The following is a 144,179-nucleotide window of genomic DNA, read 5'->3' on the forward strand; positions in this document are numbered from 1 at the left end:
AAATGTGTTTAAGTTTCCTACAGATGCTGGCTATTAGACCTTTGTCAGATGCATACTTTGCAAAAGTTTTCTCCCATTCTGTAGGTTGCCTGCTTACTCTATTGATAGTTTCTTTGCTTTCTTTGCTATGCAAAAGCTCTTTAGTTTAATTAGATCCAATTTGTCAATTTTTACTTTTGTTGCAATTGCTTTTGGCATCTTTGTCAATAAAGAATTCTTGTACACTGTTGGTGGGAGTGTAAATTAGTTCAACTACTTTGGAAGACAGTGTGGCAATTCCTCAAAGATCTAAAGACAGAAATCCCATTACTGGGCATATACCCAGAGGAATATAAACTATTCTATTATAAAGACACATGCATGTGAATGTTCATTGCGTCACTATTCTCAATAGCAACCTTGTGGAATCAACCTAAATGCCCATCAGTGGTAGGCTACAGGAGGAAAACATTGGTACATATACACCATGGAATACTACGCAGTCATAAAAAAAAATAAGATCATCTCCTTTGCAGGACACGGATGGAGCTGGAGGCCATTAACTTCAGCAAACTAACAGAGGAACAGAAAACCAAGTACTGCATGTTCTCACTTATAAATGGAAGCTAAATGATGAGAACATATGGACACATAGAGGGGAAAAACACACACTGGGGGCTTTCAGAGGGTGGAGGGTGAGATAAGAGAGAGGATCAGGAAAAATAATTAATGGGTACTAGACTTAATACCTGGGTAATAAAGTAATCTGTACAACAAACCCCCATGACACAAATGTATCTATGTAAAATACCTTTACTTGTATCCTGAACTTAAAAAAGTTAAAAATAAAATACAATACAATCATTCATACAAAACAGAAAAAAAATAATAATGAATAATTTTATATCTTATATATAGATTCTCAGAAGTGAAGTTTGGGGGAATAAATATTTTAAATATCTATATCTATATTTATTATTTAAAAAAATACTTCTATCTAAATTCTATCCAGTAAATTTGCACCATTTTACACTGCCATTAGCAGCCTGCGAGGATGTTACTTTTACAGCAAACACATTATAATTATTTAAAAATGTGCACCCAACATAGGATAAAAAACAAAAAACTGTTGCCTTGTGTGCTCATTTTTGATCACTTAACAAATGAAAGAAAATTAGGGAAAGAGATATTAACAGAGAGAGAGGGAGAGAGACAGAGAGATAATTCCTTATCTATTAGAGCTGAAATATGCCCATTCTTTATATGTTCTTTAAATATGTTGTTTTTTACTTTCTTTCTTTACTTTGGTTCTTTAAATATGTTGTTCTTTACTTTCTTTCCCAATTGTTCCTCACTTTGCCCCTTTTTTTGGAAATATATTTCTATGTATCTTAGAATTAGATACTGTTATGTAAAATTCATACTTCAGATTTTATTTTTGGCAATCACACAACACCTCTTGGTATGCTGCCTTTATCTTTCAGGTACACTGCTGTGTTAATTTTGTTAAGTAACCTTTCAGCCAGTAATGTGACAGCTTTACTTTTCAATTAGCTTTGATTTAATGTATGTAAATATAGAACTCAGTGTGGATATATAGAGATGCAAATATATTTCCTCAGTGCTATCAATGTTGAATTTATCCTTTTAAACTAGAATCAGCTATGTTTTCAAGCATAAAAGTCAGTTGGTAGAAGTCAAAAACAGAATGTTCACAACTTTGACAAATAAGTTCACATGTGATATTTGGTGATTCATCAATCATTTCATTTTCTTTCTTAGTCATAACAATGCCACATTTACAGAGCAGTGTTAGTGAATAAGGTATACCATCAAAGTCTATTTCTTCTGATAAATGAAGCTTCATATTTTAGGATACAGAACTTTTGATATTTTCAATGAAAATATTTATAAATGCATTATAGTTATGTATGTGTGTCTTTAGTAACCAGTGTTTTTTTTTTTTTTTTTTTTTTTTTTTCTGGAGAAGCAGCAATTGACTATAAAAATTATAGGAAATTATAGTCAATAAGACTTGAATTTTGATCCCAGTTTTTCCTTTTACCAACCTTATGAGCTTGGTAAATTTTCCAGTCCCTTCAAGTTCTTTTTTTCTTTATCTGTTAAAAATATAATTTTTAAAATGTTCTGAATATTAAATGATATATTAAATGTAAGGGGGCCAGTGTGGTGCTTGGGAAATATTAGATAGTAAGTAAATATCATTGCCCTACATTTTGATCCACTCTCTTTGCCCTCTCACATTACAAATGTGTTGCCTTTCTAACATGCACAGTAAATAATATGCATCATGAACACGAAGAATAAGAAAACGCAATGCCCCTTTGCCAGAGCACATGGGTAGTCTAGCGGCAAAGGCAAAAATATAGTTTCAACTCTAAAGGACTATATTTTGTTAGAATTTATACTTCTGGTGAGAGGTATGATCTCTGGACTCAGAAATCTACCTGTATTGATTCAGAATGTTGCCAAAAGACTAACTCCAGGCCCCTGAGAGAGAACCAGATTAAAGGGGGTTATCACTTGCCCTTTTCATTGTTTCAAATGCCTTTTGAAAAAAATTCATATTTAAATCTGCCTCTACAGGACTTTAAAAGCAAGCTTTTGAACAACTATAGCATTACCTTCAGTATGTAATGTGACAGGAGAAAGAATTGGTTGGGACACCTGCTGAACCTTTGATTTATGTTTTCAGTAGCTCTGACTGGCTGGATGGGGGTATGTCACCCTCCATGTAGCTCCCCCAGCAGCAGATTCCCAGAGTTCTTCAGAGCATCATCCAGTCTGCTCCTGCCCTTGAGCATTGGCCCATGTCCTTCACCCCATTCAACTTGAAAATAGACCAAAAGATGAGGTGTGGCTGGGTGATGAAGTAAGAAATGAGGTGTACTCAGGGTCCCTGTTGCTCATAGCCTATCATACTAATATTTCTAAAACTTTTATTTAGTTTATGTAGTAGATGTAAGTGACAAAATGACAACACCAAAATGTCTTTTATCCAAGTGCTTTCCCCTAATCTGCATAGGTGTTCTTTTTATTCATATAAACGACAATACACAATGAATAAAATGAGTTTTAAGCAAACTAAAAAAGAGACTTCCTTTTGAAACATGTGTTTTATAAATTAGTCATAAAAAACTATTTAACAAAAGAAATCCTGCTATTTTAATTTTGCATATCATCTATAAAAATAATAAGAGTTAGTGTGTTCATGAGGCTATCTAAATACAGAGCCTGTATCAGATAGTTTACATGTATTCTTTACCTCTGTTCATTCACACACATTTCTGCAAAATAGTGACAAATCAGCCTGCTTTCCAGATGGGAAAGATTAAACTTTGGAGAAATCATCTTCTTGTCCAAGATCATAGAGCTATCAAATTGTAGTGTTGGAATTCTCATCTGGTCTTTTTTTCTGAATCATTCTGTATTGTCTCAAGATAAAATGGAAAATGGAATAATACACTCTGAAACCACAGGTTAACATTTTAGAAATATATGTTTTAAAATATGTGGCTTTAAATGAAAAAGAAATTTAGTCAAAACTATGTCAAGCAGTTTTATTTTGTAAGAAAATTTGGAGAGATCCTCGCAATGTGAAGAAATCAGACTTTCTCTACCTGTCATTATAATGGCGGAAATCTGTGAAGAATTGGGAATGACATTCGGAAGCCATTGGATGAAAAAAAAAGTCCTGAGAAATAAGTGTGTCATTTACATTGGCCACAATAAAGAGGTATTGGCCACAATAAAGAAAAAAGTATAGAAAATTTTATAAGGGGGTAATTTTTTTAAAATTAAGGTGCTATTTCTGTATTCAGAAAGAGAAAAAAATTAAATTGAATTTGTACAAATATTTTCGTGTATCATTACTATTGAATTATGCATATGTTAGACCTATCTTGAATACTGTGGTTACTTTTAAACTTGAACTTTTAATGTAACTTTGAGTAAAATATGGTGTGTCTAAAGTGCACCATAAAAAGCACCATAAATATGGTACTATGTTATGAAAATGTTGCTTTGTTATGATTAGGTGATGAAAAGGAGATTTCATAGGCACATAATGACTAGGTTTAACTATTAGAATAGTTATTATGTGTTAAAACATGTTTTAACATATGTTGCTCTAGACTCTAGGGAATAGAATAGCATCCCCAAAGAAAAAGAAACAAAGACAGGGTTGAGCTCCTTATAAGGAATTTAGAAACATTTGGAGCTGCCCAGCCATGAGATTCTATGTCCTGACAAAATTAGCTCCTCATATCTGCTTGAGTTTGAGCCAAGCTGATACAACCCATTTTGCAAAATGTTGAAGAAGAGATTGGATAAATGTTAGATGAGTAGTTAGACAATATGCACTTCAAGTTCCCTTCCATTTGCTGTAATCTATGAATTTTATGTAGAAATTTTCTGATAAATGTTACTGGAGTAGGCCATGAGGAAAAAAGAGAAATATTTGGACTGGATCACATACTTACTGAAAACCCAAATTATTCCCATGAATGATATGGTGTTAACGTAATTAACACCAGGGTAAGAAGAGTGACACTCCAGTCAGGGGAAGCCTTCAACCTTTGGTAATTTGTCTGTTCAGATATGACTTTTTCCCTTGAGATATACTATTTTAATCAAGAGTTCTATTTATCCAAAATTTATTAACCAAATTAAATCAATACCACCATTCATTAACTGCACTGAAGATGCACAATACTGGATTTGCATATGAATCCACTTTTCATTTCCTTCTCAAACATCAGTGTGCCACCTGCTAATCAAAATGTGATTCCTGAGTTCAATCTTTAAAATTACATCAGTACAATCATCACTCCATCCCTCCCCTTCTAGAGCAAGAAACTGGGTCTGAATTTAAAGAAATTAAGGAAATAGAGACAAATGGAAGTGGTTTTAAGAGAGCATACTTCTGGCATCAGCTCAATTACAGTCAGATAGAAAATCCGGAGATGTAGAATTAAGATGGTTACCATTTATAATGGTATGAAAGATTTATGAAGTGAGTTTCTATTTAATTGTTCAACAAATGCTGACTGTCCATGAAGCACATGAAAATCACTCAGCTCAATTCTTGGGAGATATTGTCCTGTAGGAAAATAAAGTCTGGTGCAATACAAAGGCAAACATCGAGATGTATCAATCATGCATCCTAAAGGTTTTTAGCAGAGTATTAGGAAATAGGGATGCTTAATTGAGACCAAGGCAAGCTGATGAGTAAAACAAAATATTAATGTGGTAAAAAGATGGCAATAAAGAAAAACAAAGTTAAATTATGTAAGACAAATAAAGTCTATTTGAATTTTAAAGGCTATGAAAATTCAGATTCTTGAGATTACACACTGTAAATATGCCCATCTACACAGTAGCAAAGTTACATGGATTTCTGCCTTATGCAGCATTGCAGTTGAACGTCAGTGCCTTCTGTCATTGAGGGTCAAAAAAGTTGACTAAACAAAAGATCATGACAGATTTATAGAAGGATTTATTTTTGTTTATTTAGGATGAAGAAAAATGTTCTTTCTATCAATCTCTCAACTCCATTTGGTCTTCTTGTTGTCTACAACACGCTGTACTGCAGTAAATCCATCATAGCAGGGTTTGTGAGTTGCTTATACAAAGCATTGCTGATAACGGTGATTGCATTCACCTCACTGGCCGCTTAAGGGGGAAGGCACTGTGGATTTCAAGTTCAAGTGTGGAGAGTGGTCAGGAAGGAAATATGACATATATCTGTGGGAGAAGAGTGTGAGTGATCAGGAAGGATATAGGCTATAGGACAGAGAAGTAACACATAACTGGAAAGTAACCTGGCAGTAAATAACCCATTGCTAACTAGAACTCTAGGGGCAGCAAAAGAGTAGGCATTGGAATTTGAGTTCAGGTTTTGTGTGAGTGTCTTTGATGGCATTGCATGAGTTGTGGCATGCTTTGCCACATATAGTTCTGCATTCTAAGAAAAAATGTAAAATGTTTTTTGGAGTGCCAATCATAGACTCTGATTGATGTGCTGTTATTGTTTTTTGCCACTCAAATAGTTTTAAAGACTAATTTAGTGGGACACATTGGACAGTCTCACTCACACCGCCCACCTCCAGGAACAGCAATGGTAGGATTAAAACATTGTCTAACAGCTGGTCCAAACCCTTATGAGTTAGAGATACTAATAGGAAACTGCAGCATGTTGGAACTGGCTGCAGTGTTGAGAATACACTGTGTCACACTCCTAAAATTCTCATGCTACGTTTATTTTTATTTACCAGGCTGGTTTCCCAGTTTTAAGGATGGATGTTTGTGCATAAACAAATAAATGGTTGTTTATGATAGCTGTACCAATTCAGAGGTAGAGACACAAAAATAACTGACTGCTAATAGGAGAACAGTATTATAGTGAAAATTCCTGTGTTATTTAACTTGTAAGATTTTGAAATTTCTCTCTAAAATTACAATTGTATTTCTAAACAGAAATAATAAAACCAAAAACAAGAGACATATGCAGATTAAAGATAAGATTAAACCTAAGAGGTGAGGGGTATCTCTGCATGATCTTTGATATGTTTTCACCCATCTTTGCATGATTAATAATCTAAATAAAAATTAAATATTAATGTATACACATATAAACTAAATTTACTCAATATTTATTAACATCTTCTGCATACCACATAAAATATAAATATAATTATATCACACTTTCTTCCTTTGAAAATGGTATAATCCCATTGATTTACTTATTCTGCAAGTACTTATTTAATTCTATTATGACTCAGGCATGGATGGCATTGCTTAAATAAACTGACCTGCTACTTTTCAAAATCAGCTTGCAGTCTGAGAGGTTAAATTTATATAGATAAAACATAAAAATATTAGTACAAATGCTAAGGTGTATATTATAAGGTGTATATGTAAGGTGTATAGATAAAACATAAAAATATTAGTACAAATACTAAGGTGTATATTATAAGAACAGAAGAATCCAAGAACCTATATTCGGTTGTGTAAGCAAGGTTTCCTCTCCTGCTGAATGCAGATCTTTACAGGGCATATTCATGCTTTGGAAGGATTGAGAGCATCACCATCTACTTCTAGCCTGAATAGTGACATTAATCTGGCTCTTATTGAAGTGGTCTTCATGTGCCCATATCTGAATTGGAGAGCTACAAGAATCCAGACAAGTAAAAATCCATTACGCACAAGTCTTGTTATGGAGGGCATATATTTTTGATGAGTAGTAAAGGATGGATAAAGTCTGGATAGGCAGAAAGAAGATTACTTTTGCTCAAGAAAGAAATAAAGTATAAGCAAACCCTAGATGTAGGAGTGACAGAAAGCAGGAGAAAAATGGAGAGGAGAGCAGCTTGCACCAGTATATGTTTGCTACTGGAAAATGGAGCTGGAGAGGGGCACTAGCCCTGGCATAGGGAAGACCCTAAATAGCAAGCACAAGGTACAAAGCTGTCTCCACAAAGAGTATCCAAATAGGTTTCCTTGAATGCTTAATATTTCATCATAAATGTTACCAATGAAGAATTGTAACACAGAAAAAGGAACAATGTGAACCCTAAGACATGTGGGCCCAATGTCATTTTGCTACTGAAGGAGAGAGAGAGAGAGAGAGAAAGAGAAAAAGAGAGATAGACAGAGAGAGAGAGAGAGATTGGGACCAGGATACTTTATGTTTGTTGCTGTCTGCAAGCAACTGATACCCCAGTCAAAGTTGATATTTGATTGATTCCAGGGATCCTCCTGGTCTGTGTTCTATTAGGTTGGAATTAGACCTATCTATTAAAGATTTAACTGTGCAATGTCTTCATGATTATAGTCCAGAGTGCTTGGAACATTAATAGCTACTTCTTTATGCAAAAGCTTATTAGGGGAACTTGGAGATAAACTGAGTATTTGTAACAGGGATTGGGGATACACATTTAATATCCTCCATCAGTTTTCCAAGAAAGGAAAATATAACTGTTGCCATATGATGATCAATACAATATAGTGGTACACGGAGCCAACTATGTGTGTTATAAATTGGAATCCCAATATTGCTTTGCATGTTTGGGTGTAGATGCATGAAAATGTATACTTTTTTATTATAATTTAAGTTCTGGGTTACATGTGCAGAATGGGCAGGTTTGTTACATAGGTATACACATGCCATGGTGGTTTGCTGCACCTATCAACCCATCATCCACACTAGGTATTTCTCCTAATGCTATCCCTCCCCTAGCCCCCACCCTCCAACAGGTCCCAGTGTGTGATGTTCCCCTCCCTGTGTCCATGTGTTCTCATTGGTCAACTCCCACTTATGAGTGGTGTTTGGTTTTCTGTTCTTGTGTTAGTTTGCTGAGAATGATAGTTTCCACCTTCAGCCATGTCCCTGCAAAGGACATGGGCTCATCCTTTTTTATGGATGCATATTATTCCATGTTGTATATGTACCACATTTTCTTTATCCAGTCTATCATTGATGGGCATTTGGGTTGGTTCCAAGTCTTTGCTATTGTGAATAGTGCCACAATAAATATACATGTGCATATGTCTTTATAGTAGAATGATTTATAATCCTTTGGGTATATATCCAGTAATGGGATTGCCAGGTCAAATGGTATTTCTAGTTCTAGATCCTGAGCAATCACCACACTGTCTTCCACAATGTTTGAACTAATTTACACTCCCACCAACAGCATGAAAGCATTCCTATTTGTCCACATCCTCTCCAGCATCTGTTGTTTCCTGATTTTTTAACTGATCTCCACTGTAACTGGTGTGAGATGGTATCTCATTGTAGTTTTGATTTGTGTTTCTCTAATGACCAGTGATGATGAGCTTTTTTTCATGTTTGTTGGCTGCATAAATGTCTTCTTTTTAGAAGTGTCTGTTCATAGCCTTTGCCCACATTTTAAATCAAGACAGGAAACTGACACCTCAGCAATTTGTTCTTAACTCAAACATCTAATCCTTTCTCTCCTGTTCTAACACCTGTCTTTAGTTGCATAGGGAATAGGATAGAGTAGGAGGGTGCGAGGGTGTGGCACAACCTAGCCCTTGCTTTGCAAAAACACCAAGTACATTTCGATCTTATTCAATTCTACCTCAACTAAAATAATTAACTGAGTTGGGGAATGGACTTAGTAAGATAAATGAAGAACTACCCAAAGTCGAATATTTACCAGATCACTTTCTTCTGTATGTTGTTATCTCTCTGGATAATATACTGTTATTTTGTAAAATTTGGGAAAAAAAAACATTAAAATGAGCACTTATATAACTATCAATTTCTTTATATATAATAATCAATAAAGTTAAGCACTTTTTTGTTTACTCCTTCCAAGTAACGCAGGAATCCAATATAATTTGCACATGAGATAAGTCCATAGAATGATCTCCCCCTCCCCCAAAAAACAGTGTATGCAAATTCCAAAAACATGTGTTCTTGCCCTGAATGAGATAATTTGGCACAGTGGCTGCGATGTCATATAAGCTTAACTGTGAATTTATAATTAATCCTTAATCTGTTTGAATCTCTAATCTCACCATTTCTAAAGCTTGGCTAGAATTTACCTGACAAGGTAGTGGTAAAGTTTAAATGAGAAGCGTAAACAGGGAGGCTTGTACAGACAGGGGCTTCAATAAATGTTAGTCCCTCCACAGAGAGTGCTGCATGGTGACTAAAGTGTCAAAAGTGTCAAATGACATAGTGTTTTCATAATGACCAGTTTTTGATCCTTAACCTATCATCACCAAGGGCTGGAGCCAAGATTATAATTCTCACTCATGTTGAACCTCCTTTTGGGACTTGCAATGGTCAGTTATACAGTCATTCCTGGTTTGTTTAGAGTCATAAATCGTCTCATGCAAGAAAACAGCTGTGCTTTGCCAAAATGGTAATCACCATTGAACTTTACCGAATTGAGACAAACTACACACTGAAGGCTTTTTACAAGCTAGCTTTCAGCCTGAACTGAGCAAAGCATGCCATATTGACCCTGTCAGTGATCTTGACAAGAGTTCACGGTGCCAAATTGTAACATATAAGGGCAAAATTTCAGTCATTGTGACAGGCAGTGGTGAAATACTTGTTAAGCAGCAGGAAGTTCCTGGTAGTTCAGAAATAATGCCCTGCGCATGGTGCAGGGATTGCCTAAGACAGAAGGCAGACTTGCTCTCAATCTCACATGGATATACTTCATTTGAGAATGACAATCAATTACACATCTAGAAAAAATCAGATTTTCCAACAAATGAATACCTCATAAATACATCTGCATGAGTCTTACTATTTAAACCAGATAACCTCTTCATAATTGTTGGACAGGTGTGTTATTTTCTGTAAATACTTCACTGGTGTACCCTCTCCAAGCATCTCTGCCCTGCCAAACTTCATGATACTTCTAATAAAGTCCATTTAGTAGTGAGAAAATAGTTTGGAAATCAGGAAATTGGTCGAAAGGTGGTGAATAGTTTTGAGGGATATTTCTCTCCTACTATGGACAGAACAAGGAGTTTTTTTTTCTAGGAACTATGTCTCAAGCTCCTCAAAGTGCACATGCCTCCCAATTTCAGATTCTCCAATCCTCTATTTCAGTAACTAGTGTCCAGGTCAAAGTTAAACTTTGTTTCTTGGGGTCTTCCTAATCTGTGTTTTATGAGAGACTATCCTCTCCTCTGATGATACCTTCCTCGGGGTGTCAATTTAATTAAAAGAACGAAGTAACTGTCCCTAGACTTGTAAGGATAAGCTAGGAGACGTCGTTATTACACTCCTTAAGCTTTGACTTATCAGGTTTGACTCATAGAAACAATCTTATTTTCCAGTTTTTCTTGAAACTGCCTTGCAGAGCAAACATAACATTTGAAATAGTATTTTAATTTGGAATGATGTTGGGGACTATTAGAGATTCTGTGGGATCTGAATCCCTACCTTGCAACGGCTCAGTCCTCCCAACTCATGCTGGCAAGAAATGGTGGGCCTTGGTGTGCTTCCTGCTTAACAGTGCTCAAATGGAATAGGATACGCTCATAAAAGAAGCTGTTTATTTAGACAGCTGATGTCTAATCTGAATCTAGACATTTCCATGTGCCCATTCCCAGCTAAGTTAATTAGGAAGACAAAAGCGGACCAGGGCTGAAACTCAATCTGCTCATAAAAAGAGGAATCCACTCAAAATAATCTTTGAACATATGTCCCAGGGGTTAGAAGAAAGGAGTGGGATTAAAAAAAAAGTGGAGGGGGTAGAGGTAATATAAATTAATGGGAAATGGTGATGAAAGTATTTTACATTTGAGGACTTCAAATGAGCAAAATGAAGATTTTTCACCACATTTCCAGAAAAATATGTCCCAAATGGGTCCTTTAAATAACAATAATTTAAAAAACCACTTTGTTTTCTCTACTCCCTTTTGGGGAACCTGGGGGAACAGTTGTCTCTTTTGAGAAAGAGAGAGACAAAAAAGAACCGGGGAAGGAGCCAAGATGGCCGAATAGGAACAGCTCTGGTCTACAGCTCCCAGCGTGAGCCACGCAGAAGACGGGTGATTTCTGCATTTCCATCTGAGGTACCGGGTTCATCTCACTAGGGAGTGCCAGACAGTGGGCGCAGGTCAGCGGGTGCAGCGCACCAGTGCACGAGCCGAAGCAGGGCGAGGCATTGCTTCACTCGGGAAGCGCAAGGGGTCAGGGAGTTCCCTTTCCTAGTCAAAGAAAGGGGTGACAGACGGCACCTGGAAAATCAGGTCACTCCCACCCGAATACTGCGCTTTTCCAAAAGGCTTAAAAAACGGCGCACCAGGAGATTATATCTCGCACCTGGATCAGAAGGTCCTATGCCCACAGAATCTCGCTGATTGCTAGCACAGCAGTCTGAGATCAAACTGCAAGGCCGCAGCAAGGCTGAGGGAGAGGCGCCCGCCATTGCCCAGGCTTGCTTAGGTAAACAAAGCAGCCAGGAAGCTCAAACTGGGTGGAGCCCACCACAGCTCAAGGAGGCCTGCCTGACTCTGTAGGCTCCACCTCTGGGGGCAGGGCACAGACAAACCAAAAGACAGCAGTAACCTCTGCAGACTTAAATGTCCCTGTCTGACAGCTCTGAAGAGAGCAGTGGTTCTCCCAGCATGCAGCTGGAGATCTGAGAATGGGCAGACTGCCTCCTCAAGTGGGTCCCTGACCCCTGATCCCCGAGAAGCCTAACTGGGAGGTACCCCCCAGTAGGGGCAGACTGACACCTCACACGGCCAGGTACTCCTCTGAGACAAAACTTCCAGAGGAACCATCAGACAGCAGCATTTGCGGTTCTCAAAAAACCGCTGTTCTGCCGACACCGCTGCTGATACCCAGGCAAACAGGGTCTGTAGTGGACCTCTAGCAAACTCCAACAGACCTGCAGCTGAGGGTCCTGTCTGTTAGAAGGAAAACTAACAAACAGAAAGGATATCCACGCCAAAAACCCATCTGTACATCACCATCATCAAAGACCAAAGGTAGATAAAACCACAATGATGGGGAAAAAACAGAGCAGAAAAACTGGAAACTCTAAAAAGCAGAGTGCCTCTCCTCCTCCAAAGGAACGCAGTTCCTCACCAGCAATGGAACAAAGCTGGATGGAGAATGACTTTGACGAGTTGAGAGAAGAAGGCTTCAGACGATCAAACTACTCCGAGCTACAGGAGGAAATTCAAACCAAAGGCAAAGAAGTTGAAAACTTTGAAAAAAATTTAGATGAATGTATAACTAGAATAATCAATACAGAGAAGTGCTTAAAGGAGCTGATGGAGCTGAAAGCCAAGGCTCGAGAACTACGTTCTCGATCACCTGGGAGCTGATGGGATCAACTGGAAGAAAGGGTATCAGCGATGGAAGATGAAATGAATGAAATGAAGTGAGAAGGGAAGTTTAGAGAGAAAAGAACAAAAAGAAACAAACAAAGCCTCCAAGAAATATGGGACTATGTGAAAAGACCAAATCTACATCTGATTGGTGTACCTGAAAGTGACGGGGAGAATGGAACCAAGTTGGAAAACACTCTGTGGGATATTATCCAGGAGAACTTCCCCAATCTAGAAGGCAGGCCAACATTCAGATTCAGGAAATACAGAGAACGCCACAAAGATAATCTTCGAGAAGAGCAACTCCAAGACACATAATTGTCAGATTCACCAAAGTTGAAATGAAGGAAAAAATGTTAAGGGCAGCCAGAGAGAAAGGTCGGGTTACCCACAAAGGGAAGCCCATCAGACTAACAGCGGATCTCTCGGCAGAAACTCTACAGCCAGAAGAGAGTGGGGGCCAAAATTCAACATTCTTAAAGAAAAGAATTTTCAGCCCAGAATTTCATATCCAGTCAAACTAAGCTTCATAAGTGAAGGAGAAATAAAATACTTTACAGACAAGCAAATGCTGAGAGATTTTGTCACCACCAGGCTTGCCCTAAAAGAGCTCCTGAAGGAAGCACTAAACATGGAAAGGAACAACTAGTACCAGCCGCTGCAAAATCATGCCAAAATGTAAAGACCATCGAGACTAGGATGAAACTGCATCAATTAAAGAGCAAAATAACCAGCTAACATCATAATGACAGGATCAGATTCACACATAACAATATGAACTTTAAATGTAAATGGACTAAATGCTCCAATTAAAAGACACAGACTGACAAATTGGATAAAGAGTCAAGACCCATCAGTGTGCTGTATTCAGGAAACCCATCTCACATGCAGAGACACACATAGGCTCAAAATAAAAGGATGGAGGAAGATCTACCAAGCAAATGGAAAACAAAAAAAGGCAGGGGTTGCCATCCTAGTCTCTGATAAAACAGACTTGAAACCAACAAAGATCAAAAGAGACAAAGAAGGCCATTACATAATGGTAAAGGGATCAATTCAACAAGAAGAGCTAACTATGGTAAATATATATGCACCCAATACAGCAGCACCCAGATTCATAAAGCAAGTCCTGAGTGACCTACAAAGAGACTTAGACTCCCACACATTAATACTGGGAGACTTTAACACCCCACTGTCAACATTAGACAGATCAATGAGACAGAAAGTCAACAAGGATACCCAGGAATTGAACTCAGCTCTGCACCAAGCAGACATAATAGACATCTACAGAACTCTCCACCCCAAATCAACAGAATATACATTTTTTTTCAGCACACATCACACCTATTCCAAAATTGACCACATAGTTGGAAGTAAAGCACTCCTCAGCAAATGTAAAAGAACAGAAATTATAACAAACTATCTCTCAGAGCACAGTGCAATCAAACTAGAACTCAGCATTAAGAAACTCACTCAAAACCGCTCAACTACATGGAAACTCAACAACCTGCTCCTGAATGACTACTGGGTACATCACGAAATGAAGGCAGAAATAAAGATGTTCTTTGAAACCAACAAGAAAAAAGACACAACATACCAGAATCTCTGGGACACATTCAAAGCAGTGTGTAGAGGGCAATTTATAGCACTAAATGCCCACAAGAGAAAGCAGGAAAGATCCAAAATTGACACCCTAACATCACAATTAAAAGAACTAGAAAAGCAAGAGCAAACGTATTCAAAAGCTAGCAGAAGGCAAGAAATAACTAAAATCAGAGCAGAACTGAAGGAAATAGAGACACAAAAAACCCTTCAAAAAATTAATGAATCCAGGAGCTGGTTTTTTGAAAGGATCAACAAAATTGATAGACCACTAGCAAGACTAATAAAGAAAAAAATAGAGAAGAATCAAATAGATGCAATAAAAAATGATAAAGGGGATATCACCACTGATCCCACAGAAATACAAACTACCATCAGAGAATACTACAAACACCTCTACGCAAATAAACTAGAAAATCTAGAAGAAATGGATAAATTCCTTGACACATACACTCTCCCAAGACTAAACCAGGAAGAAGTTGAATCTCTGAATAGACCAATAACAGGAGCTGAAATTGTGGCAATAATCAATGGCTTACCAACCAAAAAGATTCCAGGACCAGACAGATTCACAGCTCAATTCTACCAAAGATACAATGAGGAAATGGTACCATTCCTTCTGAAACTATTCCAATCAACAGAAAAAGAGGGACTCCTCCCTAACTCATTTTATGAGGCCAGCATCATCCTGATACCAAAGCCGGGCAGAGACACAACAAAAAAAGAGAATTTTAGACCAATATGCTTGATGAACATTGATGCAAAAATCCTCAATAAAATACTGGCAAACTGAATCCAGCAGCACATCAAAAAGCTCATCCACCATGATCAAGTGGGCTTCATCCCTGGGATACAAGGCTGGTTCAACATACACAAATCAATAAATGTAATCCAGCATATAAACAGAACCAAAGACAAAAACCACATGAATATCTCAATAGATGCAGAAAAGGCCTTTGACAAAATTCAACAGCCCTTCATGCTAAAAACTCTCAATAAATTAGGTATTGATGGGACGTATCTCAAAATAATAAGAGCTATCTATGACAAACCCACAGCCAATATCATACTGAATGGGCAAAAACTGGAAGCATTCCCTTTGAAAACTGGCACAAGACAGGGATGCCCTCTCTCACCACTCCTATTCAACATAGTGTTGGAGGTTCTGGCCATGGCAATTAGGCAGGAGAAGGAAATAAAGGGTATTCAATTAGGAAAAGAGGAAGTCAAATTGTCCCTGTTTACAGATGACATGATTGTATATCTAGAAAACCCCATTGTCTCAGCCCAAAATCTCCTTAAGCTGATGAGCAACTTCAGCAAAGTCTCAGGATACAAAATCAATGTACAAAAATCACAAGCATTCTTATACACCAATAACAGACAAACAGAGAGCCAAATCATGAGTGAACTCCCATTCACAGTTGCTTCAAAGAGAATAAAATACCTAGGAATCCAACTTACAAGGGATGTGAAGGACCTCTTCAAGGAGAACTACAAACCACTGCTCAAAGAAATAAAAGAGGATACAAACAAATGGAAGAACATTCCATGCTCATGGGTAGGAAGAATCAATATCATGAAAATGGCCATACTGCCCAAGGTAATTTACAGATTCAATGCCATCCTCATCAAGCTACCAATGACTTTCTTCACAGAACTGGAAAAAACTACTTTAAAGTTCATATGGAACCAAAAAAGAGCCCGCATCGCCAAGTCAATCCTAAGCCAAAAGAACAAAGCTGGAGGCATCACACTACCTGACTTCAAACTATACTACAAGGCTATAGTAACCAAAACAGCATGGTACTGGTATCAAAACAGAGATATAGATCAATAGAACAGAACAGAGCTCTCAGAAATAACGCTGCATATCTACAACTATCTGATCTTTGACAAACCTGAGAAAAACAAGCAATGGGGAAAGGATTCCCTATTTAATAAATGGTGTTGGGAAAACTGGCTAGCCATATGTAGAAAGCTGAAACTGGATCCCTTCCTTACACCTTATACAAAAATCAATTCAAGATGGATTAAAGACTTAAACGTTAAACCTAAAACCATGAAAAACGCTAGAACAAAACCTAGGCATTACCATTCAGGACACAGGCATGGGCAAGGACTTCATGTCTAAAACACCAAAAGCAATGGCAACAAAAGCCAAAATTGACAAATGGGATCTAATTAAACTAAAGAGCTTCTTCACAGCAAAAGAAACTACCATCAGAGTGAACAGGCAACCTACAAAATGGGAGAAAATTTTCGCAACCTACTCATCTGACAAAGGGCTAATATGCAGAATCTACAATGAACTCAAACAAATTGACAAGAAAAAAACAAACAACCCCATCAAAAAGTGGGCGAAGGACATGAACAGACACTTGTCAAAAGAAGACATTTATGCAGCCAAAAAACACATGAAAAAATGCTCACCATCACTGGCCATCAGAGAAATGCAAATCAAAACCACAGTGAGATGCCATCTCACACCAGTTAGAATGGCAATCATTAAAAAGTCAGGAAATGACAGGTGCTGGAGAGGATGTGGAGAAATAGGAACACTTTTACACTGTTGGTGGAACTGTAAACTAGTTCAACCATTGTGGAAGTCAGTGTGGTGATTCCTCAGGGATCTAGAACTAGAAATACCATTTGACCCAGCCATCCCATTACTGGGTATATACCCAAAGGACTATAAATTATGCTGCTATAAAGACACACGCACACGTATGTTTATTGCGTCATTATTCACAATAGCAAAGACTTGGAACCAACCCAAATGTCCAACAATAATAGACCGGATTAAGAAAATGTGGCACATATACACCATGGAATACTATGCAGCCATAAAAAAGGATGAGTTCATGTCCTTTGTAGGCACATGGATGAAATTGGAAATCATCATTCTCAGTAAACTATCACAAGCACAAAAAACCAAACACCGCATATTCTTACTCATAGGTGGGAACTGAACAATGAGAACACATGTACACAGGAAGGAGAACATCACACTCTGGGGACTGTTGTGGGGTAGGGGGAGGGGGGAGGGATAGCATTGGGAGATATACCTAATGCTAGATGACGAGTTAGTGGGTGCAGCACACCAGCATGGCACATGTATACATATGTAACTAACCTGTACATTGTGTACATGTGCCCTAAAACTTAAAGTATAATAATAATAATAAAAGAACCGTAACCATAACCTCACACCATACACAAAAATTAACTCAAATCAAAATGTTTTCAAAAAGGAAAAAAAAAAAAGAGAAAGAGAGAGACATTCTCCTCCCCTCGCACTGTACCAATACTTCTACACTCCAAACAAACAAACAAACAAACACAACAACAACAACAACAAAATGAAGAGAATGGCTATGCAGGGATTTTATTTATATTTAGGGAATGTGATGTTGGTTCTCTTTCTAGGGCTGCTACTGAAGACTGTCCACAATGCTGTTTGTAATGTGGCATTTATTTCTACTATAGGCCAGACAGCACAGGAGACACCTTTGTTATTCCCCAGCTTCTGCTGGAGTTGAGCAATGGTGCAACATGGAGAACCCATGGAGCTCTGCCATGGAGGCTTTATTTTTAGCTTAGACTCCACCAGAAATTGACCTCTTCAATCTGAATGTCTTCCCCATTGCCCCTGGGTAGAGTGACAGTAGGTACATCAGTACCTACTCGAATAAATAACATCTGTAATTAGAGATGCAAAAAGATTTACATAACTCCTTTAACGTTCCCAAAACCATATGAAGGAAACATTACTCTTTTTCTTGCCATTGGACAGATAAGGAAACTAAGGCTTTGAAAGCTTAAGTAAATTTATAGGCAGCTTTGGCCCAGAGCAAGAACACCATCACATCATTTTGCAAGTATACCGTGGGTTATCAAGTGAAGCAAGCAGATGGCTTTACAAGACCCAGGGGAAGAACCTTAGTTCCTTGGCACTTAGGTGCAAGCAATAAGCAGGGCGGAGGACTGTCCAGGCCCAGGAAAGAAGTGAACATTTCAGTATATACACTGTTGATCTCAGGTACTAGGATCAGACACTGATAGAAAAAGACACTCAACTCCTGAATTTGACTTACAAGTAAATATATAGAAGGATGTTAGATTTTTATTTCAGTGTGTGAGAGCCACAGCTCCTATTATTGTATTATTTCTGGAGCCTGATGATATTTGGGGAAAGAAAAACTTCATCAATTCATGACCTCAGCGAATGTGATCACATTATTGAAAAGATAGCATGTCATTAAGAGTGAAAGCTCAGGAAACAAATACCCAGGTTATTTGATTTTGAGCAAGTTACTTGTATTTTCTGTGCCTCAATTTCCTCATTTGTAAAATAAGAACAATAGTACGTACCTTTTGGGAGAGTTATGAGTATTCTATGAATCCATACACACAAAACCCTTGAAACAGTGGCTGGCACAGACTGAATACTTAATAAATAGCCATATTGATATAGTCAATGATTTTGATGTCCCGAATGAATAAGTAATTCCTCCTCCACCTACCTGAGAGAAATATGTCTTAATCAATTCATTCCTGTAGACACTACATGTTGCCCTAGTTTTTTAAGGACATATTCTCAGAGAGAGAGCCAAAGCTTTCAGATAAACCACTGGGATCTAGAGACTGATGCCACAGTTTCACATCATAGGTGCTTGCCTGACCTGCATCAAATACGCTTTCAAAAGGGAGCTTATCCAACACCATTTTAATATTTTCAGATGTTTTCTCTACTTTGATTTCTAGCTACAGCATAGACCGGCTTCAGCTACTCTGCTCAGGGTGAAGGTACCAAAATGAAGAGGGCTCCAACACGCAGGGATACAATGTGTGGAGTTGAAAATATTAACATTTGGCCAGGCGCGGTGGCTCACGCCTGTAATCCCAGCACTTGGGGAGGCCGAGGTGGGTGGATCATGAGGTCAGGAGATCGAGACCATCCTTGGCTAACATGGTGAAACCCTGTCTCTACTAAAAATACAAAAAATTAGCCAGGTGTGGTGGCGGACGCCTGTAGTCCCAGCTACTTGGGAGGCTGAGGCAGGAGAATGGCATGAACCCGGGAGGCAGAGCTTGCAGTGAGCTGAGATTGCGCCACTGCACTCCAGCCTGGGCAACAGAGTGAGACTCTGTCTCAAAAAATAAAATAAAATAAAAAAAAGAAAATATTAACATTTGTGGTTCCTAAGCAAGGTGTTTGATTTTTAAAACATTACTCAAATTCTTTAAACCGTATTCCCCCAACTGCTGCCATCAAAATTTATGCTGCCACCAAAATATAGGTTTTGTACATCTTCACCACCAAAACGCACACACACACACACACAATTTGTGAATATTGATTTAACATCTTCCTAAGAATAGAAAATCAAGGTTGAGAGTCTCATTCTTCAATATAAAACAAGAACCTTCTGGAAGGTATGTGATACTATAAATATTTTCAAACCAGTTATTAAAAAATGCAGGACCTCTTTCATGTGATAAAACTATTAAGCTTACTTTTATTAGGGTTCAGCTGAAGCATACGTAACCCTAAGGCATGATGGAAATTATAAATTAACATATAGAATCAGATAGAGAGTAAAAGGGAAATCAACAGGGAGCCAAAAGGCAAGCAACCAAATGTGAATTGACAAATGGGCAAGTTTGAGGCACAGTAATAAAATGTTTAATGGGGGTATCCTGAAGTCCAAAACAAGATCAGGAATAGTATTTGCAGAGTCCTTCCATGTAACTCAGACTGAAGCATAATGATTCATTTAGTTGAGATTTGAGTAGATTTAAACTAGAGTAAAATAAACATATCTATTCATAATTGTAATTCAAAATTCTTTCCCTGCCTAGAGAGTGAGGCGTGACTTATACCAAAGGACCTAAGAAGTATGCCGATTTTATTCCTTTTATTACAATACAGCTCCCTGGGGCAAGGCCAGCTGGTGAAAATTCATGTAGGCTGGTACATTGTGAGCCCTTATTTACAAGTCATTAAAAATACATCAGGAAGACAAAAGAATGCTCCAAACAATAAACACGAACAGCCCGGAACCGTGGTGCAGCGCATCTCTTTCCCAGTCCAAGGCACACCATAGTTCTCTCTTGCCGCTGAACGTTCTTTAGTTATTCCTCCTGAGCTTCCTCCAGTGGAATGGGACTTTCTGGGAGTCTGTATTGTGTTCAAAATTTGAATTGCCTTGATGTGAGCAACTTAAGAGAGCATGTTTTTTGTTTTGTTTTACTGTGGAAATATTTACTAGAGACCATTCTTGTTGCTTTTCATAGACATGTGACTGGAAAGGGTCAGTCAAGTCAACTCAAGAAACTGCCAGCTAAGTCATCCTAATTTTCTTTGTTCTCAGAGATTTGGGGTATTTTAGGAGATTGATTTGTTAACCAAATAACATGCAGATTTGCAAAGAAAATTAGAAAAGACAGAAAACTAGGTCTAAAATGACCCTATAGGCAGAAATAAACATTTTGAGGAAGGAATGGGGCATTTTATATGCAGATGAACATTCTTATTGTTTTAAGTGAGCATTTTTAAAACAAAGCTGCCTTATGGATTATAAAAATTCATAAATGATTTGCACCTATGAAAATGTTTATAGAGCATTGCATTGTAGTGAGGAATGTGAGTTTGGCATCAGGACTATTACTTTCAAATCACAACTTCCCTTTTGTTAACCTCTCTGTGCCTGCTTTCTTGTATATAAAGCAAGAATATCTATTTCATAGTTTGGTTTTGCCTGGCAAATTGCATGTATTCAATCAATAAAGGTTGGATATTGCAATTTTTGTGTTCTTTCATTTTGTTATTTTTTTCTCAGTATTAGGATGATTGATTGTCACATTCAGACTTAAATGATGCTTTATTTTGCTACTTAAAAGGTTTCAGTAAACAGATCCAATAAAGTATTAACCAAAAGGAGAGCCATCAGTAAGCTTTGGACCATCTGACTGCGATATTTTCTATACCCTGAAACATGGCAGGGTGGAGAGCTTTAAAAACAAGCCAGAATTTGAATCCCAAGTTTTTCACTTAACAATTATGCGACATCAGAAAAGTTGTTCTACTTTTCCTGGGATAAAAAAATACAAAGGTGGCCAGCCATGGTGGCTCATGCCTGTAATCCCAGCACTTGGGGAGGCCAAGACAGGCAGATCATCTGAGGTCAGGAATTTGAGACCATTCTGGCCAACATGGTGAAACACTGTCTCTACTAAAAATACAAAAATTAGCTGGGCATGGTGGTGGAGACCTGTAATCCTAGCTACTTGGGAGGCTGAGGCAGGATAAATCACTTGAACCTGGGAGGTGGCGATTGTAGTGTGCTGAGATCGTGCCACTGCATCCCAGTCTGGGAGACAGAGCAAGACTCCGTCTCAAAAAAAAAAAAAAACCACCACCAACAACAAAAAATGTCTGCCTCATCCCATGATATACAATAGCAAGAAAAATCAATAAATCCATTTATCTTAAATTGTGACACCTGATAGGGAAAAACTATAGAGACCCACTGAAGTATCATATTTTTTTTTAATTAGTCTTTGTCTGGGGTCCCTTGGTAAAGCCCAAGGGATTTAGAAGGAGCTGTCCAGAATTGTTAATCATTCTTCTCTCTTTCTTTCCCTCTAATTCAGTTCATTCTATGAATATTCTGTGTTTTTTCTTTAGTAGTTTAACTCTGGGAAGAGTGACAGTTACTAAGCTTGCTTAATACCTTATCATGAATTCTTTCCAGCTCCATGATGGTACTTTCACCTTGTATTCAATTATCTGTTTACACATTTTGTATTCTCAGCTAGAATTTGATATGCTCTTCTGCACAAAGTCCATGGCAATTAACACAGTGACAGCCACATAGTCAGAAATTCAACACATATTTATTGAAAAACAAAATCAGTAATTGGTCCCACTGACATCTGAGGAAGAAATAAATAAAAAGAGCTCCCCACAGTGATTATTTGGGACATGCTGTATGAGTAACTGACATATTAATTCCAGCTTGCATTATTACATGAACGGCTCCAGTAACCAGACCTGTTCCATGTACAGTTGCCAAATATATGTGAAACATCTGTTAAGTTCTGAGCTTTCCAGTAAATCTAACACTGAAAATGGCCTTTTTATGGAATAAGCAGATGGCAGTAGTTTGCTAGGAGAGTGATATAGAAGCGGCACCATTTTACATTAAGGTCAAAGCAGAAATACAAGAAAACTATTAATATTAGTCCAAGAGATCAGTGATCATGGCAATAAAAATAGAATATGCAACGATCAGATTTCTTATGTTTTGATTTAAAATGGGAACAGATAAGATGCAAAGTATTCATGAGTTTCTTTGATTATTAAAGCAAACAATATGGCTGGGAGTGGTGGATCACATCTGTAATCCCAGCACTTTGGGAGGACAAGATGTGTGGATGACCTGAGGTCAGGAGTTTGAGACCAGCCTGGTCAATATGGTGGCAGGCGCCTGTAGTCCCAGGTACTCGGGAGGCTAAGGCAGGAGAATCGCTTGAACCTGGGAGGCGGAGGTTGCTGTGAGCTGCACTCCAGCCTGGGCCGCAGAGCGAGACTCCATCTCAATAAATAAATAAATAAAATAAAGCAAACAATAAAAGCAGCATGGGCTCTTAAACATGCTCATGAATAACCCCACTAACAATCTTTGGCACTAGGAGCCCAATTATTATGTTTCTGCTTTTTATTTTTAATTTTATCCCTTCATAGAACTGGAACTCAGTAGGGAAATAAGGTAGTGTATTCTTGAAGTAATTTCCACTAACTTTTAAAACACCTTCCTGAGTGGAAAAGAAAGCCTAAATAATTAACCCCTTGTAAGAGCAGCATAGATTTTGGTGTCACAAAACCTTGGTTTTCAATATAGGTTTAACCACTTTATAGCTGCCAGAACTTGGTCATATTAAAAAGCATCTTTTTCCAACTCTCCTACTGTAATGTTTAACAGAACAAAGGAAAATGGCATAAACTTTGGATTGGAATAGCCTGGAGTGTGAAGCCTAGTTCAACAGTGACTTGGGAAAATGATATGCCCTTCGTGAAACCCTGCTGTAAAAGGACATGATGAATCTGGCAGGGTTCTTTTGAGCACTGAATAGCATGTAGAAGCACAGGGAGTGCTCACAATGATTACTATGTGAATGCCAACTCATTTCATTACCACTTCCTGCCCCTCCATTGCCTCTAATCCCCCACCCGAACTATACCATCTCCAGAGTGAGTATTGTAACAAGGGAGATCAAATGATACTGAAGGGCCATGAATTCCTCTGCTCTCACTTGTAGGGGAAGACCACTGGAAGGTAATTGTTCTGTCTGTGTCTAGATACAGATGAGAAAACCATCTGTAAATGGACCTTTTCATGAAGGGAGATCTGACTGTATAAGTGAATACTGAAATGAGAAGAGAAGTCTTTCTTTGGAAAGACCTCTGCATTCACAACCACAGCCCTGGAAACGCTCACACAGCCTTAGAAAGAGAAAAGTTAAATCAGCACACTAAAAAATACAGTGTGAATTGTAGGTATGTACTAAGAAACAAATGGGGAAAGGATGAGGCAATAGAAAAGTGAGACCTATAGATCTGTGGCTAACAGTCTGTCTGCTTCCTGTCACAGGGTATTATAGGTGTCTTCAATGCCTTCGTCTCACTCCTCCTGACCACACTGGCTGTAGACACTCACATAGGTCCCTCTAACTTTAACTCTGAGCCTGCAGAGTGCAGCCAATAGCCCAGCACTAAACGGTTCTACTTTTCTTGGTGCTATTTTCACATTTGTACTTCTTTTCTACAACTTCCTTCTTACTAGCTTGCATTTGTTGTCTTATTATTATTATTAATTTCAACGATGATAATGAAATAACCCATAAAAGAGTGATTTCTTCAATGATAATAAGAATGATAAAATTTGCTCTCACTCAGCAACAAGAAAGCTGATCTCAGGAGGATTTTTTTTTTTTTTTTTTTACTTTAAGTTCTGGGATACAAGTGCTGAACTTGCAAGTTTGTTACATAGGTATACACATGCCATGGTGGTTTGCTGCACCCATCAACCCATCATCTAGGTTTTAAGCCCCTCATGCATTAGGGATTTGTCCTAATGCTCTCCCTCCCCTTGCTCCCCAACCCCCAACAGGCCCCAGTGTGTGATATTCCCTCCCCTCCCTGTGTCCGTGTGTTCTTATTGTTCGACTCCCACTTATGAGTGAGAACATGTAGTGTTTGGTTTTCTGTTCCTGTGTTAGTTTGCTGAGAATGATGGCTTCCGGCTTCATCCATGTCCCCGCAATAGACATGAACTCATTTTTTATGGCTGCATAGTATTCCATGGTGTATATGTGCCACATTATCTTTATCCAGTCTATCATTGATGGGCATGGAAATTGTTTTTTAGTTACTGCTAATAATCAATAAAAATGCATTGAGTGACTGACTACTCTCTGCTGGGCTCAGTGAAAAAATGAGGTAAGAATCTTTACCTTCATGATGATTCCACACGCAGGATATACAAATAACAAATAAGTAACAATATCATATGATGTAACAAGGGGAGGTCAAGGATGTTCCATGATTAACTACAAGAGAAGTGGCATAAAGACAATGCTTACTTTATGAATCCACAAAACAAAGAGACCTGGCATGGCACAGACTGTTCAACACAGATGCAACTTGAGCAGGAGCTTTCAGGTGATTTGAAGGCTGGAGAAAAGTGGGAAGCCATTCCTGTTGGGAAAACTGCATGAGCGAAGATAAGATTTCAGAAAGAATCTAAGGTGGGTGGATCATTTGAGCCCAAGGGTTTGAGACCAGCCTAGGCAACATGGAAAAACCATGTCTCAAAAAAAAAATACACACACACACACACACACACACACACACACACACACACATATATATATACAAAAATTGTGTATATATATATACACAAAAATTGTATATATATATATACAAAAATTGTACATATATGTATAAAATTGTATACACACACACACACACACACACACACATATATTAGCTGGGTATGCTGACATGTACTTGAAGTCCCAGCTACTTGGGAGGCTGAGGTGGGAGGAATGATTGAGCCCGGGAGTGAGTTGCTGCAGTGAGCCATGATTGCACCACTGACCAGAAGAAGAAGAAGGAGAAGGAGAAGGAGGAGAAGAAGGAGGAGGAGGAAGAGGAGGAGGAGGAGGACAAAAGGGAGGAGGAGGGGGACAAAAGAGGGGGAAGAGGAGGGGAGAAAAGGGAGGAGGAGGAGGAAAAGGAGGAGAAGAAGAAAGGAGAGGACAATTTAGGTTTATAAAACAGTGGAACAATTTCGTATACATGAGATAATAATTGTCAATACTTGACCTTGCACATGTGTCAAAAGATATAGAACTGTACAACAGAAAAAGTAAAACTTAATGTAAACTACAGACTTTAAATAATAATATCTCACTATTGCTTCATCAATTGGAATAAATGTATCACACATATGCAAGATGTTAGTAACAGAGGAAATTATGAAAAGAGAGCAGATGAAACGTGATATGGGGGACTCTGTACTGTCTATTCAAACTTCTGTAAATTGAACGCTACTATAAAAATAAAGTTTATTAAAGCAAAACCCATTCAACTGCCAAAACATCATACAAATCCAAAATCTCACCAGAGTCATGTGACCATCTTCTGGTTTCAAAGTCTGCCTGGCCTACTGCTAATTCTCTCTCCCTCACAGAGTTTTATAAACTTTTCATTTCCTTTTGACAACAACCATGTTTTTTGGAGTAAGATGCAGTACTTAAGTGTTCATGCTGTTGGTTTTCACAGCTTGGTTTTTTGGTTGCATTACTAAACTACGTGCTGTGTCTTATTTTTGAGGTTATTAGAACATGTGGATTTTTCTCAATTGTAATAATAATCTAACAAAATAGACATATGACTTAGTGGGTATTTGGAAAAACACCCATCTAGAAAAGAAATGAACTTACTACCAGCCATTTACATCATTGTTCAGATTCGTATCAGTCAATAGTAATTTTTTTGTGTGTTAAGACATTTTTTCATGCTATGATGTTTTTAAAATGCATCTTTCGAGTCTTAAAAATCCATTATCTAAACTTTGATCAAGATTCCTGTGACAGACTCATTTCCAGAAGTACTTCCTCACGATTTCCTTGAAAGATGACTTGATATTGGTGATAAAGGAAAAGGAGACAGGGTGGGATGTTTTATTTCTGTCCTGTTGCTGGAACAAATTACTGCAAAGTTGATGGTTTAAAACAACACAAATACATGACGCTATGATTCTTAAGGTCAAACATTCAAAGTAAGCCTTAGCTAAAATCAAGGTGTAGGTAAGGCTTTCTTCTTTCTGTAGGCTTCAGGAGACAATCTGTTTTTTGTTTTGTTTTATTTTTGTAATTTGTCTAGTTTATAGAGATAACTCACATTCCTTGACTTGCAGCCCTTTCCTCCATCTACAAATCGTATTATTCAAACCTATTCTTCACCATCACATGAGCTTTTCTGACTATGATCCTCTTGCCTCTCTTTTACAAAGACATTTCTGGTGACTATACTGGTTCAGCCAGGGTATTCTAGGAAAAGAGCTCCACATAAAGATCTGTAACTTAATCACATATGCAAAGTCCCTTTTGCTAGGTCTCTTTCCTGAGGATTAGGATGTTGACATGTTTGAGAGTCCACTGTGTAGTGGGCACAGATGACTTATCAGATTGAGGAATTAAATAGGAGAGTTATGGGAAATAAAAGAATTAAAAAATAAGAAGAGAATCCCAATAGTGGAAAAAGGAAGAACCAAATGTGTGTCCGTGAAGCTTAAGTATAAGACTTAGTATAGATGGTTATTTTAATAAAATTTATTATCAAGAAGATTCTTGTAGAGATGTCATTTGACATGCAGAACATATGGGTTTCAGGTGCCTTCATTATGCTTACTTGGCAATTAGAATAATTAATATGGAAAATAATTTTCAACTTGGTTTATCATGCAGCCCTCTTTGTTTTGTGGATTTATAAGGTAAAGGATTTTCAGGGGAAAGGATTGGATATGTGATTTGACTGTAGTATATAAATTTGCCTTTTGTTTCCTGTCTGTGTTCAATTTATGAGCAGAAAAGTTACATGCTTCTTCAAAGGTTTAATGTAAATTTTTTTCTTTCATTTTTCCCCAAGAAATAGTTGATTATAATAAGCATGATAGGGTTTACAGGAAGTGCTCTTTTAACAAATTATAATGTCGTTTTATGTCAAACAATGACTTAGAGAGTAGAGACAAACAGGTTTATGCCTCTGCTACTTAGTAAATATAATTAAAAATTCCATCTGTTTCTCAATTTTATCATCTAAAACATGGGTATACTAAGGCCTTCCTTTTTAGTATTTTTGATAATCAAATGCGATTATATATGAAAAGCACCCAAGATATTATATCAGTTATTATATATTAAGTGACTTTAATGGCTCAGTAAACAGTCATCATAGTTCAGTAAATACAGGATATCTATTACTCTATTAATCCATTTTACTGAATACTTAATATGTTAGAGAGCAGGCTGGAGCTGGTGAAATCCATGATACATGTAAAATTAGAGTGAAGTCTTCCTTGTGGATGCCAAATACTGAATTCCTGCTAAAAAGTCAGTTTCTAATTGCGTGTAATTAATAAATATATGGAGTAATGACACAAAGCATCTTCAATGAAAATTCGTACTCTCTACTTACTGGGGCGGGGGGGGGGGGGCGGGGTTGGGCAAGAAAATGAAGCAGTACAAGTTGATATGGTGGTGCTTAAAGGCAGCACTGAGAGTTCAGTGCACCCAGGAGAGAAATGCTTACTGGAGAAGGGTTTCTGAATTTCTTCCAGATGACAAAGTGGGAGAAATACACTGCCAGGAACTAGAACATCATATATATGAAGGAAGAGGAGAAAAGAGGCTTGACCTGGGAGGTAAGGGAGGTTTAAAAACGTTTATCTGGATATCAGAGAACACGGTAGAGTAGACACTTTGAAGAGTTTATTCCTCCTCAGAAGCACCGGAATCAGCACTAAACAATTACAATAACTTCTATCACAACCCCAGAAAACAGGTTTACACCATCCAAGATGATGCTGAATCAAGGAAAGGGCCACTCTAGAGTGGCAGGAAGCTTTGTAGCATTTTTATTTGTTCTTGTCCTACCCTTCCCTGGCTGTCAGTGGTCTTAAAAAGGACAGCCCTCACTAGCAGTGTGGGACACTGGTCACTGGTTCCGGAGGGCGCAAAGCAGACTTTATTTGCAAATATTTGGAATTTTTTTCTTCTTTTCTTTAGAGACAGAGTCTCATTCTATCACCTGGGCTGGAGTGCAGTGGCACAAATACAGCTCACTACAGCCTCAAACTCCTAGGCTCAATATCCTCTCCCACCTCAGCCTCCTGAGTAGCTGGGACTAGAGGCATGCACCACCACACCTGGCTAATTTTTAAATTTTCTATAGAGAAGGAATCTCACTATGTTGCCCAGGCTGGTCTTGAACTCCTGGCCTGAAGTGATTTACTTCAGCCTCCCAAAGTGCTGAGATTATGGGCGTGAGCCACTGCGCCTGGCTTTTTTTGGTTTTGTTTTGTTTTATATTTTAACCTATCTGAGGACTACCTGAAAGACTGACACAGGGTGGCCTTCTCTATTTCACATAATTCAGAACTCATCTGGGCTAGAAAGGCTAAGTATAAGAATAAAATCACATATCACATATTGACGGTGATATGTTCTGAGAAATGTGTTGTTAGGAGATTTCATCATTGTATAAACACCACAGCAGGTACTTACCTGGACCCAGTTGGTACAGTCTACCACACACCTAGGCTCTATTGTACAGCTTATTGCTCCTAGGCCTACAAACCTGTACAGCAGATTACTGTACTGAATACTATAGGCAATGGTAACATAAAGGTATCTGTGTGTCTAAACATACCCAAACACTGAAAAAATTGGTAAAAACATAGTATAAAATTAAAAAAAAAATGTACACCTGTATAAAGCACTTACCATGAGTGGAGCTTGCAGGGCTGAAAGTTGCTCTGGGTGAGTCGGTGAGTGAGTGGTGAGTAAATGTGAAGGCCCAAGACATTACTGCGCCCTACTATAGGGTTTACAGGCACTTTATACTACACTACATTTATTAAACAATTTTTTCTTCAATAATAAATTAACCTTAGCTTACTGCATAAACCTTTCAATTTTTTCACTTTTTTACTCTGTAAAAACATTGGCTTAAAACAGAATCACATTGTACCCTTATTTCTTTATATTGTTAGTCTACAAGTTTTTGATTTTTACTATTTTTAATTTCAAATTTTTATACTTTTACAGCTTTTTGTTAAAAAGAGAGCCACAAGCACACACATTAGCCTAGGCCTACACAGAGTCAGGGTCTTCAATATCATTGTCTTCCATCCACCTCCACATTTTCTCCCACTGGAAGGTCTTCAGGGCAAGAACATGCATGGAGCTGTCATCTCCTATAACAACAATACCTTTTTCTAGATAATTCCTGCAGGATCTGCCTGATGATGTTTTATAGTAAACTTTTTTTTAAGTAGGAGTACGCTAATATATAATGATTAAAAAATGTAGTATAGTAAATTCATAAACCAGTAGCCATTGTTTTTTATATTACCAAGTGTTATGTGCTATACATAATTGTATGTTTTATACTTTTATATGACTGACAGAGCAATAGGTTCGTTTACAACAGTGTCACCACAAATAAAAGAGTAATGCATTGTGCTATGATGTTACGACAGCTAGGATGTCACTGGGTAATCGGAATTTTTCAGCTCCTTTATATTCTTATAAGACCGTCATTGTATATGTGGTATATTATTAACTGAAACATTGTTGTTTGGCATTTAACTCTATGTGAGGTGAAAAAACAATCCAGAGACGCCTGGGACAACCAACTGTGGTTGACTCATACAGTAGAATGCCAAAAACCTAGGAGAAAAAGAAGAGGGGAGAGGTTCCTTGGGAAGCGAAGGTATTCAAAAGCACTCACGTGTACTGGGAATCTAGAAGGCAACATTCATGTCCAGAGAAGGGTGCTTCTCGGAAAAGATCTGATAAGACCCTGAGATTTTCACGTCTGGATGATTTCTAGGCTCAGAGCAAGCAGGAGGTGAAAGTTGAAGCAGAGTTATAAATAGTCCTGCTAGGCGTTGGAGGAATGCCCCAGCACAGACTCAATCTGTAAAGACTGGAAAAGGTTTGTTGTTTTTATTTTCTTGTTCCTTTCATCATTTTGTTTTCTCTGTTTTGTTGTTGTTGTTGTTTTGTTTATTTTCTGGCCCCTACCGTTTAAGGGAATCACTCTCAAAAGGACAGACACTTCAGAGATGACAAACCAAAAATAGAGACCTTAAAAATAGGAAAAATCACTAAACAATCCTACAGCTACAGCCTACAGAAAGCAACAAAAACAAATCCTATGGAAGGAGAAGAATCAGATTTAGAGAGGTACTGCATTATAGTATGCAAAATGTCCCATTTTCAACAAAAGTTAAGGCCCATTCACAGATGAGATCAACAGAAATTGTCCCTAAGAAAGCACAGATTTTGGAATTATAGACAAATATTTTAAATCAAGCGTTTTAAATATATTCAAAGTGCTAAGGAAAACCATTGGTCAGTTTGATTTTTGACAAAGGTGTAAAGCCCATTCAACTGGGAAAAAAAATAATATCTCCCACAATTTGTCAAGGGACAACTGAATACACACACACAGAAATAATGTTAGACTCCTACATCACATCACATACAAAAAGTTAATGTAAATGGACCAAGGACCTAAATATAAGAAGAGAAACCCTTAATTTTTTAGAAGAAAACAGGATTAAATCTTTATGACCTTTGATTTGGCAATGGATCCTTAGCTATGCCATGGAAAGTACAAAGATTAAAAGAAAAAAATAGATAAATTAGATATCATCAAAATTTCTTATGCATCAACTGTCATCATAAAAGTGAAAAGGCCACCTAAAAATCGCAAATCACATAGCTGATAAAGCATTCAGAATATGTAACAAATTCTTGCAACCCAACAGCAAAAAGACAAGGAATCCAACTGAAAAACAAATAGGCAAAGGCTTTGAGTAGATATCTCTCCAAACAAGATATATGATACAAATGGCCAGCAAGCATATAAAAAGATTCTTAACACTTTAGTCATTATGAAAATGAAAATCAAAACCATAATGATGTACTACTTCACAAGAGTAGTAAGTCTATAATAAAACAAATAATAAAAGAGAAAATAAGTGTTGATGAGGATGTGGGAAAATTGGAACCTATGCACTGGTAGAAGCAAAACGATACAGCCTCTGTGAAAAATAGTTTGGTGGTTCCTTAAAAAGTTAAACATGGAATTACCTTACGACTCAACATACGTACATTTAGAAATGTATTGTAAAAAATTGAAAAGATGTTCTCAAGCAAATATATGTACATGCATGATTATAGCAGCAATTTTCATAATATTTAAATGATGGAAATAACTGAAATAGCCATTAATGAAGAAATGTTGTGTATAAATACAATGGAATATTACATCACTGTAAAAGGAATGAAGTGCTCTAGAACCAGAAATACCATTTGACCCAGTGATCCCATTACTGGGTATGTACCCAAAAAATTATAAATCATTCTACTATAAGGACATATGCACACGTATGTTTATTGTGGCACTATTCACAATAGCAAAGACTTGGATCCAACCCAAATACCCATCAATAATAGACTGGATAAAGAAAATGTGGCACATATACACCATGGAATACCATGCAACCATAAAAAAGGATGAGTTCATGTCCTTTGCAGGAATATGGAGGAAGCTGGAAACCATCATTCTCAGCAAACTAACACAAGAACAGAAAACCAAACACCACATGTTCTCACTCATAAGTGGGGGTTGAACCATGAGAACTCATGGACACAGGGAGGGGAACATAACACACCGGGGCCTGTCGGAGGGTGGGGGCTGGGGGAGGGATAGCATTAGGAGAAATACCTAATGTAGATGACTGGTTGATGGGTGCAGCAAACCACCATGGCATGTGTATACCTATGTAACAAACCTGCACATTCTGCACATGTGCCCTAGAACTTAGAGTATAATTTAAAAAAAAAAAATAGGAAAAAAAAGAAAAGCAATGCATGCTGCCATGAACCTCAAAAAATAGGTTAAGTGAAAAAGTCAGACAAAAGAGTGACATGTTGTGTGATTACATTTACATGAAATGTTCATAACAAGTAACCCATCAAGATGGAATGCAGATCTGCAGTTGCCAGGCCCTGGGAAAGCTGGGGGTGGGGAGTATATTCCTAAAAGTACATATGTTGGGTCATGAGGTAATGGGCACTGGCTTCCTTTTGTGGATGGTGAGGGAAATAATGTATACAGTGTTCCATTTCCAAGACAAAGTGCCTTGAATCAGCTTAGGTCAGCAAACTACAGAAGAAACAGGATATACTAGGTTCCTACTTGGATAGCTGATGCCCGCTTGTCGCCTCCCCTTTCACTCCTCTCTTCCTCCTCCCACCTTAGTTGTCCTCACCCAAACCGAAGACATTTAGTCTAAGATAAAAGTTTACTAGCCTGCAAAATAACTTGTTTTGTCTGCTCTTAACAGCCGGCCCAGCTACTTAAGCCATAAGTCAAATACTTGAAGAGCCCCTGAGCTAGCTGGGAATGCAGTGCATTGTGGGATGTAACAAAATGCAGGACGACCCTAAAGAAAACACCTAAAGCCCTTACCCAACAACCAATAGGTGATGGCTGGGAAGATTGTGACCCCATAGTACTCAGCCCATGAAGAACCGGGGGAGGGACCTGAGCACTAGGGAATAAATTTTTTGTTGTAACCGTACTGTGTGCCCACGCATCAGACACCCGATCTTGTAAGAGAGTCATTAAAAATCTCACTTTTGCTGTTCTCCGGATCTCTGAATCTATTCTTTCGGTTTAGACAGGTGAGTTTGTTTCTCGCAACCTGGTGGCCCATTTGTGGAACTCTGTGCCTGGCTAAGAGGGGAGACATGTCCCACCTGATTAAGGTGGCCCGCTCTGTTTGAGTGTCCTGGCTTCCTGCAGAAGCCATAGACAAACTTGAGACTGTTACGCAGCAGAAAAAAGAAGTGATGCAGGGAAAAAAGCAGGCACTGCAGCAACCAGGCAACCTGGTGCACCAGCCAAGGTAGGAAAATGGGACTATAAGTACTGCCTAGGTGGTTGGGCATTTTCGGAGTTCTCAGGGTGTGCAAGAAACATCCAGTAAGTGGGGGGCTGAGTACACAGGAAAAAGCTCAGACACAGAGATTAACTGAAAATGGGAAACAAGAATTCTAGGCCTAGGAAACAGAGGAAAGAAGGAACTAAAGAGAACCCCTTTGACAATCCCCCAAATAGTTAGGTGGGGGGAATGCTGTAGGTTTGGAGAGATAACCCTCGAACTGGGGACAAGGAAAAGCAAACAATGATGAAGTACTGCTGTTTTATCTGGCCCAAAGAGCCCATTCATCAGTCTTTGGTCTTTTGGTCTAAGTTTGGCTCAGATGAGGATTAGGTGTGCAAAGCTTTAACTCCCTATGTAAATGATAAAACCCCCTCTTCACAAGAGGAGATGGGTGATTCTCTTTGTTGGATTAGTGAGTTAACCCCCATGCTCCCCTTTAAAGAGGAAGAAAAAGAGCATAGTAAAGAGCCCTTGCCAAGTGAAAAGCCCTGGGATCCCCTAACACACTTGTCCCTCCCCTATACATCTCAAAACATAAAGGACAGGGAGATCAGGGGCAACAGGAGAGCCAGAGGAAGAGGAATCTGGGGGTCATGAAGGAGCTAAACCCGGTGCTCCCTTATATCCTTGCCAAACTTGAGGAAAGAATTAGAACAATGTAAGAAAGACATTGAGAATTTTCCTATTCCTTCTAAACAGCAGATGTCTAATATACGTCCTCTGAGAGAAGTCCCTATGGACAGGGAGAAGTTGGATTTGTGAGTGCACCTTTAACAAGTACTGAGTTTAGGAATTTTAAAAACGAAATGAGGCCACTCTTGGAAGTCTTCCTTGGCTTAGCACAGCAGCTACATCAATTTTTAAGACCTGGTTTGTATGCTTGGGCTGAGATGACGTCAATCATGAATATTCTGTTTACTGGGGAACAAAGGGCGATGATGAGAAGGACAGCCATGACCATTTGGGAGAGACATCATCCTCCTGAGCAAGGAGTCCTGGCAGCTGAGCAGAAATTCCAAAATGAGGATCCTGGATGGGTTAATAATTATTCTGGGGATCAGGTCCAAATTCAAGATCTTAAAGAGCTAATAATTAGAGGGATTTAAGAGTCCACTCCTAGGACACAGAATGTCTCCAGAGCATTAGAAATCCAACAAGAAAAAGAGGAGGCTCCCTCTGCATTTCTGCAGAGGCTCAGGGATCAAATGAGAAAATATTCAAGATTAGATCCACAGGACCCAGTAGGTCAAGGCTTTTTAAAGGTTTATTTTGTCACTAAACCTAACCTCATATTACTAAGAAACTACAAAAGATGGATGCATGCAATAAGAAACCAACTAAGGAATTACTAAGAGAAGCTCAGAAGGTTTTTGTTAGAAGAGAGAGAGAGTTAAGCTGCTGACCCTGAAGGCAGGGGAAACCCCGCCATGCAGCTGTGTCTGGGAGCTGGCTGCTGAAAGCCGTTGATGAAAGTTGCTGCTGAATCTTTGTCATTTCAGTAGAGCTGACCATCTTTGCAGACAGACAGCGGGGAGCAAGAGCACAGCATGGCTGGGCTCCTGCCCAGAGACAGAAAGAGAAAGAAACCAAGTATGAGGGAGAAAGGAACCAGGGGATGACAAAGAGAGAGGTAGAAGAAGAAAATGAGTTGAGAGAGACTGGAAAAGACAGAGATCAAAGGGAGACACAGAAAGTGAGACTGGGGAGTGGGATAATGTAAAAGGAAGAGTACAAAAGGAAGAAAGAGAGAGAGAGGCCATAAAAGACGGGAGACAAATAGAACTGCAAGTAAGCAGTAGCTGCCACAGCCCTGCAGGTAAAGGAGAGTCAGAAGCTAACCTTTGGCAGGGCCCTGGTCGTAAACTCCCCACATCAGCTCAGGAATATATTAAATCAAAGAGCTGGGAAATTGTTGACTGATTCCCAAATTTTAAAATATCAAGCCATATTACTAGAAAAAAAATTGGTCTTAACAACAAATACTTGCTTGAGTCCAGCCAGTTTCTTATGTAAAGGAGAGGAGAATGAGGAGGCATCAGACCAATACTGTTTAGATATCGTAAAATATCAAACTAAAGTTAGACTAGACCTAGAGCAAACTCCTCATTCTCCATAGGGAATATTAACCAGTCCTCTTGCCTCTCTAGTCAGGGGGCAGAGTTCAATAAGCCCATGGGAGAACTCTCAACTTGTACCCACATCCTAAACATTATTGGTGAGTCAAACAAAGGCAACTACTCAGTTCTTCATATACCCCGGGGCTGACATATGGTGGTATTGTGGAATGAGGAACCTCTGTGACCTATTGCCATCCAATTGGACTGGGACTTGTGCCTTAGTTCAATTGGTTCAATTGGCCATTCCATTCACCCTGGCATTCCATAAGATTCCCAAGAATCCACATGGCCACAGAAGTCAGGAAAATTTAACAAATTATTTTGATCCCAACATTTATATTGACTCAGTAGGTGTCCCTAGAGGAGTACCTAATGAACTGAAGGCCTGAAATTAAATAGCTGCTGGGTTTGAATCAGCACTCTTCTGGCAGTCAACTACTAATAAAAATGTGGATTGGATTGATTATATCTATTATAATCAACAAAGATTCATCAACTGTACTCGAGATGCTCTCAAAGGAGTGGCTAGCCAGTTAGTTGCCACTAGCCGAATGGCCTGGGAGAGCACACTTACACTAGACATGATCTTAGCAGAGAAAGAAGGCATATGTGTCATGCTGGGTGGAAAGTGTTGCACTTTTAATCCTAACAATACTGCCTCAGATGAAACTATTGCAAGGGCATTACAAGAGTTAACACCTCTAGCCAATAAATTGGCAGAAAATGCCAGAATTAATGACCCATTTACTGCTTAGAGAGTTGGTTTGGGAAAAGTAAAGCAAGGGTGGCCTCCATTCTAACATTCCTTATAATAGTGGCTGAAGTCCTAACAGCTGTAGGGTGTTGCATTATCACCTGTGTTAGAGGGTTAACCCCAAAATTAATCAAAACAGCCATCAACAAACAAATGACCATAACATATCAACTATTATTAGAAACAACATAAGATCTACTCTCTTATAAGGAAGAGAATCAACAGCTCTTGAAACGATTTGAGGACCAAAGGACACAAAAATAAATGTGGAAATGGGACCAATAGGAGTAAAAAGAAAAAGAGGAGGGAATTGAAGAAAATAATGTATACAGTGATCCATTTCCATTTCGGCTTAGGTCAGCAAACTACAGAAGAAACAAGATATACTGGGCCCCTATTTGGATAGCCAACACCATCTTTTCGGCCTACGCCTTCCTCCCCACCTTCCCTGTAACCTTAGTTGCCCTCCCTGGAACCAAAGAAGTTTACCCTAAGATGAAAGTTTACTAGGCTGGAAAATAGCTCGTTTTGTCTGTTCTTATCAGCCGGCCCGGACACTTAGGTCATAAGTCACATACTTGAAGAGCCCCTGAGCTAACTAGGATTGCAGTGTATTGTGGGCTGCAATAAAATGCAGCAAGACAACCCTAAAGAAAACACCTAAAGCCCCTGCCCAACGACCAATAGGTGATGTCCAGGAAGATTGTGATCCCATAGTACTCAGCCTATGAGGAACCAGAGGAGGAACCTGCGCTTGTTGAAACTATGCTGGGGGTGCCTGCCCATCAGACACCTGATCTTGCAAGACCATCATTAAGTCTCACTTTCGCTGTTGCCTGGGTCTCTGAGTCCATTCTTTGGGTTTGGACAGGTGAGTTTGTTTCTCACAGGTGATAAAAATATTTTGGGTTTTTATCACAAAGTGATGTTGGGAATTATCAAAAACTTTTTCTAAATCTATTGACATGATCATACGATTTTTGTTTTATTTGTGTTTATGTGCCGAATCACATTTATTGATTTGTGTATGTTGAACCAATCTTGCATTTCAGCAATGATTCCTAGTTGGTCAGGGTGAATAAAGTTTTTGATATGCCATTGAAATCAGTTTGCTGGTATTTTGTCGAGGATTCTTGTGTCTGTGTTCATTGGGGATATTGGCCTGTCATTTTCTTTTGTGTGTGGTTTCTCTGCCAGGTTTTGGTGTCAGGGTGATACTGGCTTCACAGAACGAGTTGGGGAGAAGTCTCTCCTCCTCCGTTTTTTGGATTAGTTTCAGTTGAATTAGGACCAGCTATTCTTTTTGCATCTGGTAGAATTTGGCTATGAATCCATCTGGTCCAGGCCTTTTTATAGTTGGTAGGTTTATTATAATTTAAATGATACATTATAATAATGAAATGCTAATGGGTACCACCTCACTCATAAAACCTAGCTTATTTAAATGGTATGACTTCTGAGGAGTGTTTTCTGAATATCCACATCTTCATAACTTATTTCCCTGTTCCCTGATCATGTAACACTTTATCTAAACCAGCATAGTCTAACAGGAACCACATATGCAATTTTTAAATATTCTTATAGTTACACTAAAAAATAAGACAAAACAATATGGTATAATTAATTTTATTGATATATTGATTTAACCTTAACACATTGTTTCAACATATAACCAATATAATAATATTAATGAGATATTTTATGTTCTTGTTCATAAATTAATTCTTCTAAAGTAGATGTGTATTTTCAACTATATCAAATCTCAATTCACACTTGTGAGTAGTGGCTTCCACAGTTAGACCACTAAAATGATATATACTGAAGTATGTTACTGTAGTTACTGAGAAATTAAAAAGTCATCAACCTATATCTCATCTACCCAGTATCAAAATATACAGCTAATAGAAGTGATCATGAAGTCTTATACTAACATAGAAAATATATGGCTTAAATTTTAAGTAGAAAAGTTTGAATGTACAGGATAATCATAACCATAAAGGCAAAACATGCATTTGCTTCCTTTTCTCCCTTCCTTTCTTTGTTCCTTTCTGCCTTTCTTCTTTTATTCCTTCCTTCTTTGTTTTGTTTTGGAAATAATTCATAAGTTATTGACATAAATTTACTTCAGACACAGGTGCCTTCTTATGTATGGCATTATGAAGACTGTATTCAATGGCACCCTTACATTCATTTGTAAATTTATATTCACATATTAAATGTTTGAAAGTACCTATGTCATTATTATTAGTGGGCATCATTATTACATTTCTTAATGTTCCATTTTAATTTGTGTTATCTCTCAATTATTAAATTATCTTGCTACTATTTACTATTTAATTGCTCTTATTTTGTTGTTCTGGGTCCTATATTTTAGGTAGAACGTGCAAGAATTATTTCTAAGATGTGTCCACTACTTGAAATTTTTTCTCATTAAATGTTCGACATTTATTTTTTATTATCTAAGTGTAGAGAAAATACTGTTTGGTTTTTGTTCTTTTAAAAAATAATATAATCAGCCGGGCACGGTGGTTCACGCCTGTAATCTCAGCACTTTGGGAGGTCGAGGAAGGCAGATCATGAGGTCAGGAGATCGAGACCATCCTGGCTAACACGGTGAAACCCTGTCTCTACTAAAAATACAAAAAATTAGGCGGGCGTGGTGGTGCGCGCCTGCAGTCCCAGCTACTTGGGAGGCTGAGGTAGGAGAATAGCTTCAGCTCGGGAGGTGGAGGTTGCAGTGAGCCAAGATTGCACCACTGCACTCCAGTCTGGCAACAGAGTGAGACTCCATCTCAGAAAATAATAATAATAATAATAATAATAATAATAATAATAATATAACAGTAATAATATAATCATTTATGTTATTAATATAAGCCAAATGCAGGGCTCATGCCTGTAATCCCAGCACTTTGGGAGGCAGAAGGGGGCTGATTGTTTTAACCCAGGAGTTTGAGACCAGCCTGGGCAATATGGCAAAACCCCGTCTCTACATAAAAATTAAAAAAAAATAGTTGAGTGTGGTGGTGCTGCCTGTATTCCTAGCTTCCAGGCAGACTGAGGGGAAAGGATCACTTGAGCCTGGGAAATCAAGGTTGCAGTGAGCTGTGATCATGCATTGCACTCTGTCTGGGCCACAGGAGTGACACCATGTCTCAAAAAAAAAAACGAAAAATAAATAAATATTTGTGACTCTAAAGCTGCCCCTACATATTTTCTCGGGGGCAAATTTATAGTCATAAATTCTCTCCCTCATTTGAGATATATACATATATATATATATATATATATACACACATACATATATATATACACATATATATACACATATATATATACATATACACACATATATATACATATACATATATATACATATATACATATATATACACACACACGCACATATGTATACCTCGAGAGAGAGAGAGCATATGTGTATATATATGTATAATCTTGATATATACATGTATCGAGAGAGAGAGCATATTATACATATTTTATACAGATATTCTTACACTTATAATGGGATTATGTTCCTGTAAACCCATTGTAATTCAAAAATATTATAAGCTAAGTATGCACTTAATACCCACCCATCATAAAATAGAAATATTATGTCAGGGAATTTCTGTACATTACACACACACACACACATGTTCTGTATCACACTTGTTTTTTGCTAAATGGTATATTATTGATGGTATAATTATTTTGTAATTCTTTACAAACTAGGTAAATATTAGCATCTCCATGGACCATGGATTCTAAAAAAGATAGACAATAAAGTAAGTGTTGGATCATGCTAGACAGTGATAAGTACCGTACAAAGGAAAAAAAAAAAAACAGAGGCTCTCTATGAATGGGGTACTGGGGTACTGCTTGCAGTGATAATTAGAGTGATTACGGTATGCCTCACTGGGAAGTTGAAATTTAAGTAAAAAAAAAAAAAAAAAAAAAAAAAAAAGAGCAGTTCAGGCAGAGAACACTAGAGCAGAGACCTTAAGGCTGGTGTGTTCAAAGAATAGTCAGGCCAGTTGCTGGAGATTGGAGATGGCTGAGCATGACAGAATCACAGAAGAGCGGATCCAAGAAGATGAGATGGGCTTACTCTTGTAAGACCTTGAAGCCATCATAGTAGCACTCACTTTTACTCTGAAATGAGGCGTGATATCAGGGGCTTGTGTATAAACGTAAAATGACCTGACTTCTATTTTAAAGGATTCTCTTGTCAGATGTCTTGGGAATATACTTGTAGTGGGTAAGACTAGAAACAAGGTGCTTTAATAGAAGTGCACAATAATCCTGGTGAGAGATGATGGTTCATAGGAAGGCATAAAGAATGGAGGTATACAAAAGTGCTTGGATTCTAGATACAGTTTAAAGGTAGAAATGGCCATAAAATATGCTCTATGTTTTTTCTGTTTTTTTTAAAATTAATAAGCTGTTGCTTGAGGGAAAGTTTACAGTAAAAGTTCTACAGATACTTGAAAAAATGTAATTTATTGATAAAATATAAAATTTAAGAATTTTTATTATTTAATCTTATTTATATTATTCAAATACTCTGGGACCACATTTAAATTTTATCTTCTTGGTTTGTCATAAACAAAAGCTTATTTATTAATCACTCTGCTATGTAGTATTCTTGTTGATGTTTCCATGCGTGCCCACCAAATTTTGCTTTACACATTTTAGTACTATGTTATTTGACACAAAAAAGATTTATGAGTTGTATTTTCTTTGTGGTTTCTAGCTTTTATCAACATAAAAGAAAGCCCTTTCAAATGCTTTAAAAATTCTACTATCCACTATAAGTATTTTTATTACTTTTTGGAGAATTTTGTTGTTCAACTTCATCTGATATATTTCCTCATACTTTATTTTTAGCATTTTTTATTTCAGGTATAGCACTGGCAGGAAATATATAGATTACCTTGTTTAAAATGCTCCATAGGTATGTTTACCTCACTATAAAACATGAGTCACAGAATTTTTAGCACTTGTGCTTGTAAGAAATGGGCTATAAAATAACTCAAAAACAAGTGGACCACCACACCAGGTATAATTAGTAGTACAAAAACATTTGTTAACATTTTTGAAAGAATAGTGTAAAAAATTAAAATAACTTGTGATGGCTAATATTGAGTGTCAACTTGATTGGATTGAAGGATACAAAGTATTGTTCCTGGTTGTGTATGTGAGGGTGTTGCCAAAGGAGATTAACATTTGTGTCAGTGAACTGGGAGACGGGGACCCACCCTCAACCTGGGTGGGCACCATCTAATCAGCTGCCAGTGTGGCTACAATAAAGCAGGCAGAAGACCATGAAAAAACTAGACTGGCTAATCCTCCTGGCCTACATCTTCCTCCCATGCTGAATCCTTCCTGCCCTCGAACATCAGACTCCAAGTTCTTCAGCTTTGGGTCTCCTAGACCTTTGACCACAGACTGAAGGCTACACTGTAGGATTCCCTACTTTTGAGGTTTTGGGACTTAGACCGGCTTCCTTGCTCTTCAGTTTGCAGACAGCCTATTGTGGGACCTCATCTTGTGTGAGTCAATACTCCTTAATAAACTCCCCTTTATATATACATCTATCCTATTAGTTCTGTCCCTCTAGAGAACCCTAATACATAACTCCTCGTCAAAATTCTCAGAAGGTGATTATAATACATTATCACAATATTCCTCAAATTATGGACTCTTTGAATTTCAAACACAAATGGATTCAGTGTACTGGTCTAAACTTTCTAGAGTATTTCAAGAAAAGACCATAATTATTATACCCTATATTAAAGAAAAAACAACACTCTGTCCATATGACTCATACCTTTCTTTTTAGCTCAAATATTCTGAATCCATTCAGATTTTGATCACAGATAATGTGTATTTTGATTGTCCTTGTTTCCTTTATTAATATACACACATGTGTATACAGATGTACACATATGTATATATAAATTACAATCATATATATACACATATATATCGTATATATGATATATCTATATCATATATATGATCATATATGTGTATATATATGATCATATATGTGTGTATATATGATTGTATATATGATCATATATGTGTGTATATATGATTGTAATTTCCAATATGAGGATTATATTTCTGAAATTGATTAAATCATACTTGGGCATACACTTTTCTTTGGTCAATAAGTATGAATAGAACCAACATATAGCACATCTAAGCAGAAGCTTTAAGTTTCATTGCATAAATACAGCATTATTTATTCCTCTCTTATCATATTAACCTTTTCCACATTAGGACAGTTCCATAGCTTACATCCCAGGATGAAGAATATATACATAGCTTGACCACAATGGAAACATGATATGAGAAAGAAATAAAGTTATTCTTATAAGCCATCGATTTTTGTGCCTGTGTCATTTTGTTTGGTTCTACTGCTTTGGCACAAACTAGTGAAGCAAATATGGAAATTTTTGCCAGAAGTTGGGTTCTGTGTAATAACAAAGTAAAATATGCAATTCTTGTTTCAAGGTCAGGTAATCCACGAAAAACCAAACACTGCGTGTTCTCACTCATAGGTGGGAATTGAACAATGAGAACACTTGGACACAAAGTGGGGAACATCACACACCGGGGCCTGTCATGGGATGGGGGAAGGGAGAGGGATAGCATCAGGAGATATACCTAATGTAAATGACGAGTTAATGGGTGCAGCACACCAACATGGCACATGTATACATATGTAACAAACCTGCACGTTGTGCACATGTACCCTAGAATAATTTTAAAAAGTATAATTAAAAAACTAAAAAATAAATAAAAAATAAATATTATTGTAGACTAGAAAGAAGTTAATTCATAATACGTGGTGACAAAATCTTTGGATATCACTAACAATCTTGTGTAAACCAAACTATTTAATGGGCTAAATAAGTTTGTGGCTTCTGGTGAAGAGTTGGAGAAATTACTGATGTGAACTGAATGCTTCTGATTGCATTTAATATGATTAATCAAGAAATGGAACTCACAAAAGGAAATGATACATACTAAGCAGGGATTAAAGGGAACACACACTCTGGACTTGCAGAGTTTAAAGATATGGCTGATTTTCATTTACAGTTGGGGAAAGATAAAACCATAAAGGTCTTTAAGCAACAAAGTATTATTAAAACCCAGATTATTGTATAGGACCAAAAATAGTGTGTTGCAATCACAGTCTTTGTTAAAACGTCTGAATTGATTTAACTGTGAAAAAATATCACTCGGAAAAAAAAAAAAAAGCAAAAACAAAAACTAAACTTTGGCTCTCCCACAAAATCCTGGTAAGTTCAGTGTGCCTGTAACTAAACTTGGAGTGAGAGGCATGCATGGAAAAGGATTGTCAGTAAAACAGTCACACAGAATGGATTGGAAGGAATCAAGTAGACAAAAGACCAACTGTGTTTTGAGAGGCTTCTACCATCCAATGAACCACAAATCTGAATTGAAAGATATAGTAACAATTCAAGAAATAAATTCCCTGGTAGGACACTAATTTTCTTACTGAAAAGCATCAGTCTGAGAAAGCTTCTTAACCACTCATGCTTCAATGCCCCCTTCAGATGTGAACAAGAATAACAGGAAGGGAAGGTCCTCACAGAGGGCAGAGACATGGTCCATGAAGTTCAATGACAGAGGAGCTACACTGGGGAGAAGATGCTTAATCAAAAAACATGACCCATCTCTGTAACCTCTCAAAATCTGCTCATCAGAATTTCATCAATACTATGGACCAGTGATTTCCATGTGGTTTGCCTTATTTTTATAGTGGGTGTGGTAAGTATAACTAGACTGTCTCTAGTCTACTATTTGATGCTGGAAGAGTAGGGACACATAGCTAGGAACCACATCTGAGCAAGATGATAAGACCATTTGACTTTGAACCTGACTCCATGATTGGATGACATTGTTGAATTTATTTTTTCTCTTGGGTAGAAGGGGTGAGTACAATCTGCATGTACTTGTGATGAACACGATGGAACATTTTAGATTGTATTGCAAATTCCAGGTATTCTTTGATCCTCTCTAAGGGTGGATTTTAACTTTCTAGACTGTTATAATCAGTATTTTCATGTGACTTTCTTTGGATCCATAAATTATTACAAAAATTCACATTCTACTTGCAAGCAGAAGTTTTAAGGACAAGCCCATGCTATCTCATGCCATTTTAATTGTAAGCTCCAGACAGAGGCTGTTCTATTAACCTGGATTTCAAAATGAAGACCAACTATAATGAAAATGTGACATGAACAATAAACTTTTGTTTTTACAATCCAATTAAATGTAGGGATTCTTGATAACCAAAGCATAGTCAAGTAAAAGCTAACCAGTATACGAACCCACCACAGACTCCAATTCATTCAATTCATCCCAGGGAAAAATAATAAATCTTAAGAAAATGTCTTTTTGATTTCTTCCCAAAGATGTTTGATTGGAAGCATCTTTATTTCCCTTCTCTCTCGACATATTCTGAAAAAAACAGGGAAACTAATTAAATAAATAAAAAAGACACTAAACCTAATAATTATATGGTTAGAATGCTAGAACCCCGTACTACGGATAACCTTAAAAGTAAGTATTAATGTTCCAAAGTCAACTCACTGGCTATTTAACTGATAGAATTGATCTGAATAGACTCATAGGCCGGGAGAGACAGGGTCAGCCTTGCTGGAATTCCTCAGGACACATGGACTTGGAGAAGTTATGCAGTGAGAGCACACTCAGCCTGGCTTCCATCACTGACCTAGCTTCTCACTGAGGGAGCATGACACGGTAGAGGTTGGGATAGGGGGTTCTGATGGTGAGAGTGCAGAACAGAGTCTGAGATTTACTGTCACTGGGAACAAAGTAACAACCAAAGAAACACAGTGGGCAGTATATAGAGGGACATACTAAAAATAACAGATGTAAAATTAATATTCAGAGAAATTAAAGATACGAAAGACAAAGGAGATTCAAAATGCACTTAGTACTTTTGATGAAGAGAACAAAGATAATTGATACATAAAGAGACATATCTGTAATCATGTCCATCGAATGTAAGATATAGGTATTTCTGAAGTAGTAATTTTGGTGATTTTTCTTTTCTTTCTTTTACTTTCCTGTGTTTGATTATTTCTGCTTTTGCTATTCTCTTTTATAATGAATATGAATCATTTAAAAATTAAATCTCCCTTCTAAAATGAATTGACTGCTTTGGAAAGGAGTGAAGCAGCAAGATTACCAGGAAAGCCTAGGGGCTGCATGCTGGTCCTCTCTTCACGTCTGGGTGCTCTTCCAGTCAGCAGGGGCTCACTAGAGGCTATCTCTGGACCTCACATTCAACTGTCCAACAAATGGCTTTGCCTAGTTGATTTCTGAACTATCTTAAGGCTCTGTGCTCTGTGGTTCTAACTAGATATCCAGTGACTTGGAGAATTACATCGTGGTTGAAATAATAAAAAGAAAATGCACTCTGGAAATTGTGGAAGACAAATAATCAAGATTAAAAAATATATTTTTGCCGCCTTTCAAAATTTATATTATTATATTGATTAAAAGAGAACATATGAATTGTACTTTAATCAGTGCCCAGTGAACATTAAATTGACCTTGGAATCATGGCCAATATCGGAGTGCAGGTCTTCATCAGTTTGATTCAGCAGGCACAGAAGAGCCAAATGGAGAAGCTATGATTGTGCCTGAAGGCTGGAATTTATTATATTTTCAGTAAAAACAATTTTTGAAGTAAGATGATGGTTTTCCTTTGAATTGTTTCATTAAAATTTGATCAGAGAGAAGGATGTTTCTATTTAACTCCAGAAAATGTAATTTTGGCTTCCACCCACAGAGAGAAATTTTCTACAGGGTTGTTCTTGGTTGTGGAGAGAGCCTGTATAAATTATATTTCCTTGTGAAGTGCTATTCCAAAAATATAGCCAACAGGAACAATACAATGTATTCCTCAAAAGTATTTGACTTGGAAAAAAACTACCTTCTTGTGGTAAATTATAGTCCATTTATAATATGTGCTTGCATGCCACTTGAGATGTCCTCAAGTATTTGGTTTCACTAAACAGCAGCTGTGCTTAGCTTTGGACCCTTCACTGGGTAATAAATGACATTTTCAAACAAATCTTTCCTGTCCATTAAATATTGAGGCTTTCCTACTATAAGGCTAGAGGCACACTAAATGCACAACTTCCTTATTTACATGTTTGAGAGAGAGGATCTGTCCATGGCTTAGTGTTTAGTTCTACCGCGACAAGAATGGTCTAACTTACCTAATCGCAAAAATGTTTGTTTGTTTTTGAAAGGCAGACTTTATTTTAAAAATCTTAAAGGGATACCAGTTCAATTTCATGCATGTTGTTTCTTTCTTTTTTTTTTTATTCTTCTACTTTTTTTTTTCCTTTTTATTATTATTATTATTATTATACTTGAGGTTTTACGGTACATGTGCGCAATGTGCAGGTAACTTACATATGTATACATGTGCCATGCTGGTGTGCTGCACCCAGTAACTCGTCATCTAGCATTAGGTATATCTCCCAGTGCTATCCTTCCCCCCTCCCCCAACCCCACAACAGTCCCCGAAGTGTGATGTTCCCCTTCCTGTATCCATGTGTTCTCATTGTTCAATTCCCACCTATGAGTGAGAATATGCGGTGTTTGGTTTTTTGTGCTTGTGATAGTTTACTGAGAATGATGATTTCCAGTTTCATCCATGTCCCTACAAAGGACATGAGCTCATCCTTTTTTATGGCTGCATAGTATTCCATGGTGTATATGTGCCACATTTTCTTAATCCAGTCTATCATTGTTGGACATTTGGGTTGGTTCCAAGTCTTTGCTATCGTGAATAATGCCGCAATAAACATACGTGTGCATGTGTCTTTATAGCAGCATGATTTATAGTCCTTTGGGTATATACCCAGTAATGGGATGGCTGGGTTGAATGGAATTTCTACTTCTAGATCCCTGAGGAATCGCCACACTGACTTCCACAAGGGTTGAACTAGTTTACAGTCCCACCAACAGTGTAAAAGTGTTCCTATTTCTCCACATCCTCTCCAGCACCTGTTGTTTCCTGACTTTTTAATGACTGCCATTCTAACTGGTGTGAGATGGTATCTCATTGTGGTTTTGATTTGCATTTCTCTGATGGTCAGTGATGGTGAGCATTTTTTCATGTGTTTTTTGGCTGCATAAATGTCTTCTTTTGACAAGTGTCTGTTCATGTCCTTTGCCCACTTTTTGATGGGGTTGTTTGTTTTTTTCTTGTAAATTTGTTTGAGTTCATTGTAGATTCTGGACATTAGCCCTTTGTCAGATGAGTAGGTTGCGAAAATTTTCTCCCATTTTGTAGGTTGCCTGTTCACTCTGATGGTAGTTTCTTTTGCTGTGCACAAGCTCTTTAGTTTAATTAGATCCCATTTGTCAATTTTGGCTTTTGTTGCCATTGCTTTTGGTGTTTTAGACATGAAGTCCTTGCCCATGCCTATGTCCTGAATGGTAATGCCTAGGATTCTTCTAGGGTTTTTATGGTTTTTGGTCTAACATTTAAGTCTTTAATCCATCTTGAATTGATTTTTGTATAAGGTGTAAGGAAGGGATCCAGTTTCAGCTTTCTACATATGGCTAGCCAGTTTTCCCAGCACCATTTATTAAATAGGGAATCCTTTCCCCATTGCTTGTTTTTCTCAGGTTTGTCAAAGATCAGATAGTTGTAGATATGTGGCATTATTTCTGACAGCTCTGTTCTGTTCCATTGATCTATATCTCTGTTTTGGTACCAGTACCATGCTGTTTTGGTTACTATAGCCTTGTAGTATAGTTTGAAGTCAGGCAGTGTGATGCCTCCAGCTTTGTTCTTTTGACTTAGGATTGACTTGGCGATGCGGGCTCTTTTTTGGTTCCATATGAACTTTAAAGTAGTTTTTTCCAGTTCTGTGAAGAAAGTCATTGGTAGCTTGATGGGGATGGCATTGAATCTGTTAATTACCTTGGGAAGGATGGCCATTTTCACGATATTGATTCTTCCTACCCATGAGCATGGAATGTTCTTCCATTTCTTTGTATCCTCTTTCATTTCCTTGAGCAGTGGTTTGTAGTTCTCCTTGAAGAGGTCCTTCACATCCCTTGTAAGTTGGATTCCTAGGTATTTTATTCTCTTTGAAGCAATTGTGAATGGGTGTTCACTCATGATTTGGCTCTCTGTTTGTCTGTTATTGGTGTATAAGAATGCTTGTGATTTTTGTACGTTGATTTTGTATCCTGAGACTTTGCTGAAGTTGCTTATCAGCTTAAGGAGATTTTGGACTGAGACAATGGGGTTTTCTAGATATACAATCATGTCATCTGCAAACAGGGACAATTTGACTTCCTCTTTTCCTAATTGAATACCCTTTATTTCCTTCTCCTGCCTAATTGCCCTGGCCAGAACTTCCAACACTATGTTGAATAGGAGTGGTGAGAGAGGGCATCCCTGTCTTGTGCCAGTTTTCAAAGGGAATGCTTACAGTTTTTGCCCATTCAGTATGATATTGGCTGTGGGTTTGTCATAGATAGCTCTTATTATTTTGAGATATGTCCCATCAATACCTAATTTATTGAGAGTTTTTAGCATGAAGGGTTGTTGAATTTTGTCAAAGGCCTTTTCTGCATCTATTGAGATAATCATGTGGTTTTTGTCTTTGGTTCTGTTTACATGCTGGATTACATTTATTGATTTGTGTATATTGAACCACCCTTGCAACCCAGGGATGAAGCCCACTTGATCATGGTGGATAAGCTTTTTGATGTGCTGCTGGCTTCTGTTTGCCAGTATTTTATTGAGGATTTTTGCATCAATGTTCATCAAGGATATTGGTCTAAAATTCTCTTTTTTTGTTGTGTCTCTGCCCGGCTTTGGTATCAGGATGATGCTGGCCTCATAAAATGAGTTAGGGAGGATTCCCTCTCTTTCTATTGATTGGAATAGTTTCAGAAGGAATGGTACCAGTTCCTCATTGTATCTTTGGTAGAATTGAGCTGTGAATCTGTCTGGTCCTGGACTTTTTTTGGTTGGTAAGCTATTGATTATTGCCACAATTTCAGCTCCTGTTATTGGTCTATTCAGAGATTCAACTTCTTCCTGGTTTAGTCTTGGGAGGGTGTATGTGTTGAGGAATTTATCCATTTCTTCTAGATTTTCTAGTTTATTTGTGTAGAGGTGTTTGTAGTATTCTCTGATGGTAGTTTGTATTTCTGTGGGATCGGTGGTGATATCCCCTTTATCATTTTTTATTGCATCTATTTGATTCTTCTCTCTTTTTTTCTTTATTAATCTTGCTAGCGGTCTATCAATTTTGTTGATCCTTTCAAAAAACCAGCTCCTGGATTCATTAATTTTTTGAAGGGTTTTTTGTGTCTCTATTTCCTTCAGTTCTGCTCTGATTTTAGTTATTTCTTGCCTTCTGCTAGCTTTTGAATGTGTTTGCTCTTGCTTTTCGAGTTCTTTTAATTGTGATGTTAGGGTGTCAATTTTGGATCTTTCCTGCTTTCTCTTGTGGGCATTTAGTGCTATAAATTGCCCTCTACACACTGCTTTGAATGCATCCCAGAGATTCTGGTATGTTGTGTCTTGGTTCTCGTTGGTTTCAAAGAACATCTTTATTTCTGCCTTCATTTCGTTATGTATCCAGTAGTCATTCAGGAGCAGGTTGCTCAGTTTCCATGTAGTTGAGCGTTTTTGAGTGAGATTCTTAATCCTGAGTTCTAGCTTGATTGCACTGTGATCTGAGAGATAGTTTGTTATAATTTCTGTTCTTTTACATTTATTGAGGAGAGCTTTGCTTCCAAGTATGTGGTCAATTTTGGAATAGGTGTGGTGTGGTGCTGAAAAAAATGTATATTCTGTTGATTTGGTGTGGAGAGTTCTGTAGATGTCTATTAGGTCTGCTTGGTGCAGAGCTGAGTTCAATTCCTGGGTATCCTTGTTGACTTTCTGTCTCGTTGATCTGTCTAATGTTGACAGTGGGGTGTTAAAGTCTCCCATTATTAATGTGTGGGAGTCTAAGTCTCTTTGTAGGTCACTCAGGACTTGCTTTATGAATCTGGGTGCTCCTGTATTGGGTGCATATATATTTAGGATAGTTAGCTCTTCTTGTTGAATTAATCCCTTTACCATTATGTAATGGCCTTCTTTGTCTCTTTTGATCTTTGTTGGTTTAAAGTCTGTTTTATCAGAGACTAGGATTGCAACCCCTGCCTTTTTTTGTTTTCCATTTGCTTGGTAGATCTTGCTCCATCCTTTTATTTTGAGCCTATGTGTGTCTCTGCACGTGAGATGGGTTTCCTGAATACAACACACTGATGGGTCTTGAGTCTTTATCCAATTTGTCAGTCTGTGTCTTTTAATTGGAGCATTTAGTCCATTTACATTTAAGGTTAATATTGTTATGTGTGAATTTGATCCTGTCATTATGATGTTAGCTGGTTATTTTGCTCGTCAGTTGATGCAGTCTCTTCCTAGTCTCGATGGTCTTTACATTTTGGCATGATTTTGCAGTGGCTGGTACCGGTTGTGCCTTTCCATGTTTAGCACTTCCTTCAAGAGCTCTTTTAGGGCAGGCCTGGTGGTGACAAAATCTCTCAGTATTTTCTTGTCTGTAAAGGATTTTATTTCTCCTTCACTTATGAAGCTTAGTTTGGCTGGATATGAAATTCTGGGTTGAAAATTCTTTTCTTTAAGAATGTTGAATATTGTCCCCCACTCTCTTCTGGCTTGTAGGGTTTCTGCTGAGAGATCCGCTGTTAGTCTGATGGACTTCCCTTTGTGGGTAACCCGACCTTTCTCTCTGGCTGCCCTTAACATTTTTTCCTTCATTTCAACTTTGGTGAATCTGACAATTATGTGTCTTGGAGTTGCTCTTCTCGAGGAGTATCTTTGTGGCGTTCTCTGTAACTCCTGAATCTGAATGTTGGCCTGCCTTGCTAGATTGGGGAAGTTCTCCTGGATAATATCCTGCAGAGTGTTTTCCAACTTGTTTCCATTCTCCCCGTCACTTTCAGGTACACCAATCAGATGTAGATTTGGTCTTTTCACATAGTCCCACATTTCTTGGAGGCTTTGCTCATTTCTTTTTATTCTTTTTTCTCTAAACTTCCCTTCTCGCTTCATTTCATTCATTTCATCTTCCAGGGCTGATACCCTTTCTTCCATTTGATCGCATTGGCTCCTGAGGCTTCTGCATTCTTCACGTGGTTCTCGAGCCTTGGTTTTCAGCTCCATCAGCTCCTTTAAGCACTTCTCTGTATTGGTTATTCTAGTTGTACATTCTTCTAAATTTTTTCAAAGTTTTCAACTTCTTTGCCTTTGGTTTGAATATCCTCCTGTAGCTCAGAGTAATTTGATCGTCTGAAGCCATCTTGTCTCAGCTCGTCAAAGTCATTCTCCATCCAGCTTTGTTCCGTTGCCGGTGAGGAACTGCGTTCCTTTGGAGGAGGAGAGGTACTCTGCTTTTTAGAGTTTCCAGTTTTTCTGCTCTGTTTTTTCCCCATCTTTGTGGTTTTATCTACTTTTGGTCTTTGATGATGGTGATGTACAGATGGGTTTTTGGTGTGGATATCCTTTCTGTTAGTTTTCCTTCTAACAGACAGGACCCTCAGCTGCAGGTCTGTTGGAGTACCTGGCTGGCCGTGTGAGGTGTCAGTCTGCCCCTGCTGGGGGGTGCCTCCCAGTTAGGCTGCTCGGGGGTCAGGGGTCAGGGACCCACTTGAGGAGGCAGTCTGCCTGTTCTCAGATCTCCAGCTGCGTGCTAGGAGAACCACTGCTCTCCTCAAAGCTGTCAGACAGGGACATTTAAGTCTGCAGAGGTTACTGCTGTCTTTTTGTTTGTCTGTGCCCTGCCCCCAGAGGTGGAGCCTACAGAGGCAGGCAGGCCTCCTTGAGCTGTGGTGGGCTCCACCCAGTTCAAGCTTCCAGGCTGCTTTGTTTACCTAAGCGAGCCTGGACAATGGCGGGCACCCCTCCCCCAGCCTGGCTGCCGACTTGCTGTTTGATCTCAGACTGCTGTGCTAGCAATCAGCGAGACTCCGTGGGCGTAGGACCCTGTGAGCCAGGTGCGGGCTATAATCTCCTGGGGCACCGTTTCCTAAGCCCGTCGGAAAAGCACAGTATTCAGGTGTGAGTGGCCTGATTTTCCAGGTGCTGTCTGTCACCCCTGGAAAGAGAACTCCCTGACCCCTTGTGCTTCCTGAGTGAGGCAATGCCTCTCCCCTGCTTCGGCTGGCTCACGGTGCGCTCACCCACTGACCTGCGCCCACTGTCTGGCACTCCCTAGTGAGATGAACACGGTACCTCAGATGGAAATGCAGAAATCACCCGTCTTCTGCGTCGCTCACGCTGGGAGCTGTAGACCGGAGCTGTTCCTATTCGGCCATCTTGGCTCCTCCTTCGTGCATGTTGTTTCTAGCAACAAAACATCATGGGCAGTAAGACTAATAATATCTTAAAAGAGCAGGACAGAATTCTGTGGGAACCATTATGAGTGAAACTGTATATTTCTCCCTATCTCACAGGCAAGCAACAAATCACAGTGTGTCAAAAAACACAGAGTAGCAACAAGCCACACTGTGTTAAGCAAACATACAAATAAAAACTCTCTTGGCATGATATCTAATGAAAACGAATGATTCCATTAAAAAACAAACTTGTGTTAGACTTGTTTAATCAGAGCTGGAAAGTTAATGCTAAGGATGTGTGGTTTAAAATGTAAAACTTTTTTTTAACTAAATGATCTTCCCGCAATCTAACCACTCACACAAACACACACACACACACACACAAACACACACACGTCATCAACAAACAACAAATAATTGAGGTACCAGAGTCAGAATATTGGCTCCCATCTTCCTCTTCCCCTTGTGTTACTCCCCTGACTATGTAATGCCATGTGCCAAGAAGAGATCATCTAGATGAGTACAATCTCATCAGCCTTTTAAAGTAGGGGCAAAAGATCAGAGATATCTAAAAAGAAAGAAGGAATCCATGTACCATTACTGGCTTTGAAGATGGTGGGGCCATGAGCCAAGGGTTGTGGACAGCATTTAGAAACTCAGAACAACACTGGCAAATAGACAACAAGGGAGTAGTACTTCATTCCACAACTGCATGGAAGTGAATTCATCTTGAATTTGCCTGAAAGTAGATTTTACCCCAAAGGCTCCAGGTAAGAGCCTGAAATGGTCTAAGTCTAGATTCTCACCTTGTGAAATCCTAACAAAGAAGCCAAATGAGCCATACTATGCCTGGACTTCTCATGATAGACTGAGATAAATCTTTGTTGTTTTAGGCCCATAAAGTTGTGGTGCATTTTACAGAAAAATAGAAAATGAATACAGGAGGCAAGTGACTATCTAACAAATACAAGGACATCTTGTTTTCAAAATGAAACTAAGTAAAATCATCTATGAGGGTTTTAACATCACCAGCAGCTTTCTACTGCCCAAAAGATGATTTAGAAGTTTTCTTAGTTTTGTTTTTAATAATACAAACACATTAGCTTTATTTATATGTACTAAACTGTAGTAGAAGGTGCCTTTTGATGGTGAAGGAGATGGAGAATTACAGAATGAGTAAAAAATAAAGGAAAATAAAAAGAAAAGAGATAAATGTGGGATATATAAAGAGTCCATTTGTATAACACTTTCAAAATGACAAAACTGTCAAAATGAAGACTATATTAGTGGTTGCCAGTGAACAGGGGTGGTGGGTGCAGTGGGGAAGAGGGGTGATGTAGATATGAAGGAGCACGAAGGGGTTTCTTTATGGTGATGGAACACTTCTGTATCTTTATTTTAGTGGTAGTTACAAAAATCTATACCTTGGAAAAAATTGCATAGAATTATGAAATCATTTGTATGCATGCACACACACACACACACACTCAAATGAGTTAATGTCAAAAATGATAAAAACTGAATAAAGTTTGTAGTTCAGTTACTTGTATTACACAAGCGTCAATTCTCTGATTTTTATATTGAACTGTGCTCATACAGATGGCACCATTGGAGGACGCTGAGTGAAGGATCCCTGGACTTTACATATGACCTTGTGAGTCTGTAATTATTTCAAAAGCGAATAAATAAATAAATGAACTATCAACAACAATGTAGATGTATTCATTTTCTGGTAAATCTTTTGAGTAAGGTGAACCCCAAAGCTGACCCATCTCACAGATGTGCAATACAGCAGTTGATTGAACTCCCAGTGGGACCCTGTAACTTGGCTAAATATGAAGTTCCTGAACTAAGGCACCTAAATTTAATCTCCCTGCCAATGATCAGAGATGGTTACCAATATGTTCTGATTATAGACAAGATGTATGAACCTTACAGAAGTGAAATGGCTTATCCAGAATCACAGGTTCACCTTGAACTAAAGGTAATGAACAGAGGGCCTTCCTCTGACACATCGTTGCTACTTTGGTGGGCAGTAGAGAAAAATTAAGGATGATGTAGAAGAACTGGGACATACTAGAGGCTCAGAATTCTAGGGCTTTGGTAACTACACAGATCATTTTGTCTCTACTACTCACCCCAGAGTAGGCATAAGAAAAATCAGTATATTTATTGAAGGTCATTGGTCTCCCATAAACTCCTTATGGAGTTGGACTTAGGTGAAAAATAGTTTGGATGATAACCAGATTACATTTATTCATAAAAATGCTCAAATAGTTAGAAATAACCTTTGTATTTATTGCCTGTTGATTTTTTTTTTAAAAAAAAGGGCTTCATAGGTTTCCTAAAAACTACCCAGCTCTAACTAGAATTGTAATTGGGAATTCTACATTATTCTGACTAATTGATAGAAACAATCTTCAAGAGTCTTCTTCCATGACCTTCAATAAGCTCTTCTCCTATTTTTCCCAGTGAAGACAAGTTTCTGCAGCCTACAGATTTGGTGCGCTCCTCCTTTATAGTCTCAACAAGTGGCAGAGGGCAGCCTAGTGTTCGGCAGGCGTTTAATCAATGATTTGAAATAAACAAATCAGGATGGAATCCCCCCAATTTCATAAAAATTAATCTTAGTATTGTGCTTAGTAAAAATCGGACAGAGAAATATGGTTGCAATCTACTGAAATAATTTTGAAAACAATATACTCAAATATGCAAAAAAATGCAAGTCTAAAGGAAGCAAAAAGGAATTGCATATTTACTTCCAAAAAAATTCAGAATTGCTTTAAAAAGAGAGGAAAAAAGAAAGAAAAAAAGAATCAGGTGCAAAAGTTAATTTTGCAAAGGTGTGAAAGAGACATGTCCTGTTACCCAAGTTCATTTTACATATTTGGATTTTGTAGAATGAGTTAACCCACAATGAAGAATAAAAGAGGCCATTTAAACAAAAATTTATATATGGAACTTGTTACTCCTAAAACAGGCTGAATATATGTAGATCCATGTGTATGTTTAAGAAGTATAACATGAAATAATAGATGATAGCTACATAAAGTATTTTTGAGAAGACAGGTAAAGGTTTTCTGGAGTTAAATTTATCAGTTTTTGAATTTGACATCGTGAAATTTAATATAACTTTCCATAAACTGCCTTTGTATTTTCTTGGTTTTATTTTTTGCTGAGAGAGAGTTTTCAACCTCTGCAACCTCCCTTATAACAAAGATTTTAAAGAGATAAAGTCAGTTCAGACAGTAAAAGAATGGATCAACGCATTTGTTAGCATGAATGGGCAAGAGAGAAACTGGAGACCCAAATAAGAACACCTACAAGACAAAGTGGGTTGCATATATTCCACCTGCAGAGTTCATATATATGGGCATTGCTCCTCTATGCCACTTAGCAGACTTCCTAGAGAAAGGGATGGATGCGAAGATGTTCATAAAGACACCAGTCAAGGTATGAAGTGAAATAATAAAACTGTGAATAGACATCCATTTTCAATTTTCAACATTGGGGATCTCGTATTGCTCAACTGATAGTATATGATAGACAATGAAACACATTCAGGAAAATATGATTCTTTCACTTTGCAAGTAGCAAGGACACGGACAATACTTTTTACACCATGTTATATATTGCAAAACATGGACATTTTGAAAGGAAACCTATGTAAATTCACATATTAAATCAAGATGCTTTCTTCCCAGAGCCAGCAACAAGATTTGTCCTTCCAAAACTAACTTCCTCATTCCTACTCTGCACAATGTTCATGAAACAGAGAATTATTTAACTTTTTTTGGGGAGAGATTATTGCACCATTCGCTAGTTCTCATTAAAATATTTTTCCTCCTGATTCCCATCTTAAATTGTCCTTTCATTAATTTCTTCTATTACGCCCAGTCATGCCCAATTTTATGTGAATATATGTGCATTGCTCTTTAAAAATAACCTCACCAGATTATTTTAGAGAAGAGTATTTGATTATAACACTTGAAGAAGCACAAGCTTTGTACTCATATCCAAGTGGCAGATTCATATTAATGTTTAATGCTTATTCATCATAAAAAACCTTTTTATTTTTAATATGAAACTTTTTAATTGTTAATTAAAATCTTGGGAACCTGAAATTCAAAAGGTCTGATAAAATGTAAATGATTTTATGTAAATGCTAAAATGGAATCATGGGTCAGGCATAATTTATCACTGTCACAACTAATCATGGGGATTGTTAATGTGCAACAGGAAAATCAAGGTCATTTTATTTACATATATCAAAATAATAGTGATGTTGATAAGCATAGAAACATGTTTTTATTGTTCCCATCTTTACAAATGCAATAATCCCTCCTTGTACACAGGGGATACGTTCCAACATCCACAGAGGATTCCTGAAAACGCAAATAGCACCAAACTCTATGTATTAGTCCGTTTTCATGCTGCTGAGAAAGACATACTTGAGACTAGGTAATTTATAAGGAAAAAAGAGGTTTAATGGGCTCACGGTTCCATGTGGCACATCTTACATGGCGGCAGGCAAGAGAGAATGAGAACCAAGTGAAAGGGGTTTCCTCTTATAAAACCATCAGATCTCGTGAAACTCTCACTACCACAGGAACAATATACTGAGATATACGGTTTGGGACACAGCCAAGCCATAACATTCTTTGTATACTGTTTTTTTCCTATACATACATGCCCATGACAAAGTTTATTTTATAAATTAAGCACAGTAAGAGATTAACAACAACACCTAATAATAAAATTGAACAATCATAACAACATGCCAGCATCACTGCTCTTGCACTTCGGGGCCATTATTAAGTAAAATAAGGGTGATTTGAACACAAGCACCTAGACATCACAACAGTTAATCTCAGATCTCATAACTTGATAACCAGCAGGGCTGCTGAGTGACTCATGAGCTGAGAGCACTGTTTATGCTGGACAAGGCTATGATTTACCTCTTGGGCCAGATGGAGCAAGATAGTGGGAGACTTTATCATGATGATACTCGGAACAACACACAATTTAAAACTTATAAATGGTTCATTTGGGAAAATTTTCCACTTAATGTTTTCAGAACTCAGAAACCTCAGAAAACCAGTGGTAATGGGGGCTACTGCAACTCTCTCTTTACCTTACTTGTTGCAGCTACCACTCCATTTCTCTCCTTCCCTTTTAAAAAAGTTTTCTCAAGGACCATATATGCTGCCTCCAGTTGTACTTGTTCATTCTGTATTGACCCCACTCCAGTGATGCAGTAGTCCTCAGAATGCCACAAAAACTGCTCCTATCAACACATTCATGACTGCCACATTGTTAAATTTAGTGCTTACTTCTTCCGTCAGCTGAAATTGACATTATCCATCATTCTCTTCTCCCAGAAAGACTGTCTTCACTTCTTTTCCAGGATACCACAATGTGCTAGTCCCCTTACCCCTAGTATATGGTCACACCTTTGTGGTTTCATCCTCATCTCTGACCATTAAATGCTGGAATTAAAAACTCAATCTTTGCATCTTTGCCCTCTTCAATCTACTCATCTCTCAGTGATCTTATGACTGTAATTGCAACCTACATGCTTGTATATCCAGGTTTATATCTCCAATCAGACTTGTCCCCTGATCTCCAGACCCTATAAGCAAATGCTCACTCAATGCATCAACTTAGCATGTCTACAACTGAGGTCCTGCTAGGACCCACTCCTGCTCTTCCCACATCCTTTCACAAGTCAATTAATGACAATGGAACTTAATGCTCTAGACAAAATTCTGTACTCAATCTTGACTCCTCATTTCTTCCACAGCTATCTCTGTGATTCAAACCACCATTACCTATATGTGGTTTGTTAAAAACACCTATTTGCTGGTGTTTTACCTTCCATATATATCTTTCGTTAGTCTATTTTCAACATAATATCCAGATCTAGTTTGTTAAAACATAAATCAGCCATGTGGCTTCTCTCCTCGAAATATTCAGCGAGTTCTGCCTTTTGGAATACAAGCTTACATCCCGATTGGGACCAAGGCTCCATTTGCAAAGCCCTCACTTCCCTTTCATTACCTCTCTGAGTTACTCACTTCTCTTTCCTTGCGTACTAGCTCACTAGACTCCCACAGTTCCTGATAGAGGCCAGGTTTACTCCTGCATCACAATTTTTTAACTTGCTGTTCTCTTTGCCTGGGATGCACCGATATCAACACACAGAGCATCAGAGCTCATGACATCACTTCCTTCAGACCATTTCCAGAATGTCACCTTCAGAATAAGATTATCTCCTGACCATCCTAGCTACATTCCATATACCTTTCTCCTATGCCTTGTATCTCTCTTCTTGCTTTTTCTCTTTTATGCATGCCACCGATACGTTTACTATTAATGTTATTTTCTGATTTATCCTCTAGAAGGAATTTAATCTCCATGAGAACAGAGATTTATCTACTGTCTTTACAGTCAAAACACCCAGTGGAGAGTTTAACACATAATAGAAATGCAAGAAATATTGGTTGATTGAATGAACTAACTGATGATAACATTATTATTATTATTATAAAATAACTTCTAAATAAAAGCCATATGCTTTTGTCTTCCATAATACCCAAATAAATATTTAACAATGGAAAACATATTACTTATTTGGCGATTTAAGTAGTAACACATTTTTTATTTAGCAACACAAACAAATGCAGCCATCCTTTGAATAGGTGACTTTGTCTATTTATTTCACTGTCATTCAGAAAATGCATTTATGCACCAATTTAGCATTAAGAAATTGGGTAATACTAAATTTTTAATTATAATCACTATAGACATAAACATATTTATGCTATTTTCTTTGTCCATAGGTTGTTTGTTTTTTTCCCTCTCAGCATATTTCTATGAATTTTTCAGAAGAAGCCCAAATAGAAAGAAATTTGCCTAAGAAATCACAGAAAGCAGTTGGTATATTTATTAATTTTCCAATTTTAGACAACATTTTGGACTTGTTAGACTAAAATTTCTTAGTAGTCCCATAATATTTTAATTTTATATATGATACATTATAAATCCATTTTGCCCTGGTGTTTTTCAGAGCTCTCTTATTATTTAGAATTTTGCCTTTGGACTATAACATGTACTTGCCAAGGCCTCCATTAACGAAATTACTGTTTTGCTCTTAGATGATTCTGGTTACCGGCAAGATTATTTCCTGTGATAGATAATAAAAATGGGTGGACCTTTTTTTGTCTGAAAAGTTGTGACTTCATGAATTCAAAAGAATAATATGAAAACAAATATAATCTTTAAATTTTGTATCAGGTAAAACAATAATATATTCTCAAGTCGGAAACCCTCTTGGAAGTATTTTACCATGAATCTGATTGAAAAGAGAGGGGCACAGATTCTATTTTCATATTCTTAATATGTTAATTTTATGTCTATGGGAGGTGGAATGAGTCATTTAAAAAAATATTGATAACTGTAATTGTGTAAATAGGAGTGCAACTGGAATTTGATAGGCTGGGGGCACATAACCTGAAAGTACATAATATCTAATACTTTTAGTTTAAACAGCTTAATCAAGTCCTTTTTTTAAATCGCCTACCTTGTTAAGTCAACATGATTTTGTAAAAACATGTTTCACATATTTTTAATGTTTCCATTAACAATTTATATTTAGTATATACAGACAGATAGTATTAAAACTAAGTGCCCCTATTTAGCTGCTCTGCTCACATAAGGGACTAAAATTTGCCTGCAAATGTTAGTTCAAATCAATTGATTTAAAGTCATCTCTGTGTATTAAATCTGGACAAATCATCTAATGTGGCTCCTGACAAAGGTGTGAATAGAGTTATAAGAATATACATACAGCATATTATAAATCTGTATAATTTACTTAAATAAAATTTTATTTTTGTCTCTCTGTTACTACATCTTTTAAAAGTATTGATTTGAAATTCTGTACATTAGAAGGCATTTATAGATCTACAACTTAAAGTCTAGGCCATATGGAATTTGTGAAATTCATTTTGAGAAATTTGTTTCTTTTCAGAAAATGATTTATGTCCCTCTGTTCAAGAGACCCTTTGAACAGAGAATAGAAAGGGTGATTTTACATTGAGGCCCAAATTTGAAGCCGCAATAAGAGATACTGATGACAGCCATTGTTTTGGAGTTGATCTACTTCTTAAATTGGCAACTATTCTATTTCATGTCAGTTACAGTTATGAGTTGCCTGAGGAATACTGAGAATCAGGTATTATATTTAAAACAAGAAACAATATAAAAAAGCAATGATCTGATGTTAATTTATGTTCCTTCTTAGTTAAGAAACTTAGATATGTTTATAAAATCTGTCCCTACTCTTGTCATGTCACTGTCCTTTGTAATACAAGGAAACTCAATGTTCTTTTAGTTCCTCTGCTTATCTCTACTAACAATGCCGTTTTTTTATATGAGAAATTTTATATCAATTGCTTCTATCAATTTTTTTATTTCTGTTTTCAATCATTTATGTTATCCATTTGACTAGAATTTTTTCTAGCTTACTTGCTTGATCCTAGTCCCATTATTTTGCATTTTTACATTCGTGAATCTGAGGTACGTAATTTCTTTGGTATGTTTATTTCTAAAAAGATTTGGGTTAGGCTACCCTGGAATAAAAAAATAGATAAAATTGATTTTAATTTTTTATCTATGGTGGATCACATCTTGAAATCAGTAAACATAGCAAAGGAGAAGTAATATTTTCCACAGTGAAATTTTGGAAATACTGATTGTCTGTTTAAGCCCAGGAATTATTTTCATTTGTCATTGGTCTCAAATCAGTTTTTCTATCTTTCACAACTCTATGGAATTGAGACGTTATATTGAGTTTCAAAGTCGTTGGACTTTTTGTCAGGAGGATTCCCTTCAAGGCTATATCCCAAATAAAAAATGCTACTTCTATCTCAAAAGTTTTCGTGTCTTAATACTACTGTGTAACATTATTAAATACCTCTACTCTCAAACAGCTGTGAATTTTATGGTTTTCTACTCACACTTGTGGATCTAGACTGGACTGGCGTCTTTCATATAGTTGAGAGTTAGAATCTTGGCTCTGAGCAGTTGCTTTGATTGACCACATATTAATAATTTCACTACACCTATAGAAATCAAAGAAAAAAATACATTCTTAATAGTCAATTATTACAATTATTCATAAAATACCCAAGGGGAAATAACCTATTAGTTAATTTTCCCATCTTCTCCTGTGTGTTTTTAATATTTCGTATAAAACAAGTCATTAAATATTTAGGCAAGATTAGTTGCACAAGCTGAACCAATTGAAAGAGTTTGATTAACACAGAGGAACATACTTTTGGTAAAAACAGTTCCAGGTTTATTGACTATAGGTAGTTTTCCAAATGTTCTGCTGTGAATGAGCCAATTTCTGTTTAAATGGATACTTATTTTCTTTCATATAGCAAAAGAATTCATTTGGCCTTGACAGAAGCAAGATGAATAAAGATGTGTCTGCTTAGGTGCCTCCAGACACTTGCACTGGGAGGAGTCAGTAAAAAGAAATACAGACAGGATTCCTTGGTTTTCCTCTATCTGCTATAATCAATATTCTCACCAAGTAACAGTACTCATATCTGAATGGAGCAGTCTTCTTTGATTAAGCTCTGAACTAAGCCCCAGGACAGCCTCAGCTATTCCTATTTGGATGTGGAATCACGTGGCTGACATTTGCAGTTTTCATCAACCATTTTGGTGTTAAACATGAAAAAGAAATAGACCTTTTCTAAGTATTGCTAATTAGTGCTCTCTGACCGTGTCTTATCACAGGCCAGTGTTGGGAATTCCAATTTTTTTTCCCCTTAAAATCCTAATTGTCAGTATTGTTATAATGTCTGATTCTGTTTCCTGACTTTTCCTTAATTAAGTACGTGTTGTGTCTGGTGGCAAGTAGAATTTTCAGCCTGTTTCTGTAAATGTCTTCCTCACCAATTAAATTAATTTTACTACTAAGCTCAGGAGGAAGCAATGTCTTATTCTTTACAGGGTTTAAAAATATTTAAAGGTGAATAACATTCTTAGGTGTTCTGAATATTTAAGGACATACAATTTTACTTTTACTAAACTCACAAGGGGAGGACATTAGAATAGAAATAAAACTGCAGATACTTTCACTGGCTATTTAAGTCACTTAAATCACAAATGATTATATATACAGTAAAAAATATGAGAGTCACTTCTATAGTGACACAGGTTTTTAAGCCACATATTTATGGATCTTACAGGATATGTGATTTGGAACTAGATCCAAGATCTCTTAATCTTACTTAAATCACCTTTAAAATCCTCATTCTTATGTGCCTCAACACTCAGGCATTATCTTCCCCAGAAAACCTTTCCAGTCACCTGCTAATCTACCTTTGGTGATTTCTGTATGTTTACTCTCTTGTGGCAACATAACATTGTTGTGCTGCTATTTGCTGTTTGCCTGTGTACCCCCCAACCCCGTCCCACCTGCACTAGATGACAGGTAAGTAAATCAGGAGCTGAGCCTCTTTTCTCTAAAGAACGTCGTATATGTCACAGTCACTTATTTCCTCTTTATTCAATGAGGTTGAAAAGGATTAGCCATAGTTAGTTAAACGAGAAGGACATATGTATTGAATAGGTTAAGAAAAAAATGCCCCAAACCTACCTACACCTAGGGATAACCTGAATATTCTTTTGTTTTAATTTGAAGAAAAATATTTCATTTTAATAAAAGTCCTAAAAGAATATATTAATAAATACAGAAATATAACATTTCTGGATGAGACAACACAATAATACACCACAATCAAATCTCTCTAAATTAATGTGATCACAATAAAAACCCAAACAGAATGTAACATGGTATTCAATAAGTGTTGTGGAAAACACATGAAAAATATAAAATGTACAAGAACAGAAAATAATATTTTGAAAAAAAAAAACAGGGAAGCACTAGCTCAAGTATATCTCACAAACATATTACAAAGTCATAACAATTAGATCAGTGTGGAACTAATACAAAAATAGTCAAAAATATCTTAAAAATATAATTCAGAAAGAAATTCATTAATATATGATAATTTTATTTGTATTGTGTGTGACATTTTAAATCAGTGGGGAAATAAATAACTATTAAATCAAGCATATTTAAACAACTAGTTATTTGGGAAAGGAAGCCAGGTACCTAGTTCATATGTTCACTCACACACACATACACAAACACACATTTATTTCACATAGATAAAATGTATATGAATCAACCCTTTGAACACTTAAGAGTAACATAGGATAATTTGTTTTTAATATTGGAATAGAGAACGTCTTTAAAATAAAACACAAAATATTAAAGAAAAATACATAAATTTACCTATATAAAAATGGTAAACTCCTGTAAAAATAACTACTTTAAAATTTATATGGAACCAAAAAAGAGCCTGAATAACCAAGGCAAAAGAAAAAAAACAAGGCTGAAGGAATCATATTACCCAATTTCAAACTATACTACAGGGCTAGAGTAACCAAAACAGCATGGTATTGGTACAAAAACAGGGACATAGACCAATAGAATAGAATCTACATCTATGACCATATGATATTAGAGAAAGCTGACAAAAACAAGCAATGGGGAGAAGATTCTCTATTCAATAAATGGTGCTAGGATAACTGACTAGCCATATGCAGAAGATTGAAGCTGGACCCTTTTCTCATACCATATACAAAAATCAATTCAAGATGGATTAAACAATTAAATATAAAACCCAAAATTATAAAAGCCCTGTAAGACAACCTGGGCAATAACATCCTGTATGTAGGAATGATCAAAGAAATCATGATAAAAACATCTAAAGCAATCGCAACAAAAGCAAAAAATGATGAGTAGGATCTAATTAACCTAAAGAGCTTCTGCACAGCAAAAGAAACTATCAACAGGGTAAACAGACAACTTACAGAATGAAAGAAAATATTTGCAAACTATGCATCGGACAGAGATCTAATATCGAGGATCTATAAGGAAATAAACAAATTTACTAGAGAAAAACAAATAGCCCCATTAAAAACTGGGTAAAGTACACGAAAAGACACTTCTCAAAAGAAGGAATACATGTGGCTAACAAGCATATGAAAAAATGCTCAATATCACTGATCATTAGAGAAATGGAAATCAAAACTACAATGAGATACCAGCTCACACCAGTCTGAATGGCTATTATTAAAAAATCAAAATACAGTAGTTGCTGACAAGGTTGTGGAGAAAAGGGAACACTTATACACTGTTGATGGGAATTTTATTAGTTAAACCATTGCGGAAAGCAGTACGGAGATTCCTCAAAAGCTAAAAGCAGAACTACCATTTGACCCAGGAATCCCATTACTGGGTATATACCGAGAGGAATATAAATCATTTCACCATAAAGACATATGCACATGAATGTTCATTGCAGCACAACTCACAATAGCAAAGACATGGAATCAACCTAAATGCCATCAATGACAGACTGGATAAAGAAAATGTACATACACGCCATGGAATACTATGCACTATAAAAAAGAACAAGATCATGTCATTTGTGGGAACATGGATGTAGCTGGAGGCTATTATCGTTAGTAAACTAATACAGGAACAGAAAACCACATACCTCATGTTCTCACTTACAAGTGGGAGCTAAATGATAAGAACTTATGAACACAAAGAAGCAAATAGCAGACACTGGGGTCTACTTGAGTGGGGAGGGTAGGAGGAGGGAGAGAAGCAGAAAAGATAACTACTGGGTTCTGAGCTTAATACCTGGGTGTATAAATAATCTGTACAACTAACCCCCATGACACATATTTACCTATGAAACAAACCTTCACATGTATCCTCAAACCCAAAATTTAAAAAGTAAATAAATAAAAAAAAAATAAATAAGAAGTGAAAAATAAAGCAAGAGAATAATAAAAATATTTGCAGCTTATTCTCTAGATAAATCTCTTATATCTGGAGCATACCAAATTGCTTAAAATCTACATGGAAAAAATAAACAAAACAGATTATACAAACAAGCAATTTACATAGGAAATACAAATCATTAGTAACTTGTGAAAAGACGCTAAGTCTCACTAGTGACCTAGGAAGTGCAATAATTAATAAATAAATAAAATAATAAATAATCAAGAATGTTATAACATTCTTTTATTGATAGGGTTAACTTTTTAATGATATCAAATATTGTAGTAGTACAGGGACTACACTGGCGACAGCAGTTTAATCTATCAAGCAATTTTGTAGAACAATTTAGCACAATCGGCTAACATTTGAAAATGTGCATACAGTACGACCCAGCAATCCTGATCATTTATGCACCTGAAAAACTCTCACATATTAACAAAAGAAGGTATGTCAAATAATATTTTGCAGTCTTGTTTGTAATAATGGGAAGCAATCTAAATCTTCATCAAGGAAAGAATGGTAAAATAAGCAATCATGATTCCAAAGCATGAGATACTATCTAGCAGTTAAAAGGAATAAAATAATTCTGAATGTATTTACTTGGGAGTCCTAAAAGGCACATTTAGGTGAATAATATGGTTATCTCACAAACGTTATTCACATAGCTTTCACATTTCCTCACAGCCCAGGATTTCAATAGGGTAAGGATAAACAATTGCAATGCCTACCTTGGGAGAGCTCTAAATATGTTAGCTCAACTGGGATAAAAATATGTTCTAGACTAATTGGTTCAGGTGATGGAGGCCTAAGATAGTTGGCTTACGCCATTCTCCTGCCTAAGAATATCATTAGGAAGAGGATGTGACTCAATTCAAATTGATGATCTGTGGGGAAAGTTTGCTAGAATCTTCTGTAAAGGTAGTGTCTCAAATTTCTAACAGAAGTAAACTTTTGTCTCTTCATCTAGACAGTGTGGGATTTAGCTGTAAAGCTTAGAATTGCTTTAGTCATGAAAATTTTCTCCCATTTTGTAGGTTGCCTGTTCACTCTGATGGTAGTTTCTTTTGCTGTGCACAAGCTCTTTAGTTTAATTAGATCCCATTTATCAATTTTGGCTTTTGTTGCCATTGCTTTTGGTGTTTTAGACATGAAGTCCTTGCCCATGCCTATGTCCTGAATGGTAATGCCTAGGTTTTCTTCTAGGGTTTTTATGGTTTTTGGTCTAAGGTTTAAGTCTTTAATCCATCTTGAATTAATTTTTGTATAAGGTGTAAGGAAGGGATCCAGTTTCAGCTTTCTCCATATGGCTAGCCAGTTTTCCCAGCACCATTTATTAAATAGGGAATCCTTTCCCCATTGCTTGTTTTTCTCAGGTTTGTCAAAGATCAGATAGTTGTAGATATGTGGCGTTATTTCTGAGGGCTCTGTTCTGTTCCATTGATCTATATCTCTGTTTTGGTGCCAGTACCATGCTGTTTTGGTTACTGTAGCCTTGTAGTATAGTTTGAAGTCAAGTAGCATGATGCCTCCAGCTTTGTTCTTTTGGCTTAGGATTGACTTGGCGATGTGGGCTCTTTTTTGGTTCCATATGAACTTTAAAGTAGTTTTTTCCAATTCTGTGAAGAAAGTCATTGGTAGCTTGATGGGGATGGCATTGAATCTATAAATTACCTTGGGCAGTATGGCCATTTTCACGATATTGATTCTTCCTACCCAAGAGCATGGAATGTTCTTTCATTTGTTTGTGTCCTCTTTTATTTCATTGAGCAGTGGTTTGTAGTTCTCCTTGAAGAGGTCCTTCACATCCCTTGTAAGTTGGATTCCTAAGTATTTTATTCTCTTTGAAGCAATTGTGAATGGGAGTTCACTCACGATTTGGCTCTCTGTTTGTCTGTTATTGGTGTATAAGAATGCTTGTGATTTAAAATTTTCACAACCTACTCATCTGACAAAGGGCTAATATCCAGAATCTACAATGAACTCAAACAAATTTACAAGAAAAAAACAAACAACCCCATCAAAAAGTGGGCAAAGGATATGAACAGACACTTCTCAAAAGAAGACATTTATGCTGCCAAAAGACACATGAAAAAATGCTCATCATCACTGGCCATCAGAGAAATACAAATCAAAACCACAATGAGATACCATCTCACACCAGTTAGAATGGCAATCATTAAAAAGTCAGGAAACAACAGATGCTGGAGAGGATGTGGAGAAATAGGAACACTTTTACACTGTTGTTGGGACTGTAAACTAGTTCAACCCTTGTGGAAGTCAGTGTGGCGATTCCTCAGGGATCTAGAACTAGAAATACCATTTGACCCAGCCATCCCATTACTGAGTATATACCCAAAGGACTATAAATCATGGTGCTATAAACACACATGCACACGTATGTTTATTGTGGCACTATTCACAATAGCAAAGACTTGGAACCAACCCAAATGTCCAACAATGATAGACTGGATTAAGAAAATGTGGCACATATACACCATGGAATACTATGCGGCCATAAAAAATGATGACTTCATGTCCTTTGTAAGGACATGGATGAAATTGGAAATCATCATTCTCAGTAAACTATCGCAAGGACAAAAAACCAAACACTGCATGTGCTCACTCATAGATGGGAATTGAACAATGAGAACACATGGACACAGGAAGGGGAACATCACACTTTGGGGACTGTTGTGGGGCGGGGAGAAGGGGGAGGGATAGCATTAGGAGATATACCTAATGCTAAATGACGAGTTAATGGGTGCAGCACACCAGCATGGCACATGTATACGTATGTAACTAACCTGCACATTGTGCACATGTACCCTACAACTTAAAGTATAATTAAAAAAAAAAAAAAAGAATTGCTTTAGTCACTTCTTTTCTCTTGTCACAACCTAATATTGTACTTGGATTCATCAAAGTATTGTTTGTGTTCGGGCTTTCTTACTAAAATGCAAGTACCATGGTATTCATGAATTTAATTGTTTTATTTTCTCAACATGTCCCCAGCACCTAGAAGCATGGCCAATCCTTAATAGATACTCAGAAAATTTTGCTAAGTGAAAAAAACAAAACTCTGAGGAGAGATTCACAACAAAGGACAGTGAATCTAAAACAATCAGAGCACAATGGGGCCACTCTCCAGATTAAAGCACACATGCGCCTCTCCCCAAACTTTTCAGTGTGTAAACCACCAAAATACCCTTTAATATGTGTAGTCAACAGGAAGTGGGATGAAGAGGTGTTGGGGAGTGTGAGTAAAATGTGAGTAAAAAAGGAATCATAGAATGCTAACTTAAAAAAATAAAATTGTAGGAATATATGTAGAATGCAGCACATTTATAGAAAAAACTAAAATGGTATATGCATGTGCAATTGCACACATACAAACACAGGGAAATATCTGAAAGGCCACTGACCAAATGAAAAGACTCAGAGCCAAAGTCTCCCTTGTTTGGAATCCAGGATTATAATCTTTCCAACTACTCAATTCTGCCAATCAAATATTTTTTATTAGAAAGTAGTTCCTTCCTACCTACCCCATGTCAGTTTACTAGAGCTAATCCAACTGTTATGAACAGACATAGTGAAAGACTTATGTTTATTACTGATACCCAGTCTTCATCACTGCAAGCATCTTTACTGACCACAATCAGTCCTCCCCAGATGACACATCACTGGACATACTAAATGACATGACGAGCCTTCAGTTGCACAGAGAAGGCAAGGTAAGCACATTGTATTGACTTGTCTAAATGATTTTTTTTTATCATGCTGCCATAAATTCACAGATCAGTTAATAATCTTAACATTTTATTTAATTCGGGATGATTTGGACATCATTATATGATGAAGCAGATTTTTTGCTAGAATGAAAGGATTTTATGGTTCAATCATTTGTTCATGTAGTATTGTGTTAGTATTCTAGTACAACCATTAAGAACAGGGAGTGATAAGCTTTCATGTTTCTAGGCTTCTAAGAAAATATAAGGCATAGTATAGGGTTAGCAAACAAGATTGGATTTGCTACTTTCTAACAAAAACAAGATGATTAACACAAAGCAAATTTGTTGCAAGGTTAGGACAAGAGCTGGGACACTAACCTGTGACCTAGAGTTAGTTCACGGGCGGGAAGCCTGGTTCCTCATAGAAGGAAAGACTCAGTCATTAATTGTGACTTTGCTATGTGCCATCCCCATACATGTATTATTTCTAATCTTTAAAAACTAGAAATAACTAGATATTATTGTACCTATTTTACAGATTATGAGGCTGTAAGTCAGATGGTATTCTACTTCTCAAATATAAAGTGATAAAAACCAAGAGACGTAGAATGCAAATCAAGTTTCGCTGACCTAAATATAATGGTGAAGAAATTGATAATTGAAGTTTGTAATTCTCAAAAATATTTTCCTCTTCATTAATGAAAGATTAATGTAACCTCACTAAAAGAGCTGGCAGTTTTAGCTCCTTACTTAAAGAGCCAGCTGTGTGATATTTGGCGAATCACATTGGGTCTGACTGTAAAATTAGGGTGAGATTAGTAATAGGGATGTATACATTCCAATAATTCTAATTTGGCCACTGTATGCCTAAGTAAGGTTTATCACATTAATACTTTACAAAATATAATTAGGATGGATGCAAATAGTATATTCTATCTACATTTAAAAGCTATATATTGCTCCCTGAAGAAGTCTCAAATTTTTATATGTATTTTTTCTAAAACACTGAGTACCATTTTCTTTTAAAAAGTACAACTTCTGATAACGTAATGTATTAGAGCGTGGTAAGAAGAAAGACGGTGTTAGTTCAATTTCAACTTCCAAGGGACAAAAGGAGTAAATAAACAACAGAAACAAAGATGTGTTAGAGCAATACAATAAAATGTTATATTGCAGATGAAAGGAATAAATAAATGTATATATGAATGAATATCCTAAAGACATAACATTGAGAGAAACATAGCTAGATGCAGAAACATATATTTAATATGAAGGTATATATGTGTGTCTTTGTGTGTTTATGCTTATATTTAACAGAAATTTTGGGAAAATGATGGTGGCAGGGTATAGGTTTTGAAATTCTCCAAATCCCTGATGAAAACCTGCATAATAAATAAATACCTAAACCAGTATCAATAAACATTTATAACCAAACTAGGTAAAAAGGCATATCTGCAGAATAAAATGCATTTAGGTAGTAATAAGCCACCAATTGCTACAATGTTCACATAAATTATATTGTCATCTGCAGAGAAAAATTGTATACCAATATGCAGAAGAATAAAACTGGACCCCTGTCTCTCATCACATACAAAAATTAACTCAAGATGGATTAAAGTCTTAAATGGAAGACTGAAACTATGAAACTACTGGGGACATATGGCAAACTTGAGAACAGAAAAAAAACCCGAAATAGCCAATAGGTTTTCCTTGGAAAGCATGTCAGACAATCTGAAAATATCAGCTGAAGCAAGAAAAATGAAAGTGACCGAATATTGTTAAATGTGTATTCTACCCAAAGCGATCTACAAAGTCAATGCAATCCCTATCAAAACACCAGGACATTCTTCACAGAAATAGTAAAACAATCCTAAAATGTGAATGGAACCACAAAAAGAACTTGAATAGCCAAATAAATTTTGAGCAAAAAGAACAAAGCTGAAGTCACATACTGCCTTACTTCAAAATACATTACATGCTATAGTAACCCAAACAGCATGGTGTTGGTGTAAACACGGACCAATGGAACAGAATGGAGAACCCAGAAATAAATCCACATATTTAGAGTGAGCTGATGTTCAACAAAGGCACCAAGAACATACATGCAATGAAAAAAGGGAAGCTTCTTCAATACTTGGTGCTTGGAAAACTGGATATCCACATGCAGAAGAATGAAACTGGACCCCTATCTCACCATATACAAAAATTAACTCAAGATGGATTAAAGTCTTAAACATAAGACTAGAAATTACAAAACTACCAGAAGAAAACATAGGGGAAACCCTTCAGAACATTGGTCTAAGCAAAGATTTTATGGCTAAGACCTCGAAAACACAGGCAACAAAAACCAAAATAGATAAATGGGACTAAAACTAAAAAGCTTCTTCACAGCAAAGGGAAGAATCAAGAGAGTGAAGATATTACCCGTTAAATGAAAGAAAATATTTACAAACTGTTCATCATACAAATAATATTCAGAATATACAAGGATCTCAAGCAACCACAAGAAAACAAATAATCCTATTAGAAGATGGGCAAAGGGCATGAATAAATATTTCTCAAAAAACATATGAATAGCTAACAGGTATATGAACATTTAACATCATTAATCATCAGAGACATGAACAACAAAACCACAAGATATCATCTTGCCCTGGTAGAATGGTTGTTTTTAAAAAGGCAAAAATAACAGATGCTGGTGAGTACATGGATAAATGGAAATTCTTATACACTGTTGGTGGGAATGTAAATTAGTAGAACCACTATGGAAAACAGTATGAAACTCTTTCAGGAAACTAAAAATAGAACTATCATATAATCCAGCAATCCCATTACTGGATATTTATCAAAGGGAAGAAAATCAAAGGGATACTGGCACTCCTATGTTTATTGCAGCACTATTCACAGTAGCAAAGATATGGCATCAATCTATGTGTCTATCAATGGATGAATTAATAAAGAAAGTGTAGTACATATATACAATGAAATACTATTTGGCTGTAAAAAATTATTTCATGTCATTTGCAGCAACGTGAATCAAACTGGACGTCATTATATTAACTGAAATGAGCCAGGCACAGAAAGACTTATCACATTTTCTCACTCACAGATGCGAGCTGAAAAAGTTGATCTCAACTTTTTAGAGATCAGAATATATTTTGCAATTTTATAAAGAATTATTCTCTTTGCAGACAGCAGAATGATAATTACCAGAGTGTGGAAAGGGATGTGTGTGGGGTGGCATATAAAGAGAGTTTGGCTAATGGGTAAAAACATACAGTAAGAAGAAACAAGTTATACTGTTCAATAGAAGAGTAGGGTGGCTACAGTTAAAAGCAATGTATTGTATACTTCAAAATAACTAGCGGAAGGATTTGAAATGTTCTCTACATATATAAATCATAAATACTAGAGGTGATGAATATCCTACATACCCTAAATTGATCACTACACATCTTAAAATGCAACAAAATATCACGTGTTATATGTATGTACAAATATTATGTACCAATTAAAAAGAAAAATTTAAGTAAGATAGTTGTTATTTTGTGGGGAAGAGTTGGTGATCTGAATGGGGCACAAGGAGGGGCTTAGAAGGTGGCTGTTAAAATTCCATTTCTTGATATGGGGAAAGGATATGAGAGCACTTACCTTCTATGCATTCATTACACTACAAAATTTTTGTATGCTTTTCTGTATTTGCATTTTGGTTTGTAATAAAATAACTAAATGTTAAAAAAACAGTATTTATGACTGTTTCTCACTTAATTCTTCCATCATGTAGGTTAGAAAGATCATATAGCATATAGCATGATGACAGTTTTAGTCTGTAGAAGTTTCTCACAAACTTGCCTGCTTACAACTGATGCCATTGCTATAACAGTTTTGATTCCCACATTACTGTTATCATGTTTACAAAGAAATGAAGATCACTGATTAAGCATTTATTTTTCATGTCCTAGTAGAGTGCTAGCTGTGGGGATACAAGAATCAAAAAGATACAGATATATTCCCAAGGAGCTTATTATCCAATGGTAGAGGATAATAAAAATAAACTTACATGAAATATGTGTTCAAATTTAGCCAGCTCTTCATCAAACATATTTCCTCTGTCACCTAGACACACAACAATTCCCAGCTTCCTCTTTGGAAGTTCTGGCCATGAAAGTGAATATAAGCAGAATTTATTTTGCCCCTTCCACAACTGGACATAAAGAACCTCTGCATGCAACCTGTAATGCTCTTTCCCCTCTTCCTACAAATAGAGGAGCCACATGTTGAATACAGCAATCACAAGTTGGTAGGAGCTTACTTCCATTAATAACCACTTGGGGCAGAGTCTTGCCTATCAGAAACACCCATTTAAACTTTATTTTAGTGACAAATTATTATTTTGTTGTCACAGATATCTGGGATTTATATTTTATGGCAGCTAGAATTATAATAACTAATACAATGTTGGCAACTTTAAGTGAGGTGTCACCATTTTTAAAACGCCTAAACTACGTAACTCAGTGGTAGAGTGACAAAGAAAACTGCTATCAGAGGCTGGAAATACAATCTTCTTAAGGTATTGTGAAAACACAGTAGCTATTGTCAGCAATGCCAGATAAAGCAACCAAATGCCTACTGAGTTGGCTCTAGAAGAAGAGTTTGGAAAACCAGCTTTCAGCTAGGTAGTTGATTTTAACTGATTGGGTTAGTAAGATATTAGAAATAAGAAATAAGCTGAAAAGAAAAGAATTGGCTATTCAAGAATAGAAACAAAAATGATACAGGGAGTTGATACATCTGGGGTCATAACTGATGTGAAAAGTTATCTCTAGATATGAAACAGAAAAAATAATGATTTAAAAACACACACACACACAACTTTGAGCAACAAAGATTCTTTAAAAGATTCAGCCCTGTGGAAAATAAGGTTTTTATATTCTCATCCAAGCCAGATGGGCTCTAGGCAACCTTTACTAAATTAGGATACAGAGGCCAGGAAACAGGAAAGCTATACATATAGAGAGAGAATTTGAGAAGTATGCCTGGGAAATAAATTTGGATATGATTAATGGTACATGATCTTAATAGAGGAAAAAAATAAATAGCTCATTATTCAGTTAAAAAAACTGCATTACCCTAAAAAATAAACTGGCCTAATAATAATAATAACAACAAGAAATCCTTATATAAACATGAAAGAGGCAGCACAAGCTGTGTAGCCCATAATTCAGGTATACTTCTCAACACGACTTTAGCTGTGGCCATATGCACGACAAGTGGAGAAAAACTCACCGAATGTGGGACCAAGAGCCATGGGGAATAATATACAGAGAACAGAACTGGAATCTAACCAAAGACCTTCTCCATTGTCATGTTAGAGAGATCTCCAAATAATTGCCTAGGAGGATTTCATCATTTTCATAAGCCAACGATAGCTATGTATTTCCTGTTTGTCTTCATCTTAAATGTGGGTTTTCATTGTGGGTATACAGGCTCAGCTCCACTACCGTATATAGGATGTATTTGTGGGCAGATGATAAATTGCCTTTTGCTCCTTGGTTACCTGATCGTGAAAAAAGCAGATAGTGCAGTGTTGCTTGTTTTTATACTTCCTTTTAAAAAAAGTATTAGATTGAAGGTAGTTTTCCAGGACTAGCTTTTTTCACTCCGAATTGTTTTAATGAGATTCATCTGTACTGTTTTTTTTAATCATGATTGTTTTTCATTTTCATTGCTATAACCCTATCTATGAATATCCCACAAAAAGTGTATTCCTTTTCCCTAACACGGACATTTGAGTTGCATACATTGTTTGTTGTTATAAACATTGTTACACACATTTCCTGGTAAGCATTGGCAAGATTTTTATATATATCTAAGGATGGCATTGCCCGGTGTTGAGTACGCAGATATTTAACTTCCTGAAATAATACCAAATTCTCCAAAGGAGAATACTCCTGATAGCAAGTATTAAAGATCTAATATGATTCGCATTCTTTCCAACATTTGAAATTTTAAGACCAAAAATTATTTTTTGCCAATTGAATAATTAGTAAAATAATAGATCGCCATTGTCTTAATTTTTGTTTTCAAAATCAGTGAAGTTAAATATCTTGTAATAAATTACTGGCCAATTATATTTTATCTTCTATAAACTATTAATTTTTCCAAACTTGTTTGCTTTTACTTAATCATTTTTATAGTTTGTTATATAGTCTTAATGTTAATTACTTATTAGTTATCTGGAATATCACTTCTGCTGGATATTTGTAGTTTGTCTTTTCATTTTGTTTATGTACCATAGGATTATTCAAAATCAGATTTTTGGAATATTCAAATGTATCAATACTTTTAATAGCTAGTGCTTTATATATTTTATGTAGGAAACTGCTCCCTACCCAGAAGTTGAAAAGATATTCACCTATTTTTTGCCACTTACATTTAACTTTTAATCCAATAGGTTTTGACATTTATGTACTGTGTGCTTATTAGTAGTAGAAGTTTATACATAATGTCACATTTATTGAATCCTGCCTCAGCATATAGAATGTATTTCGTGAATTCACAAACAAGTCTATATGGAAACTGCCATATTATGGGGCAGTGGGTGCATAATATAAAGAGTAGACAATGTGGGAAATGAAAAGGATCACTTTATTCTGCCAATGGCTGAACATAGAGAACAATAAAAAGGATGTTGAACAACATGTTTAAGGGTACAGCCATGGAATATGGGATGAAGTCCTGGCACATTATCTCACTTGACACAATGCTAGAGTGCGATTAATCCAACTCTCTGACTGCTTCTTTATTATAGTGGCTTTCTATTGAGTTGCAACGGTCTTCAAGATCGGCTTTCATTTATTTTCCTGCCTTGAGTTTTAATCTCCTTTTTTCCCCCACAGATGGGTTGACAATAAATGTTTCATGAATTGAATTATACAGTTAGAGGGATCTTCAATTCGTACTCATACAAATTTGGGTGATTGTCAGAATCACACATTTTAAAAATATACAATTTGGAGTGACGTCAGCAAGATGACTCACTAGCAATCCCTGGCATTCATCACTCCCACTAGAAAGAACCAAGACAACAAATAAACAGCTGGAATTTCACTGGAGTGTCAAAGCAAGCAAGTGAGAACTCAGCGGGGCAGTGGAGATACACCGGTGGTGCTTGGAAGTCCGGGAGGGTAGTGTAGAAACATGCAGCCTCTGCAGCCCCATCTCTTCTGCCCAGATACGATCTGCCTGGAGCCAGGAAAGACTTCTCATTGCAGGGGAAGAGGTAAACAGAAGATTCCCAGTAGCCCCCAGTGCTACCACAAACACCTACAACCCTTAGAACAAGAGAATCCCATAGTGCTCGCAAGCCGTGAGCCCACTTTAGGAAGCTGCCAGAATTCACCCCCTGCATTGCCCCAGATTAGGATCATGAGAGACTCACTCTCCACCCCAAAACCATTCTCTGTAAGCCAAGCTGCTGCTGCACAGCACCATCTTGAGGCCAGAGCCACTTGTAGGTGCAACCATCCTCTGGGGGCCAGTAGCCACAGCAACTCTTTAGCTATAGAGCTCCATCTTTATTACGTGAAGCCAACAAAGGTGGCTGAACACTATAACCCCTATTACATGGATCTAGGGCCTAGGATCTGCTGTGAATTTGGTTCTGCATGGTAGGGAAACCAACCTTCACTGCTGTACTTCTAGCCAGAGGAAGAGTCTGCTAGTCCACCCCAAGACAAACCTGTCCTTGAGATGGCCAAATCACTGTGTACCTTCCCCTTAGCAGGAGAGGCCCCTGAGCCTCCAAGCAGCTGATACATTTCTAGGCCAGAAGATTGGCTATGTTCCTGTGTCAAGACCAAAGAAACATCCCTGCAAAGCCCCTGCCATTCCCCAGACATACACCCACGATAAGCACCTGAGAGGCAATTCTGCAGGCAGCCCTTTGAGGGAACGCTGCCAAGGCCATTGAGTAGCCAAGAACCCATGTCTCAGAGCTGAGAAAGAGCCCTATGTGTAACCCCTGGTGGACATATCCCAGGCTGACTAAGCAGCCATGCACCTTCACATTGGGCTTGAAAAAACTGTCCGGTGGGTCGCTTCTGGTGGACGTACTCCAAGCTGGCCAAGAAGCCATGCATCTACACAGTGGGTCCAAAAAACAGCCCTATGGGCCACCTGTGGCCAGCACCCCTAGCCCTGGTAAGCAGCTGTGCATCAATATCAAGGCTTAAGAAATACTCCAAAGGCCAACTCTGGCAGGCGTACCCACAGGCCAACCAAGCAGCCACATGCCTGTGTCCTGGACCTACAAAACAGCCTCATGGGCTAGCCCCAGCAGAAACACCCACAGGCCAACTTACCAGTAGTACAGCTGTGTCACAGGCCTGAAAAACAGCCCTATATCCACTCCTGGCAGACATAACCCCAGGACAGCTTAGGAACTGTGCTGCCTCTTCCTGGCCCTGAGAAACAGCCCTGTAGGCCAACTCTAAGAAACAAGTTTCTAGGCCAGCCAAGTAGTTCTATACTTGCATCTTGGGCCAAAGAAAAAACTCCATGGGAGGTTTCTTGTGGGTATGCCCCCAAGCTGGATAAACAACCATGAGCCCATGCTCCTGACCAATATAAGAACCCCATGGTCCTAACACCAGTTAGGAGAGAGACTTAAAGCTGGCTTATCAAGTATTTGCACACACACACACTCCTCATATGGTTTGGCTGTGTCCCCACCCAAATCTCATCTTGAATTGTAGCTCCCATAATTCCCACATGTTGTGGGAGGGACCCAGTGGTATATAATTGAATCATGAGGGTAGTTTCCCCCATACTATTCTCATGGTAGTGAGTAAGTCTCACAAGTTCTGATGGTTTCCTAAAGGGTTTCTTCTTTTGCTTGGTTCTCATGCTCTGTTGCCTGCCACCATGAAAGACGTGCCTTTTGCCTTCCACCATGATAAGGCTTCCCCTGCCATGTGGAACTGTGAGCCAATTAAACCTCTTTCCTTTATAAATTACCCAGTCTTAGGTATATATTTATTAGAAGTATGAGAACAGACTAATAGAGCAAATTGATACTGGTAAAGTGGGGTACTGCTATAAGGATATCCAAAAATGTGGAAGCAACTTTGGAACTGGGTAACAGGCAGAGGTTGGAACATTCTGGAGGGCTCAGAAGAAGATAGGAAGATGTCGGAAAGTTTGGAATTTCCTACAGGCTGGTTGGATGGCTTTGACCAAAATGCTGATAATGACATGGACAATGAAATCCAGGCTGAGGTGGTCTGAGATGGAAATGAGGAACTTGTTCGGAACTGGAGTGAAGGTGACTTGTGCTATGTTTTGGCAAAGAGACTGGTGGCATTTTGCCCCATCCTAGAGATTTATGAAACTTTGAACTTGAGGGAGATGATTTACGGTATCTGGATGAAGAAATTTCTAAGCAGCAAAGAATTCAAGAGGTGACTTCAGTGCTGTTAAAAACATTCAGTTTTAAAAGGGAAACAGAATATAAATGTTCAGAAAATTTGCAGCCCGATGATGCGATAGAAAAGAAAACCCCATTTTCTGAGGAGAAATCCAAGCCTGCTGCAGAAATTCACATGAGTAACAAGCAGCCAAGTGTTAATCTCCAAGACAATGGGAACATGTTTCCAGGGCATATCAGAGACCTTTGTGGTAGCCCTTCCAATCACAGGCTCAGAAGGCCTACGAGAAAAAAAAATGTTTTTTTGGGCTGGGCCCAGGGTCCCTCTGATTTGTGCAGCCTAGAGACTTGGTGCCCTGTGTCCCAGCTGCTTAAGCCATGGTTAAAAGAGGCCAAGGTAGAGCTTGGGCTGTGGCTTCAGAGGGTGCACGCCCCAAGCCTTGGCAGCTTCCATATGGTGTTAAGCCTATGGGAGCACAGAAGTCAAGAACTGAGGTTTGGGAACCTCTGACTAGATTTCAGAGAATGCGTGGAAACACTTGGATGTCCAGGAAGAAGTTTGCTACAGTGGTGGGGCCCTCATGGAGAACTTCTGCTAGGACAGTGTGAAAGGAAAATGTGGGGTGGGAGCCCCCACACAGAGTCCCCACTGGGGTACGGCATAGTGGAGCTATGAGAAGAGGGCCACCATCTCCAGACCCCACAATGGTAGATCCATTGACAGCTTGTACTATGCAGTTGGAAAAGCCCCAGACACTCAATGACAGCCCATAAAAGCAGTCTGAAGGAAGATTGTACCCTGCAAAGTCACAGGGGTGGAGTTGCCCAAGACTATGGGAACCCACATTTTGCATCAGCATTACCTGGATGTGAGACATGGAATCAAAGGAGATCATTTTGGAGCTTTAAGATTTGACTGCCCAACTAGATTTTGAACTTGCATGGAGCCTTTAGTCACTTTGTTTTGCCAATTTATCTTATTTGGGATGGGTGTATTTATTCAATGCCTGAAACCCCATTGTATCTAGGAAGTAACAAACTTGCTTTTGATTTTACAGGCTCACAGGCAGAAGGGACTTTCCTTGTCTCAGATGAGACTTTGGACTTTTGAGTTAATGCTGAAATAAGTTAAGACTTTGCAGGACTTTTGGGAAGGTATGATCGGTTTTGAAATGTAAGGACCTGAGATTTGGGAAGGGCCAGGGGAAAAATGATAGGGTTTGACTATGCCTCCACCCAAATATCATCTTGAATTATATCTCCCATAATTCCCATATGTTGTGGGAGTGATCCAGTGGGAGATAATTGAATCATAGGGGCAGTTTTCCCCATATTGTTTTCATGGTAGTCAATAAGTCTCATGAGATCTGATGGTTTTATAAGGGGTTTCTTCTTTTGCTTGGCTCTCGTGGTGTCTTTCCTGCTGCCATGTAAAATGTCCCTTTGATCTTCCTTCACTTTCTGTGATGATTGTGAGGCCTTCCTAGCCATGTAGAACTGTGAGTCAATTAATTTTTTTATTTGTAAAATACCCAGTCTCAGATATTTTTTATTAGCAGCGCAAGAATAGACTAATACAACTTCCAACCTCAGAAACAGCCCAGCAAGGCCACACTTGCAGTCATACCACCATCACCACAAATTCTCAGCCTAGGTCAATTAGAAGGTCACAATAACACTAGTGTGTATTAAAGCTAAAGAAGCTACACAGAGACTACACTGCTGCATCCACCTAGAACCAAGGCCAATGTACTCCACCAAACCTATACCCCAACACCCACTTTTACAAATAAGCCTTTCTTATGAAACCTAATCAATAAAATTGGAAAAGGTGATCCACTAGATGCAGAGAAATCAGCAAAGAAATGTATAAACCATGAAAAAGCAAGGAGATATATCACCTCCAAAAGAAAACTAATTCTACAGGAATAGATCACAATAATAAGGAAATATATGAAATACCAGAAAAAATTCAAAATAATAATACTAAGGAAATTCAGTGAAATACAAGATAATACAGAAGAAAATACAACAAAATAAGAAAAAATAATGATTTGAATGAGAAATTTAACAAAGAGATAGATGTCACAAAAGAGAGCAAAATAGAACTACAGTGGGATGAATCCAAAAAATGAAACAAAAAATACAATTAAAAGCTTGAACAACAGACTAGATCAAGCAGAAGAATCTGTTTCTGAACATGAGGGTAGATCTTTTGAAATAACAAAAGAAGACAAATAAAATAATTTTTAAAAAGAAAAAGAAGAAAACCTACAGGATTTATGGGACACCGTTAAGCAAACAGATATTGGTAACATGGAATTTCCAGAAGAAGAGAAGGGGAAAGGTGAGGAAACCATATTTAATAAAATAATAGCAGAAAATGTCCTAAGCCTTCAGAGAGATGTGGGAATCCAGATCCATGAAACAAACAGAATCCCAAATTAATTCAATCCAAACAGGTCATCTCTGATGCACATTATAGTAAAATTGCCAAAATATGATTTCCTTATATGTGTCTTTACCTTATATGAGTGTATTTCTCAGCAGAAACCCTACAGGCCAGGAGAGAATGAGATAATACATTCAAAATATGAAAAGAAAAACAAAACAAAAAGAAATACTGCCATGCAAGAACATTATACTCAGCAAATCTATCCTTCAGAAATGAAAGAGAAATAAAATCCTTCACAGACAAGCAAAGGCTATAGGAATTCATTACTACTAGACTGGCCGTACAATAAATGTTCAAGGGAGTCTTACATATGGAAGTAAAAAGACAACAACTACCATCATGAAAACATGCAAAACTATAAAACTCGCTGGTAGACAGATACACCAAGGGGAAAAAGACAGAAATCAAATCTTATCAATAAAGGAAACCAACTACTCTCAAAAACAAACAATAAAAGAGGTAGTAAGGAAAAAAGGATGTACAAAATAATCAGACAACAATCAATAAAATGATAAAATTAAGATCTTATTAATAATAGCCATGAATGTAAATGGATTAAATTTCTCATTTAAAAGGTATAGACTAGTTGAATCCATTTGAAAAAAAAAAAAAAAAAAAAAAGACTTCTTTAAATGCTGCCTACCAGAAACTGAACTCATTGGTAGAGACACACATAGACTGAAAGTGAAGGGATGTAAAAAGATGGTCTATGCAAACCAAAACCTAAAGCAACCAGAAGTAACTATAATTATATATGATAAACAGGCTTTAAGTTAAAAGCTATAAAAAGAGACAGAGAAGGATATTATATAATAATAGAGAGAAATTTAGAAGGAGCATGTAATAACTATAACATATTTGTACCCAACACTGAAGCATCCAGATATAAAAAGCAAATATTATTAGATCTAAAGGGAGAAATAGACTTCAGTATAATAATAGTTGTAGACTTTAATACCTAATTCTCAGCATTGGACACATTACCTAGATAAAAAATCCACAAAGAAACCTAAGATTTAAACTGCAACATAGAGCAAATGAACCTAACAGATATTTATAAAACATTTTACTCAAAAGCTGCATGATATACATTTTTTCATCAGCACATGGAACACTATGCAGAATTGACTATATGGTTAAGACACAAAAGAAGACTCAAAAAATTTTTAAAAATCAAAATTATATTGTGTATCTTATCTGACCACAATATTATAAAACTAGATACCAATAACAAACACACAAAACCAAACAAATAAATATAAATTGAATAAACAATGGCAGGAGGAAGAAATTAAGAATAAAATTTAGTAAAATCATTGAAAGAAATAAAAATAGAAACACAACATACCAAAACCTATAAAACACAGTAAAAGTAATACTAATAAGCAAGATTATAGCAATAAATGCATACATCAAAATAAACTAGAAAGATTTCAAATAATCAACCTCACTACGTACCTCAAAGAAATAGAAACATCAGGAACAAACCAAACTCAAAATTAGTAGAAGAACAAAATCATGAAGATGAGAGCAGAAACAAACAAAATTCAGACTATAAAAATACAAAAGACCAACGAAACAAAAAGTTAGTTTTTTGAAAAGATAAACAAAATTGACAAACTGTTAGCTAGACTAACTAAAAAATAGAGAACACTCAAATAATTAAAATCAGGAACAAAAAAGGAGACATCAAAGTAGGTAGCACCGAAATACAAAGGATTGTTATAGACTAATATGAACAACTATATATCAATACATTCAAAAACATACAGAAAACTGATACATTTCTAAACCTGCACAAAGTACCAAGATTGAACCAAGAAGAAATAAAAAACCAGAACAGACCAATAGCAAATAATGAAATTGAATTAATAAATAAGTCTTCCAAAAAAGAAAAGTCCAGGACTGGATGGCTTCACCGCTGAATTCTACCAAACCTTTAAAAGAGAATTAATACCAATTATTCTCAAGCTATTCCAAAGAAATTAAAACACAGGGAGTTCTTTGTAATTCACTCTATAAGGCCAGAATAACCCTTATACCCAAATCAGACAAGTACACAACAGCAACAACCAAAAACTACAGGCCAATATCCCTGCTTAACATAGACACAAAAGTTCTCAACAAAATACTTGCAAACCAATCAAAAAGTGCATCAAAAGGTAATATACCATGATCAGAAAGAATTTATTCCAGGAATGCAAGGAAGGCTCAACATACACAAATCAATCAACACCATACATCACATCAATAGAATGAAGGACACATGCAATATAATCATCTCAATTGACACATAAAAAGATTTGATAAAATTCAATATTATTTTATGATACAAACTCTTAATAAATTTTGTATAGAACGGAAGTACCTTAACATAACAAAGGCTATATATGACAAACCCACCACTAACATCATTCTAAATAAATAAGCTTTCAGTTTTTCCTCTAAGAACTGGAACAGGACAAGGGTGCCTACACGCAATGCTCTTATTCAACATATTACTGGAAATCCTGCCAGAGCAATTAGGCAAGATAAAGAAATAAAGGGCATCCCAATTGGAAAGGAAGAAGTCATATTGTGACTGTTTGTAGATATAATCTTATATCTAGACCATTCTAAAGACTCTACCAAGAAACATTTCAGACTGAGCAACAAATTCAAGAAAGTTAAAAGATACAAAATTAATATACAAAAATCAGTATCAGTTTCTATACATTAACAATGAAATACATGAAGAACAAATCAAGAAGGCAATCCCATTCAAAATAGCTATAAAAAATACCCAGGATTAAATTAAATCAAAGAGGTGAAAGACTTCTACAAGAAAAACTACAAAACACTGATAAAAAAAAATTGAAAAGGATATAAACAAATAGAAAGACAGTCCATGCTCAATTAGTGGAATAATTAATATTGCTAAAATGACAATACTAACCCAAAAATATACAGACTTTTTGCAATTTTTATAAAAATAACAATGATATTCTTCACATAAGTAGAAAGAAACATCCTAAAATTTGTATGGAACCAAAAAGAACCCCAAATCACCCAAGCAATCCTGAGAAAAATATAACAAAGCTGGAGATATCACACAATAAGATCTCAAAGTACGTTACAAATCTTTAGTAAACAACACGCTACTAGCACAAAAACAAGTATGTAGACAAATGGAACAGAATAGGGAAATCAGAAATTACTCTACGTAGCTACAGCCAACTGATTTTTGACAGAAGTGCCAAAACACTAATTGGGAAAGGACGGTCTTTTCAATAACTAGTGCTAGGACAATTGGATATTGATGAACAGAATAATGAAATTAGATGTACACATTTTATCTTTTACAAAAATCAACTCAAAATGGAACAAAGACTGGAGGAAGACCTTGGAGAAATGCTTCAGAAGATGGCTCTTGAAAAGGTTTTATAAGTAAGACCTCAAAAGCATAGGAAACAAAAACAAAAATGAAAAATGGGATTATATCAAACTAAATAACTTCTGTACAGTAAATAAATCAATAGAGTGAAAAGACAATCTACAGAGTGGGATAAAATATTTGCGAAATACTCACCGAGTGGTGTATTAATATCCAGAATACGCTAGGCACTGAAACATCTCAACAACAACCAAAACTTCAGTTAAAAAATGAACAATCTGAACAGATACTTCTCAAAAGAAGACACACAAATCGACAAAAACATGAAAAAACAGCTCAGCATTATTAATCATTGGGTAAATGCAAATTAATACCAAAATTAGGTTCCTTCTCACCTCACTTAGGATGACTATTAAAAAAAATGAAAAGGGAACTCTTATCCACTCTTGGTGCAAATATAAACTAGTACAGTCACTATGGAGAACAGTATGGAGGTTCCTCAAAAAAATACAAATAGAACTATCATATGATCCAGCAATCCCACTCATGGATATTTATCCAAAGGAAAGGAAATCATTGTATTGAACAGATATTTGCATTCTATACTTATTGCAACACTATTCTCAATAGCCAAGATATAGAATCAATCAAAGTTCCAACAACAGATGAGTGGATAAAGAAAACATGCTATTTATATATACACAACAGAATACTATTCAGCCATAAATAGAATGACATCCTGTTATTTTTGGCAACATGGACAGAACTGAAGGACATTATGTTAAGTGAAATAAGCCAGAAACAGAAAGATAAACACCACATGTTCTCACTCATAAGTGGAAGCTAAAAAAAAGTTTATCTCCTAGAAGTAAAAAGTAGAACAGAGGATACTGGAAGCTGCAAAGGGTGGGGAGAAGGGAAGGATAGGAATTTGTTAAAGGACATAAATTTATAGCTAGATAGAAGGAATGAGTTTTAGTATTTTATACCACCGTAGGATGACTATAATTAACAATAATATATTATGTGCTATCAAATAGCTAGAAGAAGGATATTAAATATTCCCACACAAAGAATTGAGAAATGCTTGAGATGATGGATATGTTGGTTACTCTTATCTGACCACTATACACTTTCACAATGTCATTAAGTATTCCATGAGTATGTGTAATGATTATTTGCCAACTAAAAATAAAATTACAAAAAATAAAATTTAGAAATAAAGACCATATCTTTTAAAATTTCTCACTAAATAGGTTTACCATGGAGGCAATAAATCATCCTAAAATATTGTATGGAAATTTTAGTAATTAATCAATTTGTAGAACTATCAATCAAATCAAAGCGTTTTATTTTGTAAGTGAGAACAGCAAGGGCCAGAGAAGAAAATTATTTTGGGAGAGATTGCACCATTTTTAGCAGAAGAGCATGTAAAAGCCTCAAGACCCTATGCAGGTTCTTTTTATAGGAGATTTTATATCTATATATAGATGATGTAGATATATAAGTAAATATGCATTTAGAGAGATGAGCTGACATATGTTAGGCATATATGCATCAGTCTATTTTAATGTCTACTCTAAAGAAGGAGGAAATGGAAAAAAATTCACTTGACAAACAAGGCTAAGATTGCAATGGAGGAGAAGGAAATAATTTTAGCTCCAATCAGAGTTGGTCATTTGGGTTTTTCCTATTTTTGTCAATGTTTTATTTTTAGCAACTAGAATGCTGTCTGATGCACAGTGTGACCTTGATAAATATATATTTAATAAATGAATAAATCGACAATGAATGATTGATGAATGACTATGATTGCTTCCTAGCCGATCCCTTTTGAGCTTCCTACCTAGGTCATTTGCTCTATTTGCTGATGGGTGCTGAAAGTTTACCTTTATAATTTATTTGTTTAATTTATTTTACTCATGGCTTTGCCTTACATTAAGAGAAACATAAACATGCTTAAGAGGGGCTTATCTGTTAGCTCTTAAACTCTCTTTCCTTCTCAATGAGAATGATTTTGTTTAATCTCCTTATAGATCGATTTTCACAAGTTTAATGGATAAATGAGAATTTCAGTTCAGTTAAAAAGAAAGAAAAGGAACCAAAAGAAAAACATAACAAAATAAACAAAAACTCACCATCACCAATTTTCCCAAGATCAGTCTGGACCATGAATGCTCTTAGACTAGAAAATACTCTTCTGCTTGAATCTGTTCTTCCCTTGATGCCAGCAACACACATTGGAAGACTTAACAGTTAAGTCTAAACCCTATGGCCGGACCCATTTCTTCCTGCTCCTATCTGCTAACGGCAACTATAAAACCCACTTTTTACACAAAAGACAACCAAACTCAATCTCCAAAATGTGGAAAGAAGAAGATAAATTTGTTTGGGTCCCCAGGACTGCGGGAGTAGCAGAATGAGAGGGCATGTTAGTTTCCCCTCTCAACAGAAGAAGGTTACACAGATCCAGAATTTCCTGACCCTCAACCTAACATTAAAGAAGGCAGCCCATGCAGGCGTTTTCCATCCCTAGAGCAAATCATAAAAACATACAAGGTGATCCAGGAAAAATCATCAGTAAGAATCTATCAGTATCCTCACTAAATAAGCTGAAAGACACTGGAGAAGCAGGTCGGAGGGATCTAGCCATGACAAGCAGAGCCAGGAAGGCTTTTTCTATCTCCCAAAGGCTGGGGTGATACTGCTATAGCAATCAACCAGCTTGGTTAGTTCCTTTAGCTCTAAGATTGCTTTCTCATACTGAGAAACACAGGAATAAGCAGAGGGGCAGTTAGAACTCACAAGAGGGACCCAGCCATGATGAGCAGCCCAGACTACAAAGCTTTATTGTTATCACAGGCCTGGCATTTTCCTTCTCTGCTTATACGGATCAGAGCAGGTGAGTAGCGCCAATAGGGGAATCATGCTGCAACATGGTTCTTCCCAGGTAAACCACTTCATCTTGGATATGGAACTCCTTTTCCACATGGAAAGAGACACACAGAAACCTGGCCATGGAGCTCCCTCAGGCAGCACTAGCAGAGATCAGCGGGGACCACAGAGGCATCAAGTAAACCATATAAAAAACGTACACTGCAAAAGCTGTAAAATGTAAAGCAACATTGAAACTGCAGCCTACAAAACAGCCCAGGACCTGCATGCTGACCTAAACAGAGTGGCTGCCTGAGAAATAAAAGATTTAAATACGACCCATACCGGCAAAATATCTAGGATAAAATTAAAAGTCGTCTATTAAATCAAGAATCAAAAATTACAACTTGAATCAGAAAAGGCACAAATACTGACATAAATCAGATGTTAAAATTTTCTGGCATGGATTTTTCAGTAGCCGTTATATAAATGCTCCAAGAATCAATTATAAGTTATTTTGAAACAAATGAATAATAGTGAATATTAGCAAAGAAAGAGAAGTTATTTATTAAAAAAACTATAGAAATAAAATTTAAAAACCAAGAAATTTAAAATTTGCTTAATGGTTAAGAGTAAATAAGATAGCTGAATGTGATGATAAATGAACAGAACTACCAATCTAAAAACAATGAGAAAAACAGACAAAAAGTAAAATGAATAGATCCCAGAACTGTGAGAAAAACAACAAAAATCCAATATTTGTTATATCAGAATGCCAGAAAGACAAAAGGAAAAGAATGATGCTAAAAGAGTGTTCAAAGAAATAATGACTAAAAACTCCTTAAATTTGGCAAAACATGCAAATTTACATGTTCAAGAAATTGGCTAAATTTCATATAGAATACACCCAAATAAATCTATGTCATGGCACAAAATAATGAAAACTAGTAAAACTAAAGACCATTAAAAAAAATTTAAAGATGCCAGGGAGAAACAACACATTATGAGGCCAGGCGTGGTAGCTGACGCCTGTAATCCCAGCAGTTTTGGAGGCTGAGGCAGGAGGACCACCTCAGGTCAGGAGTTGGAGACTAGCCTGGCCAAATTGGTGAAACCCTATCTCTACTAAAAATATCAAAATTAGCGGGGTGTGGTGGTGAACGCCTGTGGTCTCGGTTACTTGAGAGGCTGAAGCACAAGAATCGCTTGAACCGGCAGGCAGAGGTTGCAGTGAGCCAAGAGTGTGCTGCTGCACTCCAGCCTGGGGGACAGAACAAGGCTTGATCTCAAAAAAAAAAAAAAAAAAAAAAAGAAAAAGAAAAAAGAAAGAAAAGAAAGGAGAAAGAAACAATACATTACGCCTAGTTGAACACAAATCTGAATTTTAATAGAGTTTAAAAAAAAATCTGAAACCAAAGAGAACAGAGGGAGTGGTACAAGTTCTAAGAGCTGAAAGAAAAGAACTGCCAGCTATAAATTCTATATCTAGCTAAACTGTACATCAGGAAGAAAGACTAAAATGAGAACATTGTCATACTATAAACAACTAAAAGCCTTTTTTTTTTTTTTGCTGTCAGACTTACCCTTCAATATTGCTTAAATAAAATACTTCATTACAGAGGAAATGATAAAAATAGTGAATTTTGGAACATCAGGAAGAAAGATAAGACAATGACAAGAGAGGATATATGGGTACAAATATGGGTATAATAGACTATTTTTCCATTGTGACTTTTATAAATCATATTTGATGATTAAAAACATTATAGTACTGTTTACACTAAAGACAGATTATTGTTAGGCAACAATAGGATAGGGGACAAGAGGTTGGGCAACAGGATAGGGGAGGGAGCCAGATGTAATTATAGAAGTGAAATAGGAGGGATCTGTATGGTGATGGAACTGTTTAGTATCTTGATTGTGGTAGTGAATACAAGAACTAATACTTGTAATAAAATTGTGTAGAACTCTACACATACACAAATAGTTATAAGTAAAACCGAAGATACTGAATAAGATGGATGGATTGTAACAATGACAATAGTGTTGTAATTATATTATAGTTACAAAATGCTATCATTAGGGGAAACTTTTTATTGTTTCTTAAAACTCCATGTATCTCTACAAGTAACTTAAAACATTTAAATTTAAAATACACAAGTGATATTATCAGAAAGTTTTATATTTCCTCTTAGAAATCTTTTCTTCTATAGAATCGTCCAAAACCAGAGATGAGTACATACACCTTTTCTAGTTTAAGCAGGAGGAAACTAAGAACTCATCAGACTGTACGACTGTTGTTTAAACTACATAGTAAGATCACTGATGAAAACTGGCCTAAAACGAATCAAGGAGGATCCTATGATCATTCTAGGTCCCTAAATTATGTACATTATGAAAGAAAAAATGTATATCCTTGAAAAACTCCACAAGGATACCTTACCCTTTGGTTCCCAGGTTGTATCAGCCTTCAATAGAATATTCCAAGAGTGCTACGTCAAGACTTAGTTTGAAAACATGCAAATGCCTATAACCATGCTTTGTTTTTCTATCTTCACCTCAAGGTTCAAACAGATTCTTCTTAACCCTCAAAGCAACAAGTGCCTGATGATATCTCATCTTCTAGATAATTACTATGCTCCCACTTCTTTAAGGATAACTACCCTCAAGATCAGCATAAAAGCTCCGTTCTTCTGTAGAAGAGCTGGCAACTGCATGTCTTACTTCAAATGAGAATTAATACCATTCCATAACTTCCTTCCGGTATCATTTTACTTCTGCCTAAAGTACTTCCTTTATTAGGTGATGAATCCATTTAGGTATGTCTTAAAAAGTCTTTATTTCAATTTACTTTCAAAAAACATATTCACTAGATGTAGAATTCTAACTTAATAGCTGCCTTTCTTGCTGTTGATTTTTTTTCTTTCAGTAATTTAAAGACTTAGTAAGTTAAAGCCTGTCTATCCTTAAAGAAGTGTTTTATACTGATTATGAGGCCACCATACCAAACCTCATAATGTGTTGTTTCTCCCTACTGTCTTTAATTTAATTATGTTTACATAATTTCTGGGGAAAAAAGTGCTGTAACTCATATCTTCGCTGTTCTGCCCATAACATATTTTTTTCCTGACTGCTTGTGGGAGTATCTTTATAATTGATTTTGAGAAATTTGATTGTATTGTACCTAGGTCTAGTTTGTTGTTGTTGTTGTTGTTTTCTTGTACTTGGGTTTTATGGAGTTTCTTGCATATGTGGGACTATAGTTTTCTTAGTCAGATTTGCAAGTTTTTTTTTTTTTTTCAAATCTGTTCCACTGCTCATTGATGCTCTATATGTTTTTGTATCTTTTTATCTCGGATGGCTTCAGTTGATAGGTTTTCAAGTTCACTAAGCTTTCTTCTGCAATGTGTAATCTACCAGCAAGACCATCTAGATTTTTCTTCATTTCAAATTGTACAGATTTTTAAAGTTTGATCTGATTTTATATAATTATTGCTCTACTTAACTATTTGAAAGCATATAATGCAGCTATAATAATTTCTCATGCACTTTTCTGACAATCAGCATTTGTGCCAATTCTGGATCAGATTTTTTTGATTAATTTTTTCCTCATTATGGAATATATTTTCCTGCTTCTTTTCATTACTGGTAACTTTTGGATGGATATGAGAAAATGTGAATTTTACCTTGTTAGGTATTGCATTTTTTGTATTTTTATTAATATTACTGTTATTATTTTTCTAGTATAAACTTGTTACTATAAAACAGTTCAATGCTTTTATGCCTTGATTTTAAGATTTATACATTTTAGATGATTGTAAGGTGCTATTATCAAAGAATTGTTCCGTCTAGGGCTAATTTTTCCCTACCTTTGAGGCAAGCCCACTCTGTAAATTGTACCAACTACCTCATAAATTATGGAGATTCCTGAGAGAAATAGGAATAATTCCTGGCTCCTTGTGAACTCTGAGCACAATTACTTCTAATCATTTTTATGTGTTTCTCTCTTTTTTCAGGTAGTTATTTTTTTCCCATAGGCATGTGATCAGCTCTCTGCTGAGTATTCATTCAAAGGGGACACTTTGCATATCTCTGTAATTCTTGTAATGTGCATCTATCTCCTCTGTGCTACTTTGTCTTGGAAACTCTAGCTGCCTTGCTTTATCCACACTCAACTCCATCTCTGCTTGTCAGGGAGTTTGACCTCTGCAATAGCCTAGAAACTATTTTCAGACAGTAGTAAATTGGACCAATAACAGAAGTTACCTTCTAAATACACAATTTCTCCAATACCACTGTCCTTTGTTGTCTATGTTCAGTGTCTTTGAAACTATCTCTATCTATCTATCATCTGTCTATTATCTAGCTAGCTAGCCAGCTGCCAACCGATTTTTTGTTTGTATGAGGTGGGTGAGTAAATCCAGCCTCTTTTACTCTATCTTGATGAAAAGTGACGGCTTTCCATCTATACATTTGAAGTCACAGAATCCTTATAAGGTGGTATCATCTGCTGTGATTTACAAACAAGGAATCCTAAATGGCAGAGAAGCCTAAATGGCAGCTTTCCATCTATACATTTGAAGTCACAGAATCCTTATAAGGTGATATCATCTGCTCTGATTTACAAACAAGGAATCCTAAATGGCAGGAATCCAAATTCTGTGCTTTCTTTATGGGAAGAGAAGATTAAAGAGGTTTTTAAGCGTTAGCACAATAAGCATGTGACATTCTCCCTGTGGCAATGTAACAATACAATTTTTCTTTACCTGGCAACCTTTTATACTTTATGATGTGAATCAGATAGCATCTCCCCTGACCAGGCTAAAGACGCTCTCACCACCTTTTGCTAATTCTTTTCACTCATATTTGAAAAGTACACTGTGACTGTGTTTGCCTTTTGCTTGAGACTGTATTTGTGGGGGAGGGGAGAGCTATAAATTTTGTGTATTTTACCTTTCTTTTCTTAGCATCAAGCAAAATTCCTGGCACATGGTGGGTAAAATCTGTGTTTGTAGAATTGAACTGACTGCTTGAGGCTTCCTCAAAGCAAGCCAATTTTAATAATGGCCTACAGGTTGCACAGCAGAAGATATTGACAAGTAAAATTACAATGTGTATTCCAAAGCTAAAGAGAATTTTGTTTTATGGTATGGGTTTATCTCTCTGTGTAAATGAAAACAGATTAGCTTCTCAAGTTAGAGGGACTAGGCTTTTAGAAAGCCTGTCCTTAAAGACTTGGAAAACGTGCTAAACTACAGTGTATTGTTTAGGTCTGTGTTACTGCAATAACAAACAAAGAATCAATTAATTGCATGGAGAAACCCATTTCAGGATCTACCAAGAGGATCCACAGCAGCATACATTTTTGAAAGGCAGTCTGAGATAGCAGCAAACACTGTAATTTCAACTCATGAAGCCTCAGGTTTCATGCTTCCTTCTAACACCACACATTAAATAATCTTTGGCAGTTGACTTAACTTCCTAAAGTTCCTCTTATTTAAAGTGTGGATATTTGGGTTAGTTCCAAGTCTTTGCTATTGTGAATAATGCCGCAATAAACATACGTGTGCATGTGTCTTTATAGCAGCATGATTTATAGTCCTTTGGGTATATACCCAGTAATGGGATGGCTGGGTCGAATGGAATTTCTAGTTCTAGATCCCTGAGGAATCGCCACACTGACTTCCACAATGGTTGAACTAGTTTACAATCCCACCAACAGTGTAAAAGTGTTCCTATTTCTCCACATCCTCTCCAGCACCTGTTGTTTCCTGACTTTTTAATGATTGCCATTCTAACTGGTGAGAGATGGTATCTCATTGTGGTTTTGATTTGCATTTCTCTGATGGCCAGTGATGGTGAGCATTTTTTCAAGTGTTTTTTGGCTGCATAAATGTCTTCTTTTGAGAAGTGTCTGTTCATGTCCTTCGCCCACTTTTTGATGGGGTTGTTTGTTTTTTTCTTGTCAATTTGTTTGAGTTCATTGTAGATTCTGGATATTAGCCCTTTGTCAGATGAGTAGGTTGCGAAAATTTTCTCCCATTTTGTAGGCTGCCTGTTCACTCTGATGGTAGTTTCTTTTGCTGTGCAGAAGCTCTTTAGTTTAATTAGATCCCATTTGTCAATTTTGGTTTTTGTTGCCATTGCTTTTGGTGTTTTAGACATGAAGTCCTTGCCCATGCCTATGTCCTGAATGGTAATGCCTAGGTTTTCTTCTAGGGTTTTTATGGTTTTAGGTCTAACATTTAAGTCTTTAATCCATCTTGAATTGATTTTTGTATAAGGTGTAAGGAAGGGATCCAGTTTCAGCTTTCTCCATATGGCTAGCCAGTTTTCCCAGCACCATTTATTAAATAGGGAATCCTTTCCCCATTGCTTGTTTTTCTCAGGTTTGTCAAAGATCAGATAGTTGTAGATATGCGGCATTATTTCTGGGGGCTCTGTTCTGTTCCATTCGTCTATATCTCTGATTTGGAACCAGTACCATGCTGTTTTGGTTACTGTAGCCTTGTAGTATAGTTTGAAGTCAGGTAGTGCGATGCCTCCAGCTTTGTTCTTTTGGCTTAGGATTGACTTGGTGATGCGGGCTCTTTTTTGGTTCCATATGAACTTTAAAGTAGTTTTTTCCAATTCTGTGAAGAAAGTCATTGGTAGCTTGATGGGGATGGCATTGAATGTGTAAATTACCTTGGGAAGGATGGCCATTTTCATGATATTGATTCTTCCTACCCATGAGCATGGAATGTTCTTCCATTTGTTTGTATCCTCTTTTATTTCCTTGAGCAGTGGTTTGTGAGACTTGGAACCAACCCAAATGTCCAACAATGATAGACTGGATTAAGAAAATGTAGCACATATACACCATGGAATACTATGCAGCCATAAAAAATGATGAGTTCATGTCCTTTGTAGGGACATGGATGAAATTGGAAATCATCATTCTCAGTAAACTATCGCAAGAACAAAAAACCAAACACCGCATATTCTCACTCATAGGTAGGAATTGAACAATGAGAACACATGGACACAGGAAGGGGAACATCACACTTCGGGGACTGTTGTGGGGTGGGGGAAGAGGGGAGGGATAGCATTGGGAGATATACCTAATGCTAGATGACGAGTTAGTGGGTGCAGCGCACCAGCATGGCACATGTATACATATGTAACTTACCTGCACATTGCTCACATGTACCATAAAACCTAAAGTATAATAATAATAATAATAATAATAATAATAAAATAAAGTGTGGATAATTGTATTACCATGAGGGGATGTAGTGATCAGGAAATGAGAGTTTGGTATAGGACAGTTGACAAAAACACAGACTCATGTTTCCCTTCCAGTGTAGACTGAATGCTGGGAAGCATCTGTCCACTCAAAGACTGTATATGCCTGCCTCCAGAATTGAGGAGACACTTCATGGCAAGTTCTTAACAACAGAATGCAGATGGGTATAACATACAGTGGAGGTGTATGAACATTAGGTTTGAGATTCTCTATGTTCTCTTATTTCTCATCTGCCAACGAAATGATCATGGCAAAGAATATCTGCATTGGAATTTGTTGAAGGGAGAAACCACACTGGTGTGCTAAGTCTTTGGGTTTGGGGGATCATATAAATTTCAGCAGTTAGCCTATTCTGATTACTAAAGAAAAAATGCTCATATAGAACATAACACAGCAGTTTAGTACATTATATATTATTTGCTCACAGATGTAATGATTCTTGGCTCGAACTGTATAAAGTGGTGTGACTTTGGACAAAACAATTTACTGCTATCTACATTTATCTCTATCACTATGATAGTGTTGGATTAAAAGATCTCTAAGGTCCTTTTCAGCCTCAACACCATGTTTTCTTTTCTTAAGATTGTTTGCTTATTATGACATATGAGCTGCTGCAAACCAAATTCCCAGGGTACAAAGAGTGATATCTCTGCCTGTCATGGGTACATAAGTAAGCACATATGCACATTATACATTATCAAAAGGGATCAATTTGCAATAGTGAACAAACATCAAAGAATAGTGAACAAACATCATGAACAAAGGGAGAGCTAAAATGGGACATGTAGAAAGATTGCTAAGCAATGCTGTATGCCTGCTTGTGTCGATCACAAGACAGTACATACTCATGGAATTTTATCCAAGAGTTTCCAATATTCCAAAGTAAAACTAAAATGTAAGAATTTATGACTGAATCAGGTTCATACATTTTAGGGAACATGGAAAAGACCAAAGAGGTATTAAGAGTCCTGATAAGAGAGTGGTTCAGATGTTGGATCAACCATGATGCTGAGACTGGTTAAAAAGTTAGTAATTATAGAATGGTTATGCAGACTGTGATATGATCAAAGTCTCCAGATGGCCATGATTCCATGAGAAGTGAGTTGGTCATGAAAGGTTAAGGGAAATGAGGAGGTGTTTAAAACTCTGGAGGTATGGCAGTTCTGAAAGATGGCTAGATGCACAGTATGGTCCGAGGATGAGTGGATAAAGTGGTATAAAGATAAAAGTTAGGAGTGCTTTATGTTAAACTTGGTTAACCACAGGATATGGGCATTTTCAATGGCATGTATTTGGGTGGAGAAGTAAACCATGGTCCTCTGTTTCTCTTATTAATGAAAGTGAAATAGTAATGCAGAGGACAGTAAATGGCAAGAGGAGAATTGGAAAGTGATAGAATCTTGTTGTTTACATTTCAGGAAAGGAACTTTCAAAAGAGAAAAGGAGAGTAAGTGTTTTGAAACTTAACTGGGGAGATTGTAGAAAAGGGCTCCAACTCCAAGCCTTGTGAAATATCCATCTGCAGGAGAAGTAGATCAGTAGAATCAAAAAGGTGAAAGGGTATCTATTCACAAACTTTAGATGTAGGCTTATGTATCTACAATGGGTCTGACGTTTGCTACATGCAGTTATTGGGAGTAGGTATTTCCTACATGTATTTATTGGGAGTAGGGCTCAATGATAGGTGAATTCATTAGGTATGAAACACAGGTTGTCTTCTAAGTCCTTTTATTTGCTACATAACCACTCCCTTAGATCTGTTTCCCTATTAGTTTGAAAAGATGAGGTTTAGACTTAATAATTTTCAGAATCTTTTCTAGTTCTAGTCTTTTCAATTATTTTATTCCCAAGGTAGACTTTCCCCAAGCCCCAAACTTACCAGTATGACATAAGGCACAGACTGTGAAAATGGCAGTTGAATTTTTAGGAAGTTTATATGTCAAACGTAGTAGTCTAGGAAAAGAAAGATCTCAAATACTGTTGTTACAGGTAAAAGAGAAGGGAAATAATACAATCTGATTTTTCAGTAATTTACCAATAAGGAGACACTGTAGATGGTGGACCGGTAAGCGAGTTGTTTGGTCTAATTGAATGCAAAAAAAATCTACTTTTTAAAGAATTTCTTGTTCATATAATCTGACCATCTTTTGATTTTTATTACTTATGATTTTTATCACTCAATATATTTTCTTGTTGTGATAAATTCTAAGGAACATGAGCCCTAACTAAAGCCTTCTTATATTAAATCTTTGATGACAAAGAGAAAGAAGCTCTGAAAATTTCTGTAGGTAGGTTGAAAGTTGAGATGTAAGGCAAAGGTTATTTATGAGGTTAATATATCACCAAAATTGAAAGCTGGAAAGTAATATAATATCAAAATTGGTCTTGACTAAAAGTGTCAATCAAATCTTTAAATATTTTTAAACATTGACCAGAGCTCTGGTAGGTGTAGTACTCCATCAAAACTTAGAACTTCATTGTAAAATGAATTGCTACGTAAATCAGTTAGCCACGGAGTATTCATACTATAGAATAAAGTATTGTAGATTAAAACAATGAGGCATCTGTATAATTACATAATTTCTGGCTTATAATAATCCATAAGGCATATTTTATTTTCAAATAATGAAATTTTACACTAATAAAATATGGTAAGATTTTGGCAAAAAATAAAGCAAAGCTATATTTTTCTTTGCTGAAAGAATTTACACCAAACTAATATTTCTCTGAGGAAGAAAACAGAATTGTGGAGAGACAAGAATGACTTTGTTTTTAATTTGTTCTGTTGGAACAGTTTTTACAACAGCTAAGAATTAATATATTTGTTGTGATAATTATATAAAAATTAAAAATAAGATAGACCTACATGTGCTAATGTTGAGGATATAGTCTCATATATATTTAAATGAAAGCACTAAGCAGCAAAGGAGTGTGCATGATGTCCTTTCATTTGTATGTGTAAATGTGTGTGTGTGTGTGTGTGTATTTTATACTACGTAAAATTTTAATTTTCCCACTTTCTCTTTCACAAGCTACCTGGTGAAAGGAATTGCTTACTGCATAAGAGTTTCTTCAGGGCCTATGAAATTTTGTGTTTTCTTCTCATTCTGAGCTAAATGATCTTATTCTTAGGTAAATCAAGGCACAAACCAGGTGTCTTTCAGAGTCAAAACTGTCCAGTGTACAATTCTAATAATAACTTCGTATTCGTCAATGTCCACAAAAGCCCGCTACACCACCATTCACGTTCCAACAGCTCTCTGGCTATTTCTTCAGGTTGGCTGTGGGGAGGGAGGAAAAGTGAAGGAACAGAATACTCCTTTTTGATCTGGTACCTTAAGTAAACCTGCCTTATGCTCTTTGGAACTGAGAGTTTTATAAATTACTTTCTCTCAGGAGGCTTCTTTGAAAGGTCCACAGCTGGACTATTCTCCTCTGCTGTGGTAATTGCAATTATCTACCACTGCTTGTATTGGCTTTCTTCCTCTGCTAATGTTGCCTCAGCTTGGAGCTTTTTACTGCTGCAGTTCCTCTGCTCCTCTAGGGGCATATTTTGAGAGGAGGTTGGAGAACTCTAATCCAATTGCTTATATGTTCTCTACATCTCTATTTTGGGTCTCTTTTATGGCATGCCTGTGCATCCCTGGAAAGACTCCTGCATCTTTATCCTATCAGAAATCCTTGAAATACAAGCAGATTCCAATAGTAAGACGCTCTCCCAGCTCTACCACTAATTCTGAGGGTAATTAGGAACTCTCATCTTCTTAATTTGTCAAGGAACAGTTAGGCCCAGGCTATAATGTCACGAAACTGCAGAAAAAACACATGACAAGCTCTCCCAGGGGTCGTGTTTAAATTTGAAGTTTCTAGGCCTAAAGCTAGAAAGTGAAATCACACCCAAACTCCCTCTTGTTAGGAGAGCAAGACAGCAGTTTTCCCTCAAAGAAATCTCTTTACAAATCCTGTCCACATTCTGAGTAGTTTTTATATCCCAGAACTTGTTGATGGGACAATAGTAGAAGATCTATTTCCATGAGATATTTATTTATAGATTCTGCATATGTTTATTTGCCTATGAAATGTCAACTCCATCTTATTAGTTTTCTGTCTTAGGCCTCTTGTTTTTCAGAACTTCAAAACACACTACTATTATTATTATTGCTTTTGGTTTTGTGGTGGGAATATCACTAAAATGAATTAGGCTTTGCAAATGTTGAACAAAAAAAAACCCACTAGAGTTCTTGGAATAAAATTACGAGCAGTCTAAAAATGAGTACAGACATCACTAAACAAGATTATATATATATGCCTGAAACACAGGCTTATGTGCATATATTGGATTGGTAAGCGATCCAAGAAGCTATAATTGAGAGTCAGGGGAAGAAAAGAAAAGAAGAGGAGAGAGTTAATAGGAAGATAATGAACTTTACCCCCGCTACAGGCAATTGGTTGCTCTATCCCATGAGAATGGATAAGTCATATAATATGATTTTGGGGACCTTCTATCCCCAGTTGGTCAAAATTTTCATCATAAGGTTAATTCAAGGGCACCAACTGAGTTTCCTAAGCAAAGAAATCCACACACAAAAAAATGCAAAGGGCAGGAAGCAAGAAAGTGGAGTCATGCCCCAGCTGGCCGACCATAATGAGATGCCCATCATTTGCATTATATTGGCAAGATTTAAGAAGTCTAACAACACCAGCAATACACACAATTATGGAAATATAAATTTCCATGGCACAAGAAAGGAGCTGAAGTTTGCACTCAGTGTGAGTTTGGCGAGGCTCACACTACAGTAACTAAGAAAAAAAAGACTAAAGACTGACATGGAGCAGAAAGGTGCCCCATATACTGGTAAAGCTTCCATTTCAATGTCTTATTAGAGATATGTATAGATACACGCATTGAGAAGGACGCATTCTTTGCAGGAAATTAGGATGGCTACATTTTGATTGAGAGATTAGACACAGAGTGAGAGGTAGATTTACTTCGTATTTTTCCTTTTTAAAATTTAAATTTGGAATTAAGAAACAATTAGAGAGTTATCTGAAGTCTCCTATGCTCCTATGTACCTTTTCTGAACCACATTCACCTTTCAAATTCTTCACAGAAACCCATATATAATATTGGGTGATTTTTATTAATATTCATTTAAAAATATTTTAAAATATGTTTATATTATCTAAACAATACAATATTTTGGATGTTTTAAACATTTAAATAAATGGTATCATCTATCATTAATTAACTTATTTTCTCAGAGTTAATATATTTTAATATTATCTATGTTGAGACCCAATCTTCTATTTTATTAATGATAATTACAGTGTTACACATTTGAAAAAATATGATACTATATTCATTCTTTTCTGAATGAGCATTTAAATTTTCTCAGTTTCTTTATGACACTCAAGCTGCTAGGAACATTCTTTATATATGTCCCTGGGCGTGTGAGCAAGAAAGTCTCTATGGTTTATGTCTGATGAATAAATAGTTGTTTCAGAAGGGATGTACATATCCAATTTTACTTTATACTGCCAAGTTGCTCTACAAAGTGGTGGCATAAATTTATATTTCCATAATAGTGCTTATTGCTCTACCTCCTCACTACCAACGTTGTTAGGGTTCTTAAATCTTGGCAATATAATGGATATGGATGGGCATCTCATTATGGTTTTATTAGGTATTTACCTGATTACTACAGAGGTTGAGCATCTTTTCAAATGCTTTCTGACTCTTTTGGTTTCCTCCTTTCTGAATTGCCTGCTTAAAATCATTGCCAGTTTTTCTGTTCAATTGTTTGTCTTTCGTGATTGTTTTGATTCTTTGAGTATTTTGGATGCTAAACCTCTAAAAGTAGTACGCATTGCAAATATCCTCTCTCAGGCAGTGGCTTGCCATTTAACTTTTCTTCATAGTGACTTATATTGCTTATATTGACCAAAAAGTTTACATTTTAATGGAGTCAAACTTATCAAATTTTTGTTTCCTTTTTATAAAAATATTTCTCAGTACCAGGTCATTCATAAAATTTAATCCTATATTTCCTTTAAGAAATTTAAAAGTTTTGTTTTCTTCATTTGGGATTTTATGCACTTGGAATTGGCATGTGTGTATGTGTGTTTTTTCAAGGGCAGAAATACTTGAGATTAAAAATGGTTTTCTTCTATACTTATTATCTCTTACTCCATTATAATTTTTGAGTTATGTTTACCCTGATTAAAAGTGTTATTTTATTAATATATGAAGATTCTCTATAAGAGCTCATTTTTACTGGTTTATTCTACCCTACTAGGCTATTTATGGATCTCAGTTATAATACCATGTTTTTTTAAACTCATATAGCTTTATGTTAAGCCTTGAAGTCTAGTAGGACATTTCTCAAGTTCTTTAAATTCACTTTGGTTACTGTTAGTTTTCCTTCTTTCATATAAATTTTAGGATCAACTTTTCATTTACCAAAATAAAATATTCTCTTAGGAGAAAATGCCTTAAATTCATGGATTAATTTGGCTTAGAATGGATATTCTTATGACATTGAGAAGAACCCACGTTTCATTGAATTTTCTTTGTAAATGGCTTAACATTACAGATGTGTGTTATTCTTCTTATATGTTGTAATTTTAAGCCAAGATATAAACCATTTTTGGAGGGGTCATTGATATTTTAAGAACTCACAATGTAAAGTCTACTACTCTTTTAAAGAAAGTCTGTAGAAGAAGGAAGATCCCCTTCATGTGAGACACTGAGAAGCTTGTGGTCTCCTGGAGCTGCAGGCAGCCATTCAGTATTCCATGACAGGGACCTATGCAATTAATAGCTTTTAGGTCATTTATTTGCAATTATTAGTGTGATATAAGTGATCATGAATGATTTTACCCATTGGGCAAAAGAACTTACTGCTTCAATTATTTCAGCAAAATACACTGATATATGCCCATGGCATGTAGTATTGGCATATAGTATTGAGTCCTCTTGAACTTATTCTTTCTGTATTTGTGTTGTGTGTTTATCAAGAGTCACTTTTGTTTGTTTCCAAACCAAATTATTCCACTTTTATTAGTTAGTGCAATAACATAATTCAATTATTATATAAACCAATTAATATGAGTATGAAAAATGATTATCTTTCATAAAACATAGATATAAGTTTTGCAAAAAATAATAAAAAACAGTATAATGAGGTATGGATAAGAATAAAAGGGAGAATCATTTAAATAAAGAAGATTCTACATTCTTTGCTTCAGGTTTATGGTCTTATTTTAAGTGAAACAAAAACTGGAAGTAGCAGAAGCCGCATCTGCATTGTAGATTCAGTTCATGCAAAAAAGAAATTTGGAACTTCAATCAAGAATGTTTGCTAAAATGTCTTGGCCCATGGTAAAGGTTAACAAAAATTTATTATCATTGATATGTTCTTGGTAAAAGCAAAATATTTAAGACACATATGTGTTTTTAACTACTGATGCCTCTTAAGTTTCAGTATATTTGTTTCCTTACTTAGTGTACAGGATTTAAACCCAAAACTTTGTCAAATGATTACTATAAACATTTGGCTTCCCTGTGACATGTTCTTAACTGCTATCTGTAGCTCTAAGCCTTTATCCCTCACCCCATCTAATGTGAAACTTTATGCTTCTTTTCTCCACAAGTCAGAATTCTCTGCCCGCTGAGACAATTACAGGGATTTTTAAGGGATGCTTTGAAAGGAAGACTCTCTTCTACATTGCAGCTTAAATTGAAAATGCCTTATCTTTTGAGCAAAACATGGGTAACTTGAAAGTCTCTGAGAAACTCCATCAAACAACCCTCCTGAAGCACTGCCCTTTGGCCATACTAATTTATTCTTCAAATCCAACACATCTGTACTACAAAATGACTTGGCATGTTATTGATCATGTAGTAGAATCTCCACAAATATTCACTAAATCACAGTAAGAATATATTAACTGCCTTATCATACAACTGTCTTAGCTCTGTTTTCATTTGTTCCTTGTATATGAAACTGGCTACCCTGAGGAGTTGCGCCATTTGTGGTTTTTCTTAAAGAAATACTAATAGCTTAATAGTTGTTATTAGTTTTCTGATTTCAGATGCAAAACATCAATTTCACTTCAGAACACACTGCTATTATTATTACTGCTTTTGGTTTTGTGGTGGAAATATCACTAAAATGGATTAGGCTTTGCAAATGTTGAAAAAAAAAACCTACTACAGTTCTTGGCATAAAATTTAGGAGAAGTCTAAAAATGAGTACAGACAACACTAAACAAGATTATATATATATATAGATAGATACACATATATAGATATATATACATATATACATACACACATATATGACACACATGTATAATATATATTCATATATTTATATATGCACACACACTTTTATAAAATACCACCTTCTCTATCCTTAGCTGTACCTTTAGTATAAAGAATCAAGTGAGAAAAAAATCTGATCACATCAAAAAGCTTTATTTTAAAAAATCAAATTCTTTAATATTCTTAGTTTAAGTATTCATTTACCTTTGTGTTATGTATAATATCTCTGATCAAATACAATTAGTGAACTTTATAGTAAAAAGTCCAATATAATTTAAGTAATCATCATTGAAAATTAAATAATATTATTTAATATGATTTATTGTTTAGTATTTTATGTTTTTTTAAAGATGGCAGAAAATGTATACTTAAAATAAGATCTATATCAACCCTCAAATTTAAGATAACAAAAAATGTGTATTTCAAAAGAAAGACTGCAATCAAATGTTTAAGTTCTTTTGAAAATTTATATATCACATATATTAGAATTCAGCAAATACATGTTTATTTAAATATCAAAGGCCTTCAACTTGACTAAAACCAATGTTGAAAGTCAGTGTTAACTTCATGGAATAAACGAATTAATCTATCATTTTAAACTACAATATTATAGTTTAAGCTATTGCAATTTTACTATTATACATTTTGTACTTACGTTGGTAAAGTTTTCATTTGTGTCCAGCAACACAACTTACTCAGCCCTTTCCATGCCAAGGTACTTCCTGCCATTATTAAATATGAAGTCCACAGAAAAGAACATATTTTTGAGAAACCACATCATTCTCTAATACCTTTTAGTTCTTTTCCAATATTCGTATTTTATTAGTTTAATGTAATTAGTCACGGATATTCTTTAACTTAAATTTTTATTCACTTAAAATTTTGCATCAAAATTGACAGCTTTTTTATTCATTTTTATGATATATCAACTTTCAAATAGAAATATTTGCTTGAAATTCTCATAGCCTAAGTAGAACTAAAAAACTAATAGCTCAAGATATTTTAAACTTCTTCTCTAATTCCACAAATGGTAACTAATACACAGTTCAATTCTATAAAAATTAAAATTATATGACTGGACACCATGGCTTACACCTATAATACCATCAAGTTGTGAGTTCAAGGCAGGAGGTTTGTTTGAGCCCAGGAGTTCGAGACCAGCCCTGGTCAACACAGCAAGACCCCCATCTCTACAAAAAATACAAAAATTAGCTAGACATGGTGGCATGCACCTGTGGTCTCAGCTACTTGGGAGGCTGGAGTGAGAGGCTACCCCTGAGTTAAAGGCTGAAGTGAGCTGTAATCATGCCACTGCACTTCAGCTTGGGCCATACAGTGAGACTCTTTTCAAAAAAAAATTTAAAAAAAGATATATATATATATGCACACACACATACACACACACACACACACACACACACACCAAATTTCCATTTTTCTGCCTTCAATTGTTATTTAAAATTTTATGTTTTCCCTCAAGGATTATATAATGTTTATCTCAATGTTAATTAAACATTGTACACATTTGTAATATTTAAATTAATCTCAATCTATTGCATTAGTTTATATATTTGTTTTTCAAGGATGCCACATCAACTAATCACACATATGGGGACTTAAAATAACAGAAATTTAATTCTTTCACAGTCCTGGGGGCCAGAAATTAAAAATCAAGCTGTCAGCAGGTTTGGTACCTTCTGGAGCCTTGGAAAGAGAAACCATCCCATGACTCTCTTTAAGCTTCTGATATTATTGGCCATCCTTGTGATGCCTTGGCTTGTGGAGGCATCATTCAGCTCTCTACCTCCATCCTCCCATTGTCTCTGTGTGTCTTATTCTCTCACATATAAGACACTTTCATTTCCTCACCATAATCTAGCATTATTTTATCTTGATCCTTACCTTACTTACCTCTGCAAACATCCATTTTCCAAATAATGTCACATCCCGAGTTTCTCAGTATACATGAATTCCCGGGGGGGAAACTATTCAACCTATTATAGTCAGCTTTACATCCCCTCAATACATGGCTGTCCCATTTACATTCACCCCATCCTAACATCATTAAAAGCCTTAACCCATGCTAGCATCAACTCTAAATACAAAACTTTATCCAAATATAACCAACTAAGAGTCCCAACTTGCAACACCTGCAACAGATATGAATGGGACCCTGAGGAAGATTCATCTTGGGTCAAAACTTTTCTTCAATTGAGAACCTATGAAATTAGAAAACAATTCCTCTGCTTCCAAAATACAATAGTGAGACATCATAGGATAGGCATCCCTATTACTACAGGGAGAAATTAGAATAAATAAAGGGGTCATTATTTCCACACAAGACTGAAAACTTTCAGTGCAAATTCCATTATGTTTTAAGGTCTGAGAACAATCACCTATGGCAAACATCTCTGTCTGCTGGGCCCAACTGATCAGAGCTCCCTCTGCTTTTTCTTCCCCAACCTCTGTCTCTTATCATGTCTCCACTCTTGGAGTCATTCTTCCTTCTTCCTGAAGGATAGCACTATAAGTCCACTTCTTACCTGTACAATTTTGGGATTCCATCAACTGTCTTTCATTTTTCATAGTCTCTGTCCTTTTCAGTCCAAGCTAATAGTGTTTCTGCTAATACAATATTCTCAATAATCTTGTGGATCTTCCATACACGTCAAAAAATCTATGTCATTAGACCAGAAGATTCTCCTTGAATCCTGCCTGGATAACCCCTTTTGTATTCCTGGCTTCTGCTGAGATGGATCTATAATGTTACTCACTTAACTTATTTCTGCAGCAAAATATTGTCCAGCCACACCCTTGACCCTTTCTCCAGCATATACTTTTAACATCTTTTGTAATCATCATAGAATAAGAATTTTCCGAATCACCAAGCACTGTTTCTTATTTGCTTAATAAAACCTTCTTCAATTTATCTGCTTTCTTTTACATTTAACAATAAGCAGCAAGGATAAATCAGATTGTGCCTTCAACAGTAGTTGGAAATCTCCCCTGAAAAATATTCAAGTTAATCGCTGACAAGTTCTGCTTTCTATCCAATGTTAAAGAACAATGCAGTCATGTTATCTGCACTTTATAATAAGGATTATCTTTCTATCAGGGTCCAATAATATGTTTCTTATTTCCCTCTGAGACCTCAGCAGAAGCACTTTTAATGCTTATATTTCTACCAACATTCTGTTTGGGATGACGTGTTTATTCTCTACAATGACACAAATTTTCTTTGCCAGAATCACCTTTCTCACCAGAATCATCTTTAATGTCCATTTTTCTACCAAGAGTCTTGTCAAAGTAATCTAGATTTTGTTTTAACCTATTATGCTTCTAAAAGTTCTTCCAGCCACTGCTCATTGCCTAATTCCAAAGCCATGGTCACATTTTTAGGTATTTGTTACAAAAGCACCCCACTTCCCAGTACTAAAGTATGTGTTAGCTTCCTAGGGATGCCACAATAAATTACACAAACTTGGGGGTTTAAAACAAAAGAAGTTTATTTTCTCACAGTTATGGAGACTAGAAATCCAAAATCAAACCATCTGTAGTGTTGGTTCCTTGTAGTATCCTTGGGGGAGCTATTATCTCATTCATCTCTTCTATGTGCTGTCTTTGCAGGTAATCAGCATTCCTTGGCTTATAGACACATCACCCTAATTTCTAATGCCATTTTTTGCAATATTTCTCAAAGTTAATGTTGGTCCTTTTCCGCCTTTTATAAGAAAACTATTAATAAATTTAGGACCCATCCTAACCCAGCATCATCTCCTCTGATTCTTACTTTAATTATAATTGTAAAGATCTGATTTTCAAATAAATCACATTCTGAGGTTCCAGGTGTACACGAATTGGAGGGGAGAGAAATATTCAACCTACTACACTGAAAGAAATGTATTAATAACTTTCTGTATGTGGTATTAGCAGCTTTTCTAACAATAAAATATTACAATATATTTTACTCTTGAAATAATGCATAATTCAATTGAGTAATATAATGCCAACAAAGAGAAATTAAAAATTTTGCTCTCTCTCACCACTCCTATTCAACATAGTGTTGGAAGTTCTGGCCAGGGGAATGAGGCAGGAGAAGGAAATAAAGGGTATTCAATTAGGAAAAGAGGAAGTCAAATTGTCCCTGTTTGCAGATGATATGATTGTATAGCTAGAAAACCCCATCGTCCCAGCCCAAAATCTCCTTAAGCTGATAAGTAACTTCAGCAAAGTCTCAGGATACAAAATCAATGTGCAAAAATCACAAGCATTCTTATACAACAATAATGGACAAACAGAGAGCCAAATCATGAGTGAACTCCCATTCACAATTGCTTCAAAGAGAATAAAATACTTAGGAATCCAACTTATAAGGGATGTGAAGGACCTCTTCAAGGAGAACTACAAACCACTGCTCAACGAAATAAAAGAGGATACAAACAAAGGGAAGAAGATTCCATGCTCATGGGTAGGAAGAATCAATATCGTGAAAATGGCCATACTGCCCAAGGTAATTTATAGATTCAATGCCATCCCCATCAAGCTATCAATGACTTTCTTCACAGAATTGGGAAAAACCACTTTAAAGTTCATAAAAAAGAGCCCACATTGCCAGGTCAATCCTAAGCCAAAAGAACAAAGCTGGAGGCATCACGCTACCTGACTTCAAACTATACTGCAAGGCTACAGTAACCAAAACAGCATGGTACTGGTTCCAAATCAGAGATATAGACCAATGGAACAGAACAGAGCCCCCAGAAATAATGCCGCATATCTACGACTATCTGATCTTTGGCAAACCTAAGTAAGACAAGCAATGGGGAAAGGATTCCCTATTTAATAAATGGTGCTGGGAAAACTGGCTAGCCATATGGAGAAAGCTGAAACTGGATCCCTTCCTTACACCTTATACAAAAATTAATTCAAGATGGATTAAAGACTTACATGTTAGACCTAAAACCATAAAAACCCTAGAAGAAAACCTAGGCAATACCATTCAGGACATAGGCACAGGCAAGGACTTCATGTCTAAAAAACCAAAAGCAATGGCAACAAAAGCCAAAATTGACAAATGGGATCTAATTAAACTAAAGAGCTTCTGCACAGCAAAAGAAACTACCATCAGAGTGAACAGGCAACCTACAGAATGGGAGAAAATTTTTGCAATCTACTCATCTGACAAAGGGCTAATATCCAGAATCTACAATGAACTCCAACAAATTTATAAGAAAAAAACAAACAGCCTCATCAAAAAGTGGGCAAAGGATATGAACAGACACTTCTCAAAAGAAGACATTTATGCAGCCAAAAAACACATGAAAAAATGCTCATCATCACTGGCCATCATAGAAATGCAAATCAAAACCACAATGAGATACTATCTCACACCAGTTAGAATGGCGATCATTAAAAAGTCAGGAAACAACAGGTGCTGGAGAGGATGTGGAGAAATAGGAACACTTTTACATTGTTAGTGGGACTGTAAACTAGTTCAATCATTGTGGAAGTCAGTGTGGCGATTCCTCAGGGATCTAGAAGTAGAAATACCATTTGACCCAGCCATCTCATTACTGGGTATATACCCAAAGGATTATAAATCATGCTGCTCTAAAGACACATGCACACGTATGTTTATTGAGGCACTATTCACAATAGCAAAGACTTGGAATCAACCCAAATGTCCAACAATGATAGACTGGATTAAGAAAATGTGGCACATATACACCATGGAATACTATGCAGCCATAAAAAATGATGACTTCATGTCCTTTGTAGGGACATGAATGAAGCTGGAAACCATCATTCTCAGCAAACTATCGCAAGGCCAAAAAACCAAACACCACATGTTCTCACTCATAGGTGTGAATTGAACAATGAGAACAGATGGACACAGGAAGGGGAACATCACACACTGGGGCCTGTTGTGGGGTGGGGGGAGCGGGGAGGGATAACATTAAGAGATATACCGAATGCTAAATGATGAGTTAATGGGTGCAGCACACCAACAGGGCACATATATACATATGTAACAAACCTGCACGTTGTGCACATGTACCCTAAAACTTAAAGTATAATAATAATAAAATAAAAAAATTTTAAAAAAAAGGATGATGAAAAAAATTTGCTTTGAGTTATATAATATTTAGAACATTCACCTACATTTTGAATTGAATATTTATGTTTTAATAATGCCTATGAATAACAAACCTTGATGGTATTACTAATACTGTTACTCTGTTTAGATATGATGGTAACCTACACAATTAAAATGACATCATCTAAGAGTATTTAGCACTTAGATCAGTCTTCAAAAGGTTTGAAACCAAAGGAAAACCTAAATAGCAAATATTAGCCAATAAGTAGTTCAAAGTTATGATAGTGGTATTAGAAATTGTCTGAAAATCCCAGGCCTGTTACAGTTTCTGCATGCCAATTACGTTGAAGAAATGATATTTACTTTTTGTTAAATGAACTATTCAGACTATCATTTAAGGAGTCAAAATTTTGCAAAAGCTTTATAAGTTCTCTATAAGTGGTCAAAGACCTCTTGTTAGTCCTTTTCTTTTTTCTATTATTGGAATATTTTTTAATTGAAAAATCAGGGATCATCAATGAAAAAGAATGACAATTAGCGCCTCACATCTTACCCTCAATTTCAAATCATTTGAAATCATTTGAAATTGAAGGTACATGAGCATATTCACTGGTAAATATTCAATGTATTTCTAGTTTTTGTGCATTAGAATATCAATAATATATAGGAATATTAAAGGATACACCCAACTCTACAGAAAGTTTAATTTGAGTTAAAATAAATAAATAATTTCTCTAGAAATGCACCACTTGGCCAGGCATGGTGGCTCATGCCTGTAATCCCAGCACTTTGGGAGGCTGAGATGGGCAGATCACGAGGTCAGGAGTTTGAGACCAGCCTGGCCAACATAGTGAAACCCTGTCTATACTAAAAATACAAAAATTAGCCAGGTGTGGCAGCAGGCACCTGTAGTCCTAGCTACTCAGGAGGCTAAGACAGGAGAATCATTTAAACTCCAGAGGCTGAAGTTGCAGTGAGCCTAGATGGCACCATCGCACCCCAGCCTAGGTGACAGAGCAAAACTCTGTCTCAAAACAAAAAAAAACGAAAGAAAAAGAAAAAGAAATGCACCAATTAATATGGCATCTCCTACCCACATGTAGCAATTTAAATTTATTAAATAGGATTAAAATGCATTTTCTTTGTCGCAGTAGCCATAATGCTCAACAGCAACGTATGCTAGTGGCTACTGTATTGAACAGTATAGACAAATAACATTTTTCTAATATAATAGCTGAACGTTCTACTGGATTGTATCACTTTAGAACATCAAATATTCAATGTTGTTATAATACACATATACATCTACTTACATGAACATGTATATTAACACACTTTGTATGCTAATGAATGAGTACTAAATGGCTAACAATGAAATGTGCAAATAACCAGTCTACTCTGGTGCACCCACTTACTATTGGCTACAATAGAATTGCATCACCTAATTGCAAATCTTAATTTTTCTAGAGTACATGAATAGCATTATGGCTCCCTGAAACTTGATTACAGAAAACAAGAACTTTAGTTCAGTTGATGTGTTGATTATGAGGCTGAGAAGTTAGAGAGACAGCCCACTCTATCACTGGAAATTTGCACACAGACAAGGAGAAATGCCCATCAGAGTGATTAATGGGAGTTATTTTCATCTTACTGTCTATATCACTTCCAGCTCAAATTCCCAAATAATATTCAGATTTCATGGGGAACACAAAATGGAGGAATTATCATACACATTTTATTTCTTGTCAAGAAATATGAGACAATTTATATATATATATTATATATATACATATGCACACGATATTGATTTCATTTTTACTTCCTTAATCTTAGAAATTAAGTAATTTTTACTACGCATAATCCAAAACTTATTTCTTTAAGATTATAAAATATTTTAATTAGAATTTCACAAAGGTGGAGCCTGAGGATTTGCTGATTGCCATGCCACAATTTTTTCCAGGGTTCAGCGCAGCTTCAGAGACAGGAAGAAGCAAACAGTGTTTTAAGGCCATGTACAATGTGAGGGCAATGATAGATATGCTAATTTCTTCATTCACTCCACTTCACTTCTTTTATTCTTCCAATTAAAGCAAATGCTACTGAAGCTGTAATTAAGCCTGGGCTGGTCTCTGAGTGCCTGCTGTTTTAATAAAACCATACTGATTTTCCTTTTATTTTTTATCTTTTATTTTAGGTTTGGGGATACATGTGAAGGTTTGTTATATAGGTAAACTCATGTCACACAACTTTTTGTACAGGTTATTTCAGCACCCAGGTATTAAACCTGGTACCCAACAGTTGTTTTTTCTGACCCTCTTCCTCCTACTACCCTCTACTCTCAAGTAGACCTCAGTGTCTGTTGTTCTCTTCTTTGTATTAATGAGTTCTCTTCATTTAGCTTCCACTTATAAGCCAAAACATAGTATTTGGTTTTCTGTTCCTGCATTTGTTTGCTGAGGGTAATAGCTTCCAGCTCCATCCATGTTCTTGCAAAAGACATGATTTCATTCTTTTTTTATGACTGCATAGTATTTCATGGTGTATAAATATCATATTTTCTTTATCCAGTCTACCACTGATGGTCATTTAGGTTGATTCCATGTTCTTGCTATTGTGAATAGTAATGCAGTGAACATTAGCATGCAAGCATTTTATAGTAGAATGATATATATTCCTCTGGGTTTATACCCAGTAATAGGACTGCTGGGGCAAATGGTAGTTCTGTTTTAAGCTCTTTGTGGAATTGCCATACTGCTTTCCACAATGGTTGAACTAATTTTCACTCCCACCAACGGTGTATAAGTGTTCCCTTTTCTCCATAAGCTTGTCAGTATCTGTTAGTTTTTGACGTTTTAATAATGGCTATTCTGAGTGGTGTGAGATGGTGTCTCATTGCAGTTTTGATTATCATTTCTCTAATGCTCAGTGATATTGAGCTTTGTTTCATATGCTTGTTGGTTGCATGTATGTTTTGTTTTGAGAAGTGTCTGTTCATATCCTTTGCCCACTTTTTAATGGGGTTATTTGTTTTTCTCCTCTAAATTTGTTTATGTTCCTTACAGATGCTGGATACTAGAACTTTGTCAGATTCATAGTTTGCAAGTGTTTTCTCCCATTCTGTAGGTTATCTGTCTACTCTGCTGATAGTTTAGTTTGCTGTGCAAAAGCTCTTAAGTTTAATTAGATCCCACTTGCCAATTTTTGCTTTTGTTGCAATGGCTTTTGGTGTCTTTGTCTTGAAATCTTTACCCAATCCTATGACTAAGATGGTATTGCCTAGGTTTTCTTCCAAGGATTTTATAGTTTTGCATTTTAAATTTAAGTATTTAACCCATCTGGAATTGATTTTTGTATATGGCAAAAGGAAGGGGCCCAGCTTCAATCTTCTGCATACGGCTAGCCAGTTATCCTAGCACCATTTATTGAATAGGAAGTCTTTTCCCCATCGCTTGTTTTTGTCAGATGGTCATAGATGTGCATGCAGCCTTGTTTCTAAGCTCTCTATTCTGTTCCACTGGTCTATGTGTCTTTTCTTGTACCAGTACCATGCTGTTTTCGTTACTGTAGTCCTGTAGCATAGTTTGAACTCAAGTAATGTGCTGCCTCCAGCTTTGTTACTTTTGTTTAGTATTGCCTTGGCTATTTGAGCTCTTTTTTTTTTTGGTTCTGTATTAATTTTAAAATAGTTTTTTTTTTGTTCTGTGAAGAATTTCATTGGTAGTTTGATAGAAATAGCATTTAATCCATAAATTGCTTTGGGCAATATGGTGATTTTAATAATCTTGATTTTTCCTATTCATGAGCATAGAATGTTTTCCCATTTGTCTCTTCTAATTTCTTTCAGCAGTGTTTTGTAATGCTGATGGTATAGATCTTTAACCTCCCTGTTTAGCTGTATACCTAGGTGTTTTACTCTTTTTGTGGCAATTGTGAATGGGATTGTCTTTCTGCTTTGGCTCTTGGCTTGGCTGTTGCTGGTATATAGGAATTCTAGTGATTTTTGAATGTTGATTTTGTATCCAGAGACTTACCTCGATTTAACAACCTAACAACAACTGAAAAAAATAGAGATGCAAGAACAAATCAAACCCAAAGCTAGCATAAGACAAGAAATAATCAAAATCAGAGCTTAACTAAGCATACAGAGACACAGTAAAATATTCAAAAGATCAACAAATTCCATAGTTGTTTTTTTCAAATACTTAATTAAGATAGATAGTCTCCTAGCTAGATTAATTAAGAGGGAAAGAGAGAAGATCCAAGTAAACACAATTAGAAATGACAAAGAGGATATTACCACTGACCCAACAGAAATAAAAAACATCAGAAACTACTACAAACACCTCTGTGCACACAACTAGAAAACCTAGAAGAGATGCATGATTTCCTGGACACATACACTCTCCCAAGATTGAATTTCAAGGAAGAAATTGATTCCCTGAATAGATGAACAGCAAGTTCCCAAATTGAATCAGTAATAAATAGTCTACCAACTAAAAAAAGCCCAGGACCAGATGGATTCACAGACGAATTCTACAAGATGTACAAAGAAGAGCTGGTATCATTCCCACTGAAACTATTCTAAAAAAATTGAAAATGGCAGACTCCTCCCCAGCTTAGTCTATGAGAGTAGCATCATCCTGATACCAAAACCTGACAGAGACACAACAAAAAATAAATCCTCAAGCCAATACCTTTGATGAACATTGACGCAAAAATCCTCAACAAAATACTGTCACATCAAATCTAGCAGCACCTCAAAAAGCTAATCCACCACAATCAAGTAGGCTTCATCCCTGGGATGCAATGTTGTTTCAACATTCACAAACCAATAAATGTTATTTATCACATAACAACTAAAGACAAAAACACAATTATCTCAATAGTTGCAGAAAAGGCCTTAAATAAAATTCAACATCCCTTCATGTTAAAAATTCTCAATTAACTAGCTATTGAAGGAATGTACCTCAAAATAATAAGGGCCATCTATGATAAACTCACAGCCAACGTCATACTGAATGGGCAAAGACTAGAAGCATTCTCCTTGAAAACTGGCACGAGGTAAGGATGCCCTCTCTCACCGCTTCTATTCTTCAGGGTATTGGAAGCCCTAGACAGAGCAATAAGGCAAGAGAAAGAAATAAAAGGCATCCAAATAGGAAAAGAGGGAATTCAACTGTCACTGTTTGCAGATGACACGATTCTGTATCTGGAAAATCCCATAGTCTCAGCCCAAGAGCTCCTAGAGCTGATAAACAAAACTCATTTCTATTAGTCATGATATGGCATTTTTTTTTCTGCACTTGGGTTTGTGTTTTGTTTTTTAGATTTACGTGGCACTTTTTTATGTGGGACTAAAGAAAATTTATTTTGAAATGTAAGTTTGAGTTTTAGAGTCAGATGACATGAATTGGAAATGTAAAAATGTTTTGGCATTAGCAAAACAAGAAATACTGACCAACAGGTGGGTCTTCAGGATGCTAAGTCTTGGGGTGACATGCATGACTATCTGCACATCCCCATTGTAGCACATTGGCTTTGTGAAGGAGGTCTTCCACTGAAGGCAAATGACCCACCTCCTCAGTCTCTCTGAGAGAGCAAGGGCAGCTCTAGGTATAGAATCAGAGCAATGGTTTCTGGTTTTAGCACTGCTATGAAACTGAAAAAAAACCATTTGGCCTTCCTGAGCTTCAGTTTTATTACCTAAAACATGCTATAATAAAACATTGCTTGCTTGATGTTTGATAATTAAATAACATGAAATAAATTATAATAAAAATACCATATATGTTTTTTGCTTAACAGGTATACACAAGACCCTGGGTTAAATATTATACAGTACCTGTACTGTCTTAATTAATCCTCCCAACTCTATAGGTAAAAAGTTTTATTATTTTCCAGATGAGAAATTCAGAGGTTTTCAGGAGTGACAGAAGTTATGCAGGATCACAAAACTTTTCAGTAGCCTCACAGGTTCTGGTTACGAGTCAGTGGAGGTTGTCTGATGTCAGTCTAGAATGTCAGCCAAATTATAAACATATGTAAAGGTGCTTAAAAATATTGAACATATCCAAATTAGTGCTACTTTAGGAATGTTAGAAATAGTGTATTGGGGAATATTATTTGCCTTTACCTTACCCTTTGTTTTGGAAATTCATTGTTTTCATAATACCCATTGAAACATGCTGTTCTTCTTTAGCTGTTCATATTTATATGTGGATAAACCTCCAAGTGCTTTTAAGTACCTTGATGTTATACTCCAAAAAGATAAAACTTTGAAGTGATTCATATTTCTTTTTGGGGGGGACAGTCATTATCACTTGCATTTGTTTACTGCCATTTTAAATGATTCGAGTTTTTAAATTTATTTCATCTATTTTAGATGGAATGAGATGTGATATTTTGTACCAGTAGGTGGATATAATGATCATTCTTCTTTGACTACCGTAGTGACTTTCCCAATGGTATTAGTAGGGATCTGAGTACTGGAACACACATTTACGAAGTTTTATTTCCCGTTTCTTATTTCTTTCTATTGAACATAAAGGTTACACATAGGTGAAAAAAAACACCTCCATACTCACAGTGAGAAAATCTTCCCAAGCTGGCATGCTGCGTGGCGTGCAAACTGTGCTCCACTGGTGAGCTCGGCACACCATGGCTCCCAAGCTTACTTGTCATTCCCGATTCTCCCAAACGTCCTCCCAATCTTCAGCATAACTCCCCTCTGTGTTGTTTTTCCAAATAAGCCTGGAGCTATTCTTGTTTGTTTGTTTTGTCTTTGTTCACTGCCCCTATCACCATATCACCACTCTGCTCATGTGTTTTAGGGTCCCTGCAATGCCTATATTATAATTACTAAACCCCTTCATTTGGTATCTGAGGTCCTTTAGGGTCTGGCCTCTTTACAGCTTACCCCACTCAGTATGCTGAGTCCCAAACAAGACTCTACTCAAGTGAGCTTTTGGGTATCCTTAAAATCTCACATAATGTCAGCTCCTGGTTTTTCCTCAAAGAGTGTTTTTTTTTTTTTTTTTTTTCAGATCCATTAAACTCCTAAAGTAATAAGTTTTTATTATTTCCTCTCACAAGATTTTTCCACTGTTCTCTTTGTGTGCAAAAAACCCTGTGCCTACTCTTGTTATTTCAATCTCAGAGTGTATTACTATCATTTCTGATTAAAGATCTCCTTTTAAGGCAGAGCCCTTGCTTCATTCACCTTTGCAACTGTCATGCTAGATAACAGAACGCCCTGATGCTTAGTAAATTGAATTGACTCACATCACAGCTCCTTTTTAAAGAATATAAGAAAGGTTAGGTTTGCACACTGAATACACACAAAATCAGCATAAATACAAAAAACAATCCTGTAACCCAAGGCTCATTTGTAAAGGTGCTTAAAATTGAATTGTAAGTCATTTTCAACTTCCAGACGTCAGAGTCTATGAGCCTGAGCCCCATAAGTACAGCTCCACATTGTATTCATCGATGATATACTATCCATCTCTCAGGTCATATGTCCTACTTGAAAGCATGTCCACTAGTTGTTATGACATCACAGATAACCATGTGTTCAGTAACTATGTTGACCAATTACTACATGTCAAATGTGGTGGTGGAAAATTAGAAGCCATATACATCATTTAAACCTGACAGTAAACTAAGATTCATCTTTGTATTTTTTTTTTTTTTTTTCATTTTGTGAATAAGGAAACTGAAGCTTGGGGAGATAGAGAAACTTATCCAAAATCCTCCAGTTAACAAATTCTAGATCTAGAATACTGATCTACAGTATAGGTCAGACAGGTGTCTGACATCAAAACACATATGTTCAACCACTATGTGACCACACCATGCTATTATGTCATTATCAAATTGTATCCATTTGTCACTGCTAGAGATAAAAATATAAGGCTTTGGGAAATGCTAAATAATTACATATTGCAGATCTTTACACACATTATCTAATGGTTAATTTTACCTTTTATATTCTAGTTTTTCTGGGAAACTAAAGACATTAAAATGCCTTTTTATATGTGAGACATAGTAATTATCTTCGATTTCATTTTTACCTAGTGTCTTTATGTTGTTTAGTTTCCAAAATAATTTGCCTTTAGGAAGAAAAACTTCTGATAAGATCGACACAAGGTTCTGGCTTTCTTGACAGTTATATTACTCAGGGTAGATGAATTAATTGACATGCACATTCATATTTTATTCTCTTATGGGTATTTTTATTGTGAGATTAGTAAGTATAAGTTGGCATCCATGAATATAATCAATTCTAGGAGATCCAGGATTATGATAAATTGGAAAGCTGATGGTGAAAGCCACTTGGCTAGTACTGATTTTGAGACAGCCAGTTGGGAGAGGGTCCCTGGAGAAACTCCAACCAGCCTGCCCACTAAGGTGGTGCCTCAGGAAGTTCATACCCTTTGCAGAGGGGAGGAGCCTGGCCCCTTCTCTTCCTGTGTGGAACCTGGGATTCGAACTGCCTGGCGGGAAGCACTCTAGCAGAGGGACTCTGGCCTTGCAAGAGTCCCTGTTTCCCCCCTTTTTTTCCCCTTTTAAAAACCCAATGAAACCCTGCTTTACTCACTCTTTAAACCATCTACGAGCCTACATTTTAACAGCTGTGGGGAAGACAAGAACCCAGTCTTTAGCTGAACTAAGGAAAAGTCCTGCAACATTTTTGGTACACAATGTAGGGACTCCAAAAGCGAGTAAAATGGAGACTCAAAACCTCACTGTTGCTTCTAAGACTTTTCATCCTCAGACTTCTGAGGTTGGAGGAAACCGTTATCATAATTTTGTATTTTTTAAACAAAAATGAGGACTGGAGAGAGATAAATTATGTTCCAAAACTTATCATACATTTGCCACTAAATTCTAAATTTACTAGTTGTTTTTAAGTTTTCACCTACATATTAGACTACCCTGCTTGTTCCTGTAAACAAGCAATCCCTGGGTGCAGCCCAGAAAGAACAAAATGAATTGGTAATGTAGAAATCCGGATCAATATTCTAGTTCTGAGCAATTATCTTGCAAATCCTGCCAGGTGATAAAATAAACAGGGTGTCCATCACCCAGTGGTTTCCTTTTTGGGAAAGTAAAACTAAGGGAACTAAGCCAAGCACCATGCACCCAAATCCTAGCAAGCCTAACTATAGCTAGCTTCCATTTATCTGGATGTGTCACAAAACATCCTTTCTTCTCCCTTGTTGGAGGAGGACTCAGTTCCACAGTTTCTGCTTAGCTTTTGGTTTATGATAACGAGTCCATGCAACACCCTGAGAGACACGTTTTTGTCCCAGACTCAATTCCAAGCTTCGGGTCAAAGCCCTAGAAAAGAAAACTGGATCTAAGGGATCCAGAGGCAAATGACAACAGAGGTTAAAAGACACAGCACAAGTGAGTATGGCTGATTCCTGCCAATTAAGCCAAGCCCAAGCTTCCTGTTTCATGGATAAAGGCTGCATTAGTACCAAAGGCATAAATGAGTTCTAGGGAATTCCAAGGCTACTAACAGTAGGGGGATTAGAGGAATAGGTGTAAGTGATAATTCTTATTTTCTAGGCCCTCCCTGCTTCATGGGTACAAACAGCTTTGGCACTTATAGGGAGACCTGCCAAGTTCACCAGAACTGGGGGATACAAGGATGGAAGATGGAAAGAGAATGCTCCTTCCTCTCTCCCTCACATACCCTTGGTATTTGCTAGGAAGAGAAGGGAACCAAGGATGCCTTCTCCCCTCTTTCTAGGTGGGTAGCCATTCATCTTCAGTATGTAACCCTTTCAAAAGCATCCTGAATCCCTGACTCCTTTTAAAAAATCCTCTCTTTTTTCCTCTCTCCTCCTCTGTCCTCTCTTCACTGACAGGTAATTGTATCTCTATACTATGGGACACCCCCTTCAGCTGCATCCTCCAAACTGGAAAGAGTTAATTTCCCAAACCTTAAACTGGTTGGCTTAGGATTGGGCTCAGGGGAAAGGAACTCATGAGCCCAACATGATGGCAAAAGGGTGAAGTTTTTTTTTACCAGTCAGGCTTTTGCCTTCCCTCTCCCCATGCAAACTGGTAAAAGGTCTCAGGATTTTTGAGCTGTTTTTAACCCTCCCTCTGTTTTGTTTTAATACATATTTTCTAATAATCTAGTTTGTCTGTCTGTTCCTGCCTTCAGGCCATCAAACTCCAAATGATCATGCAAACGGAGGCTCAGAGGATGGCCCCTCCTGCTGGGAACCCTTACACAGGCCTGTGAGGGAGCTCTAACTGCCGTTTCTCCAAAACAGCACCCCCAGTCAGCAGGAAGGAGTTAAGATCTGACTTTGTCCTTTTCCTTAATCTAACAGCAGTTAGATATACTTCTTTAGATGGGGGAATGAGACAGCCAGGTGGGAAGACAGTTCCTAAAGAAACTCCAACCAGCCTGCTCACTGAAGTGGAGCTTCAGGAAGTTCACACACCTTCTGCAGTGGGGAGGAGCCTGGCGCCTCCTCTTCCTGCGTGAAACCTGGGATTTAAACTGCCCAGCCGGAAGCCCTCTAGCAGAGGGAGTCTGGCCTTGTCAGAGTCCCTGTTTCCCCCATTTTTTTTTTACTTTTCACCCAATAAAAACCTACTTTACTCACTCTTTAAACTGTCTGGGAGCCTAAATTTTCATGGCCATGGGATGGACAAGAACCCCGTATTTAGCTGAACTGAGGAAAAGTCCTACGACACCTTGTTTACCCTGGATCAGAGGGCATGAGACATGTGGCCGTGATGGTAGTGCTTGCACCTTTCCAGTTGAATTTAAATCCCTGTTAATTATCAGGCTGTCAATAAAGGTTTGTTCGTTTCATTACATTCACTTAATTGAATTTTGCTAATTTTAATTTAATTAACCCAAACAATAAACTTATTTCTTACATATGGTACATTATTAAAATTTACTTTAGAAATTTTGTTTCAAAAATTTTCCAAATGAATTAAGCTTGGTCATGGAATTAGAAGTAGGGAGCTAGGATACAAACTCATGGTTTTCAATCCCCAATTGCTGCTAAGTCTTCATTTATATGTTATACCGAATTCACTAAGACATTTTAAAATAAAATTAAAAAAAAAGTTCATCTCAGAGAAATAGAAAAAAAATGAATGCTTTAGAAAATAAAGTTCAATAATTTAGAGTCAGTGACTAGAACTGGCATAAAAAATAAAAAGAAATTTTTTGTTCAACTTAACCACATTTTCTTTTCTCCTTTCATCTCAATATACTTTTCATCTCTAATATTTGAGGTTGTGAAGAATACAAGTTAATAATGTGAATAATTTTCTTTCAGTTACCAACTTCTGAAGAATGTTTTAGGCAAAATAAAGTGAAAATGTGGTTTTCTTTTTGTTTTTGTTTTGTTTTGTTTTTTTCCCATAGAAAATAGAGCCTTTGTATTAGAACAATTCGGTAAACAAAAAACAGGACATTTATTCAAGTTAGATAAGATTTTTATTGTTCAATGGGAATTTTTGTTCTCAATTTTTTGACAAAAATCTACAAATGAAGGCTTTCATTATTGATTTAAGTCTCCCAAAATAGTGTTAGTTTCTTTCCACCTTTGAGTAATCTGACCTCTTCTCTCTCCTTGGGTCCTGGTTCTCTGCCTGTCCTCTATACTGACACCAGATTGTTCTTCCTGTGGTTTTACTTTGAGAATGCTTCCCAGTTAACTCCTTCCAGTGGTTTCTGTGACCACATAAATGCAGAACATCTCGATCCAGATTTCAAGGGCTTCTAGGTTCTTTTTTTAATCACCTCTTCTTTCTTAGTTTCCAATACATCTGTTTTACTTCATTCAAATTGAGTTGTCTCTATTCTCTATGACTTATATGTTTATATTTTAGAAAGATCATTCTTGATTCAGTGTAGAGAATGGCTTACATGGTGGCAAGGAAAGAGATGAGACAATGTATAATGTCTCTACATTAATTGTTCCAGAATAAAATAATATAGATCAATAATAAAAGATATTTAAATATATAATAATGACATTTTCTTTAAATAAAATAAAATGTACATCAAAAGGTAGAATGAGAGCACTAGGTCCAAGAAAGAAAAATGCTGAATTTCAAAAAAATTGTGGATATATCCTGGTGAAGTTGACAGAAATGTAGAAGGAAAAATATTGAGAAAATAAATATTAGACACACACTAACAGAAAGAGTACAATAATATGCAGCAACATGTAATTTTATGTTTAAAAAAGTAAATGAAAGAGAAAAGATGCCCTTATTTTTAAAAAGTTAATATAATGATTTTTCAAAAAATTACATGTCTATCAGCTGAAAGTATTCACTGGGCACTAGTGATCAATGGAAGTAAAGATTGGGTTGGAGCAGTTGTTAGTAATGTTCATTAAATACATAACGGAGGTGTCAATAAATTAGGGAAATGTACATATTGAAAATATAGTAAGGTAAACAAAATAGGGAGAAGAAGCCGGGGAATTGGAAGATATTTGCATTTTTTCAGATTCAGGAGTGAAAAGAACCACCTTAAAGAATTATCTTGAAAAAAATTATATTTAAATACAGGCTAAATTGTGCAGACTTTTCTTCTAATTGCAATGACAATAGGGGTCTCACCTTATAGTAGTGATTTTGTAACAAGAAAATAAACCCCAAAATTAATTAGCAGACCAAAATGTGATAGAGGTAATGGCATTTCAGAGGGAAATCCAAGGAGCGATTTGGAAGAATGCATGACAGCAGCAAAAGATTAGATTATAAAGGGAGGGAGTGGAATTGTCTATACATATGAGTTGGGTATTGGATATAGTAAATCCATGTTATTTTGTGATGGGTTTAGGGGCAGGATATGAAAATAAATCTGTAGTTGCAGATGTGTATCATTACACTCATTTTTTTACCAATTTGCAATGTTGCTTTAAGGACAGTTTTGACTGAAAAAAATGGCACTTTTTCCCTTACACATGTAGCAGTTTACCTACAGTGGATTTCTCCCATGCCTTTTACTGCAGGCTTTCAGGAATGAAACTGACAAAAGATGTGAAGAAATAAAACTGAGAGGTGTTCAAAGGATTATTAAAAGCTCTAAGATAATTTTTAATTAATCTAGTTACCAAATGTATTGTCTGCTAACATCCTTACATGCAAATAGAGCAATTATAAATTATAGTAAAATATTTCATTTTTAATAACAATAAAGCAGAAAAACTATCCAGGAGTTTAAACAAGTCTTGGCTATGAAAATAATTTACTTTCTTAGCTAGAAAGAACTAATCGTATAAAGATCACAATTATTCCAAAATCATTTGGGGAATTTCATGGGATTTGCATAAATCCATTAACCAGATTTATTATAAGAAGATGGGGAGTAAGGGCAAGCTCATTCAAAAGTCCATATGAACACTTGTACTCTATTGGTGGGAATGTAAATTAGTTCAGCCACTGTGTAAAGCAGTTTGGAGATTTCTCAACAAAACTGAAAACCAAACTACCGTTCAAGCCAGCAATTCCATTTCTGGGTATATATCCAATAGAAAACAAATAATTCTACTAAAAAGACACATGTACTAGCGTGCTCGTCACAGTACTTCACAATAGCGAAGACATGGAATAAACCTAGGTGTCTATCAATGGTGGACTGGATGAAGAAAATGTGGTACATATTTTTTTTAGTATTTACCATGAAATACTAAACAGAAAGAAATCATGTCCTTTGCAACACCTGGATCAGCTGGAGGCCATTATCCTCAGTGAATTAATTCAGGAACAGAAAGCCAAATAACACATGTTCTCACATATAAGCGGGATCTAAATATCAGGTACTCATGGACATATCGATGACAATGATAGACACTGAGGACTACTAGAAGGCTGCAAAAGGGAAGTGGAATCAAGGGTTGCAAAACTACCTATCAGGTACTATGTTCACTACTTGGGTAATTGAATCATTAGAAGCCCAAGCTTCAGCATCACACAATATACCCATATAACAAATTCGTACATGTACCCCTGGATCTAAAGTAAAATAAAGTGTTACTAAAGTACAAGACAAAAGAAATGTAGGATTCAACAAGGGAGGCTCCACAGACATATAGGAAAAGTGAGGAGCTTGCATGTACTGGTAGGAAAAAATTAATATTTTAAGACAAAAGTAAATGTGTTTCTGTGTAAAACACAGAAAAACACAGAAGTCATATACAATATGTGTACATGCATGCGTGTGTGTGTGTGTGTGTGAGAGAGAGAGAAAGAGAGAGAGAGAGACCCTGTAGTACAATACTCAAACAATTCTAGTAGCTGCCTCTGGAAAGGGGGACTGGAGACATAGGGTAGGGGAAACACATTTTCTCACTTTTCTGTTCTTCTCTAACTTTTTAGCATGTGTGAATTAAATTTTTAGTTTAAAAAATGTTTAAAAACTATGCTGTAATGTGGCCTGAACTTAGGGATGGGAGTATTGATGGAGAAAAGGTAGCTGTACAAAGTAAACATATAAAAACATTGAAAAAAATATTAAAGTGGTAGAGCTGGCCTGGTTTTGTGATTGATTGGATGGGGTTAGGGTTTAGAGTGGGAAGCATTAATGTTGAATTACTCATGTATAAATTAAGAAGCAAAGAAACTAGAAGTTTCAAAATCTAAGGTAGAAAACACATGAAAAATAGTAACATTGGGAAAGCATATAATTACTTCAGCTTTGGATATCATAATAAAAACTAAAATCTATTCATTCCTTATAATGTGTCAGTCATAGTTCTAATTACTTTACACATATTAACTCAATTTGATCACCATAACAACCTAATAAAGAGGTATTAAGTTCACGTTGCCTTTTCAAAATTCTTAACACATAATTCAACACACAGTCCACATTCCATTTATCACAGCACACTTCCATCAGAGTCTGAGACAGCACCCTGTTTAATAAATATATCAATATTTTTCATGGGAACACATATGAATATTTATACAAGTGTGGTAAAGAGATTCTTAGCCTCTCGATTATACCAACCTGGAAGTTTTTTGTTGTTGTTGTTGTTGTTTGTTTGTTTGTTTGTTTTGAGATGGAGTTTCACTCTTGTTACCTAAGCTGGAGCGCAAAGGTGCAATCTCAGCTCACTGCAACCTCCGCTTCCCGGGTTCAAGCAATTCTCCTGCCTCAGCCACCTGAGTAGCTGGGATTACAGGCGCCTGCCACCATGCCCGGCTAATTTTGCATTTTTAGTAGAGACAGGGTTTCTCCATGTTGGTCAGGCTGGTCTCAAACTCCTGACCTCAGGTGATCTGCCCACCTCGGCCTCCCAAAGTGCTGGGATTACAGGCATGAGCCACAGCACCTGGCCAAAAGTTTTAAAGTTCTCTGGGGACATGAAGGGAAAGGAGTTGAGAGAGGAATGAAATCCAGAGAAGGATCTGGGAGACATGATCAGAAGGATGGCCATTGTAGGCATGAGATGGATGAATTGATCAAGGTCAGTGCACACACAGAGAGAGGAAGGGGACTCTTGGTGTGAGCCTGAAGGGGATCAACATTGAAGGGACAGGGGAAAGAAAGTATTGTAATAGCTAACGTGTGTGGAGCATTTTCTGTTCCAGAAAAACCACATGCATTATTCCGTTTCATTTTTTCCATTAACCTCATCAGAGTGTTTTCAGAATCTTGCTGATTAAGAAATGGACTCTCTTGGGTATGTTACCGTGAGAATGAATGTCAGTGTCTCTGTATTGTTCCAAAGATACTAGGCTTCCCAAAACACCACACTGCACAAAATGGGGAGATGCAGAGTCAAAATGTTTGACCTTATTATCTTTGTCACTAGTGATATTTCAACAAGTAATTTGATTTCTGTTTATTCCAAAACTCTTCACTGAATACCCACAGGCACAGGACACTAAGTGCTTGAATAATACATAAATAAAGTTTTGCTGTTAAGTAGCTTACAAAAAGAATAGATGATAATTACAAAATAAGGTGCTAATAGCTCTCAGGTGGACCACAATATATACTTGAGATGTATCAGAGGTGCTTTCTTGAAAGAACAGAAATCTGAACAGAGAAATAACATATGAATGGGGAAAAGAGGGCAAATTCTTCATTAAGAGTCATAACAGAAATGTTCGTAGCAAACAAGGCAGCATGAGCACAGGCCAAGCATGAACAAATGTATTTTAATGTAGAACAGAAGGTAATGCCGTGTGAATGATCACAAATGATCATTGGAAAGAAAGAGTATTGAGGAGAGGCCAGAAAATGAGGAGGAGCTAAATCAAGAAAGGCTTTCTATGCCATGCTGAGGAATCTTTGCTGTTGCAGACTGTTGTTCTACCACACTATTAGCATGTGACTCACAAAACTAGATCAGGACTTTCAATCACGTATTTATGCATGCACTTAGCAGGCGCTGTTGGAAAAATATATGTGAGCACATTGATAAGCTTCAGAGCACATCTCAAACATTAGATATTATTTTGATTCTATGTAAAATGGTTATTATTTTCAATTATATGACATAATCAAAGTTCAGATTCTGAACAAAATAAAGTTTGAATATGGTTACTGACTTTCCAGAACTCAAGTCTAATTGAACAGCAGAGACAGCAATGACTTTTATCCAACTTTCTCAAAGCAGTATGAAATAGTGGAAGGTGCCTTGTCTGGGGAATACAGAAGCCTTCCTTGGGTTTCAGTGCAATCTCTTCTACTTTCCCCATATTTTACATTGGGAACATTTCTCACTTCTCGAACTTTAATTTTCCGACCTACCAGATTTGTTCTCCTTAGGAGCAGAAATCGGATAGATGGGTTCCCATTGCCCCTCTTTTACTGTTTGAAAAACTAAGGTAAAAAAGTTCTTGTTTTCACTCTAAAGCTTCTTTTTTTTTTTGCCCTTACCTATGGAGGTGGGGGACAGGTGTGGTTTACTTATTCTAATGACATTTACGTTTGCAAAGTAGAAAAATGAGTGCAGCACACAAGATTAATATTAATAATGGTAATAAAAGCTCCCACAAAGGTTTCCCACTAATCTTATATTATTCAGGCTCTGGCGCATAATGAACATCCTGAATATTTAATAACTTAAGGAAAGAAAACCCAATTGAAAGTACATCTTGAGCTGTTATATATATGCATTAAAAAGCCCCTTATCCCATGACAAGAGAGAACTGACGGAATCTGTCAATGGTAAAATACGACATTTTTACACCTTTATTCAAATGTCACTAGGGATTGTAAGTGACATCTTATAACAAAGAACAACTTCCTATACAGTATGAAAAATATAAATCCTTTCCTCACTATTAATTCATATTGAAAGGTCATTACAGTGCATATAAAATCCCACTGAAGCTGCTTAATGCACTTCCTATTTTCATTCCATTATCATCATTTGGTGAGAGTGCACCTTGTATAATTAAAAGCAGGTTGCAATTTGCATAGGCAGAGGCAAGAGAAAAGCAGAAAAGTGAAGTCTGCTTGGGGAAACTGATTGATCAACCAAGAAATAATGGGAAAATGAAGGAATTAAAATGTCTAGCCCTTTGCACTTTATTTGTAGGGAAAAAAGTTGTTGTCTTTTTTATCCTTCTATCTTTCTCTCTCACTACCTCCCCAGACAAGGCACAAGCATCTCCTTCGGGCAAAGGCATATTCCTCCAAAGCACATAAAGACTTTATGAGATACATAGTTTTCTTAAGAAAATGAGATTTTTCCGACTCAGTTCACCCTCAAAATGAAATTAGTTTGGTGTATTATGTGAATTGTGGCTGTTTTTCTTCTTTCTTTGTATATTCAGCATGCTGAATATAGCAACAGAGACTAAGAATATTTAGGGGAAGGGAATAGAGCTCAAAGCAATTGATTTTTATTTGACAAATGCAAAAAGCTACCATCAAAAGAAAACTTAGCCTGCTTCTTATGGCTGTTACACTCAATTTTTCCTCTTCATTTAATAACTATTACCTTTTCAAATCAGGCCTCACTGCAATATCTTCCTTGCTTTCATTGTGATGTTATTTCTACCTCAGAAAACGGCACAATGCTGTTCAACATTGCTTCTCACGGCTCCTCTTCCCTGATGTTAATATGTTTGTATTTGGCCTGATAGAGTCCTCAGAAAAGACTGACAAGCCCTGAAACTCAAGGTCAGAATCTCTGAAAACTTATTGGAAGCTTGAATTTGCCAAATGTGTCTAAGATCACACAACAATTGGTGTTGAGTAGGATTTCTGTTTATCAAGGTATTGGGGCAAACACAAACAGTGCTTGCTGAAGGTTCTAAAACCCACAGACTGGCAGGGACCTTCTGAGCTAATCAGTCCATTCCCCGGATATAAAATAGGCATGAAATCAAACCAGGATTAAGAGATGGAAATCCATTCCATTATAAATATTCAAAACATATAAGGTATATAAAAAAGTACACTCTATTCCTCTATGCCAATTTTTAAAAACTTAGGTATACTTTACTATGCCTGGCACAGTTCTTTTTCATTTTACAGGAGATATATCTTCCAAAAAAAGTGCCAGATGGAGATATTGAAACCGAAGAGTGAAGAATTGCTTATATGTTATATTGATAAACATGAAATCCCAATATGCATGTAAGAAGACTAGAGAAATACTTTAAATATTAAAAAAGATTGTTTCTAGGTGTTGAAATGTGAGTGATTTTTTCTGCTCTCAATTTTAATTTATTGGCTACATTTTCTAAAATGTAAATGGTTAGATTTTTGTCATGTAGAAAACTTTACTAAATAATCGCTTCTCAGACTTTTGGCTAAGATTAAGTGTAGTGTAGAAAATTTTACTATAAAAGCTAAACACTCTAAAATATATTTCAAATCAAATTTCCTACTACTTTATAATATAACAATTACAAAGCCTCTTTAGTTGAACTAAGTTGGGAAATTTCAATGAAAAATATTGGTGGCATGATACACTGAGGGTCTATTCATTCGTTTATTCAATAGCATGTCTGAGTACTTCTAAAATACCTAACATGTTGCCAGGTGTATAGTAGATACTTGGCAAATGTTTAGCAAATTAAAAAAAAAAATAGGACACTCTCCTAGAGAATGAGATTATTGAGGTAATCAAGACAGCTTCCCTTCTCTACAAAACGTCACTAATAAATACATATATATACACACACACACCCCTATACTGTGCATCCACACACATAAATATATATAGTTTATAGATTCTGACAGTACAGGGGATTAAAACTTCAGATATTGATTAACTTTGGAGAGTCTCACAACTCATTTATTTTAAAAAAAATTGGAAAGATACCACATGACATTACTTATATGTGGAAATGAAAAAAAGTTGAACTTATAGAAGCAGATGATGGGGTGGTTACCAGGAGTTGCTCTGGGCAATTGGGAGATGTTGCCCAAAGGATACAAAATTTCAGTTAGGAGAAGTAAGTTCAAGAAGTCTATTGTACATTAAATTATTAGTCCATTCTTGCATTGCTATAAAGAAATACCTGAGACTGGGTAATTTATAAAGAAAAGAGTTTTAATTGGCTCATGATTCCACATGCTTTACAGGAAGAATAATGCTGGCATCTTCTCAGCTTCCAGGGAGGCCTCAAGTAGCTTACAATCATGGCAAAAGGTAAAGGGGAAGCGGGCACATCACATGGTGAAACCAAGAGCAAGAGAGAGAAGGGGGAGGTATAACACACTTTTAAATGACTAGATATCATGAGGTCTCACTTACTATTATGAGGACAGTACCAAGGGGATGGTGCTAAATCATTCATGAGAAATCTGCCCCCATGATTCAGACACCTCCCACCAGGTCCCACCTCCAACACTGGGGATTACATTTTAATATGAGATTTGGGCAGGGACACACATCCAAACTATATCATTCTTCCCATGGCCTGTCCCAAATCTCATGTCATTGTAACATTTCAGAATACAATGGTGCCTTTCCACTAACCCTCCAAAGTCTTAATTCATTCCAGCATTAACACAAAAATCCAAACTCTAGTCTGAAACAAGGGAAGTCCTTTCTACCTGTGAGCCTGTAAAATCAAAAACAAGTGATTTACTTCCACAATGGGGATACAAGCATTTGGTAAATATTCTTGTTTCCAACGGGAGAAATTGGCCAAAAGAAAGGGGCAACAGGTCTCATGCAAGTCTGAAACCCAGCAGGGCAGTCCTTAAATCTCAAACCTCTGATCACTTTTTACTCCATGTCCCACATCTAGGGCCCAGTGGTAAAAGTGGTAGGCTCCCAAGGCCTTGGGCATCGCCACCTCTGTAGCTTTGCAGGGTATAACCCCAGAGACTGCTTTCACAAGTTGTTGAGTGCCTGCAGCTTTTCCAGGTGCAGCGTGCATGTTGCTTGTGGATCTATCATTACAGAGTCTATAGAACAGTGGCCCTCTTCCCACAGCTCCCCTGGGCAGTGCCTCAAAGGGAACTCTGTGTGGGGCATCAAACCCTACATTTCCCATCCACACTGCCCTAGTAGAGGTTTTCTGTGAGTGTGCTGCCCTTGTAATAGGCTTCTTCCTGGACACTCAGGCTTTCTCATACATCCTCTCAAATCTAGGGTGCCAAATCTCCTTCACACTTGCCCTCTGTCTACCTGCAGGCTTAACACCATGTAAAAGCCACCAAAGCTCATGGCAAGTTGCCCCCTCCACAAATAAGCCCAAGTTGAACCTCAGCCACTTTGAGCCGAGGCTGGAGCTGGAGCAGTATTGGATGTGAGGAGTAGTGTCCTGAAATTGTGCAGGGCAGCAGAGCCTTGTTAGCCTGGCCCACGAAAGCATTCTTTCCTTCCAGGCCACAGGGCATGTGATAGAAGGGGCTGCCACAAAATTATCTGAGATGGCTTTGAGGCCTTTTCCCCATTGTCTCGGATATTAGCCCTTGGGTTCTTTTTAGTTAATGCAAATTTCTGTAGCAAGTGGTAACTCCACAGCCTACTTGAAAACCTCTCCTGAAAAAGCTTTTTCTTTCTTTGCCACATGACCAGGCTGCAACTTTTTCAAACCTTTATGCTCTTCTTTTCTTTTAAATATAAGTTTCAATTTTAAGGCATTTATTTGCTCTCACATCTGAGAATAGGTGTTAGAAATAGCCAGGCCACATCTTGAATGCTTTGTTGCTTAAAAATTTCTTCTGCCAGATACCCAAAATCATCACATTCAAGTTCAAAGTTTTGTGGCAGGCCAGGTCTCACTAACACAGGCCTCCATTACAACTGTCTCAGCACTGAATGAGCATCTAGGTTAAACATTAAAAGCCGATTGAGACAGTGCCCTTACAAAGGCTGAAATGTAACAAAAAATTCACCAAGAGTTTGCCTAGAACTTTCCTGGGCTTTGAAGTATGACAAGTTAATGAAGGAATTCTTAACAGGACCCTTTTAGGATTAAACAAGTTTTACTGGGGGTCTGAAGAAACTGCCCAGGCCTCCACAAACAAGTTTATTGGGGGTCTAAAGGAACTCCCTAAGCTCCATGATTTAGCAGGAGATAACATAAGGGTAATCACCCAAGTACCTGGACCCATTTAGGTTAAGTAAATTTACTGAAGCTCCAAAGAATGTCTTCAGGACTCAGATCTTAGTTATAGATGAGAAGAAGTTAACCACATATGTCTTTAGATGAATGAACACTTACACATGGACATACAGCTTAAAAGGTGTTAGGAATGCTTGTTCCCCGGTACCATAAAGAAATAGCACTTGAACATAAATTTAATTTCCTCAGCAAGGCCATTTTTACTTTCTGCAGAAAGGGTGCACTCGTCAACAGTTTTGCCACAAGAGTACACCAAACAAAGGATACAGGGTGATTTATAACCTGATGCATCCACCCTACTGCTGTGTCCAGTTTCCATTGGCTGGAACGGGACCTCACATTCTGTATTTGCCCCAATTGGCTAGCAACTTAGAACTTTTTAAAAGAGGCAAAGGCAGAGGAGAACAAAGGAAGGAGGAAGTAACTTGTGGAATGCTAAGAAAGGTAAAAACATCTTCAAATAAGGAAGAGGAACAGGCTCTGACCTAATGCTTGCTTGGACCAGTATAAGCATGCCAGGCAAAATTTAGGCTAAATTGTGAGAGCCAAGAACATAAAGTACATCGATTTCTTTATTACGGCTAGCAGATATTTAAGAATGTTAGCACAGGTCTTTGAATAAATTTTGCTTCTAAGAGAAGTTACTATTTATTCCTAATTAGATGGGGAGGAAAGTCTTTGAAGAGGAACCTCTACTTTACTTTTTACAAAGGTATATAAGCTTTGGAAAACTTTGCAATTTTAAGTTGGTCTGGCAATAATTTCCAGGACTTCTCCCTGTAACCAGTTGCAGAAAATAAAACCTCTCTTTCTCCCCAGTTCATCTACATCTCATTATTGGGCTGCGAGAAATAGCAGCCTAACCCTCAGTTTGGTCCGGGAAGTTTCACACATCCCACAGGCAGGGGCACAATGCAGCTAAGTTCTTTGCTAAAGCATAGCAAATGTGACCTTTGCTTCAGTTCTCAGTAAGTTCCTCATTTCCTTCCAAGACCTCCTCAGTCTGGACTTCATTTTCCATATCACTATCAGTATTTTGGTCACAAACTTTCAACATATCTCTAGCAAGTTCCAAATTTTCCTTCATCTTCCTGTCTTCTTCTGAGCTTTCCAAACTCTTCCAACTCCTGCCCAATTACGCAGTTTCAAAGCTGCTTCTGCATTCCCAGGTATCTTTATAGGTATGACCCACTACTCAGTACCAATTTTGTGTATTAGGTGTTTCTTGCATTACTATAAAGAAATACCTGAGACTGGGTAATTTTTAAATAAAGGAGGTTTAATTGGCTTATAGTTCTGCAAGCTGTACAGGAAGCATGGCAGCATCTGCTCAGGTTCTAGGGAGGCCTCGGGAAGCTTACCATTATAGTGGAAGGTGAAAGGGGAGCAGACACTTCACATAGCAAAAGCAGAAGCAAGAGAGGGTCAGGGAAGTTGCCACACACTTTTAAACATCCAGATCTCATAAGAACTCACTCACTATCATGAGTATAGTATCAAGAGGGATGGTGTGACACCATTCATGAGAAATTCACTACCATAATCCAATCATCTCCCACCAGAACCCACCTCCAACACTGGGGATTACAATTCAACATGAGATTTGGGCAGGAAAACATTCGAATTATATCATACGTCATGGTGACAATAGTTATTAATAAAATATTGAATACTGAAAATTGGTTAAAAATGTCGACCTTTAAATGTTCTTAATACAAATAAAATGTTAAGTATATGAGGTCATACATATGTTAATTAGCTTGATTCAGCCATTCTACAATGCACACATATATCAAAACATTACGCCTGTAATCCCAGCACTTTGGGAGACTGAGGCAGGTGGATCACTTGAGGCTGGGAGTTGGAGACCAGCCTGGCCAACATGATGAAACCCCATCTGTACTAAAAATACAAAAATTAGCCACTTGTGGTGGCTCACACCTGTAGACCCAGCTACTCAGGAGGCTGAGGCACCAGAATCACTGGAACTCGGGAGGTGGAGGCAGAGGTTGCAGTCAGCAGAGATTGTGCCACTGCACTCCAGCCTGGGTGACAGAGTGAGACTGTCTCAAGAAACAAATAAAACAAATCATGTTTAACATCATGAATAAATACAACTTTAATTTGTCAACAAAATTAATTTTTTTTAAAAAAAGAAAATAATTCTACTGTAACAGAATATTCTTTAGCATTTTAGCTATTCCTTGTAGCCAACATTCTTCATGTAGCCCATGGAAGGACAGTGCCCCAACAGATGCAAAATAGCTGGTGAAAGGACATTTTTACCACAACAAGAAAAACTATAATGGCCCCCCACAAGGACACCTCATCTGAGTGCCTGGTACTGGCTAAAGTATACAGACATTTTGTCCTCCTGATCAGTATGTAATTATTATCTTCATTTTACAAATAATAAAACTGAGGGAGACAGAGCTTGTGTTCTTTCACACATCACCCTGCGGAAAGGCTGAGTCAGAACCTTCCAGTATAAGAAGCTGGAATCTACTGCTGCCACTTCAGCAAGCCACAATAAGTTTAATACCTTAGAAATCTCATTTGATGGGTTTTAAATGTATTTATAACATTAAATATATATACTGAAGGATACTTGTAGTGCATATCTACAGAAGGAAGTGCAAAACTAAAATGAACTGATAAATCCACCATGCATCTTAAGATCTAGAATAGCATCAAGATAGTTTTAAGCATGTGCTCTATGTCTGTCCTATTCCCCAGTTTCCATCTTCCTTGAAGAATACTTCTTTAAATTATCTTTTGAAAATGTATGTTAGAAGAAGACCATATTGTTGTGGATGGTTTGTTAATTTTATATTGCTTGACCTCTAATTCTAAGATTCATACATACTATTGGTTAGAGATGATATTTATTTTTATTTCTGTATGATATTCTATTGAACAAAAGTATCACACTTTATTCAGTCCTTTGACAATGGTTACCTATTGTTTTCAATTTTTTATTTTTTTGTTATTTTACAAACAGCACATACACATACACATATGCGCACATATACATAAAGGTTGCTGTGAACATTTTTGTTCCTGCGTTCATGTATGAGTTACTGTAACATATATAATTGCGTGCAAATGTTAGATCAATACGTATGTGATTATTGAGTGTTGCAAGAAAATGCCAAACATTTTCCAAAATGATTGTTCCTAATCACATAACCTACAGTAAATTTGTTTGACACGCATCCTTTTCAATACTTCGTGCTGCCAGACTTTATAACTGTTAGCAATCTAAGCACTATGAAATTATATATTATTATAATCTCAATTTCCATTTTTCTGATTATTAACCAGGGTGAGCATGTTTTCATATGTCCATGGGCCATTTATATTTTCTCTTCTCTGTAATATTTCACACTTTCTGTATTTTTCTAAAAATAGGATTATTTGTATATTCCTTATTGATTTAAAATTGTTACTCAAATTTTAGAGAGGAAAATACTTTATTTTACATTTCTCCTACCAATTCAGAGCTTGCATTTTTAATTTTCTTATGATGCTTTCGTCTAATTGATATCTTAAATCCTAGTCTTTCCTTTTGTGATTAGAGTCTACATCTTATTTAAGATACATTTCTCTAGTTTGAGAAAATAATTTCCTACACTTTCTAACACTTTAAAAAGTGTTGAAGTTGGTCTTTCAAATTTAAGTCTTTAATCCACTAGAATTTTGTATGTAGTATAAGATTATGATCCAATTAATTTTTCTGTATGAATAACTAGACCTTTTGTTGAATAACATTTTTTCCTTAAAGATCTACACAGCCATGCCCATCATTTGATGTTTTCATATTATTTGTGAGTCTGAGTCTAGTCTCTCTTTTTGTTCCATTTCTCAACATATCAATTTCTGTGCCTATATCAAGTGACTTAATCAGTATAACGCCAGATGTCTTACTACATAATAGGCAAGCTGAGCCAACTTATGCTTGGACTTGCTCTACCACACATATTTTGGAATTGGTTTGTCATTTCATTTACAAAATCAATACTTGGGATATTGATTAAGTGTACAAAACTCTTGATAAATTTGGAGAGGGTAGATATAGTGATTATATTGAATTGTTTTATATAAGAACATTGTACATTTTCTCACTTATTTAGGGCTTCTTTAATATTGTTCAATATGATTATATAATAATCTCTTTCTGGCACATATTTAATTTAATGTATTCCTCATCACTTTATGATGTTTTGGTATTATAAATAATACCTTAAAATTATCTTTACCAAATCTTATTTGCTGGTGAATAGAAATACAGATTATTATGTTGATATTATATACAGTTATCTTGCTAAATTTTTAATAATTTGTTTATAAATTATTTTTTCCTTTCCCAATAAACATATTTGCTACCAAAATTTAGTTCTGAGATTTTTGTTTATTTCATTTTTATAAAGCAATGTCTAATTTTCTCATCTATTATATTTTGGATTATGTACCATTTTTATTCATATGTTTAATTTTTTCTGGTTATTTTAAAAATCTCTATCACTGTTTGAAGAATGTGTTTCTTAGTAATATGTTCATTTACATAAGCCAGTTTTTAATAACAATTATGAAATAATTGTAACATCAAAAGTCTTTTGGGTTCTAAGACCCTGATTTTAGTTTTTGCTTCTGACTCCTATTCATGGTGGTTCATTTCCTTTAGATCTGGTTATTTCATTTGTGAGCTCAAATTTGCTTAATACAAATTTGCATCAATTCTGAGTGCCTAAATTGATGATTTTGAACACTGTTGGACACTTAGAAATCAGTAAATGTAACTGACTTGAAATCTCTGTGGTCTCTTTCAAAGGCCTCTAAGGTTTCAGGCTGCTGAGGCTTACTCCCTAGATCACAGCACCAGTCAGCATCTGGCCCTGGAGTGTCTCTCCATTTGGCCTCACTACTTATTGCTTCAGGTTCACATTTTTATGATTTGTTTGTTTTTACTTGTTTGGTCTGAGGGTCCATGGAGATTTTTCTTACCTCAAATATTTTAAAAAGGATCTTTTCCATAGAACCTAGTTTTTCTCTTAGTGTGTTTCTTTGTCGTTATTGAGATGGAAGTTCCCTCAGATATCTGGTTTACATACTACAAGTAATGGAGTTTTCAGATTAAATATTTTAACTTTGTAAATACATAATTTGGAATATAAGTATTAATAAAAACGATGACTAAAATCACAACTTAGTTTGAAATCCCTGGTTCTTTAAACTAAACGTAAGTCATTGTTTTGTGGGAAAAAGGCAAATGCCTATCTAGTGTGTCATACTTGGTGGAATACATCCATAATGACATGTAGTTTTTGACATTGCTGTAGTTTTGTTCTTTCATGTAGCTTTACTCATCTATTCTTTATATTTAGGGGTGCTTATAGATATTAGCTCAGACCATCTACAGGTATGTTCTCTCACTTTTGGATGAATATGTTTTAGGTTATGGTTTAAGCTGCTTCGCTGAGACTGAAAATAGCAGATGCTCAAAGATCTCAGCACAACGGCTAAGGGCAGGTGTAGCAGCTCCACACTGCCAGTAAGGCAGGTTCCACTGTCGTGTTACTTCAACAACCCTAGAGAGTTGCTTTCATCTGCATGGTCTGCAGCACACCATTACATCACCATACACCCACAAAGAGAAACAGAGAAGGCACATCCCTTTCCACTGAAGAATACAAGAAGCTACACATCAAGCACCACATACCTTACAGGTCATCACATGGTAAACTTAAGACAAGATCCAGCCTTCAACAAAACTGTGAGGTGAACAAAGTTTATCTTGCCTGTTTTTCTACTTCTATGCCCCCATAATCTGGGCTTCCATTTCTGCTTTGCCTTCAGAGACTGAAATCCCTCTAAAATGACCAGCTGACAAAGGCTGAAAGATGTGTATGTTTTAACCAAGCCTCTTGGAAATCAAAAAGTCTTCAAGATTCATAAGAAGGAAACTATAATGGTAAGATTTCAGACCCTTTACAGATATTGGGGAAATACAGGGATCCACAAGATCCTTCTCAAACCACGGGGCCATTAACAACTCAGTACATGTTTTTGGCTTTTCCTGCCCAAGGATATGAGTTTCCAAAGCTGACACATTTCCTGGATCCAGAATATCTTGCCAGTCTAGCTGTGGAAGTAATTGTGGTGCAATAACCCTAGAAATACAAACTGTTAACTCCTTCCCCTCTTCCTACATCAGATCCAGGTGTAAGGGCTGACTCTGGTGCTTCATGCAAAGAGTTGCTAAATAAAACCACAACAAGATCAAACTTCAAAGAAACCCAAGCAATTGTTACAAATAGGTTCCACTTCCGTCTTTCCATTCCCAGAGTTATTCCAGTGGAGCAAAGTGAACAAGTCTGTGATGCCCTCTGCTTTGTATCCTTTTCCAAGTTCTGCAGAGACTCTATCAAAAGCAACAGTAAGAATTAAAGCGGAAAACAGGAGAGGAAACGGACTGAATGGTTCATGGGCGGGGATGGCAGCCCTGATACCCAGAAAGACACCACTGGGCATAGGGAGACTCTCTCCAGGCAGCCTGCCCCAGGATCCCCACAGCCCTCCTACCAACTAGGCAAGGAAGTGTGTCCCTGTCAGAGGAAACTGGGAAATGTGGTGTTTATACTTGGCAGCTACATTTCCAGTTAACATTTTGATGATCTACTACTATAGAAGAGGCAGGATTCAATATGAATTGTTAATACAGTTGTTTTCTTTCTTTCTTTATTGCTAACTTCCTTGTGAGTCAAGACACATGATGCTAAGGATGGTGGTTGCATAGCCTCTGTGGTTAGCAAATGGAGCCTCATTTTAGAGCTTAGCAGTCAGTAACAGCCAGGAGGACAGAATAATAATATGTGTGTAATACATCAGGCATGATATTAGACATTCCACATGCATTGGGCAATATTTAATTTCAGAAAAAATCCTAGTTTGGATTGTGCCTCAAAAGGGCTTTGACGCAAGGATTTGGGTACAATAGTTCAATTGAGAAATGATCCCAGGAAGCAGTGCCAGAACGTGAAGAAACAAGGCAGGAATGAGATAAGGGCCGATAATTAATTCTCTAGCACCGCTTTCTCTCTCTGTGCTTTGGGCCAAGCAGATTTCCCTGGCCAAAGAATGCCCACACAGAGACAACGAAGAAGCCATGGTTGTGCACAGGAACTGCAGTTCACCTGGAATTAAACCAGGAGATATAGGCAGGGCACTGACAGTGACTGTTGTAACCCCATGAGGAATTATCTCCATGTTCCAAGGAAGAATAGTGATGCTCTCAGAGATATTGAAACTTGCCTTTTAAGGTCATTTCTAGGCTTCACTCTTGCCCATATGACTACACAGCCTGTGTGTTATTCCCTCTCTCTGCGTGAAATCACAAAAACACTCACTTTCCAGAAGTTTGGCTTTTCAAGATGACTGTGTGGGATCCCTGCTTGTAAACTCTAAACTAAGTCTCCAGGGACCTGTCTCCACTGACTCAATGATGCAATTTAGTCTTCCTTTGAGTCACTCCCAAGCAGCCCAGACTCCCCTTGTCTATTTCCCAGATTCTGCCGCAGTAATTGCTGTGATTGGATAATTATTGAAATTTTGTGACATAAAGCTGGTCGTTTGCATTTCTTATCCTCTCTGAGTCTGGGCCCTCCATGGGAGGAGCCTGTTTAGAAGGGAAACTGGGGGCAATCCAATGTACTTTTGGCAATAAATTTCCTCCCACTGGCACTGGGTGTCTGATTATTAGTAGAGAAAGATAATTATCAAGTTGCTTCACCTTGGAGCGCATTCTTTTTAAGAGAGAACCAAGGCAGTTGGAACTGTTCAGGTTTTCTTTTATAGAATAAAGAAGGCACATTGTGTGCACATGTGTGTGTTGCTATATCCACATTTGTCTGCTCCCACAACAATATATGCATATATATGAAACTTTGTGCAACTATTCCTTTTCTGTAAAATGAAGATGTTATACTTTGCACTTGTGTATATATACACATATATAGTATAATATTCTATACAGTATATTATATTGTATATATAACATATATGGTATATTCTATAGATCTATAAAACATATGTTATGTATATAACATCCCCATACAAAATAACAGATATATGTATATGTGTGTATGTGTGTATATATACACATATACACATATATATATATATATGTGTATATATATATGTGTATATATACACATATATATATACACACATATATATATGTGTGTATATATATACACACATATATCCATAATATGTGTTTGTGTCACATATATATGTGTGCGTGTCTGTATATATATGGGGTGGGAGCGTAGGGAATAACATTCTCATTTTACAGAAAAGAAATAGAGGCACAAAGAGGTGAGGTAACTTACACAAGACCCTAGAGCAAAACAGGATGTAAACTTGACTACAACCAAGACAGTTGGCCATATCTTCCTGCCTCTCCTGAGAAACCCCTACCAAATTAGACCAAAATTCCTCTTAAATAAGATACATTATAATATTCCTGCTTTCTTAAACAGAAAAGATACAACACACTGAAGACTTCTTTAGTAACTGAGTTACGTCTTCATTAACATCCTATTCTCTGTCTTTCTCATTTGTCTCTGTCTGTGATGTCTTTGTACAACCTGCCTGGAATGTGCTCATTCTATTACTATTACCTTCATTTGGCTCCTACTGGCCCCTCAGCTCTGGCCCTGCACCTGGACAATCTGGGGGATACTTCGAGTTTTGTCACTTCCTTGGAAATGTGGCCTTAACCGCTGATATCATTTTCATAGGGCCTTGTGCTTTCATGCAATAGCATTTGTCCCAGTTGTTAGGGTATAGTGACCTGTGTAATGATTTGAAAGTAACCTGCTCTCTCTTTATAAGCCCTACAAGGACAGAGCCCATATATGCCATTTTCACAAGTGTGTATATCAGCAAAATGTAAATACAAAACAGGCAATCAAAAAAGCTTGTTAAGTGTTTCAATCGATTGTCTTCTAAAATTTCAGTCAGTCAAAGACAATACAGAAGGAAAATTTAGCCACTTCTCCAAATCATAATTGTTTTTATTATTCCACATAATCTTCCAATTGCTAACCACAGTTTTTTAAACGATCCTTCTTTTTATCATAATGTAAATGTAATTCCATACTCTGCTGGATTGGGAACCTCATCATGTTTCGTATTTTTCTTCTGGTAACTGTATTTTTCACACCACTACAGAGTCCCTCTGTTATTAGTTCACAGGGTGCTGGCACCGTTGCAATGTCCTTACTTAGTCCTCCAAGGCTGCTTACTTAAATTACTTCTCCTGCCATGTCTTTTTCTATTTTATTTTGTAATATTATCCCACAGTAAACAATATCAAACATGATTGTTTTTTATTTTTCCACTTAATTACTTTGAATAAATTCCCAGAAGTTGAGGTCAAAATGTATATAGCTACCTATTGCCCTAAAAATATCTTCTTAAAATACTCCCTAAAAAATGTGTGAATTTAGATTTCTACTAACTATATATAGGCCCCATTCTCTCTTGCTACCTTCAAGATAAAGAAAGTTAACAATCTGGCTGGATAGCTTCACATCTTTCTCTTTGTTCATATAAACATAAAAACATACATTTACATGGAAAGGACTATGCTTTTCTGCATTTCTCTCTTCCTTGATTTTCTCACCCAACCTTCCTCCGAATCGGTTAAAGAAGGCCAAATACAATCTTTTAAATAACTGCTATTTTGTCATATGAATTCACCAAGTTAATCTCTAAATAATAGGTATTCAAAGTTTTTTTTTGTTTGCATGCTTTTTTTTGCAGCATTACAAATAATTCTGTATTGAGCATTCTTGTACATAAAACAATACTTACCCAGGCTTTAACTTCTGATACCTCTGAAAAGGGATTCCCACCAGTGAGATTACTGGGTCAAAGGTTATTTGAACTTTAAAATATGAGAGATATTGACAGATTACTTGCAAAATAATACCATAGAAATCAATCACCTCACTACATGAGATGTATATGAAAATAGCCTTCTCTCTGAATCTGCCAGAGATAATTGACTGTGGAAAATTTGTAGTTTTTATTCTTTGCCTTACCTATTCAAAAAATCTGTCAATTTTTTATATGTAGTTTGCTTTTTCCTCCTTAATTTTAGGACCTAATACACATGCATGAATACACACACCCTTTTCTTAATAGTATGAATTACTTTGCAATTGTTTAAAATATAGGGTTGGTCTTTTTGTTTTTATAGTAACTTTAAAGCCATATATAATTTTATAATTTTATATAGCCAAGTGTTTTTTTCTATAGATTCTTGATTTCTTGTATAAATTACTCTCACCCTTACCACATTGATGTAGTCTTCTAAATTTTCTCAATAATTTTGAACATTTTACTTTCTATGTTGACACTTCTCATTTGGACATTTATTTTTACAGATGCTGTGATGTAATAATACAAAATTTTTTTTGTTTGAATCTAAATGGATAATCAAAATTTCCATACCATTTATTAAATGAATCATCATTTTCCTACTGAGAAAAAATATTACTCTCCATATATCCTTCTCTTCAATAGTCCTCAATTCTGTCCTCATCTGTCTTTTTCTGTTTTACTAACATACATTTTTGCAGTCTCATATAATTCAAGCATATGGAAAACCATGGGTCTTTAAAAAATTGTTTGCCATTCTTAGACAAGTGATTTGTCATTATAAGTTGGTATTATTTTAAAATTCCAGTTCCTGATAAATGGCTAGGTTTCTAATGGAATTTGCACAAAAATTGTATGTACGTTTTGACTAATATGGTTACACTTTCCTCATGTATATATGTATTTTTCTAAACAGTTTTTGTTTTTCCTGTAATTGTTTATATTGATCTATGCATTGTTCTTGTAAATTCAGAGAAAATGTATTCAACTTATGTATTTTTCTAAAATCCAACACCTTTGCCAATGTATCAATATTCTACTAGAATTTTTATGGTTTTATTAAGCAAACTATTACATGGTCAATAAAAAGAAACAATCTACTTCCTGACTTTTCATTCTTTTAATAATTACTATCCTTTTGGAAAAATGCTGTACGGATTTTTCAAATACTTTTTCTGGTACTTTTAAACATAATAGTGTTTTTTCTTTGATTAGCTGATGACAGAAAAATGCACAGATATGTCCACCCCTAAAAATTGTGCCCAAGAAAATTACACAAATGAAGGCTCACGTAACCCATATCTGAATATTGAAAAGTCATAAATTAACCTATTATAAAATAAACTGTTTAATAAAACATGTGCTACCTTCCGACCTTGACTAACATGTCTCCATAAGCATCTGGAAAGTCAATTTAAACTTAATATTGTCTCCCTCCAAATTCTGCCCCAGATAATGAAGGCACACGGATTATGGACCCTGGCCTACGAGACTGCCATGAGAATAGTGGTGATTTCTGTTTGCTGAATTGCTGTCCATAATCTTTGGTAACTTTCATTGCTTCCTTATTTTTTTATGTGGGCAATCATACTGCCTGCCAATAAGCATCAGTGATAAATTATTAGTGATCTTAGCTTTTATTTTTTTCTTTCTCTGCCCCTCCTTCTCCCTTTTTCTCTTTCTTTCTTTGTTATTGTATTAGTCAGTTCTTTTTGAACAATGTTGAGTAGAAGCCGTGGTGATAGTAATTGTAGCCATGTTCTTTAATTTATAGAAAATCAATTTAAAGCCTCATTGCTAAGTATGATGATTACTGAAGATTTCTGTGAGACACATTTGATTAAGTTAAGAAGAAGTCCTACTATTTATTAGTTATTCCTAAAATGTTTAATGCTGGATTGTTGTTTAATTTTATGAAAAGATTTTGCTTTACCTATTAAAAAGATGGTTAAAGTCTTGCTCTTTAAATCTGTTAATATGATGTATGACATTATAATTTCTGATTTTGAGAATACATTCATTCCTAAAATAATTTGGTCTATAATTCTATGCATATATTTTTAACTCGCTTTTTGGGGTTATTCACAAAATAGCTTTAAGCCTGCCAAATTCTCTCTCTCTCTCTCTCTGTCTCAACTGTGTGTGTGTGTGTGTGTGTGTGTGTGAATTCTACTTTTGAAAGGTATTTTATTGTCTCTTTCCTGGATTTGTTTTTGTGTGTGTCTGCTTTTAGTAGACATGTACTTACTTCTTGTGTTGCTTATATTGTGTTGCAATTTCCCTTAACACAAGTAGAGGTAACCGCCTTCTAGAGCGCATCAGGAGAATTTTTTTAAGTATGTATACATTCAGCTTTATTTGCCACTTTGTTGTTCTGGCTTATACAGGTTGCTCCTGTTCACGTCTCTGTGTGCATAACAACCCCATATATTGAACTACACCATGCTTTCCCACATTAGCTGGGGCAGGGATTGTGGCTTGGAGTTGAGAGCAGAAACTGGAGACGCATGCTGAGTTTCCACTTTACCCTGGCCCATGTCTTCGTGTACACACACCATCCGAACCCTGTGGAAGGCTGTTATTCATTTAGTTGACTATTTTAGCTCTTGGGATAGTCAGTCTGTTTCAATTTCTTTTCAGTACTCTCTGCTTCATTCAAGATGAGCTGTGGGTTTTAACTAGACATTGCAGCTCTGCCTTAATAGCCTTCTTTCTTCCTAAGGCTACTATACAGTCATGTATCACTTAAGAATGGGACAACAGTTTAACAAATGCATCATTAGGTGATTTTTTTTTCATTGTTTAAACATCATAAAGTGTACTTGCCCAAACCTAAATAGCATAGCCTACTATACATCTAAGCTATGTGGTAGAGCTAATTGCTCCTGGGTTACAGCCTTGTACAGCATGTAACTGTACTAAATACTGTAAGCAACTGTAACACAGTGTTAGTATGTGTGTATCTAAACATATCTAAGCTTAGAAAAGGTGCAGTAAACATATTATATAACAGATTAAAATAGTACACCAGTATAGAGCATGTACAGTGAGTGGAGCTTGCAGGACTGGAAGTTGCTCTTGGGGAGT

The sequence above is a fragment of the Pongo abelii genome, chromosome 11 (genome assembly GCF_028885655.2).
Source record: "Pongo abelii isolate AG06213 chromosome 11, NHGRI_mPonAbe1-v2.0_pri, whole genome shotgun sequence".
Lineage (NCBI taxonomy): Eukaryota > Metazoa > Chordata > Mammalia > Primates > Hominidae > Pongo > Pongo abelii.